Raw genomic sequence first — 132,436 nt, forward strand, 5'->3', positions numbered from 1 at the left:
CGCCCCAGACGTTTCGCCATAGACTTTCAAATTCCCGCCCCCGTTGACTTTCTCGATATCCGTTTTTTGTCCTTTCCGTTTTATAGTCACTCTCAGCCGTGCCGAGCGGTCTCCAACTGCTATCGGTTCCGTGACCTAGTATGGCGTTGGCACCCGGTTGTATCGCTATTTCCCAGTGTGACCCTCCATGTTTCAAGGTTTCCAGTGTTTTCTACCCACCGATCGACACTATCGTCCAGTGGACTGCTGTGCTCTCAACGCATACGCTTCTCGAGACACTAGCTGAACAAACGCGCGTCCTTCCGGGCTACTCGCAGCATACGCCGGAGTTCTCCAGTGCAGTTCTTGTAGGCGGGCAGCTAGTTCTAGACAACTTCCCTACCGAGCCCACGGATTCTTGTCGACGGACTCTATTTGTGCAACTCTGTCGGACACGCCAGATGGGAGCCAAGCTAAAATCGGGACAGAAGTTGTGACAAAGCGCCTGAATGCCATAAGGTCCTCAGCTACCTGTGTCTCAATTTGGAGACTTCAACTCCCGAACGTCTCGACCTAGCGACTCTGCTCCTTGATTCGATGTGTTGCTCACTCGTGTTAACTCGTATTAACTTTCACTGATGATAACTGCTCGATGATTGACTGATGACTGATCCCGCTTCTAGCGTCCGACCTGCTTATATAGGCCTCTGTTTACCGTTAATTCTCGGTGTCGCCTTGCCTCCTGGTCCAAGGTCACGGTTTTACCGTTCAACCTTTCGCCCTCTGCGCACGGCAGCAATATCATGGTCCGAAGTCCCATATATTGCCATCTCTCTCTGACTCTCCATTTCCTTGTCTGGTGCTCAGGGCACCACTCTCTCTTACCGCACTACCGTTACTAAGGGCGAATTCACCGCGTAACTGGTAACTAGTAGGCCACTGCTGGCATGCGTTTATGCTGCTCGCCTTTTAATTTGTGGGGAGTTCAAACCTCACATTTTCCCCTTACTACGGGAACGAAAAAGACACTCGTTCTTCTCTCTGCCTTGATATCCTCCATATCGTACTTGTCCTCGTTAACTTGTAGCCTTCAAGTCAACTCGTTCTTCCAAATGGTTCCCACGACGTTCACAACTCCTTGAATTTCCCGCCCCAGACGTTTCGCCATAGACTTTCAAATTCACGCCCCCGTTGACTTTCTCGATATCCCTTTTTTGTCCTTTCCGTTTTATGGTCACTCTACGCCGTGCCGAGCGGTCTCCAGCTGCTATCGGTTCCGTGACCTAGTGTGGCGTTGGCACCCGGTTGTATCGCTATTTCCCAGTGTGACCCTCCATGTTTCAAGGTTTCTAGTGTTTTCTACCCACCGATCGACACTATCGTCCAGTGCCAATCGGCCGCTATAAATCGAAGCGCCCCATCCCTTTGCTAATGGTGACTTTGCACAATGATATGGTAAGAGCAATTACCTATTGATGTGTTGTTTACATATTGTCTTCCTTCATAGCTTGGACCAGGATTGCAGGTTTCAACTTACCTGCCCTTGTGGCCGGGGTCAATGACCCTATTAGGTTTATCACTCTCTTGGCAAATGGTTTGTTTCCCTGCCATCCCGCTTTTCATTTATATCTCTCATTTCAGATTGCCGGCTGAGCTGTAGTGCATTTTATGTGTGTGTGTTTTTTTTTAAATTGTGGCCGTTTTTGTGTGTGTGTGTGCAGCATTTTCGTGTTTTTCCGACTTGGCATGCTACGGTAAAGCTCTAGAGCTGTACCGTCTCCCCTCTTTCCTCGTGAAAACAAAGATCTGGTTGTGGGCTTGCGCATTTCGTACAAAGTCCGCCGACGGAAGGGATTGCTGTTGGCCTAAGGTCTTTTTGATCCTTGTCCTGATCATCACCGTATTCTACGCGGCGTTTCAACGGATGACCCGACGAAGAATACGTTTGCCTCGTTGTCACTGTGCATCCTAGTGTCGTGCGTTCTATAAAGACTCTGGTATTTGCCCAACGACATGCTGGTGTTGTCCTTGCTTGTCTGTACCGTGTTGTTGTGTTTGTTGTTTTAGCTCGCAGACATGGACGTTTCGATCCTTATATGTTCTATCCTTCGATCCTTTTGTGTTCCCTTGTGGAGACTTTACAAATGACTGGTAAAACGACGTATATCACCGTATAATGTAGAGCTTGAAAACTATCGATGGCACTATCGAGGTATCGAATTTTTACTTTTCTGAGCCACCATCGATAGTTGTTTTGTCTCTATCAATGGTACTGGTTATTTTTTTCACATCACTTAGAAAAGAACACGAGGCTTGGTTTGGGTAAGAAAAATGCAAAAAAAGTATATATAAAACTTTCTAACAAAAACGCATTCAAGATTAATTTAAATTGGAGGTGGTGTTGGCTCTAAGCATGAATAAATATTTGGTGAATCTAAAAAGTAAAGGTGCTTATAATATTTTTATTTTATAAACAATGTATATTATTAAGTTTTTGTCTATAATGCGTAGAAAACAAAACAACGGAATTAAACAGCTCTGATGAAGAAAATGTCTGTAAAAAAGACCTAGGGTTGGAAAATCTAAATTGTGGAATTTTTTTTATGAAATAAAATGATAGAAAGACGGCGAAGTGTGTTTCTTGCGAAAAAGTATACAAAACGAATGGAAACACATCAAATTTCTTTCACCAATTCAATCGTGTCCATCCAACATTGAACGTTGGAGATTTGGTCGTGTCCTCATCAATGATGCTTTTGTAAACACATCCTATTAATCGAATTCTCGTCGAAAGGCTGAACTCGATAAGATTGTCACGCGATATAAAGCCACAGACATTATAAAGTGTGTTAATGGCAGAGCAATTCGAGGAGAGAATGATTAAATTGATGGCAATTTTACAAAAAATTGACTTTTGCGCTATTACTACTGATCTCTGGACATCGCAGGCCAATGAAGAGTTTATAACTGTGACAAGCACAATCGTCTCAAAAGATTTTATGCTGCGAACATCTGTTTTATCAACAAACAAATTATTTTGCGAATCAAACCACACAGCTCAAAATATTAAAGGACATATCTTCTAAAGTTGTTGTAATTGTAACTGTTAAAGCTTTCTCTATTATAAAAGCATGTGAGTTATTTCAAAAACGAAATATACCCTGCTTTGCTCAATCTATTAATTTAGTAGTAAAAGCACTGTAACGTATTTCAAAACCAGTTCTATTTAAAAAAAAACTAACAAGATGAAGAACCAAAATATAGTCTCAAATAGAAAGTTCCTACTCGATGGAATTTTGAAAACAAGTGAGGCTATCGGAAAAGTTTTTCTAAATACGTCAAAAGCACCACAAACATTCCATTAACTTGTGGTCTTTTGCACACTTTGGAGTCCATAGAGTGGAGCCTTAAGTCTGGTGAGGGTCCAGCAGCCGCCACGTAATTAATGAACAACATCATAACGAGGAAGTTAAAATATTAATATCGATCTTTGCCGCGAATTGCAACAATGCTGACATAGTGCTATTTTTGCAACGAAATGCATGGATAGAATAATAATTTTTTTTTGTTACTAAGTTTTAGACTTGAATTTTCTTCTTTTATTATTGAGTTCCTTATTTTTCTTATACCAAACTGAAATGGATTTTGATCTCAAAATTTAAAGTTGTAGTTTTACTAAACTATTACAAAAAATATGTATAATATGTGAAATATACATTCGAAATTGCCTATAATTTTAATTTGTTTAAAGAACCCTAGAAAAAAAATACCATCGATAGTATAGAATTCAACCCACTTGGAAAACCTGTCTATTAACACCAGCAGCATCTGATTTTCATGCTTAGATCTTGGTAACGGTTCGACGAAGTCTGCGCACACAATCACCCACGGTTCCTCAGGTACCTGGGCTTTGATATCCCAATGAACCTTTGGGGTTTTCGGGTAGTATCTCTGTTTGATTGGATTGTCGTCTTTCATGGTGATTCGATACTCGGCTATATTGGATGTTCGCATTTCTCAGAGGTGATTTGTACCACTGCCGCAAACAGTTTTACCTCGAGCCATCCGTTCTGTTTTCACCTTTCTGGGATCACCACCGTAGGTCCAGTTCACTTTATTTCGGCGCCAACTCCTTTGAGGAAATTCCATCCTAGCAACAGCGAGTCTACCCCTACTGGTAGGATCAGCAGGCTCATGGGCAATCTCTTGTTGCCGAATTCAATCTCTACCTCGAGCTAAGTGTTTATCCCATCCTAACTTTTCTTTTCGTCCTTGTAATCTATCCTTAAGCAGCCAGTCGATTATGGCTTTCTTTGTTCCGGTAATCGTTACCGCTGCGGATAACTGCTGCTATTCTTCGATTCCAGTCGATTGTGGCTTTGTTTGTTCCGCCAATCGTTACCGCTGCGGATAACTGCTGCTCTTCTTCGATTAATTGCCAGTTAGTTTGGACAAACCTCCCCTGCTCGCCTCTCTGCTTCTGGGATCGCCGGCCATTTCCCGATATCTGGCAGCACTCTATGTTTCTAACAAAGTAGCGCTGGTTTTGGCATCGTCCTGCCCAATGTCCGTGACCGCCACACCGTCTGCAAGCTTCGTGTGGGTTCATAACCTGTGGGCTCTCGGTGCTGCGTTGGGTGGTCTCTGATTGGTAGTAGGTGACCTTCATAACGTGTTTTGGTGATTATAGTTTTTCGGAGTTCATTGGCTTGGTCTGTCGATGGGCGCTTGGTCTTCTTTGCATCTTCTACACGTAACTTTTGTGGTGCTGTTGATTTGTTTCGCAAGAATTTGTTTTCTTGTAGAAAAGCTTCTCGCTTTTTCTCGAGTTCTCATACTCATCAGCCAGAACCATTAGAGATTCTAAATCGTCTACGTTATAAGATCAGATCAGGCGTGCAGTTCTGAAGGCGTGCTTGAATGACACTCTGAAACCCTGTTTCCTTTGCTTGGTTTTAGGAAACAAGTTCGGAAACTTTCGTGGCTCGGGGAATGAGGTCCAGGTTTGAACCGTATGTGTTTGCTGACCATTCTACTTGTTCCAGAAACTCCAGCGGTTTCTCCGTGCCGTCAAACTTGAAAGACCATTCCCTGACTTGCTTTGCGACTTTGGTATAGTCTGGTCTGATCTTCTATCTTGACTTGTGCATCTGGATCTTCCTGCTTTATCCCTCGCTTTCGGAATTCGGTAAGTTGCCGATCTGGGACTCTAACAGTGGACTGCTGTGCTCTCAACGCATACGCCTTTCGAGACACTAGCTGAACAAACGCGCGTCCTTCCGGGCTAGTCGCGGCAGGACCTGTACAATTCTTGCAGGATGATCAGGCATACGCCGGAGTTCGCCAGTGCAGTTCTTGTAGGCAGGCAGCTAGTTCTAGACAACTTCCCTTCCGAGCCCACGGTTTCTTGTCGACGGACTCTATTTGTTCAACTCTGTCGGACACGACGGATGGGATGCAAAGCAAAATCGCGACAGAAGTTGTGACAAAGCGCCTGGACTTAACCGTTTGATGCCGTAGGGACCTCAGCTACCTGTGTTTTAATTCGGGGACTTCAACTCCCGAACGTCTCGACGTAGCGATCTTGCTCTTTGTTGACACCGCACGGCTCTGATCCTTGATTCGATGTGTTGTTCACTCGTGTTGATACTCGTATTGACTTTCACTGATGATAACTGCTCGATGATTGACTGATGACTGATCCCGTTAATTCTCGGTGTCTATTTGCCTCCTGGCAGAAAGTCCACGGTTTTACCGCTCGACCTTTCGCCCTCTGCGCACGGCACCAATCATGGTCAGAAGTCCGGTGCTGTCCCGTTATTTGCTTTTGCTGACGGCCGTCTCTTTCTGAGACTGAATTCGAATATACTCTATATCTATATTTTTCAAGAATATATATCTTTAAATAACAAAATTTTAAGTTTTGATTTAAAATATAATATCTTCGAGAGTGTGTGCTACAATTCAAAGCTTAAATTTCATTTTTTATATTTGTATTGAATGCTCCATCCATTGAATAGGCGTTTAAAAATACAAAGAAAAATGGCTACAAGTTAATATTTTACATGCGTGTAGAATAAGCTGTTTTTATAGATTTTTTTTCTGAATATTCTAAAAGTAACGGTTCAAAGGCAAGGTACATTTTTCTCAAAAAGTGATCAATTTTATGGTCCCAGGAGCCAATGCTTTTGACGCTTCAACAAGGGCGGGCCGTTAAATATATAACATTTCAAATAATAGGTTTTTTAAAAAGAAAAGGGACGTAGATATTTCAAGTCAAATAAGGATCCAGTATCAGGAATTCAAATAAATATTCGTAACATCTTACAATAACATCAACGAACTTATTAAATATTACTGTAAATAAGACTATTTAATGGAGCCCTCTTAAATCTTAAATCACAGTATTATTGTTATATCAACATAAAGGTTATGGAATTGCGCCTTTCAGTTGAACATTTTTCTAACAAATTAAGCCAATATTTAATTAAAATGCGACTAATCGAGTTCGAGTAAAACAATAGCAAATGTAAACCAACATTTATTAAAAATTCCGATCAAAGTTGAAAAAGACTTATTTTTCTTGGAGCCCGACTATATGTTTGTGACGCTCAGGAGCGCACAGAGTAAATATAATATAATAAACATAAGCAGTAGTTATAGATAGTCGTTAAGTAGGCAAGAAGCCGAAATAAATGTAAGTTAAATACCTGTAAAATGCAAGAAGCAAGTCGTTAAGAAGGCAAGAAGCCGAAATAAATTTAAGTTAAAGGGAAATATTCAAATTTAAATATCCGGGCGGGCGCGCCAAACAAAGGAAACGGTCACACTGACCAATGGCCACCACAAGTCACACGCGTTATGGCCATGGCTATAGGATTATGAAACTACAGTCACACTAATTGTGACTAGCGAGAGCCGGGAGGGATATAAAAAGGGCGCCGGTGGCCCATACAGATCACTCTGCGGCCGACGGCGATCGGAGAAGGTAAGGCTTACACTTTGAAGTGAGCAAACTTCTCTGGGAGTTAACTGCGGAGTCTTTTTCGGGATAGGGTCTAGTACCCCGTCCACCCAATACATTGTAGTTAGTTTCCGGGCGGACGAGCTTGCAGCACGAACTCTATATATATCATATGTAACAGATAATTCTTAATAAACGCATACCGATTCGATTTCACTGAACCCGCTTACGTGTCATACTCTGGGAACCGGGTCGAACTCTTCCAGCAACCACTCCTGACATAAATAAATGTTGGAACGAACCCCTGGACACCGTTGAGCCACCTCAGCAAAGCAGGATCGTTACATGGCACCCGAACAGGTTATAGTGGTTGCAAAGAGAAAGACATCGGTACAGAGTTATGTCGACGTGGGTGTACCTAGCAACTAAGGCGGATCTGATCGAGTACGCAAGGGAGTTCGGATTAGACACAATAGGAAAAGTGGAGGTGCTAAGACAGATACTGTCAGCATTCGCAAAGAACCCAAACCACACGGAGACGATCAGGCAAAGACTGGGAGTACTAGCAGAGAAGCACAAGAAGGAAAAAGGAGCAACGGATCAGAGCAGCACACCAGCGGAGGAACTCAACACAATGGCGAACCAGATCGACCTACGGGTCAAACAAATCAACACCCCACCACGGCAGGAATCAGAAACTCCAGACATACCGGACAGAAAGAAACAAAAGGTAGAAGTGGAAATCCTAGACCGAGTAAGGAGTTGGGGGATCCGCTACCAAGGAACAACCAATCCCTTGGAATTCATCAGCAAGATGAAGAATGGGCCAAAGGCTACGGCATACACAAAGATGCCCTGATCCAGACGATGCCATTCATCCTAGAAGGAGTAGCAGTGGACTGGTGGAACACCACACCGAGCTAGATAAGGACATGGGAGGAACTGTTAGAATACTTTTTGCCACCAAGATATCAGGAACAGTTGGAAACAAAAATCACTCAACTACGGCAGCGAGAAACAGAGCTAACAAGGGAATACGCAATGAACCTGAGGAAACTAATGAGATTCACAGAGTATTCAGAAGAGACAAAGCTGGACCGGATATACAGAAACGGCAGAAGTAAAATAAAGCTCTACACGAGACGGTCGGGATTTAAAACATTAACAGAATTCCTGAGGTTGGCAGAAGAATTGGAAGAAATAGAAACTATGGAAGTAACCAACAGACCAATAACAACAGGAAACCAGAACGTTGACATCTACATAAGAAGTGGAGGAACAGGGCACGCCGCAAGAACCTGCACAAACCCCCCAAGACTGTTCTGCTGGGTATGCGGCAGAAATGGAACAAGAACAACGGAATGTTGCTGAGCTGGAGCGGGAAACGCCAGAGGCCTGAGCAGATAACACTGGCAGCTCAGGACCAAAAACAAAGACCAGCGACAGGTGAACAATTAAGTTGTGACGGATTCCAAATATTGGCCACGGTAAAAATCGGACCAGTAAAAGGAAAAGGAACAGTGGACACAAGAGCTTCACGGAGTGTGATCAGCAAGAGAAGATACAACGAATTGAGAAAATATGGAAAATGGAGGAAGGGAAGGACAGAACTAACATTAGCGAACGGATCAAAGCAAAGATCGGATGGAGATTTTACAACCAACATACAGTTCGCAGGAGAAGAATTCGAGTTGGACTTCCTCATCTAAAATCAGGTGACAGGAGGAATATTATTAGGAATAGACTTTCTGGCCAAAACGCGCACAAGACTCCAATGCGGCAACCTGGAATTAGATATCACCGAGGCAGAGACAACACAAGGAGAAATAGATCCCGGGCAGAGCACAGACGATACGGAGCCGACGGAGGAGGAAATCAGCAAATTTCTGGAACAACAAAGGCAAGTATTCGAGGGAATGAAGGGAACCAGTAATATCACGACACATAAAATTTACATGAAGGACGACAGACCGGTAAAACAACGATACTACCCACGGAACCCGAAACAACAGGCGATAATAAATGAGCAAGTGGATGAATTGCTGGCACTAGGGTTGATTGAACCATCACACAGTCCATACAGCGCGCCAGTAGTATTGGTAAAAAAGAAGAACAACGAGTGGAGAATGTGTGTGGACTATCGGCTGTTGAACGAAAGAACAGAAAAAGACGCCTACCCGGTACCGAGAATGGACTTTATATTAAACCAGCTAAGAGAAGCAAAGTTCATAAGCACGCTAGACCTGAAATCGGGGTGTTGGCAGATACCAATGGAAGGTCTCAGTCGGCAATACACAGCGTTCACAGTACTGGCACGAGGCTTGTTCCAGTGGAAGGTCATGCCGTTCGGACTCACAACCGCACCTGCCACATTCCAGAGAGCTTTAGATACGGTCATAGGCCCAGAGATGGAGCCATTCGCGTTCGCATACCTGGACGATATCGTGGTAATCGGAAGGAACAAAAAAGAACACTTGGAGAAATTAAGAGAGGTTTTCAGAAGGTTGCAAGCGGCAAACCTAAAAATAAATGCGGAAAAGTGTCATTTCTTCCAAACCGAGCTAAAATACTTGGGACACATTGTAACCGACAGAGGCATCAGGACGGACCCGGAGAAAGTGGCAGCCATTCGAGAATTACCAGCCCCAAAAGGCACTAAAGAAGTACACAGCTTTTTAGGGATGGCATCATGGTACACGAAATTCATCCCAGGGTTCACGGAGAAAGCAAGCGCCCTACAAGACCTGGTAAAGAAAGGGAAAAAATTCGAATGGCTGGCACAACATCAAGAGGCGTTCGAGAAGATTAAAGAAAGTTTAACAATGGCACCAGTACTAGCATGCCCAGACTTCACAAAACAAATCAAGCTACAGACAGACGCAAGCGAGCTGGGGATAGGAGCAGTATTAACCCAGGAAGACGCCGAGGGGGAACATGTCATCTCATACGCAAGCCGGAAGCTGAGCAAGGAAGAGCGAAACTATAGCGCCACAGAAAAAGAGTGCCTGGCAATCTACTGGAGCATCAACAAATACAAAATGTATCTGGAAGGATACCGATTTGTAGTGGTGACGGAACACCTAGCGTTGAAATGGCTAAACTCCATAGAAAGTCCTTCAGGGAGGGTAGTCAGATGGGCGCTCGGACTACAACCGTTCCAATTCGAGATTAGATACCGAAAAGGAAAATTGAACGCAGTAACAGACGCATTGTCCAGGGCCCCACCAGTAGAAATAAAGTCCGCGAACTGTCAGGGCGACTGGTTGAAGGAAGCATACGAGGAGGCGCGGAAAGACCCAAGCATCAAAGAATTCAGAGTAGAAGAAGAAAGACTCTACAAAAGATGCGGGAGAGAAAGGGATAGACAACCATGGAAGCTGTGCATTTCAGAAAGCGAGATTCAAACGGTGCTTAAAGAAAACCACTGCAACACAACAGCGGGGCACATGGGGATATTAAAAACGCAGAGGAAGATTATGCAACGATATTTTTGGCCCAGAATGCGGAAGGACATTGTCAAATTCGTAAAGGCTTGCGAGAGCTGCCAGCGATACAAATTGTCTCAACAAAAAACCGCTGGGAAAATGCTGACAAGGATAACCGAAGCACCGTGGGAAACCGTATGTGTCGACTTCGTCGAACCTCTACCACGCACGAAGCATGGAAACACCACACTAATAGTGATAGTGGATAGATTTTCAAAATGGACCGCACTCGCGGCAATAAGGAGCGCAACGGCAGAGGCGTTCCTGAAAATATTTCGTGAACGGATAATCGCCAGAGTGGGTGCGCCAAAAACACTGATATCAGACAATGGGGTCCAGTTTACGGGAGGAAAAACAAAGACCGCCATGGAACAGTGGGGCATACAGCAACAATTCACGGCACCATATACGCCGCAGCAGAACCCAACTGAAAGAACAAACCGAACCATAACAACCATGATATCACAAATGGCAGGGGAGGAACAAACTAGGTGGGACGAGAATCTGCCGGAGCTAATGCTAGCATATAACAGCAGCACATCCGAATCAACGGGATTCAGCCCAGCCCAAATACTGTACGGAAGAGAACTCCGACTGCCGGGAGCACTATTCGACAAGGTCACCAAAGGGTCAGGATTAGCGACAGAAACAGTGGCAGCAAGGTGGAAGAGACTACAAGGCATCAGAAGCGAAGCGATCGAGAACATGGAAGGAGCAGCAGAGATACAAAAATACTATTACGACCTACGTAAAAGAGAATGGAAGCCAAGTGTAGGACAGCTAATCTGGTGCAAAACACACTACCTATCCAACGCAGCGGAAAAATTCAACGCTAAATTAGCACCGAAATATGACGGGCCGTGGGTAGTAGACAAATTTTGTTCGCCGGTGATAGTTAGGTTAAAAAATTGTAAATCGAAGAAAGCAAAACGCGCATACATTTGAGATTTAAAAATATATATTGACACTAACCATGAACTAACCAACCTTGATAAGAAAGAAACAGAAGGTAACTCAAGCGATGTATTGTTAATTTCAGAAAACAACAACATGAACAAATTCGACATTACAAAGAAGAAGTTCCGGGAGAGCAGCACACGGCTGCAGCAAGAAAGACGAGCGTCAAGGTTAATACCGGCGAGACCAGCAGGGGCGGGCATACGGGTCAGGACAGTACCGACTCGTCTCAGACCACCCATGTGCAGGCTAGCTCTGTCACAAAGAGAAGAGCCGTGACAACCAGAGGGGCAACAGACAGCCCGACCGCCAGCAAGAACGGCCGTGGCGACCGCTACAGGCGAACGGATCCGGATCGCCCATGTTCCTCGCAGCCCCCTTGAGGCAGTGGCCGACAGGAGTGTTCAGGAGCAACAGGGAGAACGGGCAAGGACACCGTCGCCAGACCGGGACATCCTGGAGCTACACCCGAAGGACACTGAGGCGCAAGCGGCGGATGCACAGGCAGAGGAAGCGACATCAAGCCATGAGACGGAGGCACGCCCAGACGCACAAGCACCACAAGTGGAGTTGATCACGAACGAGATGGGGTGGATCGTACCCAGAGATGCAACGATGTCAGCCAGGGCGGTCAACGAAATTAAAGAGAGATGGAACAGAAAGAGAAAGGGAAAGCAACAGAGTATATTAGTGAAGGACGACCGGAAGACGTGGAAAGTTATCTTTGGCAGGGGAAGACGTATCGCTATAAGACACTTCGTGCCTTCTCAAGAGGGGGGGAGGTGTGACGCTCAGGAGCGCACAGAGTAAATAATATTATAAACATAAGCAGTAACATAACATAAGCACATAACATAAACATAAGGCAAGAAGCCGAAATAAATTTAAGTTAAACGGAAATATTCAAATTTAAATATCCGGGCGGGCGCGCCAAACAAAGAAAACGGTCACACTGACCAATGGCCACCACAAGCCACACGCGTTATGACCATGGCTATAGGATTATGAAACTACAGTCACACTAATTGTGACTAGCGAGGGCCGGGAGGGATATAAAAAGGGCGCCGGTGGTCCATACAGATCACTCTGCGGCCGACGGCGATCGGAAAAGGTAAGGCTTTGGAGTGAGCAAACTTCTCTGGGAGTTAACTGCGGAGTCTTTTTCGGGATAGGGTCTAGTACCCCGTCCACCCAATACATTGTAGTTAGTTTCCCCCCCCCTTCCCCTTCTCCCCACCCCCCCTAAAGACCGGCCGTCATCAGTGATATCTGACCTTTGGGATCCCACACCCCAAGACCGACCGTCATTAGTGACACCCGATCTTCGGGGGACTCCACCACTCGGTTCTCCGAGGCGAGAGCGACGTGGCTTTTTCTTTCTCATCCACAGGGCACCCGCCGCCACCGCCGCCACCACCGCGACGACGACGCCCAACGACGACGCCCAACGACGACGCCGAACGACGACGCAGAAGACCCCGGCAACCTACGGGCAGACGAGCTTGCAGCACGAACTCTATATATATCATATGTAACAGATAATTCTTAATAAACGCATACCGATTCGATTTCACTGAACCCGCTTACGTGTCATACTCTGGGAACCGGGTCGAACTCTTCCAGCAACCACTCCTGACATAAATAAATGTTGGAACGAACCCCTGGACACCGTTGAGCCACCTCAGCAAAGCAGGATCGTTACATGTTGTTTAGCGAACGTGTTATGCCCCAGCAGTAATCGACCATCATATTTTCGTTCCATCTTCGCTCGTACCTTTCTTCCATATTTCTAAAGTCCAATTTCACTATAATTTGGTGCTTTCTTATTTCAAATTAAATTTAAAATGATACTTAAATAAATCCGAAGATTAAAATTCTGTATCGTTATGGAGGTTTTGAAATCTTCGTCATTTATCAATATTTAATTTTTCTTTGCTTAGACCGGGATAATTGCTTGCGATATATTGAAAGCATGTTCCTTGTTTGCTCAATGATTTAATTAACTGTTTCATCAAGTTTTATATGCAGTGGTGGCAAAATAATTTTGTCTCTTGGAACCAAAGCTGTGTCTACAAGGAAAGCAGGGATACTTTGTGTAGCCGCGTTGTTGTCCTAAAAGTCCGAAAGCTTACCAATTTTAAGTCCAATCACATTACCCAATAATAATCATAGTGTTTAATTTTTTTCAAACCTAATGAAATAGTTTCATAAACTTCCTTTAGTTTGGTCGAATCCGCAAATGATACTGCTCCATATTTATTGCCGTTAAGTAATCTACGTTTACAGCTGTCAATCAAAAGTCGCCAGGTTTGTAATTTAATAACCCCATGCTTGATAAAAGGCCATTTACATTGTTGCAGAAGCTAGATTTTTTCGGTGGATAATAATAGAATCATTTTTGTTTACCTTTACTACTGGACATAGTAAAACCATTTCCTTTAAGCCGTGAAGCCACAACTCGAGCTCTTTCTTTTCACAGGTCAAGGTCTTATAAGAACATCTAGAGCATTTTGCGTAAACACACTGAGAATTTGGGATGTCGCATCGTAATGTGTGTTGTCAGTGGTGGTATGATTTTCAATCCGGGTTGCCACCTGGCTTTTAAGACAGAAAGTTCTTGGGATATGGGTTACCTGGCTGAATTCACATCTGGTTACCTCATTTTCTTGAGGTTAAATTTGGCCGGGCAAAAATACCAGTCATCGGTGTGATTGGTACCTCAAATGTGGTTGGTACCCAAATGATTGGTACCTTAAATCTCAGCTGCTTCCTTGATATTGTTTCCTATTGCTTTAAATGTTCTTAACATTTTTTGCATGTTAGGTATATGCTCCTTTATTATACCCTTGCAGAGGGTATTATAATTTCAGTCAGCAGTTTGCAAGGCAGTCAAGGAGACATTTCCGACCCTATAAAGTATATATATTCTTGATCAGCATCACTAGGAGAGTCAATCTAGCCATGTCCGTCTGTCCGTCCGTTTATTCGCAAACTAGACTCTCAGTTTTAAAGCTATCTGCATGAAACTTCCTCGCAAGTTGTCTTTCTATTGCAGGTAGTACATAAGTCGAAACGAGCCGGCTCGGAAGACTATAGCATATAGCTCTAATAGGAAAAATCGGAAAAATAAATGAAAAATAATTATAAGTCTGCAGTTTTTTATTGGTTTTTTTAGTTCTTCGACATATAGTAATGGTTAAATATTTTAGAATTACGGTTTAAATTTCATCAAAATCGGACGAAGCTCCGATAGGAATAAGAAATATTTTTTTAAATGTAACTTTTCTATTTTGTAATTTATTTTAAAATTTTTTTTTGCTTTATTAATAATTTGTCAGTTTAAAATTACGCTTTTAATTTTATTAATATCGGAAAACGATATCATATAGCTACCTTAGTTAACCATCGAAAAATGGAGCTGCAAATCATCATAGCGACAATGTTTTTTTACATATACGCAAGTAAATTATATTTTTATTATTATTTTATATCTGCAAGGGTTTATAAACTTCGTATTGCCAAAGTTTGCTTCCTTTCTTGTTTTTAGTTTAAATTAGGCGAAGTACTGCACTTTCACAATTTCGTTTATTGTGGCCCTTAAGCTTTTTGGAACGAATTCGCCACAAATATAGCAAAAGCTTTTTGGGTCTCATACAAAAACTACGTTCATAAAGTTTTATTTTACCAATAAATATTTAACAGCTACAACAGGAAAAGAAGCGAGTATTTTGAACTTTTTGATGTAAGAGCTAAAGCTCGCTTTGCGAAATCTGAAATTAAAACTCTAACTGGTCTTAATTTTTGTCAAAACGCAATATTACAAATACCACACGTTAGAAAACCTAAGTATACAGATATACGCAAATAAGTCTACACTTAAATTTGTTTGTACAAAGAAGCCCGCACCTTTTACACAGTCCCATTTTGTTGTCCTGTGCTATTAATTTATTGACCTATAAAAAGGTCTCTTGCAGAAGGAATTATAATTTTAGTCAGAAGTTTGCAACGCAGTAAAGGAGATATTTCAGACCCATAGGTATAAATATTTTTGATAAGCATCAGTGGGAGAGTCAATCTAGTCATGTCCGTCCGTCCGCTTCTAAGCAAAATAGTCTCGCAGTTTTAAACCTATCTGCATGAAACTTTCCCAAAAGTGGCCTTCCTGTTGCAGGTAGTATATAAATCAGAACGGATCTGACGTCTATAGTATATAGCTCCCATAGGAACAAAAGGCGAAAAAAAGGAAACAAATTTATAACTTTTCTGTTTTTTAGTTCTTCGAGAATTAGTAATTGTTTACTAATTTTGAATTACAGTTTAAATTTGGTTTAAACCAGACGTCGATGTTATATAACTCCAATAAGAACAATCGGAATATTGAAAAAAAACAATTTGCTTCTCTAATTTTTTTTTTTTTTTTACATAGTAAAATCGGAAATCAGTATTATAAAGCTGCCATAAGAATTATTGAAAAAATTAGCTCATAATCATTTTGGCTTTAATGTTTTTTACGATATACGCATATAAATCGAAATTTAGATGTTTTAAAAACTAATTAATTTTTGCAATAGCTGCAAGCGTATATAAACTTCGGTTTGATTAAGTTTGCTTCCTTTCTTTTTTATTGATTATTGTGGGCATAGTAATGGTTTATTAACTCTGAACTACGATTTTAATTTTATTCACTTGCGACCTAAATAACAAATCATATATGACAATAAAATTTGGTAAAAATTTACCAGTTATTTTGACCTCAGCCCAATATTCAGGAGATATATGCCCTAAAACTAAAATTTCATTTGATTTTTTTTAATTATTTTTGTTTTTATTGTTTTATTTGTTAAATAGTCTTATAACAATTAATTATTACTTATTACAGCAAATTCAAATTGCTTCGGTTTAACATAGCTTTTGTCCATTAGACTGTCCATGTGAACTGAATAGTTATGTTTTCTCTTAAGGTTAATTACTCTTAATGGCCCATATCCTTCCACTTCATAAAAATAAAAATTTGAGCAAAATGTTGTGACAAGCTTTTGATTTTATCAACAATAAAATCTTTGTTTATAGCATAATAATTTAATTTAAGTTTTCACAATACGTAAAATAATACGCGATTATTTATATATAATAATAAATATTTAAATATTTAACGCATCTGAAAATATAGACGTATTAATATGGTAAATGTATACGGATGTAAAAACTTTCCTTCGCTTATATCATCATCTTTTAATTTGTTTAAAATTTCCAGACTGTAATTCTTCGTTGCCCTTGTAATGTAATCCACTTATTTTCCAAACTGGGTTTTACGTCTGGATATTTCAACTCAAAATCTCGAGTTATCTAATAAGAAACATAAACATATTAAATAATAAATATGATATGAACGTTTCACCGAATACATACATACATAAGTAACCACTTGCGCATACTTTTGTAGGAATAATGCGCATCTTGTCAGCGATTTATTTTAAAGAAATAAATGAGATTAAAGGGATTTTGACCTAACTGCTCATTTGTATATATATGGCGACCAAGAAAATATCTTGTTTAACTCTATTTTCTTAAAGTTAAGAAACCTGTAGTGCGCGATTAAATGCGTATAAATAAAATTATTTCGCAATACATTTTAATTGCCTTCAAAACTTTTTACTTGCACTTGCACTTTCAAGAAACTTTACGAAATGCGCATTCTTTCTGTTAGTGATGACATGCCACCGATTTTAAGGCGATAACGATTGCTTTAAATTTTCCGTAAATCTATCTATCGAAATTTCGTACATCTTACAGTATAACATTTAAGCGAAATTAAACTTAAAATAATTCCTTAAATTATTAACTGTATAACAATAAGCAACTAATTCATACGTTGTATTGCTCACCAATATGTTTTAATGTTTTTTACGATATACGCATATAAATCGAAATTTAGATGTTTTAAAAACTAATTAATTTTTGCAATAGCTGCAAGCGTATATAAACTTCGGTTTGATTAAGTTTGCTTCCTTTCTTTTTTATTGATTATTGTGGGCATAGTAATGGTTTATTAACTCTGAACTACGATTTTAATTTTATTCATATCGGATAACGATATCATAGGAACAATCGAATAATTGAGCTGAAAATCATCATAGATTTAATGTTTTTAAACATATACGCATATAATTTTTGATGTTTTTAAGAATGTTTGATTTTTGCAATAGCTGCAAGACTATATAAACTTTAGCTTGCCGAAGTTTGCTTCCTTTCTTGATTGATGCATTTATTTTCAGTAGACCGTGAGAACTCACACTGATAAATTGATAGCCGTGCTTGCGGAGCTCGAATATCGAAACAAGTAGTTAATGGAATTGTAGGGACCCTGGTTTAAAAAAAACTTTTAAGATTCTAATTACATTTTAAACATGTGTTATGTGTGTAGTGTCTTAACAAAAAAATAATCTTTTATTTATTTAAATAGTATATAATTCGTCACGCTGCTTTGAAATTTTAAAAGTTAAAGTTAAAGCTAAAGTTACAAAAGTTGATCTTTTTCTTCATCTTGGTGCTCTTTACGAAACTAATTAATAAATTAAAATTAATTTTTTGTTAAAGCTAAAAATTATTAACACAAAATTTTACATTCAACAATTTTGGAGTTGAAGATGCGAAAATACACTCTTGTTACCGCAAAGCAACAAAACGTATTATAGTTACAATTTAAGAGTACCTCAGTACCACGAACATGAGTCACACCTGTACGGCTAGACTATTAAAAAACCAGAGCACACAGTTCTGACTCTTGATTTTAGTTGAATGCCACCTGGCATCGCATGGGCACCAAAGCGTCATTTCCAATCGGCACACTTGAGGAGGGTTCAGCTTGAGGATTTTTTCAAGACAAGTATTTTTCTCTTCCTTAAAGAACAATTTCTCAAACTTAATATTTTATAACTGTAAATGTACAATTTAAAACTTACTTCTCCTCATTCAAAAGTATATCCAGATATCAGCTGTTACGAGGGCAAAAAAATTTAGTTATTGTTCCATCATCGACTTTAAAAAACACTTTTTTTCTTCCGGAATAAAAAAATTGTCAATTATATTCGCTGTTGTCCGACTAGAGGTCTATGGTTACAGTTAGAGCGTTTCAAATTTACCATATGTTTTATACAAAAAACGGTCTTAATTCCAGTTAAATAAAGGAATTCCAATAGCTGTCGCAAAAAATACCCGCTGTCTTGCTGTTCCATGTTTTTAAAAATTATTTATCGTAAATCAGATATGTTAACATTTGACTTTAAAAATATTATTATTCTGATTATTCAGAACTGAGTATTTATATATATATATATGCGAAAAAACGCACATTTTTATGATTTTTTTGCGGCGACACCTAAATTATAATTTTTTTAATTTAATTACACATAATTATACGACATATAAAGAATGTTAGAAAACATTTTCAAAGTAAAAAAATGAAAAACAAGCCGGTGACCGTAAATCTTCTGAGTTACCTTGAAAAAAATGTTGGTTTCCGGTGACCATCATAACTCGTGACCGGATTATCAGAAAAAAACAATTTTAAAATTGATAAATTTTTCAAGGTGATAACGAAGAATTTTTTTTTTGAACAACCGATTTTAGCTGAAATTTTGATTCAATACACTCAATATCATATTTCTATTAAACAGACAATTTTGTTCGGCCGTTGCCGACATTTAGCTTTTCATGTTGTTTTTAACAATCCCTATTTACTAGACCTGATGCAACGTCTTAATTTCGAAGAATAATTATTGTTGCACCTCCTGCTAAATTAGCTGTTTCTGAGCACTTTCCATTTTTGTATAAGATATTCTAATTTTAATTTTGAATGGCGGCCTTAGCTTCGATTAAATCTTTAACTGTTAGAAATATTTTTCTGAAGAAATAAACACCAACATTCGGCCGTTTAACTTTTGAATGTATTTAATATAGTCCGTTAGACATATTTTAATTGTATTCCCATCTAATTTAATTTTCCTTTTCGATAATAGCTGATAATCTTTCCCATCTAAAATGTTGTATCTTGCGTGGGCTACTTTGTTAGAAAACTCTTGATCTGATTGTTGTCTGATATTTTGAAAGCAAGCTAGCTGTTTACAATTACAAATTTACGAAGCCCTCATTTTCGAGTAAGCAGAAACACTTAAAAAGTCCTAAGAGCTTAAAATAAATGTGATACATTAATAAAAAGAAAGAAAGCAAACTTCCACAAACCAAAATTTATATACCCTTGCAGCTGTTGCAAAAATAAAATATTCTTGAAAACATTTAAATTTTGATTTATTTGCGTATATGTTTAGAAAACATTGAAGCAATGATGATTTCAGATCAATAATTCGATCGATCCTATGACAGCTAAATGATATCGTTTACCGATTTGAATAAAATTAAAAGCATAATTGTATACTATCATTTTATAAATATGTCAAACATTATTTTTTATAAAAATTAAAAAATTTATAATGTTTTGATTGTTTCGTTTAGAACTATATAATAAAGTTGTCCGATTTTGATGATTTTTAATTTACCATTACTATATCTAGAAGAATAAAATTAAAAAAAAAGCAAAGTTATAATTAATTTATTTTTACGATTGTTCCTATTGCTGATGCAAAATATATATACTTTATAGGGTCGGAGATGTCTTCTTGACTGCGTTGCAAACTTCTGAGTGAAATTACAGTACACTCAGAGAAAAAAATTACCTAAAAAGTGAGAAAATGACCTAAAATTTGTGGAAACATGACCTAAAAAGTGCGCTAAGACCATTTATGGCTTAAAGTTAAGGAACCCATGACCTAAACACTTCAGGCCAAATATGACCTTAAGTAAAAGAAAAAAAAAATAAAATAAAATAAATTTAGGCTACTCAACCCTTATATTTTGGGTAAAAAACCTAAAGCTGCTGGCGACCTTAAAATTTGAGAAAATATTAAGGCTACTTAAGACCTTAAATTAAGGATAAAAGAATGGTCTAGTTCTTACTTTATTGGCGACCTATAAACTTGAGAAAACACCCGGCCCGAATTTAGGTCACTTGCGACCTAAATAACAAATCATATATGACAATAAAATTTGGTAAAAATTTACCAGTTATTTTGACCTCAGCCCAATATTCAGGAGATATATGCCCTAAAACTAAAATTTCATTTGATTTTTTTTAATTATTTTTGTTTTTATTGTTTTATTTGTTAAATAGTCTTATAACAATTAATTATTACTTATTACAGCAAATTCAAATTGCTTCGGTTTAACATAGCTTTTGTCCATTAGACTGTCCATGTGAACTGAATAGTTATGTTTTCTCTTAAGGTTAATTACTCTTAATGGCCCATATCCTTCCACTTCATAAAAATAAAAATTTGAGCAAAATGTTGTGACAAGCTTTTGATTTTATCAACAATAAAATCTTTGTTTATAGCATAATAATTTAATTTAAGTTTTCACAATACGTAAAATAATACGCGATTATTTATATATAATAATAAATATTTAAATATTTAACGCATCTGAAAATATAGACGTATTAATATGGTAAATGTATACGGATGTAAAAACTTTCCTTCGCTTATATCATCATCTTTTAATTTGTTTAAAATTTCCAGACTGTAATTCTTCGTTGCCCTTGTAATGCAATCCACTTATTTTCCAAACTGGGTTTTACGTCTGGATATTTCAACTCAAAATCTCGAGTTATCTAATAAGAAACATAAACATATTAAATAATAAATATGATATGAACGTTTCACCGAATACATACATACATAAGTAACCACTTGCGCATACTTTTGTAGGAATAATGCGCATCTTGTCAGCGATTTATTTTAAAGAAATAAATGAGATTAAAGGGATTTTGACCTAACTGCTCATTTGTATATATATGGCGACCAAGAAAATATCTTGTTTAACTCCATTTTCTTAAAGTTAAGAAACCTGTAGTGCGCGATTAAATGCGTATAAATAAAATTATTTCGCAATACATTTTAATTGCCTTCAAAACTTTTTACTTGCACTTGCACTTTCAAGAAACTTTACGAAATGCGCATTCTTTCTGTTAGTGATGACATGCCACCGATTTTAAGGCGATAACGATTGCTTTAAATTTTCCGTAAATCTATCTATCGAAATTTCGTACATCTTACAGTATAACATTTAAGCGAAATTAAACTTAAAATAATTCCTTAAATTATTAACTGTATAACAATAAGCAACTAATTCATACGTTGTATTGCTCACCAATATTATTTTATTAAAATGTTTCACTGAAATGGTTTGAAAGCTGCTAGAAATTTTTCGGTGAAATTGACTACTTTCAAAAAGGCTAATGACCTAAAAAAATAGTACACCCTTAACCTTAAATGTAGGCAAATTGTTCATATTTTGAGAGTTTTAAGTAATGCGATCCCTAGAACTGAAATCTTAGTCCATATTGAATTTTTTAGTTACGCATAGCCTAAAAACAAGTCTACTATTTGTCATGGTATACCCTCTGCAAGGGTAATATTAAAAGCCCCAAATAATATATTTTTGAGGATAAAGTACGTTTCCGTGCTTTAGTTGTTTTTAAAAAGCGGGTTTTCCAAAAAGTGGTCGAATAAACGGTGTTCAGCTCGAGCTGCTTAGTTGAGAAACTGTTGTTTCACAAATTCACATACAAACAAACCAACAGAAGCCAAAGTTTTAATTTAGAAAATGCTGTCAAACTCTTTTTTATTGAATATCGGATAGACATGATCGAGATGTCGTTGGACGCGTAATTAAAGCCAGAACACAACAATTCTACAATATTCAGACTTTTTGGGGTTGTAAAATATACTACACTGGCTTACAAATTTAAATTGATGAAAAACTCATTTTCAATTTGTCGATCTGTTCTACGGAAGTTATATGATATCCGAATTGAAATAAATTAAAATCGTAATTGTGGAAAGTAAGCCATCTCAAACATTTAAAAAAAAAAAACATTTTAAATCAAAAAACAGTAAAACTATAATTTTTTTAAATTCATTATTCCGATTTTTGCTTTCTTAAAATGTTTTAAAAAATACGGGTGAATATTTTTCAAATATTTTTTTTTTTAAATTGAATAGAACCCACATTTGTGAAATGGGTCGAGGATCGCTTGGAGGACGAGAGGCATTTTCATCGAAAATTGATCTGTTCAGATAAAGTTGAATCACACCTCATCGTAACCGTCAATAGTGATCGCCATCGCGGCATGTAGAAAAACTATTTTTTATGGGGTGCTATCAAGGATAAGTGCTATGCCAACCAAACTGAGACGATTGAGGACTTAAGGCACGATATTCAATTTACCATTGTGGCCATTGAAGACCATATCGAAAATGTACTGAAAATTTGCGATGATCGGACGACCTACTGCAAGGCTACCCGAGGCAGCCATAAGAACAAAAGTATTTTCCACAAATAAACCGCAAAGTTAGAGTTTCCAATAAAAAAAATATTTGAAAAATATCCATGATGTACAATATATGTATATGATAAAGTCGTCCGATCCGCCCCGTTTCGACTTATATACTAAAGAGAAGATTTTTGGTTTAATCCAAATAGCTTTAAACCTAGAAGAGACTAGTTAGTTTAAAAAGTCTTCAAAAATATAAAAAAGGCTGCATATTTTCATTGGTAGAACCTATTTTCATTGGTAAATTACGAAGTTTTATGCAATTGAAGCGGTGATTAACTTTAAGTCAGCTTGCAATGTACATTATTAACGATCAATTAACAAAACAGAAATAAAGACTAGGCGTTGCAAACGTGACTTTCCAAATTTAGTTTCTAACTTTATTCCTTTTCTAATTTTAAAATATGGATGCCTGTTTGGGGTCAAGCAGCACCAACAAATTTTTATTCGTCAAACTCTGAAACTGAAAAGGTAAATTTGTTTTGTATTTTTGTATAAGCACATTTTTTATACCCTTGCAGGGAGTATTATAATTTCAGTCAGAAGTTTGCAACGCAGTGAAGGAGACATTTCCGACCCTATAAAGTATATATTTTTGATCAGCATCACTAGCAGAGTCGATCTAGCCGTGTCCGTTTGTCCGTTTGTCCGTCCGTCTGTCCGTCCGTTTCTACGCAAACTAGTCTCTCAGTTTTAAAGCTATCTGCATGAAACTTTCCCAAAAGTTGTCTTTCTATTGCAGGTAGTATATAGTCGGAACGAGCCGGATCGAACGACTATAGCATATAGCTCCCATAGGAACAATCGGAAAAATAAATAAAAAAATAACTTTGCTGTTTTTCATTTTACTTTTTCGACATATAATAATGGTTAATTATTTTAGAATTACGGTTAAAATTTCATCAAAATCGGACGACTATATCATATAGCTCCCATAGGAACAATCGGAAAATAATGAACATAAATTATAACTAAGCTGTTTTTAAAATTTTTCTATACGCAATTAAATCAAAATGTTAATGTTTTCAAAAGTATTTAATTCTTGCAATAGCTGCAAGGGTATATTAACTTCGGCTTGCCGAAGTTTGCTTTCATTCTTGCTTTTAACTATTACATTGTATTATTTAATTTTTTTTACATATATTTTTTAAAATTGATTTATATTTTGTATAAGAGTGTTAAATATATATATATATATAAAAAATGTTAATAATATTAATGTTCAATATGTTACAAATAAAAAATAAACAAAACAAAATCGCAGAACCAATTTATTAAACTGTGTGGCATATCAAATTGATCAAAAAAGCCATATTACAGAAATGTAAATGGGTTATGAAAGACATAACACCCTAAAATGGAAACAATAACAAACTGGTATGACAAAAATATCAGATTGGTATGAAAAAATACCTTAATCTTACCACAATGCAAGGCAAATCTGATATGTGCAGCATGTCAATTTGATAAGAAAAAATCCCAAATTGATTTGTTTGAGAGTATCAGTTTGTTATGTATCATATTGATATGCCGCATGTGGCATCAATTTTGTTATGAACAAATACCCAAATTATGCCTAGTTCTGGTTTGACTTTTTCTCAATACCCAAAAATGACGATTTTAATGGTTAAAGAATGAATATAAATTATGAAACCAAGAAAAATTAAAATTGTTTCCAATCAAAAAAATATTATTTAGGGGCACTTAAACATCACTTAGAGCAAATGTGTTTGATCAGAAATTTTGACTTTGACGATAAATCCGTGACTTTTTGCTCTGGTTTATTAAAAGTGACTTTCAGCAAAAAAAATGATATAATAGTTATTAAAAATGTTGCCAAACTTAAAATTTTCGTATTTATTCTATTTCTAACTATATGTTAACGGAACACAATCATCTCGAGTTTACGTACAGAAGTGTGCGCAAGCCCTTTTGGTTGTTTTCAGTCTTAGAGTTCGGGTATGCTTTGTTATAGTGCGTGAAAATATAAGCTTAGCTAGTACTTTCCTTGTTTGCAGCGACAGTAAAATCAATTCAACAATTTCCGAAGAAGAAAATGTACTGCCTTCTTAAATTGTTTGCGCAAGACCGCATTGGGGGTTGGAAAAACAGCGTTATTGCTATTGGTTGCTTGTCGTTTCGGCATAAAATTTCAGTACGTACCTAATATTTAAACGACGAACGGAAGCAATTGCCATCTCTCTCTAGCTCATCTGTATTCCCATTATTCTGGGGTGCGAATGAAACGAAACCTACATCGTGAAACGAAGATAGAAGCTGAGTTTATAACAAGCTGCAATGACCATAGCGAGAGCTCGGTTTCGGGACAGCCTTCTTTATTTCTGAAGCTGGTATTGGTTGACTGAAGTAAAATGAATAAGCAATATTTCATGTTTGTTTTATTCAACTAAGTATGTAGCCAGTACCAAACACAGCACAAAGTCATCGTTAATAGGAAAAACTTATTCGAGGGCTATCCAGAAGCCATCTGAGGAGTACTCGTCAGTACTGTTCAGACCTCTTATTTCATTTGACGGAATCGTGTCGAGTGGATATTCATAATAAATTCACTGATGTGGGCTTATATGTGTTGAATTTACATACATACTTATATTGTGCTAAAGAAACAAGAATCAGTGTTAGGTATTCCAAGTGATTTGGAAATAAATATTTCGTCTTCAAATCAATCGATCTCAGATAATAAACTTCTCATTGTTATTTTTTAAATCTCTTAATGGTTTTTTATTGCGAAAATATAAACTTTAAGTGAGTGCAATTTAATCATATAGATTATATGTGGTGTTTTACCACTGTGCTACAAAATTGAGTTACTGAGGCCGTGTTTTTTCTGAACATGTGCTCATAACTGCTATCGGTTATTAAAAAAAAATAATTGACGTTAATAATCCAACTGCTGAAACTAAAAAAAGACTTTCCCATGTGTTCTTTCCTAAGGATTTAGAAAGACTTAAACGATATTAATTTCATTTACTACATAAATTCAAATACTACATTATTTACATGAGGTGCATTTGTATTTACACCAAATATCTTTTGATTTCGGAATTAAAGGCTTAAATTCTTTGAGGTAAGTTTATCATAGTATTGAGCATTTGGTAACAAAATTTTTAAATGCAACTTTTATATCCAGAATAAGCCGCGAAGTGCACTGCATCGCTGTTTAAAATAGTTTTATAAAACAACACGAAAGGTTGATCAACATACTATATTTAAAATGAAGGCACTGTCTAGAGAAAAAGGCGACTAGAGGACATACAGAAGGTATACAATTTTTATAACCTTTTCAGAGGGTATTATAAATTCAGTCAGAAGTTTGAAACGCAGTGAGGCAGGTATTTTCGACCCTATAAAGTAAATATATCAGCATCACTAGGAGAATCGATCTAGCCATGTCCGTCTGTTCGTCAGTCCGTCTGTCTTTCTGTCCGTCCATCCGTCCGTTTCTACGTAAACTAGTCTCTCAGTTTTAAAGCAATCTGCATGACGTTTTCCGAAAAGTCTTCTTGTTGCAGGTGGTATACAATAGGAGCAACCGGAAAAGCAGCAAGGCTAATTAATCCAGAATTACGTTTTAAATTTGGCTTACGACGACTTTTAATTAGCTACCACCGGAACGATCGAATAATTTAGCTGAAAACTATCAATGCTTGAATATTTTCAAAGAAATACGCATAAAAATATATATTTAAATGTTTTAAAGATATTTCATTTTTGCAAAAGCTGCAAGGTTATACAAACTTCGGATTCCCTGCACTAGGAAGACAACGTTTCTAAAAGTTTCATGCAGAGAGAGTCTAGTTTGCGTAGAAACGGACAAAAGGAACTGGCTAGATCGACTCTCCTAATGATGCTGATTAAGAATATATATACTTTATAGGGTCTGAAATGTCTCCATCACTGCGTCGCAAACTTCTAGGAAAAATTGTATTACTCTCTGCAATGGTACAAAAAGACCTTTTAGTCGAGGAAAAGCTAGTTAATTGTTACTTCGAAATACAAAAATATAGTTTAAAATTTAAATTCTGGAATGATTGCATTGCGTTCGGTTAGAAATGGGTACAGGATATGAATTCAAACTCAGATGCATATACAAACACAGATGAAGATTGAAATGTGCATACATATCCACATATATTTTGACATATAAAAATCTAAAAAACTTAAGAAACATTTTTGTATCTGGAATATTGATAATTTTATTAAAATCATTCACGCAATTTAACGGTAACATAAAAAAGTACTGTGTCCCCAATTTTCACCTAATTTACAAAAGTTTTTTTATTTTAAATATAAACAAAGCAAGAAAAGAAGCAAGTTTCGGCAAGCCGAAGTTATATACCCTTGCAGCTATTGCAAAAATTAAATATTCTTGAAAACATTAAAATTATGATTTACTTGCTTATATGTTTAAAAACATTGAATCTATGATAATTTGCAGCTCAGTTATACGATAGTTCCTATGGCTACTTTATGATATGGTTTTCCGATTTTAATAAAATTAAAAGCGTAATTCTGAACTGTCAAATTATTAATAAGAATTTTTAAAAAACATTACAAAATATAAAAGTATTTATTGTTTCCATGGGAGCTATTGATTCCATGGGAGCTATATGATATAGTCGTCCGATTTTGATGAAATTTAAAAGAACAGACGGACAAGGCTAGATCGACTATCCTAGTGATGCTGATCAAGAATATATATACTTTATTGTGTCGGGAATGTCTCCTTCACTGCGTTGCAAACTTCTGACTGAAATTATAATACCCTCTGCAAGGGTATAAAGAAGAAAAATTAAAAGTCACTGTGGACGGCGTCCACGTAGTGACGTTGAGCACCGGAAAGCGTGCGCAAAGAGGCTCCTACATATAGCCGTAATCCGATCTTAATAAATAATATACAAATCTAAAGGCATCGCTTTTATAATATGTAGTTTGAGCATACTAAGAGTTTTAGGATTAGTCATTTGGTTCCAGAGAAATTGTGTTTCATATATTGGATGTGTTGGGGCCGGTGGAGCAAAAAGTCATACTTTTATGGCATGGTTGTATTTTGGCTCCGATACTCCGTTAAAAAAAATGAATAAAATTCAGACAGCATTTTTGAATTGAGAACTTTTTTGTTTTTTTGTTTTTTTGTTCTGAAACCAATTTTACTGTGTTTAGCAGCTCGAGATGAATAACTTTTGTTCTACCTCTTCTTAGCAAACCCGCTAGTATTGCGGGAAAACGAGTACAGCTACAGATACGTTATATTTATCGTAAAAAAGGTTTTTTCTTTAAGTTAAATAATTACAGAATTAAAGCCAAAATTGGGTTTTAGTGATCAAATTATATCGTTTTTCTTGAAATCTCCAGTATAGATTTCTATTTATTTTTGAGTCCTTATAGCCTTTGAGACTACGCAACTTTTGCTTTATAACACATTTTTATAGCCTTGCAGAGAGTATTATAATTTCAGTCAGAAGTTTGCAACGCAGTGAAGGAGACATCTCCGACTCATGAAATATATATATTCTTGATCAGCATCACTAGGAGAGTCGATCTAGCCATGTCCGTCTGTCCGACTGTACGTCCGTCTGGCCGTCTGTCCGTCCGTTTCTACGCAATCTTGTCTCTCAGCTTAAAAGCTATCTCCATGAAACTCTCCCAAAAGTTGTCTTTCTATTGCAGGTAGTATATATGTAAGTGGGATCGAGGCGGATCGGACGACTACAATCGGAAAAATAAAATTAAAACAAGAAAGAAAGCAAACTTCGGCAAGCCGAAGTTCATATACCCTTGCAGCTATCGCAAGAATTAAATTTTTTTGAAAACATTAAAATTATGATTTACTTGCGTATTTAAACCATAATTCTGAAATATTTAACCATTGCTATATGTCGAAGAACTAAAAAAAAAATTAAAAAACAGCAAAGTTATAATTTTTTTTTCAATTATTTTTCCGATTGTTCCTATGGGAGCTATATGCTATAGTCTTCCGATTTTGATGAAATTTTAACCATAATTCTGAAATATTTAACCATTGCGACATAAAGCAATACTTGAGTATTTAAACCATAATTCTGAAATATTTAACCATTGCTATATGTCGAAGAACAAAACAAAAAATTAAAAAACAGCAAAGTTATAATTTTTTTTCAATTATTTTTCCGATTGTTCCTATGGGAGCTATATGCTATAGTCCTCCGATTTTGATGAAATTTAAACCATAATTCTGAATTATTTAACCATTGCTATATGTCGAAGAACTAAACAAAAAATTAAAAAACAGCAAAGTTATAATTTTTTTTCATTTATTTTTCCGATTGTTCCTATGGGAGCTATATGCTATAGTCGTCCGATCCGGCTCGTTCCGACTTATATACTACCTGCAATAGAAAGACAACTTTTGGGAAAGTTTCATGCAGATAGCTTTAAAACTGAGAGACGTGTTTGCATATAAACGGACGGACAGACGGACAGACGGACAGACGGACGGACAGACGGACGGACAGACGGACATGGCTAGATCGACTCTACTAGTGATGCTGATCAAGAATATATATACTTTATAGGGTCGGAAACGTCTCCTTCACTGCGTTGCAAACTTCTGACTGAAATTATAAATATAACTTTGCTGTTTTTTAATTTTTTTTAGTTCGGTTTAGTAACGGTTTACATACGACTATACGTATATAATTTTTTATGTGGAGTTCCTGAGCTTGGGCTCGTAAAATATTACAATTTTTAAACAAAGTAAAAATTTTATTTAAAATATGCCTCGAATGACACCAGAATGCTGGGATCCGATAGTAAACAATTTTTTATGTGGAGTTCCTGAGCTTGGGCTCGTAAAATATTACAATTTTTAAGCAAAGTAAAAATTTTATTTAAAATATGCCTCGAATGACACCAGAATGCTGGGATCCGATGCTCCGTTCAAGGTTGTTCAAAAAAATACTTTTAATTGGTATAGCTACAAAATAGAAAATATTTCTACATCGTTTCTCAATTACAACAAATTTAAAGGACTTGTTAAAGAATTCTAGAATAATTTTTTTTTGTGTTGGGTAGGTCATTACAAAAAATGTTTGTTCTACGACTTTTTGCTTACTTATTTAGCGGGAAATCGCTAATACAGCTAAACTTACACGGCTATTGTCAAATGCTAATCACGTTGTTCTAACATAACTGGTCTAAATAAAATAGTTTAAAAATTGTTTATTGTTTTTTTTTATTCATTTGAAGTTTTTTAAAAATTTTTAGAATCAAATTTTGTTTATTTTTTTACGTTTATAGCCCTTGGGACTTCTCAACTTTTGGTGTTTAACTAATCTTTCTGCATGGATTTTATTGAAAGCTACTTTTCTCAGTTAGTTAAAAGTTAACGCTGCAAGAATGTCATAAAAGTATCCACCACCTTATCCTTCAGTCAGAAGGAAACATTCCCGACCCTAACAGCATCATAAGGAGAGTCCATCTAGCCATGTCCGATTGTTTGTCCACTCGTTTCTACGCAAACTAGCCCATCAGTTTTAAAACTAATAGTAGAAGTTGAAACGAGCCGGATCAGACGACTATATCATACAGCTCCCATAGGAACAATCGGGAAAACATAGGAAAAAAATTATAATTTGGCTGTTTTTAAATTGACTGAATATACTTCGATAAAAAGTAATTGTAATGTTTCAGAATTACGGTTCTAATTTTATTAAAATCAGACAAATAGCTGATTGTAAAACATAATAAAAAATTTTAAGTTTTTGCATAAGCTTGGACTTGCCGAAGTTTTCTTCCTTTCTTGTTAAGTGATCTTTAAAGTATTGTCAAACGTAGTTTTTTAAACAAAATTAGTTTTTTTTTTTGTAAAACCATGGCCACAATATTGAGGTACTTTGACTATATTTCAAACCAAAACTTCTTTTTCAAACAAAAACACCGCTGAACGCGGTAAAAAAGTCGTGACGGTGCGATCGAATAAAATATATGATATCAAATTTTATATCATCATTATGATATCAAATTTTAGGACGAAAAATGAATAAGCATTCAACTTAATAATTACACTTTTTAAATGTACCCGTTCGTCGCTAACTTTTGTTTTGTCGAGTCGAGCTACACCCCGCATTTTCAAAGTTTTCAAAAAAGAGTTTCTTGTCGAGCAGCAAATTCGCCGTAATTACCACCAAATTACCATGAAATTTTGGAATAAAGATCATCATCGATGCAGAATCTACTCCACAAAGGTGAAAACCAATTGTTTTTTAAAATTTTTAATTTTGTGCAAGTGAACCAAACTTGTAAGAAACAAACTTCCTTTGCTTGTCTTATATAATCTACACAAAAACATAGTTGCCAATAGATTCTAAAACAATAGCTCGATTTCGATGTCTACCGATAGGCATGAACGAGACACACACACAGATAATAACTAAGGTCTAACATGTCACAGAGTGGGCGTGGCAACTTTTGAAATAAACTTACTGGATTACTGCATGTCGAATCCAAAATCTCTAGCTGTTTTTGTTTACGAGATATCGACGTTTACACGGACGGCAGACGGATATGTCTACACTCATAGAAATTTCTCCCTAAAATCCAATAAAACCGCTTTGAATTTTCGCCAAAGGCGAGTCACGTTCACTTGAAAATTTAATTCTTAAATTAATGGTGATTCCTTTCTTTAAACAAGAAATGCATCTCTTAAACCAAGAAATATTATTACTAAAATAAAGAACAGTATTTGTATAAAATCGCAGTCGGTGACATACACACATTGAGAAGTTTCGCCGTAAAAAACTACTCACACAAATGAAGCGCGCGACGAGAACGCACGGATAAAATCCATGTTCGTTGTGTGGTAGACACCCCCATCTCGCCATCTAGCAAACATACACATGCATTTAAATTCAAACTTTTACTAGGGTTAAGATGATAAAGATAAACATGATTTATAAAATTTATATTAGATCATTTAGATATACAAATAATACCAAAACTTGAAAATAACTGACATTTTTATTTGGTCGTTGGCGAGAACCAAACCCGGGCCTTCCGCGCGGGAGTTGGACATTGTAATACTAGGCTATATTCGCACCCAAAAAATGAAAGTCAAGAACAGAGACCGTTTCGTCAGCTTGGACAAGTAATGTTAAAAAAAAATCAAAATCTGATCTTCTATCCATTCGGAAATGGTCAGGCAACTTAGCCGCTAGGCTACCATAAGGCAGCTGAGTCAAAGGCTGCTTTTTTATTTTTGAGGAATACCGTCCGTCCGTGTGAACGTCGATATCTCGGAAACTACGAAAACTTGTCTCTCAGTTTGAAAGCAATGAGAATGAAACTTTCACAAAAGTTGTCTTTCTGTTGCAGGTAGAATATATGTAAGCCGGAATCGGCTCGCCGAAGGCTCTTCCTTTCTTGTTTCTAAATCACTACAAATATCTATTTTATATATAAAACATAATTCAATATATTTTATTTTATATTTTTTTAACTTAACTAATTTCAAAGCTAAAATAGGAACTATTATAACTTAAGCACTAAATTTGTTCATTTAAGAACCTTAAAAAAAGTATCGAAATATATAAGAAAATTTGTTGATTAATACATATATAATTCTTTTTTTATTTTAGCGCATATACCATTCTATGACCTGTACAAAAATATCTTCGTATGTCATCCAACGTTCTTGCAAGTACATCAATAATCGAACAAAAGACCTATAGACAAATTTATGATAATATAGATCAACTTTTAGCAACAGACTTAAATGAAGAAGAATTGGTAATGAGTTTATCTCCAAAGGACATATCGATACCTACCGCCATTTCTCAGCAACATCAAGTGGATACTTCTATCAAATCGAATACAAACGAAGCATCGACACACAATACCGTAACTGCAGCAACCGCGATAGCGGTTGCACATCATCAGCACAATCTTTCGAACATTCACCACCTGCAAAGTCTTCATAGTCAGCATCAGAGTACCTTATTTAATAGTAATCACTCAACACCTTTTAGCGTAACCGATATCTTAAGTCCAATTGAAGAATCGTATCGCAAACTGGAACTGAGCGGAAACCCGCCATCTCCATTTAGGTAAATATATAGCCACTCTTATATATACTTTTATTGGAACATTTTATTGTATTCAAATATAAATGTTATTCCCGTTACTCGTAAAGTAAAATGGTATATTGAATTTGTTGAAAGAAATGTAACAGGCAGGACTGTAGGTGTTGGACTCTGTGTGTGTGTTTCGATCATATCTATCGGTAGACACAATTTAAAATCGAGCTAACATTTAAGATGTTATAGGACTATAATGTCCTCTGCCGCCGCTTTGCCGCCGCTTTTCCGCGCCTCTGCCGCTGTTCAGCCGCTGCTCTGCCAGTAATCGCTGCAGTAGAGAGACAGAACGAGAGTAATGTTAGCGGGAGGTGGAAGTGCTAGCTCTTAGCCTCTCGTGTTGGCTTTGCAGTTCGACAGATGAAGCCACCTAAACTTAATTAAAAGCTTTGAACGGGTAGATGCATCAAATCATTATGAAATACCTTTTTTGGTGCAGGCATGTATTTTTAGGATACAGAATTCAGGGCCAGAAGAAAAGAGGAAGCGCGTTTGACAATATAAAGAGTTTTTTGAAGATCTCGGAAGGAATATGACCAACATAATACCCATCTCCGATATCTTGATGACTGTTTTCTGTCGGTATATGACTGTTTGTCAAGGTATAAAATAATTTTACAAATCGAACCAAAAGTCAAATCCAGATTTGAAAAACCCACCCCTTCAAGTTAATTTTGTTCTTTTGTGTTAGCATTAGATGGTGTTTTTCTATGAGAAAACCAATGCCTGTAACAGTAACATAAAAATTAAAATTTGTATTGTTATTCAGAGAAAAAGGATAATATAATCATGCCTTTTTCAATCGAATTTTGCGCTGTTATGTGCCAAGAGGGAGACCGAGAGAAAAAAATAGAGGTCCTATACCAAAAAAAAAAGAAAAAACCTGAGCTATTAACTTATTTCTAAGTCCAAAAGAATTAAAAAAAAGAAGAGGGAACGCTATAGTCGAGTTCCCCGACTATTAGATACCTGTACTCAGCTAAAAATTTCTTACTTTATATTTCCCCACAAAACAATCGAGGCCCAGGTGGCGTCTTTTGTCGGACTGCAACAGCCAACACTAAAAGCTAAGAGCGTGCAGTGTCCCCACCCCCATTTAACAGTAACATAGCTCAATTTTTAAAATTTTTTCTGTCTACTGATAGATATGACCGAAACCTACACACAGAATCCAATACAAAGGATCTAACATGTCTCAGAGTGCCGTGACAGAGGTGCTTAGTGTATTGCTATTCGAATAGGATGACAATTTTGGAGAATGTTTCATGCAAGTAGCTTAAAAACTGAGAGACTAGTTTGCGTAGAAACGGACGGACAGACGGAAGGACGGACGACAGAGGGACTGACAGCTGAGCAAGATTATATATACTTTATAGGGTCTGCGTTGCAAACTTCTGACTGAAATTATAATACTCTTGCAGCCTTGCCTTCAATTCTTTCGGGCGGCGGAATTGCTAAAATGCCGAAGTCTAGAATCGAATAGATTCTGAGACGCAATCACAAAAAAATTTGTAATAGGTCAAATATGATTTTATAAACCAAATTTTTAAAGAAATAATGTTCTTAAACCATCAAAGAACAAGGAAAAACCATCTGCATTTTAACTTATCGCAAAGTATTTTAAATTAAAAACGCGTTGTAATTTTGATACGCAGTTCAGTTCCAACCGATCTCGGAACCAGGACCAAAAAACGGGTCACTTATGTGGTTGAAGAATGGACAGCCGTCCGATGGTCAAGCTAGGTTTGCCCCAAGTGCATTTGTGTAGTAAAGAGGTAAAAGCTTTGAAGGACAACGATATTTGTAGCATTATTACTTTTATTTATTTATTTATTTTTTTCAATATCATTACTCAGTAATAAACTGCATTGTTATTTCGTAATTATTTTCTTTAACAAGAAAGGAAGCTAGCTTTGGCATGTCGAAGCTTATATATATATATATTTATGTCGCTATAGCAAACATAAAATACTTTTTAGAACAGCTTATTTCCGATGTTTATGCGTAAATGTTCAAAAACATTGATTTTCGCTGAATTATTCGATCGTTTCATAGAAGCTCTATGATATTGTTCTCCAATCAAATAAGTAAAACCCTAATTCTAAATTATTAAACCATTATATAGCTTTAAAAAAGCTTTTGTTTGCTCTTTATTTATTTTTTTAATTTTCCGATTGTTCTAATGGGCTTGATGACATTAGGCCTGTTCCGGTTTTCACTCGGAAGTGAATTTGATAACATTTTGGGATTTCCTTTTAACATGGGAAAATTTCCCTTCTTTTGGTCGCTTTTGCTGCCAATCAAAATTAGCTGACTGAAAGATGTCCCCTATTGACAAAGGCGTTTGATTTGTCAGAGTTTTGGTGCTTCAGGGCTGATTAAATATTTGCCGCTGGTGACCTCCAGCATTAATGGTATACTTGTTTAACGCATAAAATCGAAGGAACTGGCATTGGCGGCCACAAACACAAATTTTAAAATTTTTGTATGCCGATTTTTGGCTAGTGCTAGAAAGTGTTAAGAACCACAGTTGCCAAAGGCGATGAAAAAGGTCCCACAAGAGACGTTTTGCACAAACAGAACATTAAATTAAGCGGTTATAAGAACAAAAACACTTTAAAATTTTACCTTGATTAAATGCCTATATTACCATAATAAGACAAAACACAAAAAAGCGTGCTAAAATAAGTTCCAAGAAAATACTTGTTTTTTTCGTACCATGACAGCTCTTGCAGCCTTCCCTTCAATTCGTTCGGAAACTAGAACAAGGGGGGCGGAATTGCTTAAATGCCGAAGTCTAGAATAGATAATAATAATTAATTTTTAACAGGTTAAATATGTTTTTATAAACCAAATTTTTAAAGCAATAATGTTCTTAAGCTATCAAAGAATAAGGAAAAAACCATCTGCACTTTAACTTATCGAAAAGTATTTTAAATCAATTAATTTTTGTGCTTCCGGAATTGAATCTGCCAGCCAATTGCTTGGCGGAAAGTTTCCGTGAGATTTTTACGGAAGTTAACAGAGAATTATCAGAAGGAATGCGGCTGTTACAAAAATTAAATATTCTCGCAAAAATTAAGATTATTATTTACTTCCGTATATGTTTAAAAACATTGAAGCTATGATGATTTGCAGCTCAATTATTCGATAGTTCCTATGGCAGCTATACGATATCGTTTTCCGATTTTAATAAAATTAAAAGCTTAATTCTGAACTGACAATTATTAATAAGGCAAAAAGAATTTTTTAAAATAATTACAAAATAAACAAGAAATGAAGCAAACTTCGGCAAGCCGAAGTTTATATACCCTTGCAGCGATTGTAAAAATTAAATATTCTTGAAAACATTAAAATGATCATTTACTTGCGTTTACGTTTAAAAACTTTGAAGCTATGATGATTTGCAGCTTAATCATAATTTTAATGTTTTCAAAAATGTTAAATTCTTGCAATAGCTGCAAGGGTATATGAACTTCGGCTTGCCGAAGTTTGCTTTCTTTCTTGTTTTAATTTAATTTTTCCGATTGTTCCTATGGGAGCTATATGCTATGGTCGTCCGATCCGACTTGTTCTGACTTATATACTACCTGCAATAGAAAGACTACTGTTGGGAAAGTTTCATGCAGATAGCTTTAAAACTGAGAGACTAGTTTGCATATAAACGGACGGACAGACGGACAGACTGACAGACGGACAGACGGACGGACAGACGGACATGGCTAGATAGACTCTACTAGTGATGCTGGTCAAGAATATATATACGTTTTAGGGTCGGAAACGTCTTCTTCACTGCTTTGCAAACTTTTGACTGAAATTATAATACCCTCTGCAAGGGTATAAAAAGTTATGTTTAAAAAAAACAAATTTTTTCCTTATATATTTATTGTTCCAATGGGAGATTAATGTTATAGTCGTCCGATTATGATGAAAGTTAAACCGTAGTTCTAAAATATTAACCCATTACTATATGTCAAAGAACTAAAAAAAATTAATAACAGCAAACTTATAAATTTTTGTTTTATTTTTTTCGATTGTTCCTATGGGAGCTATATGCTAACGTCGTTCCATCCGGCCCGTCCCGAATTATATACTCCGTGCAATAGAAAGATAACTTTTGGGAAAGATTCATAGCTTTAAAACTGATTTTGCGTAGAAACTGACGGACAGACGGACATACGGACATGGCTAGATCGACTCTCTAAATGATGCTGATCAAGAATATAAATACTTTATAGGGTTGGAAAAGTCTCCTTCACTGCGTTGCAAACTTCTGACTCAAGTTATAATAAAGGTTCTTTCTCTGGTTTTGTTTTGCGTTGACCCAAATAGTAAATAAAATCTGTAAGTAGATTTAGTGACTAATTCATTGAAGAAAGTGATGAAAAATGCCGTATAACGAGCCCCTATGGCATTCAACTGTGACGGCGACCATTTGCCCATATCAATTTATCGACTAGACCAAAAAATTTCTAAAGGTTCAAAAAAAAAAAATAATTAAAAAAACAGAATCGAAGTTTTTCATTAAAAAAAAATGTGAGCTAAACCACTTCGGATGACTTATTTTGGCCCACCTTACATTACTTAACAAGAAAAGAAAGAAATTCGGCGAGCTGAAGTTTACATACCCCTGCGCTATTGCAATTAAATATTCTTTAAAGCATCTAAATTTTGATTTATATGCGTAGATGCTTAAAAATATTGTAGCTATGATTATTCGATGGTTCCTATGGCAGCAATATGATATTGTTTTTTGATTTTAATAAAATTAAAAGCGTACTCCTGAACTATCAAATTATTACTAGTCAAAAAGAATTAGTTACATTTTTTTTAATTTATATTTTTGGTTCTCATGAGAGCTTTATGATATAGTCCTCTGGAAATGAAATTTAAACCCTCTGTAATATTTAAGCATTACTATTTACCTCGAAGAACTAAAAAAAAATATATATTAACAGCTAAGTTTTCTCATTTATTTTTCCGATTGTTCCTATAGCTCCCATATGCTATAGTCGTCCGATCCGGATCGTCCCGAATTATTTACTACGTGCAATAGAAAGATAACTATTGGGAAAGTTTAACGCAAATAGAAACAGACAGACGGACAAGAGAGGAGAAACAACATTATAACTTTGCTCTTTACACGTATATATATATATTATATATTATATATATATTGTCCGAACCAGCACGCTCCGACTTACATATATACTATCTGCAACAGAAATACAGCTTTTGAGAATGTTTAATGCAGATATGTAGCTTTAAAACTGAGCGACTAGTTTTTGGACGGCCAGATGGACGGACATGGCTTTTTGCATTCTTCTAGTGATGCTGATTAAGAATATAAATATATGGAAATATTTCCTCCACTGTGTTGCGAACTCCTGGGTACTACAAAGTTTATAGGAATAACTGTGGAACGAACGTCGTTTCCGAACATTCTGAACATTTTTTTAAGTTTTCATCGTTTTCATGTATGTAGATTTACACTCATTTTTTGTAGTTGTCTTTTGTCCTTTTTGGTTTTGATCAAACTTGGTGTCGTCCGACGCAAGGCCAAGGAATGCTAATTTTTTTGTAAAGTTTTTGTCTTTGTTTTCCTTGTTCGTCATGTTTTTGGTATTCTTTTTTAAAAAGAATCTCCACTGTTTTTTTATACCCTTGCAGAAGATATTATAAATTCAGTCAGAAGTTTGCAACGCAGTGAAGGAGACATCTCCGACCCTATAAAGTATATATATTTTTGATCAGCATCACTAGTAGAGTCGATCTAGCCATATCCGTCTGTGCGTCCGTCTGTCCGTCTGTCAGTCTGTCCGTCTGTCCGTCTGTCCGTCCGTTTCTACGCAAACTAGTCTCTCAGTTTTAAAGCTATCTGCATGAAACTTTCCCAAAAGTTGTCTTTCTATTGCAGGTAGTATATAAGTCGGAACGAGCCGGATCGGACGACTATAGCATATAGCTCCCATAGGAACAATCGGAAAAATTAATAAAACAAAATTATAACTTTGGTGTTTTTTATATTTTTTTTTTAGTTTTTCGAGATATAGTAATGGTTAAATATTTCAGAATTACGGTTTAAATTTCATCAAAATCGGACGACTATAGCATATAGCTCCCATAGGAACAATCATAAAAATAAATTTAAAAAAATTATAACTTTGGTGTTTTTTAATTTTTTTGTTAGTTCTTTGAGATTTAGTAATGGTTAAATATTTTTTAGAATTACGATTTAAATTTCATCAGAATCGGACGACTATAGCATATAGCTCCCATAGGAACAATCATAAAAATAAATTTAAAAAATTAGAACTTTGGTGTTTTTTAATTTTTTTGTTAGTTCTTCGAGATATAGTAATGGTTAAATATTTCAGAATTACGGTTTAAATTTCATCAAAATCGGACGACTATAGCATATAGCTCCCATAGGAACAATCGTATAGCCGCCAAAGGAACTATCGAATGATTAAGCTGCAAATCATTATAGCTTCAATGTTTCTAAAAATACACGCAAGTAAATCATAATTTTAACGTTCTCAAGTTATTTAGTTTTTGAAATAGCTGCAAGGGTATATGAAGTTCGGCTTGCCGAAGTTTGCTTGCTTTCTTGTTATTATATGAAAGCATTTATTCGGTTACCTTTTACATTTTTTTGGTGATATTTAACCAAATTAATTGGATCTTAAATGCAATAATAGTCTCTTCAGCGTTAAACTACTATAAATTGTTACCTTTTTGTCATATTCTGACTCGTGTTTCTATGTGTTTACCACTTAATGTGAGCAGGGGCATAAGATGATATTCGACATTCTCTCAAAAAATAATAGTTCGTTACTAAAAAACAGCTCTAAATATATTTGTATTTTCAGGTCTAACTCCAGTGGCAGCAGTATTAATTCCCCTGGAACATTACCTTCTTCAACTATGGCCAATCCTTATGCTATGGGATCTTTATATCATAGCCCAGGAGTTCAAAGCTACTGCGGACCTACCGATAACTTATCTCTTGCTGGTCACTACACTGATATGAGAAGTTCTGCCTCATGGTACGGATCAACTGCAAACGATCCGAGATTTGCCAGTGAGTTAAAAACCATAATACATACTGTTATTCAAATTAGTATACTATCAATCATTTTCCCTGTTATTTACCGACTGAAGCAATTCTTTGATTCGTTACAACCGACCATTAAATATCTTTAACGTTTTATAATTGCACATGCGTAAATGTGGGGCTTGGTAATTCAATGAAAACTATACTAATCAAAACTGGATTGTAAGATGTGTAAAAAAAGTGTCATGATATGCCTTGGGCCGATTATTTGAGTAAGGTCTACCTTATTTTGTCATATTTAGGAGAAAACTTTCATGAGTGCATTATTCTGGAATTTTAGTACTCAAAAAAATGGTTACTGAGCAAAAAAATTGTTTTAATACTAGTTTAATAGTGTTTTTTTCTTTTGCACAATTTATTTAATTAATTTTTTCTTGTTTTATTATAATTCTTTATATGCTAGTTGTTTACAGAAAATTATGTGAATTTCATTATTTATTTAACTAATTATTACGTTTTTATGTGGGGGCTGTAATCATCGAAGACACGCAATCTAACCAACGAATTTTTTTAGAGGAAAATATGTAGGCTTAAAATCAAAATTTTATAAATGCTACAAAAAAATATCAGCTGCGAGAGCGGGATTTTACCTCACGCCCACAGATTACTATCCTGAGACTCTAAGCACGAAAAGATAAGAATTCGACGATTGAGTATTAAATTATTAAATAAAAATCAACAACAAAAATTCAAAAATAAGGTTTTTAACTATTATAATTGTTATAAATCAATTAAAAATCCCAAAATATAAGACTACAACGTTAATTTTGTGTTAAATAGAAAATTTACTATTTTTATTCCCGTTGCAGAGGGTATTAAAACTTCAATAAAAAGTTTGAAACGCAGGAGTGCTCAACAGGTTTTACACAACTTATAAGCATGTTTTCCTTTTGACCCCTCCAATTTTGATCTAGCGATCTCCGTCAGTTTCTACACAAACTAGTCTCTCAGTTGAAAAATTATCTGAATAAAAATTTCCAAAAAGTCTTATTTATATTATAATATATATTGTCGTTTTACTGATTTTTTTATGTTTATAATTTCTGCAAGAGTATATAAACTTCGACTTGCTGAAATTTGCTTCCTTTCGTGTTGACTATTTCCATATTTTTTTCTGTGCGCAGGATTTACGAAGAACTTTACGAAATCTTTCTTGTATTCATTAAAACTCCTTCCTTAAACTTTCTAGAAAAACATCATGAAAACAGAGCATTCGACTAGAGTATTCAGAAATTAATTGTCTTAAAACAATTTCAGTTATGTCACCAATCCGCCGGCAAACCGATTTTATAAGGATTTTACTGTCTGAAAAAAGGGTGTTTTTCGACTGTTGTCTCCGTTAACATCTGCAAATAGCACTTAACATATGATTTATAGAAGCTAAAAAAATACGTATACAGTTTACCGACGGTATTTTCGAAGTCAATAACTTGTTAGATTGGTGAACGTTCCATCTTCAATTTAAAGTGATAAAATTATTTTCGGCTTGTAGGGGTGTATTTTTATACTCTTTCAGGCGGTATTATAATTTCAGTTTGTAACACTGTGAAGGAGACATTTCCGACTCTATAAAGTATAATGATCAGCATCACCAGTCTAGTCAATCTAGCCTGTCCTTCGAACCTATGTCCGTTCGACCGTTTCTACGCAAAATAGTCCCTCGGTATTAAAGCTATTTGGATGAGACTTTGCAACGATGAGCACCGGAACGTGTTTTTGAGCACACTACTAAAATACTAGAGGGTGTTTTACAAAAGAGTTGACTATAGATAAAAACGAGTGGATATTCTTAAAATTATCGGTTTATTTGTGGAAGACTATTTCATTCATATGGCTGCTCTTGGAGGCCTTGCAAAAGGCCATCCGATCGGCCCCATTTTCCAGATAATTTTCGGCCTCAATGTCCTTAATGGCCTTAATGGCAACTTCAATTTCGTGGTTGGCATGACATTTTTCCTTGACGGCACCTTACAAACAATTGTCCAACGAATCAACGGGAGCTGCGACAACAAAAAAAACCCAAGAAAAAAGCTAGTGATTCTGACTCGAATTTATTTGTAGACTACTAATCCTGGTACTAAACCGAATATGAAAACTTTCCATCACGTACCAGTTTTCAAGAAGTTGTGGTCAGAGCCTCAAATATTTGATTTTTTAGGGCCTTTTTAAGGCTTAATAAATTGGTTTTCTTACGTGGCCCAAAGCTGTAGCTTACTTTAAACATTTAGAGCGCTGGAACTAAATGTTCTCCCCAAGTCAAGATTTGTAACTTAAAAATAAAAATTGTTTAATGTCTTTTCTTAAGTAAAGCCAATATCTAATTTTTTAAAGTTATAAGTGATTTTTTAAATTAGGAATACAATTTTATTTATTTATTTTTATTGCATTTATATAGTTGAATTTGCTAAAACCGTGAATTATTAAAAAAAGGGTCGAATAAATTTGTTGTAGCTAATTATCTGACGGTAAGGATTGGACAAATCCCTAGTCAAGCTGGGCTGCCTTAATGTTATATTAAGATCTTATAAATTATTGTGTTAAAAATTATACTGTTAACAAAAAGCATACAATGTCATTTTCAGGACTGTACCCTTTATTTTCAAGTTAAAAGGCATTTGAAAATATAATTGATTTTAAATTTATATGGTTGTCATTGTTTATTTTAGAAATGGAAAGATGATTGTTGATTTTTGCGTTTATGACCCTTCGGTTTTAAGATTCTGTTGGTGTCTGTTATATAAACACATATACCCACATGTATGTGTATGTATGTAGGTATTCATTATGTTTTGTACAGACGAAAAATTATATAGCAATAATAGAAATGTACCGTGTTTAACCATTTCCCAGGTAAAAAGAAATCCGAGGTAAAGATTTTTAATGACGAACGCCAGCGGTCGACTGATTTACTTTTGTATACGCTTATTTATTTTAAGCTAGAATCACCCACCATGCTTATAATGACTCTTAAATGAAAACCATTTTATTTTTTATGTTTTGTTATTATGTCGGGCTGTCTCTCAATGCGGTCATCTCGATCAGCATGCCGAAATTTGGCTCAATTCAACTAAACTAACTTTGCAGAAATGTGATTGTGAGCGAAGCATACCCGCAATAAGAAATCAAGGAAAAACAAGAAAGAAAGCAAACTTCGGCAAGCCGAAGTTCATATACCCTTGCAGCTATTGCAAGAATTTAACATTTTTGAAAACATTAAAATTATGATTAACTGCGTATATTTTTAGAAACATTGAAGATTTTGATAAAATCTAAACCATAATTCTAAAATTTTTAACCATTGCTATATGTCAAAGAACTGAACAAAAAATTAAAAAACAGAAAAGTTATAATTTTTTTCATTTATATTTCCGATTGTTCCTATGGGAGCTATATGCTATAGTCGTCCGATTTTGATATAATTTAAACCGTAAATCGGAAATATTTAACCATTACTAAACGTCGAAGGACTAAACAAAAAATTAAAAAACAGCAAAGTTATAATTATTTTCATTTATTTTTCCGATTGTTCCTATGGGAGCTATATGATATAGTCGTCCGATTTTTATAAAATTTAAACCGTAAATCGGGAATATTTAACCATTACTAAATGTCGAAGGACTAAACAAAAAATTAAAAAACAGCAAAGTTATAATTTTTTTCATTTATTTTTCCGATTGTTCCTATGGGAGCTATATGCTATAGTCGTCCGATCCGGCTCGTTCCGACTTAAATACTACCTGCAATAGAAAGACAACTTTTGGGAAAGTTTCATGCAGATAGCTTTAAAACTGAGAGACTAGTTTGCATATAAACGGACGGACAGACTGACAGACGGACGGACAGACGGACAACGGACATGGCTAGATCGACTCTACTAGTGATGCTGATCAAGAATATATATACTTTATAGGGTCGGAGATGTCTCCTTCACTGCGTTGCAAACATCTGACTGAAATTATAATACCCTCTGCAAGGGTATAAAAATTATGATCGGTGCGTCATTTTGCTTTGAGGTTCTTGCGGCTCAACATCTCGTTCGGTTCGATCAAAATGCTGTTTTTGACTTCGTGTTTGAGTGCACGAAATGATCTTTGCCCAACGGAATCATTTTGAACAGATCGTGATGGTTTTTATTTTGTATAAGACCAAAGTACTCAAATTGTTTGCGATCAACGAATAAAATTATAGGGATACCAATTTTTAGGCTTACGTTTTTTATTTATCCATATTAATACTAATTATAATAATTCAGAGATTGTTGGCGAAAAAAAAAATTCAAACAGCTCGCGCTGCGCCAAAGACGTATGCAATCGGCGCATACAAAAAGTACCGTACTAACCAACCATAGAAACCATTTGAACCCAACACAACCAAAATATTAAACGACAAAGTATGAAATTACTTTAGTTTTAATTAAGAGTTTGTGAAAAAGTGAAGAAGTTATAGCGTTTATAAGTCGAGCCGCCGTCTTTCTTATTTATCTCTCCGTTCTCTGTTCTGCTGATGTGTTCGCACGTTTCAATGCACTCAAAATCTTATTTTTAAAGTTTTCTAGCGATATATACAATATTAAAATATTTCCAATCAGTCCGCTTCAGCCAGGTTCTTAAACTTATGGCCTAGACAGTCATTTTTTATTGCAGCGTGCCTTATGGGCTCAGTCCAGTGCCTAATCATTATTCGTCACAAATGTTGATATAAGAATATTGTTAGTTAGGGTGCGATCGGAACAAGTCGTTAATAGGTGTTTTTGTTCGATATCAGAAGCTTTTGTTTAAAATATTGTAAAGGTTCGGCAACATTATTATCAGGACTTATTTTATTTCAACAAACTATCTTTAGAAAAACTTTAAGCTAAGCTAAAAATAAGAAAGGAAGCAAATTTCGGCAAGTTAAATTTTATATACCCTTGCATCTATTAGAAAAATAAATTTGTATTTAAAACATTTAAATTTCGATTTATATACGTATACGTTAACAAAATCGAAGCTATAATGATTTTCAGCTTAATTATTGAATAAAATTAAAAGCGTACAACTGAATTATTAAACCAGTACAATATCCAAAAGAATTATAAAAAAATAAGAGAAAATTATACTTATATATTACCTGCAAAGGAAGAGAACTCGGAAATGTCTCCTTCACTAAGTTGCAAACTCTTGACTAAAATTATAATAAAAAAAAACGAACACACCTCTTGACGAGGTAAAAATAAATATCAACTTTGTAAACAAGTACTGATACTGATACCCAAAAAACTATATTTATTTTTTTTAAATTTAGTTTTGTAATTGTAACAAGGCTGATTTTATTGTTCAGCTATGTGCCTTTTACGGAACTAATTAAATAAAAAACAATTTTCACTAAATTTTATATTAGAAATTTTTGGAGTTGAAGGTGTTTACATCATTTTATTCTTACCTTGTCAAGGAGTTTTTGTTTGACGTCAGAAATTTTTGTTTGAAACTACAGTCTTATTACTTCAAAACTCAAAAAACGAGTTCCAATAAAAAATAACTTCAAAACCTCAACCATGAGTCGATCGTCTGCCCGTCTGTTTGTCCGTCCTTCTGTCCGTCCGTCCGTTTCTACGCAAACTAGTCTCTCGGTTTTTAAGCTATCTGCATGAATCTTTCCCAAGGTTGTCTTTCTATTGCATGTAGTACATACACACATGTGGTGGAAAATAAGTCCGAGATTCGAATGGCTACTCGCGGTGTACCTCAGGAATATGTACTAGGTCCGTTACTGATCAGTTGTATGTCAGTCGTCCCTTAAGTCAAGTCAACTAACGTATAAATGTTTGTAATACTGAGTTTTTGAGAGCTAGCAAGAACAGTGGTCTGAGCTTAAACCCTTCAAAATCAAAATGCCTTGTCATATACAAGAAAAACATATAAACAATTTATTTACCGAACTTACGATTATTAGACCCAGATTTAGAATATGTTGCAAGGGCTAGCAAATTTATTTCAATAAGACACATTGGAATGACCATATTAATATAGTATCCGGACGAACATATGGATTGTTACGACAACTATACACAACGTAGTCTTTTCTTCCAACAAATATTAGACTTTTAATTTCTAAAACTATTCTGATACCTGTTTTACGGCCTCGAAATAATTGCAAGCTGTGAAAAAGAAAATCTTTAACCTAAATGTTTATACCTGAGTATTTGTTTAACCTTATTAAATTTTCTTCCTCACAAAGAACCAACAATATTGTTAGTATTCGTACGACTGGCAAGCTCTGGCAGACAATTCATCATTTATGCTGTTAAACTTTGAAATTAATTGTTTTCAGTTGGTTTGGTAGATGGTTCCAAAGCTTAACACATTAGGCACTTTACAATTCGAAAACAAACTGAAAATAGACACAAATTTCACACATGAGATCATACTTTCAAAATTAAAATACTTTTCAATTTTTAAAGAAATAAATATATAAATATATATAAATATATAAATATATAAATATATAAATATATAAATATATAAATATATAAATATATAAATATATAAATATATAAATATATAAATATATAAATATATAAATATATAAATATATAAATATATAAATATATAAATATATAAATATATAAATATATAAATATATAAATATATAAATATATAAATATATAAATATATAAATATATAAATATATAAATATATAAATATATAAATATATAAATATATAAATATATAAATATATAAATATATAAATATATAAATATATAAATATATAAATATATAAATATATAAATATATAAATATATAAATATATAAATATATAAATATATAAATATATAAATATATAAATATATAAATATATAAATATATAAATATATAAATATATAAATATATAAATATATAAATATATAAATATATAAATATATAAATATATAAATATATAAATATATAAATATATAAATATATAAATATATAAATATATAAATATATAAATATATAAATATATAAATATATAAATATATAAATATATAAATATATAAATATATAAATATATAAATATATAAATATATAAATATATAAATATATAAATATATAAATATATAAATATATAAATATATAAATATATAAATATATAAATATATAAATATATAAATATATAAATATATAAATATATAAATATATAAATATATAAATATATAAATATATAAATATATAAATATATAAATATATAAATATATAAATATATAAATATATAAATATATAAATATATAAATATATAAATATATAAATATATAAATATATAAATATATAAATATATAAATATATAAATATATAAATATATAAATATATAAATATATAAATATATAAATATATAAATATATAAATATATAAATATATAAATATATAAATATATAAATATATAAATATATAAATATATAAATATATAAATATATAAATATATAAATATATAAATATATAAATATATAAATATATAAATATATAAATATATAAATATATAAATATATAAATATATAAATATATAAATATATAAATATATAAATATATAAATATATAAATATATAAATATATAAATATATAAATATATAAATATATAAATATATAAATATATAAATATATAAATATATAAATATATAAATATATAAATATATAAATATATAAATATATAAATATATAAATATATAAATATATAAATATATAAATATATAAATATATAAATATATAAATATATAAATATATAAATATATAAATATATAAATATATAAATATATAAATATATAAATATATAAATATATAAATATATAAATATATAAATATATAAATATATAAATATATAAATATATAAATATATAAATATATAAATATATAAATATATAAATATATAAATATATAAATATATAAATATATAAATATATAAATATATAAATATATAAATATATAAATATATAAATATATAAATATATAAATATATAAATATATAAATATATAAATATATAAATATATAAATATATAAATATATAAATATATAAATATATAAATATATAAATATATAAATATATAAATATATAAATATATAAATATATAAATATATAAATATATAAATATATAAATATATAAATATATAAATATATAAATATATAAATATATAAATATATAAATATATAAATATATAAATATATAAATATATAAATATATAAATATATAAATATATAAATATATAAATATATAAATATATAAATATATAAATATATAAATATATAAATATATAAATATATAAATATATAAATATATAAATATATAAATATATAAATATATAAATATATAAATATATAAATATATAAATATATAAATATATAAATATATAAATATATAAATATATAAATATATAAATATATAAATATATAAATATATAAATATATAAATATATAAATATATAAATATATAAATATATAAATATATAAATATATAAATATATAAATATATAAATATATAAATATATAAATATATAAATATATAAATATATAAATATATAAATATATAAATATATAAATATATAAATATATAAATATATAAATATATAAATATATAAATATATAAATATATAAATATATAAATATATAAATATATAAATATATAAATATATAAATATATAAATATATAAATATATAAATATATAAATATATAAATATATAAATATATAAATATATAAATATATAAATATATAAATATATAAATATATAAATATATAAATATATAAATATATAAATATATAAATATATAAATATATAAATATATAAATATATAAATATATAAATATATAAATATATAAATATATAAATATATAAATATATAAATATATAAATATATAAATATATAAATATATAAATATATAAATATATAAATATATAAATATATAAATATATAAATATATAAATATATAAATATATAAATATATAATATATAAATATATAAATATATAAATATATAAATATATAAATATATAAATATATAAATATATAAATATATAAATATATAAATATATAAATATATAAATATATAAATATATAAATATATAAATATATAAATATATAAATATATAAATATATAAATATATAAATATATAAATATATAAATATATAAATATATAAATATATAAATATATAAATATATAAATATATAAATATATAAATATATAAATATATAAATATATAAATATATAAATATATAAATATATAAATATATAAATATATAAATATATAAATATATAAATATATAAATATATAAATATATAAATATATAAATATATAAATATATAAATATATAAATATATAAATATATAAATATATAAATATATAAATATATAAATATATAAATATATAAATATATAAATATATAAATATATAAATATATAAATATATAAATATATAAATATATAAATATATAAATATATAAATATATAAATATATAAATATATAAATATATAAATATATAAATATATAAATATATAAATATATAAATATATAAATATATAAATATATAAATATATAAATATATAAATATATAAATATATAAATATATAAATATATAAATATATAAATATATAAATATATAAATATATAAATATATAAATATATAAATATATAAATATATAAATATATAAATATATAAATATATAAATATATAAATATATAAATATATAAATATATAAATATATAAATATATAAATATATAAATATATAAATATATAAATATATAAATATATAAATATATAAATATATAAATATATAAATATATAAATATATAAATATATAAATATATAAATATATAAATATATAAATATATAAATATATAAATATATAAATATATAAATATATAAATATATAAATATATAAATATATAAATATATAAATATATAAATATATAAATATATAAATATATAAATATATAAATATATAAATATATAAATATATAAATATATAAATATATAAATATATAAATATATAAATATATAAATATATAAATATATAAATATATAAATATATAAATATATAAATATATAAATATATAAATATATAAATATATAAATATATAAATATATAAATATATAAATATATAAATATATAAATATATAAATATATAAATATATAAATATATAAATATATAAATATATAAATATATAAATATATAAATATATAAATATATAAATATATAAATATATAAATATATAAATATATAAATATATAAATATATAAATATATAAATATATAAATATATAAATATATAAATATATAAATATATAAATATATAAATATATAAATATATAAATATATAAATATATAAATATATAAATATATAAATATATAAATATATAAATATATAAATATATAAATATATAAATATATAAATATATAAATATATAAATATATAAATATATAAATATATAAATATATAAATATATAAATATATAAATATATAAATATATAAATATATAAATATATAAATATATAAATATATAAATATATAAATATATAAATATATAAATATATAAATATATAAATATATAAATATATAAATATATAAATATATAAATATATAAATATATAAATATATAAATATATAAATATATAAATATATAAATATATAAATATATAAATATATAAATATATAAATATATAAATATATAAATATATAAATATATAAATATATAAATATATAAATATATAAATATATAAATATATAAATATATAAATATATAAATATATAAATATATAAATATATAAATATATAAATATATAAATATATAAATATATAAATATATAAATATATAAATATATAAATATATAAATATATAAATATATAAATATATAAATATATAAATATATAAATATATAAATATATAAATATATAAATATATAAATATATAAATATATAAATATATAAATATATAAATATATAAATATATAAATATATAAATATATAAATATATAAATATATAAATATATAAATATATAAATATATAAATATATAAATATATAAATATATAAATATATAAATATATAAATATATAAATATATAAATATATAAATATATAAATATATAAATATATAAATATATAAATATATAAATATATAAATATATAAATATATAAATATATAAATATATAAATATATAAATATATAAATATATAAATATATAAATATATAAATATATAAATATATAAATATATAAATATATAAATATATAAATATATAAATATATAAATATATAAATATATAAATATATAAATATATAAATATATAAATATATAAATATATAAATATATAAATATATAAATATATAAATATATAAATATATAAATATATAAATATATAAATATATAAATATATAAATATATAAATATATAAATATATAAATATATAAATATATAAATATATAAATATATAAATATATAAATATATAAATATATAAATATATAAATATATAAATATATAAATATATAAATATATAAATATATAAATATATAAATATATAAATATATAAATATATAAATATATAAATATATAAATAAATAAATATATAAATATATAAATATATAAATATATAAATATATAAATATATAAATATATAAATATATAAATATATAAATATATAAATATATAAATATATAAATATATAAATATATAAATATATAAATATATAAATATATAAATATATAAATATATAAATATATAAATATATAAATATATAAATATATAAATATATGAATATCATCAATACATTATCGTTTATATATAAATATATAAATATATAAATATATGAATATCATCAATACATTATCGTTTAGCAAACATATAGCTAATGAAACTGGTCTTGTTACGTCAGCTTTCACCCTCAAAATTAATCGTACCTGAAGAAATAAGATTCTTAAATTGTAACTTGCCGGGAACCAACTTACCTTTTTCAAAAACCTATTTTTGCTACAACTCAAAAAAAAAGTAATTACTTATACCCTAGTACTCAAACCCTTTGTTCGAAGGGGCGGTTTTTATAAACATGCAACACCCTCTATAATTTCAGTCAGAAGTCGCATTTTTGACCCAATAAAGTAGCATCATTGCTGAGTCGATCTAGCCATGTCCGACCGTCTGTCCATTCGTCTGTTCGTTTCCCCAAATGGCGTCTTCTAATGCAGGTAGTACAGAAGTCGGAACAAGCCGGATCGGACGACTATAGCATATAGCTCCCTTCGGAAAAAAAATATCAAAAAATGATAACTTTGCTGTTTTTTAATTTTTTAAAATTGGAACACACGGGAAAAAAGAAAAACAACAAAGAAAGTATGTGCTTAAAAACATTGAAGCTATGATGATTTGTAGCTCAATTATTCGATAGTTCCTATGGCAGCTATACGATATCGTTTTCAGATTTTAATAACATTAAAAGCGAAATTCTGAACTGTCAACTTATTAATAAGTCAAAAAGAATTAAAACAAAAAATTACAAAACAGAAAAGTTAAATTTTTTAGAAAAAAATTTGTTTTTAATTTGTTTAAAATATTTTTTTTGTTGCAATGGGAGTTTTATGGGGAGTTTTATTTATATTTATATAAATCCGTTCCATTTTGGTGAAATTTAAACCTTAATTCTAAAATAATATACCATTTCTATTTGTCGAAGAACTAAAAAAAAATTTAAAAACAGCAAATTTATAATTTTTTTCATTTATTTTCCGGTTGTTCTTATGTACTACCTGTAATAGAAAGATAACTTTTCAAGCAGATAGCTTTAGAACTGAGAGACAAGTTTGCGTGGAAACGGACGGACAGACGGACGGACTGACGGACAGACGGACAGAAGGACAGACGGACATGGCTAGAACTCTCCTAGTGATGCTGATTTAAAAAAGGCGACTTACAATTGTACCATTTTTTTTAAGTGTTACGTTTTTTACCTATTTTCATTAAGTTCTGCTTAATCGACGGCTTATATTCCTAGAAATAGATCATAGCTTGTTAGATTCCTGAATGTTCTATTTTCAAGATTAAGTGATAAAATTATTTTCGGTTTTCAGGCGTGTATTTTTAAAGAATTAAATTATGTGGTCAGAACTTCAGTCTTAGCAATTGATTCAAACTGCGCCGAGCTCTGACATTAATACTACGAACCTATCCCTATAACATGTATGGGAAAGTTAAAGAATGGTCTATTTTCAGTGAATTAAGCTATCGATGACCGAAATCTGTCAGGAAGAACTGGAGATAAGAACTAAAATTGGGTGAAAAACGTTATGTACACTTAAAAAAAATGGAACCGTACAAAAAATTTTAAGTTCCCTTTTTTGAATCAGGGAGTTTATCTGAACCGGTAAATCAATGAATGATCTCTGGAGGATTTCATCAATTTAAATTTGTAAGCCACTGTAATCATATATGCTTACAGCGGCTCACAACTGAAACCTAAACAGCCTTTAAAAACTAAACAAAAAAAACTCTTTAAAATAATTTTAATGTAGGATAATTATTTAATGCTATAAATGGTTTTTAATTAATCCAAACACATTTTCAGAATTTGAGATATCATTTTTTTTTAGTTAAAAACTAAACAATCACAAAAAAAGGCCTCAGCTTATTTGAACCAAGTAACAATTCAATTCCCAGACCTGGACTCTAAACATCAGGACCTGTTCACAATCACAAATAAAGGCCTCAGCTTATTTGAACCAAGTAAGAATTCAATTCCCAGACCTGGACCTTAAACATAAGGACCTGTTCACGCCTTGACAGACAAGGAATTGACTCAGTCCTAGCGGCCAGCGGAAAAAGAGCCCAGGATAGAAGCTGCACCTGCTACCACAAGGACGGACTCAGACGACCATAAAACCATGTGACCGTTCATTTCTCAGGAATTTGGCCCTGAAGAATGCTTGTTTGCTTTCATGATCAAATGAGCATAACTTAAGAAAGTACGAGAAGATATTGCGAATCGCACACTCAGAGGGAAATGTCTTCGGCCTGTTTGTCAAAAACTGGTCCCGCCAACAAATTTGTTATCTTTTGTTGTCAAAATTTTGAGGATCTTGCAATAAATTTAATATTTCACGACGATTGAAATGCAAACTTGGATAATCTAGAGCCATCCCCATGTGGTGATTTCGTCAGAGCAATCACCAGAGATAACTTATATATTATATTTGAAGTCATAAACACGAAATAAAAATTTAAAATATTAAATATTCAGCAGTTCATCCAAAAAAAACTCTGATAAAAGTATGGAGCTGCCACCTGTAATATACTCAGAAACAAAAAAGTTTGTGGAACCAATTAAAAAATAATCAAAATTATTTTTAAATATAAGGGTGACAATGCGAGTTAATATGAGTTCAATTCTTATTTGGTTAAAATAATTTGAATCACTTTTATTGTAAGTTTTTTTAAATTAAAAGAAAAAACAATGAGAGCCAATTTTACAAGCCGAAGTTTATATGCTAAAAAACATTACAGCTATGATGAATTTCCGCTATATGCCCACGTTGTCCAATATTAATAAACTTAAAACCGTGTTTCTGAAATACTATGTATCGAAGTATATTCAAATCAATCGAAAAACAGCGAGGCAATAATTTTTTTTGATATTTTTTCCGATTGTTCCCATGGGAGCCATAACAAAACCAAACATGCATATTTTTTTTATTTTTTTTTTTATTGTTTTGCTATTTATTTGTCGGAGAACTAAATTCATCCCATTGTAAGTCGTCATTGCTGGTGAATTGATCGTTTGGTTCTTGATTTCCTGAACTTAATTCTGGCAAATGCAGCGAGTCTTCGATGCTTTTGTTGCTCATAATTCTCTCTTAAGGACCAAACACGTGTCTATCTCACGCCACGCTACAAACCAAAAGGATAAAAAGAGAGACCAGCCCTAGCAACGCATTCAAAGCCACACTCGGCCTCAGCTCGCAAACTGAGTCCCCATTCTACCAAAACTAGTATCTAGTATATCTAGTATACCAACACAATGCATGGTCATATCTGTCGAGAAGCTGCACTACATACTCTCCGACATATTTATTGTATCTTTTCCTTCCGGATACTAACATTACGTACATCAAATCTTATGGTAATAACCTAACTAACAGTGGTATGACTGAGTTATGGGGCCCTGAAATTGCTGGGTTGGGAGGCTTTTTGTTTGTCTATTTTATCTTTTAATGCAAGAATGCCGAGGCCCCTATGGATGTCTTGGTTTTCAAAATACCATGGTGCCCCAAAGTGTGATATCTACTTTTATATTGCTGCTACTCGCGTTCCGCCATAGCTGGGACCCATTTGTCCAATGGAAGCTGCTAAAATTTAGTTTTAAATGTAGTTTCTTACATTTGATATGTCTTTTCCACGTTAGTCGTCTGTCTAGGTGAATGCAGAGATACTTTACTTCGTTCACTTGGGGAATCTGCGTACTATTCAATAATAGTGGAGGGCATGTTTACCTGATGAAAGTAAACGTAATACATGCATTTACATTTTGGTTCAGTTATTTTAGTCCGCCTGTCAGATAGCCACCTTTATACTATGATGAGGTGATGGGCTAGTTGTGTTGTTGCTCGGTTTTGGCACCTAGAGCGACTTAGGATTGCAGTGTCGTCAGCGAACGGCGAAGTTGTTAGCTGCTCGTTCATAGGCATATCCGATGTGTATAAGGCGAACAGAGTAGGTCCAAGTGCGCTTCCTTGTGTGACTCCAGCTTTGATTATGTAGTCGTCAGATGTTGTCGTGTTGCACCTAACTGCGAAGACTCTGTTTTACACCTACGACTCAAGTAGCTTATGAGTGATTGTGGGTTTTGATTTTATACATGAGGCCATCGAGCCAGACTCGATCGAAGGCTTGGGATACATCGAAGAATATTGCATTGCAATATTCCCGATGCTCGAAGGCTGTGCGAATTTCTGATGTTATTCTGTTAAGTTATTCGAGTGTTCCATGGCTTTGACGAAAGCCAAATTGATGTGCCGTGATGATATTGTCAACAGTTTAGATAGTCACGATAATAAACTATTTGGTCTTTAGGACGACGGAATTGTGTGGTCTTTTCCGGGTTTCGGTATCATTATGCTAGTAGATTTTTTGCATTTTTTAGGACAGTAGCCGAGACGTATTATCCCATTAAAGAGTTTACAAATAACCTCGATAGCAGAGTTTGGAAGTTCAATTATCATTTTTGGGGTTATAAGGTCACCGGCCGGGGCCTTCACAGAGGATATGTTGTATTCGTCTTTCTTCAGGGCTCGGTATAGTGTGCGTTTGGCTTCTTTAAGACGATGTTTTGAGGATGACGATCTGTTGGTTTGCCAAGCACGTCCCAGTCGCCTCTTTTCCAGTACAAGCTGTTCAATTTGTAGATTTGTTTTGAAATGGTTGGTTTGCACGTCCTTTCCTTTGGTGTTGAAATAGTGGCTGCTGCCACGAGTATATCTTCAACAGCATCGGTAGAGCAGTCGATGTCTGCTTCGATGCTGAACTGAGGGGTTAGTTCAATGTGGAAACTTACATACTATTTATATTTTAACCTGTTGGTTATGTGCGATGTCAGCCTGTTCTGTTTTTCTGGGTTTTGAAGAAAAGTTATTAGCACTGGCGCATGGTCAGATGAAAGGTCCGAAAGCGCTTTAGTACTTATTATGTTGCGTGGAATGTTTTTTTTCACCGCAAAATCTATTAAGTCAGGGACTTTTCTGGGATCTGCTGGCCAGTATTTGGGGCTACCAGGGTAAACATAGTCCAATTTCTTGCTCAGTTTTATGATTGCATTATACAATTGCTTTCCCTAGCGTATTGTTTAGCATGTAATGTTTAGCATGGTGTATCTATACTCCTGACAGTTTGTGTATTGCACTGGGCCGTTCCTTTTATGTGGCTCTTCCACCGTAATTCTTCGGTGCAATAGGTATTGCAGGTTATAGATAGGATGCACGTCATTTTTCTTCAAGACTCTGCTGTCTGGCTCCAGCTCCACCTTAAAGAATGGTTGCGGCTTTTTGTTCTTGTTAATTATGTTACTTTCTTTGCAGAAAAGCCGTTTTCTTTGAAGGAATCGATAACTTCATTAGGGGTCACATCGGGCTGGAATCCTTGTAATATAACCTGCAAGCCCTTGCTGATTTTTAGTTGGTTCGTGTAGTAGTTTTTCTTAGCTTCCTCAAGGTATTTGGACACAACTCGGAAATGTTCTTCAGATTTGGTCTGAAGTTTGGTTTCGTGAATATTCCCTTTATTGAGCGGAATAACATGATAACTCCACGCCGTAGAAGAAGGCGTTAGAGTGCAAGACCGTGCTTTTTGGCTATCGACCGTCAGTAGTGCCGTTACCCTTAGTAGATGTTTTTGCACTTCGCTATCGCGAGTTGATCTATACGAGAAGTACCCGTCACTTCGGAACTCGTATCTTCGACGCTCTTTATTTGGTTCGTCGCTCATTAGACTTTTTTTCAGGGTGGCACTATTATAAAATAACTATGCACTTGTTATAATCATATCATTGATTTTTTGAGTTGAATTACTATTTTTTTCTGATTTAGTGTCTTTTCGCTTATTTTGTAACACACCATTTTTTTTTGTTTGTATATTTTTTCATTTGTCTTTAAAACATTCACTTTCTTCAACATTCACTTTAACTTTAAAAACAATGGAATGTCTACTTTTGTTTTAAGAATGATGTGAGGCATCATGTTGTTACAAGACTCTATCTCCCTGATCCTTATGTTGCCGTCATCACCAAATTGATCTTTAACATTAGAAGAGATTGCTCGTCCTTTTAAAAACTTGTTTCGGAGGTGCTGTTACCAAAATTATAAGTTCTAAAAACTATCTTTCTTGGTTTACTATCAAAATGTTAGAGGTCCGCTTAACAAACTCTCTAATCTATTTCAAGATAGTGATCATTTTGATGTTAATGTTATTGCGTCCTCTGAAACCTGGTTTAACTCAACAGTACATGATAGTAAAATTTTATCTAATAACTATGTTATTTACATAGTTGATCGTCCCTCACGTCGTGGTGGTGGTGTCTTACTTGCGGTTAAATCATATGTTACTTCTTAGCTTATTAATACTACTGACTCCCGGAATATTGAATTTATTTCTGTCAAACTTCTACTTCCCAAGTGCAACATACTTGTTATGTGCTCATATATACCTCCAGGAATTTAATATTTTTTAACTACAGCTGTATGCTTTACGTCATTTGTCATCACTGGCTAGTGAAAACGATCACATTATCGTCCTTGGTAACTTTATTCTTCCAAATGTATCGGTATCAATAACTCCAGGAACGCAAAATTTTTGAATGCCTTAGCGAGCTTTCCTTGCTTCTGAACCACTGGATTTACAGTCATAATGACCGACTTTTAGACTTAACTTTGTTTCTGACAACTGTGACGCAGCTTTTTCCATTCCGTAAGATCGCCAAAAAAGCCACAGCTAAGATTGTGTTTTAGGAGAACGAATTATTCGGAGCTACTACATTCTATATTTATTATAGACTGGTCTTGTTTAAATGATTTTTCTGTTGCTGAAGCTTTAGCATACATGTGGGATGCGGTAGTGGTGTAACAAGGACAACCAGAAGTGGTGTCACATTCTGATTCATTATCTATCCCTTTCTGTACTCGGTAGTATTAAGAAGTTATCGATACCCCGGTGCAAACTAAGAAACCCAAAAAACCGTCGAACGTTCAATCAAGGCAATTATTAAATATTGTATCAAAGTCAGCGTTCTTTATTAAAAGAGGACCCCGCAATTTTTGGGTGCTCATCCGAGATGTGTCTACCATTCAACAATGCCTAGACATCAATAAGCAAAATTACGTGAAGTGCGATAAATGCGGAACCTTGATTGAATTTCGCTATTTGGGCTGGAGAAGATCTGCAAATCGTCATAAGATTTTGGCTGGAAAGTGACTAAGAAGACAGGAGTGAAGAGCAAGACGGAAAAGAATTTCATCAGAGTGACGCGAATTGCAAGCTAGGGCAAGGTACAGCGCAAATAAACACACACATACATAAGCTGAGACATTTGGCGGCTTGGATGTGGAGAAGAAATCGAAGAGCAGCGGGTCGGGCTGGAAGCAGTTTCAAAAGCAGCGGCTGGTAAACTTGGAAGAGTAGCGGTACAAGACCTGGGAAAAATTTCAAGGAGCAGCGGATCGGGCTGGTTAACTTGGACGAGCAAGAGCTGGGAAAAATCAAGGAGAAGCGGATCGGTCTGGTAGCTGTATTACAAGCAATGGAACGTGGATACGGGCTGGGCAGCAGCTGAAAGTCAACAAGAGCTGGTGATATTGGAGGAGAAGCGAATCAGAGCTGGGAGTAGTTTCAAAAGCGGCAGGGTCTTGCCTGGTTGCGTCATCGTGCGAACGTGCAGGATCTTGAAAGCTGGGAGATGGTTGTATGTATGTGTGACGCCACAGCAAGCGGTGCACACATAGGAGCGAGAAAACGACGAACAAAGGTGACATCTTTGAACGAGAATCAGTTCTTTTGGTTAAGTTTTAATTTTTTTGCAAGCAGTTGGGGTAAAATCGCAAGTGTTGCAGTGTTGCAGACACAGGGTGGTTTCTCTATTTACATTTTGATTTGCGATTTAAATTTAAGAAAAGTTTTTATTAATCTTAATATTTAGCATGTTAACGTTGTAAAATGGAGAGAAACGAAATTTTGGCATTGTAAGTTTAATAGTTACGTCGAAAGTTGTCGGCTCCAATGAAAGCAGAATTGCCACCGAGATTATTGACCCACTTCGGAATAATTAACGAGGGTGAGTCAGATACGGATGATAACAATGTAGATGGTGAATCAATGGTGTCCGCAGAAACCACTTTAAATCCGCAAAATAGCGCAGGCTGGCATCAAGGCATGAGATTGGAAAGGCAGGGAAGATCGTGGTTTACTTTGAAAGATGTTGAAGATAGTGTTTCGCAGTTTTCAGGGTCGAACTCCCCAGATGTAAACAAATGGATGGGAGAGTTAGAAGATTGCGCAGCTATAGTTGAGTGGAACCAATTGCAGGTGTTTGTGTTTGAAAAACAATTGCTATGTGGAGCAGCGAAAATGTTTGTGCTTAAGCAGAGGAATGTTAAGGACTGGAAAAGTTTGAAGTTGGCCTTGCTGGAGGAGTTTGGGGGTAAAACTGTCTTTAGCAAAAGTCCATCGCAGGTTTGGAAAACGACGGCATCATAAGGATGAATCCTTGCACGAATTCTTGTATGCGCTGATGCTGATTGCAAATCCCATTCACTTAGAAGAAAAAAGCTTGATCGAGTATGTCGTAGAGGGTATCCTCGACGCTAGGTTCAATAGGGCAATGTTGGATCAGGCTAGGAACATAAAGGATTTAAAGATACAAATTGAAGCATTTCAAAAGTCTCGTGGTTCATCCAAGCCAGGACACAAGTGTGGTTCGCAGAGCGCAAAGTTGTGAGCGACATGAACAAAGAAGTGGTTGCTGGAATGGTTAGAAAGTGTTTCAGGTGTGGAGATTCGTCGCATATGAAAACAGACGTCCGGTAAATGAGAAATGTTTTCAGTGCGATCAACTAGGATACCGGGCAGCGCAGTGTAGAGCAAAAGAACCAGTTAAGACAGAAAGGGCAACAAATATCGCACAGGATGAAAAGTCGTTTCAAAGCCATCGCGTGCATCCTTTTTTTCGAGCCTGGAACTGAAATCTGTGATTTGCATAAATTCAGAATTCAAAGAATTGCGTTTGATACGTAGGCAGATGGCTCGGCAGAGAGCCCTAACAGAAATCGGTGATACTCAGGTGCTAACGTTAGGCAGTTTTATTACAAAGGTCAAGATTGACGGGATTGACATGTCGGTCGAGTTTTATGTTATTCCTGATGAGTACATACGCAATTTTGGGCACACCAATCTTAGACAACGTGGATATGATGGTAATCAAGTCCGGTACTATATTTTCGCAAAGTGTTCGTTGTGCTCAAAAGGATATTGAGAAAGCAGTGGTCGACAACCAGATTATTTAAAGTTCTTGTGTGCAGCTAATTACCGAGTTTAAGAGCTATTGCATGATTAGCTCGGAAGACTGTAAGGCAAATTCGGAAGTTGATTTGACACATTTAAATCGCAAAATAGCCTCAGAAGTTAATTGTATGATTGAGGACAACAAACCGAAAAGAAATCTCACTTTGCCAGTAGAGATGAAGATCTTGCTAACAGATGAGTTACCTGTTTTCCAACATCCGAGACGTCTGGCATATTGCGATCAGAAAATCGTCGATGATCAGGTTCAAGAATGGCTAGAGGTAGAGATAATAAGGCCTAGTGTATTCGAGTTTGCTTCGCCAGTAATTCTTGTTGATAAGAAGAATGGGAAAAAGCGCTTGTGTTGCGATTATGGCAAATTAAACGAAAAGATTGTCCGAGATAATTTCCCAACAGCTTACACGGATCGCGTGATCGGAAGTTGCAAGGATGAGAGGTTTTCATAACGTTAGATGTGACTAATGGTTTTATTCACGTACCTGTTTCGGCAGAATCCCCAAAGTATACATCGTTTGTCACTCAGAGTGGCCAGTAGGAGTTCTTATTTGTACCTTTCGGTATAACAAACTCTCCACAAGTGATTACCCGATTTATCATGGCAGTCATGCCTGATTTGATTAAGAACGAGGATACGGTCGTATACATGGATGACGTGATACTTGCAAGTAAATGTATTCCGAAACTGTATAGTGTTCTGGAAGTGGCGCAGAGAAATGGCTTGCGTATAAATTGGAGTAAATGTCAGGTTCTGAAGCGGAAGGTTAATTTTATGGACTTTGTAGTTGAGAATGAAAGCGTTAAGCCAGGTGAAGAAAGTACTCGAGCAGGACGCGACTTTCCAATTTCGCGTGATAAAAAGGAAGTCCAAACATTTTCAGGATTAGATATGCATATCTCAGATTAGATATCGGACAGGTTCAGCTCAAGGAATTGATCCTGAATTCCAAGGAAGCCAGGGAAAATATTCGAAGCACCCAAGCTGAGAAAAAGAAAGCATTTGACTCAAAGAGAAAGGTAGAAAAAAAAGTTTCAGATCAACGATTTAGTACCCATTAAACGCACACAGTAGGGTACTGGGTTAAAACTGAAGGGCAAGTACCTAGGGCCGTACAAAGTTGGTAACCATGGTAGATTTTAAGCAGAAAAAGTCGGAGAAGGTGAAGACCGTATAAAACTTAAGGGCAAGTACCTAGGGCCGTACAGAGTAGTCAAAGTTGGTAACCATGATAGATTTGAACTAGAAAAGTTCGGATAAGGTTAAGACCGTATAAAAAAGTACCGTTGCGGAGTTCATGAAGGCATTCGGGGCGAGTTCAGTGTCAGGAGGGCCGATTTTGGTGTAAGAAGGACACATTCTCATTCATTAACTATCCCTTTCTGTACTCGATAGTATTAAGAAGTTATCGATACCCAGGTGGAACCTAACAAATCCACAATCTCATAAAGAACAGTTGAAAAAAGCACACGACATTTTAAGCAAAACCGTCGAACGTTCAATCAAGGCAATTATTAAATATTATATATTATATTATTAAGAACTCAGTGCAAGCGCATGTATATTTTGTTAAGCTCAAGCAAAACCGTAAAATTTATTTTATATTAAAGTCAGCATTCTCTCGATAGTCAAGTCAGACTTCTTTCAACCTAAATCTGAATGTAACAATAACTACCTAGCACTCCGTAAAACTGACTCTAAAACTAATCCGAAGCTATTTTTTTATTCGAAACGTAAGTCACACTGCTCTCAACCCTCTCAATATCTTGATAATGTTAATGCCTCGGGCGAAATTGGTATTGGTTACTTATTATCATATTTTGTTCAATCTACTTATTCTATGCCCAATTCCAGTAGCGATCTAAACTGTCCATATGCGTTACCTTTTTAATATGTCCATAAATCAGTGTAGTTTTTCTTTTCTCTGGAAGAAATCCTTTATTGTTCTGTTTTTTAAAAAAGGAAAAAGGTCAGATATAGCAAACTACAGTGGGATTGATAAGCTCAGTGCTATTTCGAAATGTTTTTGAAAAATACATTATTAGTCAGTTGCAGCATTTATTTCACCTTGTCAGCTGGCTTCACCATGTGCCTATCTACTACTACACAGCTACTTGAGCTTACCTCGCAAGTCGCCAATTTGAGGAATTCCTGAAAAACGCCGTGGCCGGAAGGATCGTCGTTAGTTATTATACTTTTTTAAATTTGCTATATTTTTAATATTGAAATTGAATTACCTTATTGTATCGATATGCATGTATACATCGATAAACCAGAGCATGTTCACGATCACACCTCTAGAATGAGAAAATAATAGAATAAATACTGAAAGCACAGAGTATAGATCCAAAAACTATTATTAATGGTAATTCCTTCTAAGTTGTTAGTGTGGATGAATTCCAATCCCTCAAATATGTCTTAAAAGGTGAAATACAATGATATAACTTCAAAAACCATTCAAGTTTCTTCTCGAGTTCCTCAGGTAGCCACCTGGGACCTTTATTATTGGCTTTTTTATTATTGGCTTGCTAATAAGTCCACAGCTGATGTATGCAGATTATTTGATTCTAACTCTCAACATGATCTTGATCGCTTTCAGACTTAATGTAAGCTTAATTATTTAAGTCTTAGCTATACTAAATGCAACTTTATGAATTTTTATCGAAGTAATCCGTCGCTGCATTCGTGTTTTATTGACAGCAATGTTCTTCAACGTATTTCTACTGTTTAAATGATCTTATTTTGACAATTTCCAATAAAGTTAGAGGCCTGCTGGCTTTTATAATCGTTCGTCTAAGGAGTTTGATAACCCTTATACAGGGTTGCCCATATTCGACGGACCCATCTGACGACGCCATAACTTTTGAAAGAGATGCCAGATCGCTTAATGACATACCGCGTTTGAAGCGTCAGTCCAAGCAGATTTTTACCATGGAATTCGTCGAAAGCGTATGAGGCAGTTCTGGTTTCAACAAGACGGCGCTCCACCGCACACAAGTCGCATAACAATCGATTTTCTGAAGAAATTGTTTCCGTGCCGTTTGATGTCGAAAAGTGGTGATTTGGACTGGCCACCGCGTTCGCCCGATTTGACGCCGCCTGACTTCTTCTTGTGGGGATATTTGAAGTCAAAGGTTTACGTTAACAAGCCAAGGACCCTAGAAGAGCTCAAGGACAACACTCGTGAAGAAATAGCCGCTATTCCGGCCGAAATGTTGGCGAAAACGATGGAAAATGCTGCAAAAAGGGCACAATACGCCATCAACGCCAGAGGCGGCCATTTGAAAGATATCATATTCAAAAATTGATGTAAACAAATCTACTTGGAACAAATTAAATGATTAAGATTGCCAACCGCCAAATTTTTATTTTTTTCTTTGATTTTTTAAAAAAAAAACATGGGTCCGTCGAATATGGGCAACCCTGTACAACCAAGCTTTTATACGTTTCACTGGTTAGGCCATAGTTAAAGTATTGTTCGTGCACATGGTCTCCGCAAACTGTCACGTACCAAAATATGTTAGAGTCTGTTCAAAAGCAGTTTTTCTTATTTGTTTTTAACTGGGACACTGGCCGGCAGTTGCCGTCCTGTTAGATTATAGATTACGTTTACTTGACTTGCCCTACCTGATCAATTATAAAACCTATTATGGTGTAATGTTCTTGCCTAAACTAATAAATAGTAATCTGTCTCCGGCAAGTTAGTCTCCTGTGAAGGAAACAGTAGATTATTTAGGAGAAATGAGGGCACATTTGTCTGTTAAAAGTAAACTTTGTATGTTTACACTTCTGCTCGTTAATTTTTACACGCCAGTCTGGTAACCACATCTCCAGAACCACGAGCTGATTAGCTAGTAGTGCTGTTAGGCATCTTCGTCTGCGAATTAGATGTTATTAGCAGGTCATTCGTAATAATATCCGCTGCGTAAAGGAAAAAACCGTATTGGACCAAGGGCGCTCCCTTGAGGAACTCCAAATTATATACTACTACTACATTAGCCTGATGTTGTAGCGTTGCATCTCAAGGTAACTGTACGACTCAATAACTTGTGAGTGTATTCTGGCAAAATGGTTCTGATTTTATGCATTAATCCATCAAGCCAGTCTTGGTCGAAAGCCTGTGCGGCGTCATGGAATAACTTACTGTAGTATTTCAGATTTGAGTCCAGCCCATATTGACTACATGGTGCGCTATCAGATATGGGATAAAGCGCGCAGGAAGGCATTTTTTATTTATTTTTATTTATTTTTAGGCTGGCTTTGTAAACATCTTCTGCTGCGTCACATTTAAGATTTTTTAGTGTTAAGACTACGGAAAACATGCCGGACACGCGCTCCGCAAAATTTGGAAAATAAACTAAAAGAAATATAGTCCACCCAACAGACGGAATAAAACATTTTTATTCATTATCATATATTTGGTTCTTCTCGCCAAATATAGTTATTGATTTACATGGATCAATTTAAACTAATGAAGGTAGCAAGGAGCCGAGCGAAGGCAATCATCACGCGCTTGCTAACGGCGTCACTAGATCCACGTGCCGGATTAAACTGGGAACTAGACGAAATAACCGTGTTAGACTCAATTCATTTTGGAAGAAATTTTAGACAGTCAGCGACAAATTGGACCTTTACGACGAGGAGGAGGGGTATGTTGATCGAGCTATTGACAACGAGAGGTACGAGGACAAGTACTTGCAAGCAAACGCTAAATCGCGCTTGTGAACCATCAAGGAAGAGCGAAGGTGATATCAACAACGAAAGACAATCTGGCAACCCTGATGACGTCGCATCTATTGCATCAGGGCTGGGAAACGAAAATCTGGTTCGTTTTCTACAATAATAACAGGAACTCAACTCAACTCAACTCAGAACGAGCTGCGAAAAATACATACCAAGGCTTTTACTGGTGACTGCAAGGAGTGGCCATCTTTCAAGAACATATTCGATAGCACGATTCACAGCAAGCAGCATTTGACGGCGATACAAATGTTTCACTGTTTGAAAACATACATCACGGGCGAAGCAGTTAATTTGATACGTCATACGCCAATAACGGATGCAGCCTATGAGGCGTCCTGAACTTGCCTTAGCGAGCGCTAAAACAGACCTCATCTCATCGTCAACACTCTCAGAGCAGATGTTTCAATTCTGCGCAAGGTGACAGACGGAGGTACAGATATTGTACACGACTTGGATGCAGGAGGTCAAACCAACAGGGACTGCTGGATTATTCACTTCATTCCGGAAAAGATTGACGCCGAAGCTCGTCGCAAATGAATTGAAGGTAGTCGATGCTAAAGTTATTAGACCGACACTGGGGGAATTTGAGCTCAGCAAAAGTGAGTTTAAAAAAGTCTTTCACGTTGGCCCACAACAAAACAAAGTCAAGCGATCGTCACACGCTTTGGTGGAAACGGATGAAGTAAATTGTGTTAAATGTAAGTCCGAGAAACACAAGATCTACATCTGCCCGAAATTTATTTATTTAACGGGCGGGCAGAGACGCACATTTGTTAAAGCCAAGTCCTTGGGCTTCAACTGCTTGAAGTTTGGGTACATATAGAGGATTCTACAGCATGCTGCTGTGTCCAGGACACAGCCGAAGGATGATGAACAGCACAACCCTGGCGCTTTAGAGGATACAAGAATGACCCTCAGCAACATCGCGCGTGCGCAAGGTTCTCAAACCGTCGAACAACGAAGCAGCAACGAAAGCACAGCCACAAGGGCTTCGGAAAAGTGCATTTCCAACAGCTCTAGTACTCGTTCGCAACAGCAAAGGATCGCACACTTCCTGTCGTGATCTTTTGGACAGTGGATCGGAGCTGTCGTACATCTCCGAGTGGTGCATAAAGGCGCACGGCCTCGCATGCTTGCCATCACGAATTTTGGTGTCAGATATTTCTTCAATTAAGGCTGAGACTTCTGGAGGCTGAAGCACACTGGATATTCATTCAAGGATATTAGAACACACAACAAAGGTACGTGCCCACGTACTCAGCAAAATTACCTCCACGTTGGCAAGACACAAAATCAATGCCTCAGCACTTAAGGCGTTTGATGGCTTGGAACTTGCAGACACTGACTATCAATCGTTGGCGCCAGTCGTTATTCTCTTGGGCAGCGATTGCGTTTGGACCGTGTTTACTGGTCAAGAGATTTTAAACAATCAGGGACCATATTTGGATGGGTCATAACGTCAATTGTGACTATTGGCCTTTCATATACAAAAACAATGCTCACGGTATCGACATCCATGCATCGCTTCGACGCTTTTGGGAGCTGGACGATGACGATTAAGTTGAGCAACACTTTTTGAAGACACACACTCGGGACTCAAAGAGGCGTTACATCGTGAAACTTCCGTTCAAAGACCCCAATGTCAAGTTTTTGGATTCACTACAAGAAGCTCTTGCAAGATTTGGCGGTGTCGAACGCCGCCTAAAGCGAGACTATCACACTAAGTCGACTAGAAGTATCAATCAAGACTGATTTACAGCCCAAGAACATCGAAACACATGACATGGCTTTTGAAAACACCATCAATGTTCAAAACATTTGTTGCAAATTGAACGGCAGGAATACTCGATGCTTTACAGCGAAATGCATGGCATCATGTAAACACCAAGGAAAATTCTGCTGACTGCGAGGCAATGCGTCCTGTGGTTGATGGGACCTTCATGGCTGAAAGATCCAGTTGAGCTGCACAAAATTCTGTTCTTCTCTTTCTTTAACTACACAAGAGAACGCCTTATTGTCACCGATCGAAGCTCTTGCTTTGCGCGTCTCGTTCGCATTGTGACTTACGCTTTACGCTTCATTCAAAGGACCAAGGCCATTAAACCAGGCCCGCTGACAAATGGCAAAGGGCTCAACTTTGAAGAGATCCAGGCTGCTCGCCTTCTTTGCCCTCAAAAGGCTCAGAAATGTTTCAAAGGGGATCAAGATCTACTGACGGAGAACAAGCCACTTGGCAGCCGCTCCCAGCTCATCACTCTCACCGATTGTCTACATGCCTTCTGCGAGTCGGTGGTCGACTAAACAATTCACGATTACCAGCGGACGTTAAACACCCAATACTGCTTCTAAAATCGCACCGATTCACAAGAATAAATGAAATGAAAACTAGAGGATACATATGTCTGTTTGTCTGCCTTGTAACATAAGCAATACACTTCAAACTGGTAACCGACCTCAGCACAGACACGTTCCTACCATGTCTTCGTCGGTTCATGTCCCTACGAGGGATATGTTCGCAAATCTTCAGCAATAACAGGATTAATTTTCTTGGTGTCAAGCGGGCTCTAGATGAGGTGCAGCAACTTTTATCCTCGCAGATTCATCAAAACAAAGAAGCTCAAATTAGCGAGGTTGTTAACTCAAGACCGTTGTGCTATACACCTGACACTGACCTTGCCTACTTGTCTCCTACCCACTTTCTTATTGTAGGTCCCATCAAAAATGTTCCAGAGGGCGATCTAACTCATTTGCCAATCAATCGGTTGGACTATTGGCAGCGTTTAAAATCCATGTATCATGAATTTTAAAAAGCTGAAATCAGGAAAACTTAACATCCCTTCTGCAACGGCACAAGTGGAACAGCATGGAACGTCACATCTCAGTGGACAACGTCGTACGTGTCAAGGACTCAAATTCTGAATCCGTGTTTCAGGGCATATAAGCGATTTGAATATTTCTTATAAGCTTGTTCTTTACTTATATATTTTAGCTTTGGCCTCACTATTTGGTATTTTTAAGCTGGCTTTGTAAACATCTTGTACTGAGTCACATTCAAGATTTTTATAACCGTTACTCGTAAAAAGGTATATTGTATTTTTTCAAAAGTATGTAAAAGTTAGAAGAAGACGTTTCCGACCATATAAAGTATATATATTTTTGAACGGGATCAATAGCCGAGTCCATCTCGCCATGTCGGTCTGTATGTCCGTCTGTATGAACGTCGTCTCGGAATCTATAAAAGCTAGACTTTTGAGACTTGCAGATTCTTATAGTTCCTAAGCAATGCAAATTTATTTCAAAACGGAGCCACGACCACTCTCCTCTATTTATGGCAGAATTTACCTTCCCAACCAAATCTGTATCTAGCAATATGAAATTAAACTAATTTAAAATATGAGTTTAAGATAACCTACCTTATGTGCAAAATTGAGTTATATGTTTGAATGGCCATTTTATTTCTAAGTTTATGTGCTCTTGGTGCATATAGTCACTATATGTACGTCCATAGTGATAATTCGAAATTTAGACGTTTTAAAGAATTTTTAATTTTTGCCAAAGCTGCAATTTCGGCTAGCCGAATCTCGCTTCCTTTTCTCATTATAAATAACGTAGTGTTGCTTTTTGTACCCTTGGAGTCAGAAGATTGAAACGCAGTGAAGGAGACATTTCTGACCCTATAAAATATATATATGCTTGATTAGCCTCAATAGGAGAGTCTGCCTGTCCGTTTTTACGCAAACTAGTCGCTTACTTTTAAAGCTATCTGTGTGAAACTTTCACAAAAGTTGTCTTTCTATTGCAGGTAGTAAATAAGTCGGAACGAGCTGGATTGGAGGACTATATCATTTAGCTCCCATTGAATCAAAACATGAAAAAAAATTATTACTGTGCTGTTTTTTTTTAAATTTTTATGTTAATTCTTCGATATGTAGTAATATTTTTTATTTTAGAATCAGAATCGGACGACTATTTCATATAATTCCTACGGAAACAATCGATGTATAAAAAAAAATGAACAACATTTTAATAACTTATTGTTTAAATATATGAAAATAAGAACAAAAATATGCTAAAACTATTAATATTCTATAAATATTTCTTTCTCAATATTTTTGCTATTGATCCTAATCACGAATATATATTCTTGTGTTGCTGATTGCATAAAATCTAGACAAGACTTTCCACGACTAAAGTTCTTAAATTTTCGTACCAAAATGATAAACATCTTTTAAAACAATACAAATTTGACGAAGACTTTGTAGGAAGAAGTGGTACGCTCTTTTTATACGGAAATCATTTTCGACAGACAATTTGATTGAAAGATATTATTATTATTAATATTATCTGTCCGTCCGTCAGTCCGTCCGTTTCTACGCAAACTAGTCCCTCAGTTTAAAAGATATCTGAATGAAACTTTCCCAAAAGTTGTCTTTCTATTGCAGGTAGTATATAAGTCGGAACGAGCCGGAACGGGTCGGACGACTATAGCATATAGCTCCCATAGGAATAATCGGAAAACTAAATAAAAAAAATTATAACTTTGCTGATTTTAATTTTTTTTTAAGTTCTTCGACAAATAGTAATGGTTAATTATTTCAGAATTACGGTTTAAATATAATCAAAATCGGACGACTATTGCATATATCTCCCATAGGAACAATAGGAAAAATAAATGAAAAAAAATATAACTTTGCTGTTTTTAAATTTTTTTTAAGTTCTTCGAGATATAGCAATGGTTAAATATTTAGAATTTCGGTTTTAATTTCATTAAAAACGGATGACTATAACATAAAGCACCCATGGGAACAATAAAAATATTAAAAAAAATATAGTTTTAAAAATTTAACTTTTATGTTTTTTATATTTTTTAGCAGTTATTTTTGATTAATTAATTATTTGGCAGTTCACAATTACGCTTTTAATTTTATTAAAATCGAAAAACGGTATCATATAACTGCCATATCAATTAATTGAGCTGCAAATCATCATATGTAGCTTCAATGTTTTTAAACATATACGCAAGTAAATCAGAATTCTTCAAGAATATTTAATTTTTGCAATAGCTGCAAGGTTATATGAACTTCGGCTTGCCGAAGTTTGCTTCCATTCTTGCTAATCTTCCAAAAAGTGCACGCAAAAAAAATGTTGCTTAAAAAACTTAAAAATTGTCTGAAATTAAAAGCGTAATTCTGACCTATAAAATAATTACTGGGTTAAAAAGATTTTTTTTTTAATTGAAAAACAATTTATTTTTTTTATATATATTTTGATTGTAGCTTTATGCTGTAGTCGTCCGATCCGTCTCGTTCTGACTTATATATTTCCTGCAATTGAAAGACAGTTTTGCAGATTTGCAGATAGCTTCAAAACTGAGAGACTAGTGATCCAGAGCAATAATATACATATGCTTTATAATTAATTTTAAAACTATAATGTTAAAATTATAATACCCTCTGCAAGACTTCAAAAAAAGGAAACATGGGCGGTCTTTTTGTTTCCTAATATATACAAAATTTATGTACACCTTGTTATATCCGTTAATCGTAGGTAGAAGGAAGCGTTTCCGACCATACAAAATATATATATTCTTGATCAGTATCAAAAGCCAAGTTGATCTAGTCATGTCCGTCTGTTTGTTCGTCTGTGTGAACCCCGAGAACTCAAAAACTTTAAAATCTCTTTGTGTGTGTTTCGGTAACATCTATCGGTATAAACAGAAAAAATTCTGAATCCTGCTAATATTTTAGAAGTTATACCGCCAGTTATCTACCGCCACTCTGCCGCCGATCTGCCATCGCTAGTGGGAGGTGGGGGTGCTGCACGCACTAAGCTTCTAGTATTGGATATGCAGCTCGACAGTTGGCGCCACCTAAACTTGGATTGTTTTGTAAAGGGAATACTTATTTTGAAGTTTGTTGGCTGAGTAACGGGTATCTTATTGTCGGAAAACTCGACTATAGCGTTCACTCTTGGTCTTATTCATATATACAGTATACGCTGAAAACATTTATAAAAAAGAGTTTGCTTAAAACTGTGAGTGACTGTAAATAAAAAAAAACAAGAAAGGAAGCAAACTTCGGCAAGCCGAAGTTCATATACCCTTGCAGCTATTGCACAAATTAAATATTTTTTAAAACATTAAAATTATGATTTACTTGCGTATATGTCTAAAAAATTGAAGCTATGATGATTTGCAGCTCAATTATTAGATAGTTATTGTACATATTTTTATTATTTCTATGGGAGCTATATGATATAGTCGTCCGATTTTGATGAAATTTAAACCGTAATTCAGAAATATTTAACCAAAACTATATGTCGAAGAACTAAAAAAAAACTAAAAAAACAGCAAAGTTATAATTTTTTTTTATTTATTTTTCGATTGTTCCTATAAGAGCTATATGCTATAGTCGTCCGATCCGGCGCATTCCGACTTATATACTACTTGCAATAGAAAGACAACTTTTGGGAAAGTTTCATTTAGATAGCTTTAAAACTGAGGGACTAGGACTTTATAGGGTCGGAGATGGCTCCTTCACTGCGTTTCCAACTTCTAACTGAAATTAGAATACCCTCTGCAAGGGTATAAAAACAGAGGTCAATCGGAAGTACACTGTAAATAAATAGAGGTCTAATAACTTTTAAAACAATAGCTCGATTTTGAACATTTTTTTGATAGATATGGCGGATAGATAGGCGGAAACATACACATAACTTCTACAATAACAGCTCAATTTGGAAAATTGTTGTATCATCCGATAGATAAAATATTGTTGAAGCGACTTTTCGTTTCTTTTTTTTCCTAGCACACTTACCTCTTGTGGAAGAAAATGTCGCTGTTGCTGAATTTGGTCTCTAACGCAGAATGTGGTCGCTGTTGCACAAAAAACGTCTGTTTGAATATGGTCTTAGCCACAGTGCGAGCAGCACCCTCTAGCGATTTTTACGATTTTCCGTCTATTTAATATTTAGTTGCAGCTATTGTCTATGGCGCTGCAAACAAATGTTTTTTAGCCTACTTACACTAACTCACGTCTGCCATTGATATCGGAATAGTCGCAATGAATCAGAATAGCCTGTTACACTTGACACCTGTGCTTCATTGCGGTTGAATAGCCTGAACAAGAAAAATCCTCCTGCCTTTGTTTAAGGGCTATTTTTGTCGTTGTTTTCGATCGATAGCTAGTTTCCCACGATAGTATATCGATATGCCAAATGTGGAGTAAATATATAGTAAAAATCGGTAAAAATCAAAATTTTGTAGACTGATTCACCTTGACGCACTTTTCCCCCATCTCTATCTGCCTCTACAAAACTTTTGTAAATAAAACTGGGTCTAGCCACAGACGCAATGACGCGATGAAGCAACCCAAGTGTAACTATGCCCTAAATTGGTAAGATTAGGTTTGCATCCCAATTAAAACCCCGTAGTGCAACAAGTATAAAGTAATTTTGATCACCTTCTATCCGGTACTATGTATACTATAATGGGGTCTCCTACCTGGTGAGCAATACTCCAGAATTGGACGAACATGAACAAAGTCTTCGGGACACAGGGATCATCAAATTCCTTAGACCACCATTTTATAAATCCAAGCACTCCCCTGGCTTTAATTACCATGGAAGTAATATGTTCAGAAAAATTAAGTTTTGAGTCCAAAATTCTATTAAACTCACAACCACCTAACGTATACATGGCATATTGTGGGTTTACCTGATAAAATGTCATTACTTTGCATTTAGTGATATTTAAGTTTAATATACTTACAGAACACCGTGTTTGAGAAGCATTGAGGTCTTTTTGTAACTCTGAACGGAGGGAAGTATGGCTATTTAGCAGGCTTAACTTAACGTCCTTTGCGTACATGAGAAAACACAACTTTCTCAAGACTAAAATAAATAAATAATGTAAAAAGAAGTGGGCCACGGTGGCTCCCTTGTGGGACGCCTGAATAAACTGAAGAGGATGGGATGGGATGGGAGAAATAGAGAAAGCATACTATACATAAGCCAAATGTATTGTTGCTGCGGGCGAAAACGTCGCTGACACCTTATCCATCCTCAATTTGAAGTATGATCAAACATATTCTGTGTACGAAAAATTTGCCGCTCAGCTCAGAGAACAAACCGAACAGACTTATTCCAATCATGTCATGCAGTTCAGTTCCAAAATTCAATTTCGCCTGGCTGTCGTCTGCCTCCTTTCCCATGCGATTATCTTCGCTGGCAGACTTTCAAAATCAAACACCTACGGTCAAACATGTGTCAGAGCGACGTGTCAGAGTTCTTCAAGGTATAATAATATATATAAATATGTATTTCAGAACTACGTTTTAAATTTCATCAAAATTGTACGACTATATTATATAGCTCCCATAAAAACATAAAAAACATACTAAATTTTTTTTTTTTATTTTTTAATTTTTTTAACAAATTCTTTTTAAAATAGTAATAATTTGATGGTTCCCCACGATAGTATATCGATATGCCAAATGTCGAATTAATATCTTGTAAGCATTGAGCAAACATCGGTAAAAATTAAAATTGTATACTGATTCACTTTGACGCATATTTCCCCGCTATCTGTCTGTCTATACAAATTTCAAGTTTCCGAGATCTAGACGTTCATACAAGCGGACAGACGGACAGACAGACGGACATGGCTAAATCGACTAGGCTTTTGATCCTGATCAAGAATATATACAATTACGGGTTGGAAAAGCTTTCTTCTACCTGTCACATACTTTTCAACGATTAGAATATACTGTTTTACTCTACGAGTAACGGGTATAACAAACCCGATTTCTGTTACAACGAGATTTGCTTTAGGTCTGGAAATTGATTAGAAAAGGTTTCAGTCAAATCTCCGTTTGTATCCATTCTTGTAATGATTCAAAGACATGCCATTGTCAGTCATTGTTATCAATGCTTATTAGATTACAGATGTTGTCGGAACGCAATCTCTATTGCTCAGCAATAAAGAGTTCCTTGAAAATAGTTTACCTTTTTTTTTCGACTAAAAACTTATAGACATTTGTTTCTTAACCAATATTTCAGTTTCTCGCCTCATGAGTTCATCAGCCAGTGGGACAATGAGCCATATGGGAAATATGGGTGGACTAGCAGCATGCAGTGTAAGCGATACAAAACCGCTACAGTTTCCTTTGGCTCAAAGAAGAAAACGGAGAGTTTTGTTTACGCAAGCTCAGGTTAGTATAATACTTTTTTAATCTGTTGCTATTAACATAGAGAATACCATTTAGGAAATAATAAAATAAATTTAAAAAATTTTTAAACTGCAAAATTTTGCTCTAGAAGCCTAATACAAATACCCAAAGGCGTAATTTGCCATTACGAAATCGGTTACGAATGCATTATTTTTCTTTCAGTAATCAGGAGAAAATGGTTTACAGCCTGTATTACTTTGTCATAGGCAATGACGCCCTGCAATGTACGGCGTATACAATCTGCATTACGAGTAATTGGAAAAGTATGCGAGAACCGAATCACCTTCGGATCCAATTACAATTCAATATAGAATTCAAAGAACGTATACTGAGTTGTAATTCCGTAGGCTAGCATATTTTTTATAAAAACAGCAAATGTAATCCATCCCTTTTGCGCTTAAAGTAATGCATTTTTTCTCCAGACCTAATTCATCATTTCGCCACTGGGCCTAATCGAAATTTTGGACCCTGTAAACTCTATTACACTTACGCGAGTTTCCTTTTAATATCGGAGTTAATCACGCAGAATAACTGTTTGAGAAATTTCGTCAGAAGTTTGCAACGCAGTGAAGGAGACATTTCCGACCCTATGAAGTATATATTCTTGATCAGCGTCACTAGGCAAGTCGATCTAGCCATGTCCGTCTTTCCGCCCGTCCGTCTGTCTAGTTTCTACGCAAACTATTTTCTCAGTTTTAAAGCTATGTGTATAAAACTTTTCCAAAACCCGGATCGGACGACTATAGCATATAGCTCCCATAGGAACAATCGAAAAAATAAATGAAAAAAAATTATAACTTTGTTATTATACCCTTGCAGAGGGTATTATAATTTCAGTCAGAAGTTTGCAACGCAGTGAAGGAGACATCTCCGACTCTATAAAGTATATATATTCTTGATCAGCATCACTAGTAGAGTCGATCTAGTCATGTCCGTCTGTCCGTCCGTCTGTCCGTCTGTCAGTCTGTCCGTCTGTCCGTCCGTTTATATGCAAACTAGTCTCTCAGTTTTAAAGCTATCTGCATGAAACTTTCCCAAAAGTTGTCTTTCTATTGCAGGTAGTATATAAGTCGGAACGAGCCGGATCGGACGACTATAGCATATAGCTCCCATAGGAACAATCGGAAAAATAAATGAAAAAAAATTATAACTTTGCTGTTTTTTAATTTTTTGTTTAGTTCTTCGACGTTTAGTAATGGTTAAATATTTCCGATTTACGGTTTAAATTCCATCAAAATCGGAAGACTATAGCATATAGCTCCCATAGGAATAATCGGAAAAATAAATGAAAAAAATTATAACTTTTCTGTTTTTTAATTTTTTGTTTAGTCCTTCGACATTTAGTAATAGTTAAATATTTCCGATTTACGGTTTAAATTATATCAAAATCGGACGACTATAGCATATAGCTCCCATAGGAACAATCGGAAAAATAAATGAAAAAAATTATAACTTTGCTGTTTTTTAATTTTTTGTGTAGTCCTTCCTCACTTAGTAATGGTTAAATATTTTCGATTTACGGTTTAAATTATATCAAAATCGGACGACTATAGCATATAGCTCCCATAGGAACAATCGGAAAAATAAATGAAAAAAATTATAACTTTGCTGTTTTTTAATTTTTTGTTTAGTTCTTCGACGTTTAGTAATGGTTAAATATTTCCGATTTACGGTTTAAATTCCATCAAAATCGGAAGACTATAGCATATAGCTCCCATAGGAACAATCGGAAAAATAAATGAAAAAAATTATAACTTTTCTGTTTTTTAATTTTTTGTTTAGTCCTTCGACATTTAGTAATAGTTAAATATTTCCGATTTACGGTTTAAATTATATCAAAATCGGACGACTATAGCATATAGCTCCCATAGGAACAATCGGAAAAATAAATGAAAAAAATTATAACTTTGCTGTTTTTTAATTTTTTGTGTAGTCCTTCCTCACTTAGTAATGGTTAAATATTTTCGATTTACGGTTTAAATTATATCAAAATCGGACGACTATAGCATATAGCTCGATTGTTCCTATGGGAGCTATATGCTATAGTCGTCCGATCCGGCTCGTTCCGACTTATATACTACCTGCAATAGAAAGACAACTTTTGGGAAAGTTTCATGCAGATAGATTTAAAACTGAGAGACTAGTTTACATATAAACGGACGGACAGACGGCCATGATGCTGATGTGATGCCGTCAGTGATGCTGATCAAGAATATATATACTTTATAGGGTCGGAGATGTCTCCTTCACTGCGTTGCAAACTTCTGACTGAAATTATAATACCCTCTGCGAGGGTATAAAAACATACTCGTGAAAACCGAAAATAATGGTATTACTTTATCTTGAATCTTTAATTTTTCTATGGGTGTTAATTAATAAAGTCGGCTGGCTTTTAAATAATTTAAATCGTAATTCTGAAATGTTATATAATCAGAATTTGAGTCATAATTTTTTAAAATTATTAGCCGATTGTTTCTAAGGAAGCTAAAATAATATATGATATACATTTTGACGCAAATCTAGAAAATAAAGAAATAAAATAAAATGTATGTTATTTTGAATGAAATGTAGTACACACATTCAAAGATATCTTAAATTTTTCAAATTGCGGTTTCACTAATTTCATCGAGAATGCCACATTTGTACGTCATTAATCGAAAAAAAGTATTTTTATAAGCAATAAAATTTCTTTTGAGCTATTAATATTTAAATTCTTAAATGCTTATCCCATGTAACATTATGAATTTTTTTTTATCCTCGGAATATTTGGAGCACAGACGCCTTTTTTTAAGATTAATGAAAAAACTGTCTAGTTTCATTTAAAAACGCATCTTTTTCGTGTGTCACCCTATAGGTACTTTTGATGTGGTGGTATCTGTTTAAAATTTTTGTTTATATCGTTATTTGTTATTATACCCGTTACTCGTAGATTAAAAAGGTATATTGTAATCGTTGAAACGTATGTAAACAGTCCCTATAAAATATTTTATTCTTGATCAGGATCAATAGCCATGACGATCTAGCCATGTCAGTCGGTATGAATGTTGAGATCTCGGAAGCTTTATGGAGCTATACATGTGTAATTATACCCTTGCAGAGGGTATTATAATTTCAGTCAGAAGTTTGCAACGCAGTGAAGGAGACGTTTCCGACCCTATAAAGTATATATATTCTTGATCAGCATCACTAGTAGAGTTGATCTAGCCATGTCCGTCTGTCCGTCTGTCCGTCCGTCTGTCCGTCCGTCTGTCCGTCTGTCCGTCCGTTTATATGCAAACTAGTCTCTCAGTTTTAAAGCTATCTGCATGAAACTTTCCCAAAAGTTGTCTTTCTATTGCAGGTAGTATATAAGTCGGAACGAGCCGGATCGGACGACTATAGCATATAGCTCCCATAGGAACAATCGGAAAAATAAATGAAAAAAATTATAACTTTGCTGTTTTTTAATTTTTTGTTTAGTTCTTCGACATATAGTAATGGTTAAATATTTCCGATTTACGGTTTAAATTTCATCAAAATCGGTCGACTATAGCATATAGCTCCCATAGGAACAATCGGAAAAATAAATGAAAAAAAATTATAACTTTTCTGTTTTTTAATTTTTTGTTTCGTTCTTCGAGATATAGTAATGGTTAAATATTTCAGAATTATGTTTTAAATTTCATCAAAATCGGACGACTATAGCATATAGCTCCCATAGGAACAATCGGAAAAATAAATGAAAAAAAATTATAACTTTTCTGTTTTTTAATTTTTTGTTTAGTTCTTCGACATATAGCAATGTTTAATTATTTCAGAATTATGTTTTAAATTTTATCAAAATCGGACGTCTATAGCATATAGCTCCCATAGAAATAATAAAAATATATAAAATAACTATCTAATAATTGAGCTGCAAATCATCATAGTTTCAATGTTTTTCAGCATATACTCAAGTAAATCATAATTTAAATGTTTTCAAAAGTATTTAATTCATGCAATAGCTGCAAGGGTATATGAACTTCGGCTTGCCGAAGTTTGCTTTCTTTCTTGTTTTTTTTTAAAAATCCATTTATATTTTCCTTTTGGACTAATCGATAGTTTACAATTTTAAAAATATCCTGTGAAAGTGGCAAGGTCGTATCTGAAATAGTTTTAGATGGAAGCGTTCTAAAGAGCGACCGCTTCAACCGATTCAATCAGCTTGAATGAGTCCTAACTACAATGACCTGCTAACTTTTGGGTTGGTGGAATATGGTAATTTTATCAGAATTTAAAAGACCATTCCAGACCAAACCAAAATATATTTAGTTTTCATAATCTTTTTTAATTTTTCGATTTCAGCCACTCTTTTATCCGTTTTTTCTAAAGTTAAAAAATTAATTATTATTTGTTATTATTTCTTTAACAAATAATTATGGGCATTACCGTAAACTTGCCGACAGACGGCGCTACCTAGAACGCGACTATTTTCAGTAACAGGAATCTGATAGTCGGGGCACTCGACCACATCATTCCTTTTTCTTTTTGTGTTTTTTTTTTATTTAATTATAAATCACTGATTATTAAATTATCTTTTTATAGTATTTTAGCCTATCTCTTGAGTTTGAGTAAATTCTGTTGACTTTATCCATATATCTGTCATACTGACCATACGGTTCTAAGTCGAATATTCTTATAGAGTAAAAGCCAGAGTTTTGAATTTTTGTTTGTAAGTACACTGATCATTTTCAAAAATGTAGCCGATGGGACGATCATATCCCATAGCTGCCATGGGTACAGCTTGGAAAAAATGAATGGACTCCAAATTTGTTTTTTATTTCAGCTCTGCCTAACTGATTTCGGTCATCGATAGTTTATTTCACTAGAAACAGATTATTCTTCAACAAGGTTTTCAAGGTTTCATCTCTGGAGAATTTCGTCGGTTTTAAATTTGTAAGCCACAGAAAAAAACAACAGAGCAACAAACTTCAAATCAAGTATTTGGTATGTCAAAAATGCCAAGATTGTTAATTTATAATAATTGTTAATTTATAATAATAATAAAATTATTCTACTTGCTGCCGAACGAAAGTGAATTAGCTAAGATATCTTTTATTTCGTCTTTTACAAGTTGCCTAACTATATAATTTAATTCTATTAGGCTCCGCTACAGGGATAATACGGGGCGCCACAGTACTCCTCCTTAATTGCGGACGTCACGAGTGGATTCTTTTGTCTAGAATATGTGCGCATAGTTTTTGCTCGATTTGTTGAATCCATGTAATTATTATCCATAGTTAAATGGGCTGATTTAAGTCGATCCACGGATACTGCCGTCGCTTTGTTGTTGACTTTTATTATAAAAACATTGTCTGTGTGCCGTTTTATGGCTTCATAAGGACCAATGTAAGGCGGTTCCAAAGGTTGTTAAAGAGCATCTGTATGGATAAGCATAAAATTATGAGTGAAGGGAAGGCCTTAAGAGCCGCATGTGTTTTTTGAATGTTGGTATAAAGGTCGTGGGATCGGACTCCGTGTCAAAAGCATTCATTCATTTGGAAGACGTAGTGGAGTTCCATATAACATTTCTGCGGCTGATGACTTTAAATCATCCTTTAAACACATTTTACAGAGAAGTGCCGGCAGAAGTGGCGGCCAGGGAGTACCACTTTGACACATCAACGCTGACTTGAAAGATCGATGCCATCTTTCCACAAGACCATTAGATTGGGGATGATAGGCCGTGGTGTGAATATGCTGGCCAACGTGTAAAACGATCGATCATCGTTAAGCAAAAGCATGATTTCTATGTCTACACAGTTTCTGCTCCAAGTGGTCACATCCTTGTTCAAGTGCGGCCAGACAAACTTTTGACGAAAAGTGGCTCTGCCGCTTGGATGCGATAAATTATGGATGAATGCATATACTTGTTGGCGTAGAGGCTTATGAATATATGGTTGCAATTGACCTGTTGATACGTCACAGTACATTCCAATATTTTTGTGAACAATGGTTGTTAAGAATTGCGATATAAAATTGAGATGACGAACTTGACGAGGTGATGCCTTTTCTGGACGCAGTTGCATAAATAGGAGGTTTGTGGTCACTTTTGATGACAAAATTCCGGGCTTCGATCAAGTGCCTAAAGTGTTTAATTGCTTTGTAAATAGCCAGTAATTCTCTGTCATAAGTACTGTAGTTTTTTTCAGTAGAACTACAAGTTCTGGCGCCCATTCGATTCTTATCTGGTCATTTTTTTTTAAAACTTTTTAAGCAGAGCTGACAAAGGTGATTGAGTTTAAGATGAATGCAGAATACACCGACGATAATAATTAACAATGCTGGCTAATAGTGTCGGGGTGAGGGTGATTCTGAATGGCATCAATTCGATCGATTGGTGGTTTGATCCCATTACTGTTAATAACAAAATTGAGAAAACGTACTTCTGAGTTTATATAGAATCTGACATGATCAATATGTCATCGATATAACAATAAACCTAGTCAATTCCCCGGAAAATATTTTCCATAAGCCTCTGAAATGTTTGCGTAGAACGCCACGCCACGTTAAGCCACAAGACATGTAAAGAAATTCAATGAGACCAAATGGGGTATAAGTAGCAGTTTTCGGAATGTCCAGCTCGGACATAGGGTTCTGGTAATATGCTTTAACCAAATCCAAATATGAATATATTCTCCAACTATTAAGTTGCTCAGTAAAATTTTGCTAGTTAGCTATTGGGTAACGATCTGGTAAAGTAGCTGCGTTCAGTTTTTGGTAGTCACCACAAGCACGCCAACCGCCATTTATCTTGGTTACTGTATGGAGTTGAACGGGCGACATATTCCATATGAGGAAATTTACTTCTGCCTTGGCCTCGGCAAGTTGTTTACAAGCAAGGCGGCGAGATCAATACGAATTAGTGCTACCGTTGATTTCGATAAAAAGTCAACCTCATGGAGTGGAGATTCGTTGGTATTTGATTTTGTCGGGAAGACAAATTCTTGGATCATGTGCTGGAGACGAAGCGGTCCTTGCTAAAATAATAACAAAAATAAAGACCTACTTCCTAGCAAGTCTCAGAATTGGAAACTGCGTTTTTAAGAATCTTTCCAGTTAGTTGGAAACACTGATGTTGAGGTAGACTTAAGGTAGACTTAAGCACGCACCCAGGAAGCCAGTCCGGCCCTGGAGAGTATGTTGGTGTTGTGATCTCCATATCCTTTAGAAGAAAACTTTCTGTTAGAACCAGGGAGAAAATACAATTTGACCTGTACAAATTGTAATTAATTTAGACAAGAAAGAACTTGGCAAATAAATCAGCAATTTCAGAGTCAGAGTTTAATCGTACTAATGAACGCAAAGCGGAGTTTTTTCGCTTGACATTTACAAATTTTGCTTCGGATTATTAGAAATTTCGGTTTTACTCCGGTTCAAGTACATAGAATAGCATTGACTGTTAAGAACATTAAATCCGACCGAGCAACCACATATTTCGAAAAATCAGATGACTTGCTTGTCCTTTGGTACTTATTGTAAGTGTTTGTTTTTAGTTTTTAAGCTTTGAAAGTTCTCGCGTAAGCCACTTTCAAAGACAGACAGACCCTTATGTCCTCTAGCAAGACTGACGGGACGCATTTATTAAAAACCGTGTTTAAAATGCTATAGAATAATTCAGTGGTACTTTCCAGATCCATGCATTTGTATAAGATTATTTAGTTGCATTCGGAAATCTTGTAGCTTAGCCTATTAAAGACACATTTACGGAAGCATTTTGTTTTAGTTTGAGAAACTGAATGGGAATAGGTATCAGGGCAGGGCAGGGGAAATTGTCAATTCCATTGTGGGAAGGTATCGGTGCTCTGGTACTTGGAAAACTTCTCTGGTTTCAGCCAAGTTTCTGTGAAGACATGTTAATTAATGGCTAAGGAGTCAGCGTTCATCCTAGGAAACTTCACATGCTAGAAACGTAGAAGTGCACAGTTTTTTGGAACAGACTTTCAAATCGGAGGCCGATTATTATTTCTTTATCTGTTTGGAAGAAATTCTTTTATTATAAGTTAATTATCAGATCAAAAAATTGTATTTTACCCTTTCAGAAGTTTGCAACGCAGTGAAGGAGACCTTTCCGACCCCATAAAGTATATATATTCTTGATCAGCATGACTAGGAGAGTCGATCTAGCCATGAACGTCTTTCCGTCCGTCTGTTCGTCCGTCTGTCCGTCCGTCTGTCCGTCCGTCTGTTCGTCCGTCTGTCCGTCCATCTGTCCGTCCGACTGTCCGTCCGACTGTTCGTCCGACTGTCCGTCCGTCTGTCCGTCCGTCCATTTGTCCTTCCGTCCGTCCCTCTGTCTGTCCGTTTCTCTCAGTTTTAAAGCTATCTGCATGAAAAAATTGTTTTTCTATTGCAAGTAGTATATATGTCGGAACGAGTCGGATCGGACGACTATAACATATAGCTCCCATAGGAATATTAGGAAAAATACATGAAAAAAAACTTTAAGAAATTTACTTTTTTATTTTGTAATTTTTTTTTTAAATTCTTATCGACTAATTAATAATTTGACAGCTCAGATTTACGCTTTTAATTTTATTAAAATCGGATAACGATATCATATAGCTGCCATAGGAACTATCGAATAATTGAGCTGCAAATGGAGGAACAGATTTTTTAAAAGAGGATATCTTGCGAGCGTATGAAAATTTCAATTGTTGTAATGATGGATATGGGTAGTTTTCTTGAATAAATTCCATAACACCATCAGTTGTGGCTTCGGGGGTAAATCGAGTAACAAACAATTGTTTCCTATGAAGAACAACTGAAAGTTTATTTTTACCACCACCAACACCTTAAACACTTTGAATATTTTTACTCCGACTTTCTGATGAAGAGAGTACTCCAGAGCACGCAGTACCATTAGTAAGAGCTTGCTGTAAAGCTTTTGATCCAGCAGGCTGCTCTAAAATTTCTTCAGTTACAGGTGCTGATGAGCTAGGTGCCGGTAAAAACCTGTTACAAATATTTAAAATTTAAATTGGGGCAGATTCCTTTTTCTGCAACTGAAAGTGCCCGTTTTAATGGCCTCGGTTTTTTTTTACCGCATAGGTACTAACTTAGCAGCTATTTACACCTAAATTGTTCGATTACCGCGTTAAGCCCTTCAATCATTTGCTTAAGTACTCCAAAAAGATTCTTAAAACCGACACGAGTGTGATTCATAAAGCATCTCAAGTTCCATTTCCCTGCAGAACTTTGACAATAAATCCTGCACATTTAGCATGCATGTTTGTATCGCAGAGCCAGCAGAATATAAATACATCTTTTGATGTAGATAAACACAACCGATCACAAGCGACGCTTAATCGATTGTGATTGACTTTGAGCTTAGATTTGTTTTCTATTTTTAATTTCATTTTATAGGTTTAGTGTTTTTGGCCTTTTCATGGGGTTTAAAAGAGTTGGTGTTTTTTTTTCATAACTTTTTCGATGTTTTAGCCTAAAATAATTAATTAATTAATTAAAATAATTAGCCTCTGAATTAAAAAATAAATACAATTATCGTTAGAAAATATCCGGTAAGATTTCAGAAATCTGCAAAGCGTTTACTTATTTCAACAAATTTTGAATCAAATCAATTCTAACTTACCGGCGATCTGGAAAACTAAAAATGATAGCTTCTTAAGCTTCTACCATTGCGGCTCATCTCCCACAATGGATAGCTCCTTAAGTCGATATTTGCCAATCGTGCATAAGCAGTGTACACCAAATTTTTGAACTATGTCGGGCAACATAAGCGGATTTCTACAAGAGTTGCCTAACACTTTTGTTGGACAGATTCCATCACAGCCTTAAAAAAAATACCATTTGCTATTTTTGGCTACCACTTATTATACCCTTGCAGACGGTATTATAATTTCAGTCAGAAGTTTGCAACGCAGTGAAGGAGACATCTTCTACCCTTTAAAGTATATATATTCTTGATCAGCATCATCTGCATGAAACTTTCCCAAAAGTTGTCTTTCTATTGCAGGTAGTATATAAGTCGGAACGAGCCGAATCGGACAACTATAGCATATAGCTCCCATAGGAAAAATCTGAAAAATAAATGAAAAAAATGATAACTTTGCTGTTTTTCAATTTTTTAGTTTAGTTCTTCTTCGACATATAGCAATGGTTAAATCTTTCAGAATTACGTTTTAAATTTCATCAAAATCGGACAACTAAAGCATATACTAGCTCCCATAAAAATAAATAAAAAATTATTACTTTGGAGTTTTTAAAATTTTTTTTTAGTTCTTCGAGATATAGTATTGGTTAAATATTTCAGAATTACGGTTTAAATTTCATCAAAATCGGACTACTATATCATATAGCTCCCCATAGGAACAATTGTATCTGCCATAGGAACTATCGAATAATTAAGCTGCAAATCATCATAGCTTCAATGATTTTCAACATACACGCAAATAAATCATAAATTTAACGTTTTCAAGAGAATTTAGTTTTTGGAATAGCTGCAAGGGTATATGAACTTCGGTTTGCCGAAGTTTGCATCCTTTCTTGTTTTTATACCCTTGCAGAGGGTATTATAATTTCAGTCAGAAGTGTGCAACGTAGTGAAGGAGACATTTCCGACCCTATAAAGTATATATATTCTTGATCATCATCACTAGCAGAGTCGATCTAGCCATGTCCGTCTGTCCGTCCGTCTGTCCGTCCGTCTGTCCGTCCGTCTGTCCGTCCGTCTGTCCGTCCGTCTGTCCGTCCGTCTGTCCGTCCGTCTGTCCGTCCGTTTCTACGTAAACTAGTCTCTCAGTTTTAAAGCTATCTGCATGAAACTTGTCTTTCTATTGCTGGTAGTATATAAGTCGGAACGAGCTGGATCGGACGACTATAGCATATAGCTCCCATAGGAACAATCGCAAAAATAAATGAAAAAAATTATAACTTTGCTGTTTTTCATTTTTTTTTTAGTTCTTCGACATATAATAATGGTTTATTATTTCAGAATGACGGTTTCAATTTCATCAAAATCGGACGACTATATCATATAGCTCCCATTGGAACAATCGGAAAAAATGAACAAAAATTATGTTTGTAAATTTTTTTCTTAGTTCTTCGACATATAGTATTGGGTAATTGTTTCAGAATTACGGTTTAAATTTCATTAAAATCGGTCGACTATATCACATAGCTTCCATAGAAATAATAAAAATATATAAAATAACTATCTAATATTTGAGCTCCAAATCATCATAGCTTCAATGTTTTTCAACATATACGCAATTAAATCATAATTTTAATGTTTTCAAAAGTATTTAATTCTTGCAATAGCTGCAAGGGTATATGAACTTCGGCTTGCCGAAGTTTGCTTTCTTTCTTGTTGAATTAATTTTAAGCGTTAAATGTGTGTACCAATAATGCGTATAGTTTAGGCGCAGCAGCGGGCCAAATTTTGATTACCGCTTTGGGTAGAAAACTCATACAAAACATTGCCTTTTGCTAGGAGAAATAGCGGCAGAGAGCTGTTTTATTTAACTCCGAAAGGAAATTTTCCCTAGGAAAATGCAATGAAAATGTCCTTATGGTAAAAAAAATCCGAAAATGTTATGAAATTCACTTCAGAGTGAAAGCCGAAACAGGAATGATAGGCTACTAAAAGAAATAATGTACAAAATACAGTCAAATACACTAAACTATATTTTCGGTAATGCTATGGACGATTTGGCATACAGAATGCTCAAGAAAACCTATTTTTTAACTTATTTAAATGTCCATATGAACGTAACAAAAAAAATGGTTTAATAAAAGACCTATTACACATACTTTCCTAAAAAAGAAAGTAGAATTGGCGTTTTATTTATTTATAAAAAAAATATTTTTTGCATATATCAACAAACAGGTTCATAATCCGGAACCTTATCAATCGTTTAGGCGTTGTTAAAAATAATTTATAAGAACTTTATTTGCGGCGAGACTAATTTCCTAGTCCCTTACAAATTGTCTAAGTACTGGATGTCTGTGGTACACTGCTGACTATTTTATAAAACAAAAATTGGGTATACAATTTTGACATTTGAAAGTGGAAAGGTGTTCCTCAGCTAATGATTTATCCACCGATGATGGCCTAGATGGCCTATGGTGACCAACCAATCCATTAATTTCTGCTAGATTTCCCCATAAATATTAGTAGTTTTCCGCGCTTATTGAAGGTTATCCAGCTTTTTGCCCCGCAGGTCAAATGGAAGGCAATACCTTCCTATCTTAATCCGCATCCAAATCATTTCCGTTTCCGAGAAATCCCTAATTAGCCAATTAAAAATCATCTAAATACTAAAAAAAATACCTATTCACAACCGAATTTACAGCATACTAAACGCGAATAGCGGGGGCTCATATAATAGTAATTGATATTAATCCGTATTAAACTGATATGAAAAATTCCATTTTGTTAAGAAAAAATGATATGTGAAAACTGAGGAGGCAATATAAAAAGGGTATTGTTCCGTTTTTTTTTATTGTGTTATTAAGCTAAAATATCATTATTTTTTCTGTATATTGCATTATTAGTTTTATAAGCTAATGACCAAATGGCAGAACACAAACAAAAGGAGTCCCAACCTAGAGACCTCTCCTCTACGTATTGTTATGTGGGCTCATGGTTGGCAAACGGTAGTAAGAAACGTTCTGCTTAAGCAAACAAGCTTTGGCTCAAAGTAAATACAAAACTCATAATAATATTTGTATTTATTTAAGCCTTCAAGTCTTGAAGTGTATGGCAAATACAAAATACGTTTTTCATTATAACGTTCTAAATATTTGAAATGGATTTTACTTCGCAATTCTCTCAAGAAAAAATATATTAAACTTTATTTAATTTCTTGAGGGAACACAACTGTGAAGTGGGGTCTTGCTGGCCAAGTAGATACATAAAAAGAGCGATTAAAACATGCCTTTAGCATATGCACATTTCGGCACATACATACATACTTCAATATTGCAACACTAGACTACAACTTTTAGAAGGATATTTTGACGGAACTTATTTGCAAACATATAAGAAAAACTATAAGCAGTGGTTATATGCTATTAAACGTTTAAACTTTTAAAAATATTTACATTTTTTGTTTTCAAGTCGACTTCGTTTTGTTATTTTAAATTATTTTTTTTGAAAGTGGTCAACCCGATATCGGCATCTTTACTAATGATGAGTTTGTTTAGAATTTTTTCCGATCTCAACAAGGGCTGAAATTATGTCAACCAGTACGCAGCGATTTTTTCAATATCCCACTCCACAGGCCGGTATATCGGCGAGTATTGAGTTTTTTTATTTGTGTATTTTTTTTGTAGTTTTAAAATGTTATGAAAACCATACCATTACTTTAAAAAATGCCTAAAATTCACGCTTCTAAGCCAGAATACCCCCTTAAAAAAAAATGTATTTGCTAGTTTAGATGCCATCAGACCTAAACCAGACTTTGTGAATAGATCTTATAATTTCATCTGGGAATGAAGGTTTTCCATCCCAGTTGGACTCCATTATTCAGAAAATTATACTACTGTTTGTAATGCAACGAATGAGACATTTCCGACGCGGACGACTCGCGAGCCAGTCAGAAGTTTGCAACGCAGTGAAGGAGACATTTCCGACCCTATAAAGTATATATATTCTTGATCAGCATCACTAGCAGAGTGGATCTAGCCATGTCCGTCTGTCCGTCCGTCTGTCCGTCCGTTTCTACGCAAGCTAGTCTCTCAGTTTTAGAGCTATCTGCATGAAACTTTCCCAAAAGTTGTCTTTCTATTGCAGGTAGTATATAAGTGGGATCGAGCCGGATCGGACGTCTATGGCAATTAGCTCCCATAGGAACAATCGGAAAAAAAAAAAAAATTATAACTTTGCTGTTTTTCATTTTTTTTTTAGTTCTTCGAAATGTAGTAATAGTTAATTATTTCAGAATTACGGTTTAAATTTCATCAAAATCGGACGACTATATCATATATCTCCCATAGGAACAATCAGAAAAATAATTGAAAAAAATTGTAACTTAGCTTTTTTTTAATTATTTTCTTAGTTCTTCGACATATAGTATTGGGTAATTATTTCAGAATTACGGTTTAAATTTCATCAAAATCGGGCGACGATATCACATAGCTCCCATAGAAATAATAAAAAAATATAATATAACCATCTAATAATTGAGCTGCAAATCATCATAGCTTCAATGTTTTTTAACATATTCGCAAGTAAATCATAATTTTAATGTTTTCAAAAGTATTTAATTCATGCAATAGCTGCACGGGTATATGAACTTAGGCTTGCCGAAGTTAGCTTTCTTTCTTGTTTTTATTTTAGTTATATAGCTATTTTAAATTTAATAATTCTAACTTTTGCTTCCTATGTGTCAGATTGATTTTTTTAGCTGTTTATGAATATAATACGTTTTATTCTTTCAGCCAGCTGAAAACTTTGATTTATTTATTTTATATCCCAACTAAATTAAAGTTATAAATTGAGAGTTTCATTTAAAAAAACCGATGTCCGATGTCAAGGTTTTCAAAAGTACTATAACTGTTTCGGTATCAAACCAATTTGAATGATCTTTTTGGAATTCTTTGTAATTGCTCCATAATTGATGCAAATAGAACTTGACATATGGTTTACAGCCGCTGAGAGCCAAAAAATCACCGATTTTACCGGCGGAATGTTAAGGTTAACATCTTGTTAGAGTCGTAAATGTTCCATCTTCAAGATAGATTTATAAAATTATTTTCGGTTTTTATATATCAAACAAACACACCTCTTGACGAGGTAAAAAAAACCTTAACGATCGCACCTTCGACGCACAAAGTAACTGATATTAAATTTTGTGACAAAAAATTAAATTCCACTTAATAAGTACACATTTTAAAATTTTATAATTCGCCGCGCTCTAACAAAGCTTTTTATCTACACAGGCATATTTTTGTTGCAGCGCCCCGAATAAAAAAAAAACAGGATAAAAGCATTGGCTTTCAAATTTAAATTAATGAAATCCTCCAGAGATCACACCTTGATTTTCCCTGATTCAAAAAATGACACTCAAAATTTTTTGTATGGTACCATTTTTTTTAAATTACAGTATTAGTCGTAGTTATAGTTAGTTCAATAAAAGTGAGGGATGGTTTTTGATTTAACAAGTATTGCAAATTGGCTAAAATTACAATGTAATATACAAGCCTTTTTGTAAAACAGCAATAAGTAACGGGTACCTTATATACCTTTTGAATAGGCTTCCTCAAAAACTACTTTAAATAAAAGAATAAGCTTCAGAAAAGCCCCGACCTCAAATTGTTTTAACATTTTAAGAATCAATCTTACGGTAAAAATCGCTTTTAATTTGTTTATGTCATTAGCTCCTAAATAAAAATTTTATTAACAAGAAGCTGTTAATCTTGTTGAATTAGACATTTTATGTTTGGTGAAGACTTGTTTCGTAAAGTTCAAAGTTATCGAAAGAAATGCCGGAAACGGTTGTCTTGAATCAGTCATTTTAAAATGAGTTCTCAGATAACTCGGACGAGTCGGCATCACCAAAGTTTTATCAACATTTTACAGAACTTTCGCTTAATTGCTCATCTTTCTCTGAAAGCTCTTGTCGAGACCTGTAAAGCCTGGTACTCAGATCGACGAACAGTTTCGCGAAACAACTATATTCCTTCTAGAGTGACTGAAAATTTTTGAGTTCAGCGAATTGTGTGTGCTTCGGTCTTATTAACAAACAGACAACAATTCAAATGTTTTCCGCCCGCTTGCAACCATTATATAAACATAAATCATATCATATATATATATAATTTATTAACAACGTAAAACTAAGAATTACAATCTTTATCCTAGACTGATATTAAATATGTGGCAATAAATAGATCGGACAAATGTTGCCGTCAACAATTCAATATTGCAATCAAGAAGTATTCTGCTCTGCCAAACTCCAATCTCAAAAGATACAATTTTTTTTCTTTGCGCCAGGGTTTGACGAACGTTCACCCAGAGTTCATCTTAAGCGGCTGGCAAAGCTTCGCAATTTTCTGGTATTTTTTATCAATCAGAGTACTGGCAAAAGAAAAGACACGAAAAATGCCAAACGGATTTCGTTTCCCAGATTGTAAACTCGTGACAGTAGAACGCTTAATTATAATACTCGTAAATGTTTTGAATGTAAATGTTTTTATATGTATGATTGTATATGAAAAAAAAAATTAACTAAAAACAACACTAAACACAAGTTGTGTATTTCAACTTAACCTACAACTTTTGATTGACTTCTTTTTGGAAATGTCATATTTTGGAAAACTGGCAAAAAACAAAAACTTTTGCTTTATACCGTTATTTCTAAAAAAATCGGCCTTGTCTCCATCTTTGTCCTGTTTATTCGTAATTAGTACAGCCAATTAAAAAACAGTAGCACATAGTACGTGAAATGAAAACTCATAACTTTATTTATTTTAGGTTTATGAACTAGAAAGGAGATTTAAACAGCAGAGGTATCTCTCAGCACCGGAACGAGAACACTTGGCCAGTCTTATTCATTTAACACCAACACAGGTAAGTAAAAAATTATTTTTAGTTTACAACACAAATTTACATACAAAATTACATACTCTCTTTTGCCGGGTATATAGTTTTTTAGATCGTTACTCACTTGTTTGAATCGCCCAAAGAAACTAAATACAAAATACGCTTGCATCCCGTATAATGAGCCGAGAGCGTTAAAGCCGTCCGGATGGTTTTTTCATTTCTGATCAGATCGCTTAAATTAGGTGCTATAGAAATTTCTTTCAACCAATGGACTTTGTCTAAAGTTTGTTTTGAGAGATTTCTGTAGAACCCCAGTACTAACGTTTGCAGTAATATATTGAGATTCAAAATATCCCAAGTGGGCTTGCGATCTCAAAATCAACAGTAAAAAATTGCATTTACAAGTTCAAATTGCAATTATAAATTTTTTTTGTAATAATACAACAAAAGGCCAAAAAAAGTCGCGATTAGATAAGGAAGTGAAATCAAGTAAGTAGTTATTCCGATATATCCCGACTGTCCTGTTCTACGCAAAAAAATCCCCTCAGCTATAAAGCTATCTGCATGAAACTTTCCAAAAAGTTTGATGAATCGACCATATCATATAGTGATGCTGATTGCAAAAAATAAAAAACTATATTTTTACTTCAATTTTGGATCGTTGTTAAGGCAACAAAATTATATTGTATTCCGATTTAATAAAATAAAAAGTTATTTAACTATTCCTATGTCCAAAAAAATTAAAAAAATTTCTTACTTCAGAAATAACAAAATTCTATTTATATTTTTATACCCTTATAATGCCCTAATTTCAGTCAGAAGTTGGCAACGCAGTGAAGGAGACATTTGCGACCCTATAAAGTATATATATTCTTGATCACCATCACTAGGCGAGTCGATCTAGCCATGTCCGCCTGTCCGTCCGTTTCTACGCAAACTAGTCTCACAGTTTTGAAGCTATCTGCATGAAACTTTCCCAAAAGATATCTTTCTATTGCAGGTAGTATATAAGTCGGAACGAGCCGGATCGGACGACTATAGCATATAGCTCCCATTGGAACAATCGGAAAAATAAATTTAAAAAATTATAAGTCTGCTGGTTTTTAATTTTTTTTTAGTTCTTCGACATATAGTAATGGTTGAATATTTTAGAACTACGGTTTAAATTTTATCAAAATGGACGACTATAACATGAAGCTGCCATGGGAACAATAAAAATATTAAAATAGTTTTTTTTTTAATGTTACTTATCTATTTTTTAATTTTTTTTATTCATTTTTTTTAATTTATTAATAATTGAACAGTTCAGAATTACGGTTTTAATGGGAAAACGATATCAAATAGCTGCCATAGGAACTATCGAATAATTGAGCAGCAAATCATCACAGCTACAAAGTTTTTAAACATAAACGCAAGTAAATCAAAATTTTAATGTTTTCAAGAATATTTAATTTTTGAAATAGCGGCAAGGGTATATGAACTTCGGCTTGCCGAAGTTTGCTATCCTTCTTGTCTTGTTTTATGTTCAAAAGTGAAGAGTTTTAAGGGGTGACAGAAACGTAAAAATAAGTTTTAAAAAAACCTTAAGTTTTACTTTAGTAATTTTAGCCAATTATCTTTAAAAACCCGAAATACCTTCATTGAAAATTAACAAGTAGTCGTCTGGCATCACTAAAATTTTACAAGTAAGACGACTGGCTGGAAATTGTTCTTCTAGAATTTTCCAAACTTCCTTGTTTTTTGGATATTTGCTTATAACTTGCATACTTTTTGTAATGACCTGCCCAAAACAACAAATATTATTTAAAGATCCAAAAATAAGTTCTTGCTGTTCCCACATAATTTAAAAAACAAGAGAGATCGCTTTAGTCGAGTTTCCCAACTATAAGATACCCGTTACTCAGTCAACAAACTTCAAACTAAGTATTTGCCCCATACAACAATCGACGTTAAGGTGGCGCCATCTGTCGAACTGCGTAGCCAACTCTAGAAGCTATGAGCGTGCAGCACCCTCCATTCCGCTAACAGTTCTTTCGGTCTCTACTGCAGCGATTACCGGCAGAGCAGCGGCTGCACAGCGGCAGAGGGTCGGCAGAGGCGCGGCAACACCTTCGGTCTAACATGTCTCAGAGTGACAGCACATACATACATACTTTCACAATTTGTGGGCGATAGAGTGGGCGTGGCTCCGTCTTGAAATCAACTTGTGCCGCGTAGAAACTACTAGAATCTGCATGACAAGTCCCAAATTTCAAGCTAGCGAAATTCTGACTGAAATCATTATACCGTCTGAAATGGTATAAAAATAGGCATGAAATAAATTTGTAAACCAGTGTTGTTGGTTCTTCGCTTTACAAGGATCAAAAAAATGAGACCACTAAAAGCTTAGTAGAATGTTGTAATAAAATAATACGGGAAATATATTATAGTTAATAAGAATGAATAAACAAATTTTCAAGTAACTCTGGCTGTGAATGTTGTAGTAATAAGCGAAATCGGTTGATTTGGAGATACAAAATAAAATAAGCATGCATACAATTATGTTAATTTTTAAAATACCTTTCTAGCAACTTATAGCCCAGGTGCTTACTAATTTACTTAAAAACTGCTTAGTACTTTAAGTTAAGTTGTATGTTAAATACGCGTATTGCAGCATTTCGCTCCACCAGCCACCGCATTTTATCAACTTCAGTTTTTCTCAAGAGAGTTTTTTTTGCCAGTAATAACCTAAAAGTAGGTAGAAAGGTTTTTAACATATTTTTAAGTTCCACACATACACAAATATAGTTTTATATCTTAGGTGCCTACTACGTTTATGTTAACACAATGCTCATGCCCTTTAACAGTAAAGAGCATGATCAAACAATGACCACTTTTCAATAGAGTTTAGGGGTGTGTTCAAAATGTATTATACTCTTCTTTGTTCCTTAATGCACTTTTATCTTTCAAAAACAGAGACTGTTGTGAATACATATATTTTGTTTGCTTTATTCAGGGGTAATAAAGTTCTCTATTTATGGGGGTATTCATTGATAAAAATTTCCACCAAGTATCTCAGAGGGGTGACAACACAATTCAAATGTTTTTATTGTTATAGCACGTCGCATCTTGAACCTTTTGTGCAAACCGCAAAAGTAATTGCTTAACCTAATGACAATTATGTGTTAAGTGTTAGGCATTGTTAGCATCGCGCTCCTGCATTTATGGTTTATTTACGTCTATTATCCAACATACAATGTATAAAATGATACCCAAAAAAAATTGTTAATTAATAATACTTTTTTTCCGGTTTTTAGTTTTTTGAAGCTCGCAATTTGATTTCTTCTTTTAGGATACAATCTTACTCGTTTTTTTATTATAATTTCAGTCAGAAGTTTGCAAAGCAGTGAAGGAGACATTTCCGACTCTATACAGTATATATATCCTTGATCAGCATCACTAGGAGAGTCGATCTAGCCATGTCCGTCTGTCCTTCTGTCCGTCCGTTTGTTCGTCCGTCCGTTTCTACGCAAATTTGTTTCTCAATTTTAAAGCTATCTGCATGAAACGTTCCCAAAAGTTGTCTTTCTATTGCAGGTAGTACATAAGTCGGAACGAGCCGGATCGGACGACTATAGCATATAACTCCAATGGGAACAAACGGAAAAAAAAATTATAACGTTCATGTTTTAAAATTTTTTGGTTTGTTTTTCGACATACTGTATTGGTTTAATATTTCAGAGTTATGATTTAAATTTCATTACAATCGGACGAGTACAGCATAAAGTTCACATAGAAACAATTGAAGTAATAAATGTTATACATACAAGATATAGCGTTACAATTATTTTCGGTTTTTATGGCTTTGGCAATCCGAAGTTTATGTACCCTTGCAGCTATTGCCAAAATTAAATATTCTTTAAAGCATCTTAATTTGGAATTATATGCGTACATTTTCAAAATCACTGAAGCTATAATAATTTCCAGGTCAATTATTCCGATTTTAATAAAATGAAAAGCATAAATCTGAATTATTCATCTTTTACTATGTCCCAAAGAATGAAAAATCAGACAGACGTACGGTCGGACGTTCGGACAGACGGACGAACTTTCGGACGGACAGACGGACATGGTTAGGTTGACTCTCCAATGATGCTGATCAAGAATATATATACATATACATAGGGTCGGAAATGAAATAAAAAAATTAAAAAATAATTAATTATCAGAATTATGATTTAAATTTCATTTCCAATCGGCGGAGTATAGCATATAGTTCACAGAGGAACAGTCGGAGTACTAAAAAAAGAAGATAGTAAAGATTTAAGATTTCATAATTATTTATTATAATATTCTTAAAAACATTTAAATTTTGATTTATTTGCGTATATGTATATGAAACTTACCCAAAAGTTTTTTTTCTATTGCGGGTAGTACATAAGTCGGAACAAGCCGGATCGGACGACTTCAGCATATAGCTCCCATTGGAACAAAAGAAAAAAACGTATTATAACTTTGCTGTTTTCTTCGACACATAGTAATAACAAAAAATCGGACGACTTTATCATATAGCTCCAATAGAAAAAAATATTAAAATAAAAATTTTTTTAAATGTTATTTTTGTAATTTTTGTTAAAATTATTTTTGACTTATTAATAAGTTGACAGTTCAGAATTACGCTTTTAATTCTGCTAAAGTCGGAAAACGATAAAGAATAGCTGCAAATTATCATTGCTTTTAAACATATACGAAAGTAAATCATAATTTTAATGTTTTCAAGAATATTTAATTTTTGAAATAGCTGTAAGGGTATATGAAAATCTGAAAACAATATCGCATAGCTGTCATAGGAACTATTGAATAATGGAGCTGCAAATCATCATATCTTCATTGCTTTTAAACATATTCGCAAGAAAATCATAATTTTATGGTTCTCAAGAATATTTAATATTTGAAATAGCTGCAAGGGTATATGAACTTAGCTTCCTCTCTGGTTATTTTAATTCATTTAATTAAAAGAAAATATTTCTCTTATAAAAAAAGGGTTTTAAAGTAAAATTCAGAGAAATGATTGTTTATGTGGTTTGTTTGGATTTCCTTGCATGAAGAAATTTTGGGAAATTGGTAATTTCGAGAATTTATAGCGAGAAAATATCTTTTTGGGTATTCCCTAACCGACTGAATCTCTAAAATGCTGAATATTCAACAGAATTTTTCTGCAAGAGAGAGAACGACTCAAAATGATTCGTGCTAAAGTGGTCAATCACCTAATTCAACAAACAGCCGTTTGTCAATTGCACGCTTGGCCAAGGAGAGGTTAAAACACAAATTCGGTTTTTTTCTAATTTCCACGAACCAATATAATTTTTTCATAATACTTGGGTGCTGCTGAGTAAAAATGCCATACAAACCTATGTTCCATCAGCTAAGGTTTCCGGAGACAGCTAGAAATACGAAAATCCGATTTTTGAAGAAAATTTTGTAATTGTGTAGCCCATATAAATGAAGTTACTAAATTTTTTTGCTGAATCATCATTTTCAGCTTGAATCATTATCCATGTCTTTGGAATATGACGTCAAGGTTAAAATATTTGATATTACACAATTTCACCGATCTTAAAGTGCCGTTTCCGTTTAAGGGGTTATATCCACGAAAAAATGCAATTTTTTGAATTTTTTTCAAAGAAAAGTACCTAATAAAATGTTTTAAAATTTTTGGAACATAATATGGTAGATTTTTAAGTTTAATTTAAGGTTTTTGTTTTACAAATCTTTTGAGGAATAACGTGACTATGGGCTGTCTGCCGAGGCTCCAAACAAAAATTACTCAAACTGCTGACATAAATTCGGTATATTGAGTGGCTGAAATCGAAAAATTCAAAAAGGATATGAAAGCTTGATATATATACGATCTTCCAAAAGTATCAAATACTAACAATATGGCAGTGGCTTGGAAAAAATAGTTTTTTGGGTAGACAATTTTTAAAGTTCGTAGTCAATTGTAGTTAGAACCCATTTAAAATTTTTGATTGTTAATTTGAAACCGATATTTTTCAAATTTTTTTTTTGCACCTGCAGATGTGTATGTCTATAAACGGTCGCTCTTTACAACTCTGCCTTCAAAATTTATTTTAATTACGACCAAGGTCGTAATATTTAATAAGGGACAAGCCCTTTCACAGGATATTTTTAAACTTCTAAACTATCGATTAGGCCAAACGAAAATTTGATTTTAAAACAAGAAAGAAAGCAAACTTCGGCAAGCCGAAGTTCATATACCCGTGCAGCTATTGCAAGAATTAAACATTTTTGAAAACATTAAAATTATGATTCACTTGCGTACATGTATAAAAACATTGAAGCTATGATTATTTGTAGCTCTATTATTAGATATAGTTAGTTATTTTATTTATTTATATTATTTCTATGGGAGCTATATGATATAGACATCCGATTTTGACAAAATTTAAACCATAATTCTGAAATTTTTAACCATTGCTATATGTCGAAGAACTAAACAAAAAATTAAAAAAACAGAAAAGTTGTAGTTTTTTTTCATTTATTTTTCCGATTGTTCCTATGGGAGCTATATGCTATAGTCGTCCGATCCGGCTCGTTCCGACTTATATACTACCTGCAATAGAAAGACAACTTTTGGGAAAGTTTCATGCAGATGGCTTTAAAACTGAGAGACTAGTTTGCGTAGAAACGGACGGACAGTCGGACAGACTGACAGACAGACGGACAGACGGACGGACAGACGGACATGGCTAGATCGACTCTCCTAGTGATGCTGATCAAGAATATATATACTTTACAGGGTCGTAGATGTCTCCTTCACTGCGTTGCAAACTTCTGACTGAAATTATAATACCCTCTGCAAGGGTATAAAAAATTAACTGTACAGTGGGAACAATCTGGTAAAAAAATTAAACAAGAAAGGACGCAATCTTTTGCAAGTCGAAGTTTATATAAGCCTGCAGGTATTTCAAAAATTAAATATTCTTTAAAACATCTGAATTTCGATTTTTTTCCCATATGCTTAAAAACATTTAAGCTATGAAGATTTTTAGCTGAATTATTTGTTCGTTATTATGGCAGCTATATGATTTCATTTTTTGATTTTAATAAAAATTAAAGAAAACAAGAAAGGAAGCAAACTTCGGCAAGCCGAAGTTCATATACCCTTGAAGCTATTGCTAGAACTAAATTTTTGAAAACATTCAAATTATGATTTACTTGCGTATATGTTTAAAAACATTGAAGCTATGATGATTTTCAGCTCAGTTATTAGATAGTTATTTTATATATTTTTATTATTTCTATGGGTGCTATATGATATAGTCGTTTGATTTTGATGAAATTTAAAGCGTAATTCTGAAATATTTAACCATTACTATATGTCGAAGAACTAATAGAAAAATTTAATAACAGCAAAGTTAGAATTCTTTTTGTAAGTTTTTTTTGCAATTGTTCCTATGGGAGCTATATGATATAGACGTCCGATTTTGATGAAATTTAAAACGTAACTCTGAAATATTTAACCATTACTATATATCGAAGAACTAATAGAAAAATTAAAAAACAGCAAAGTTATAATTTTTTTTGTATTTTTTTCCGATTGTTCCCATGGGAGCTATATGATTTTGATGAAATTTAAAACGTAATTCTGAAATATTTAACCATTACTATATGTCCAAGAAATAATAGAAAATTAAAAACAAGAAAGAAAGCAAACTTCGGCAAGCCGCGGTTCATATACCCTTGCAGCTATTGCAAGAATTAAACATTTTTGAAAACATTAAAATTATGATTTACTTGCGTATATGTTTAAAAACATTGAAGCTATGATGATTTGCAGCTTAATTATTTGATAGTTATTTTATATATTTTTATTATTTCTATGGGAGCTATATGATATAGTCGTCCGATTTTGATGAAATTTAAACCGTAATTCTGAAATATTTAACCATTACTATATGTCGAAGAATTAAAAAAAAAATAAAAAACAGCAAAGTTATATTTTTTTTATTTATTTTTTCGATGGGAACTATATGCTATAGTCGTCCGATCCGGCTCGTTCCGACTTATATACTACCTGCAATAGAAAGACAACTTTTGGGAAAGTTTCATGTAGATAGCTTTAAAACTGAGAGACTAGTTTGCGTAGAAACGGACGGACAGACGGACGGACAGACGGACATGGCTAGATCGACTCGCCTAGTGATGCTGATCAAGAATATATATATACTTTATAGGGTCGGAGATGTCTCCTTCACTGCGTTGCAAACTTCTGACTGAAAGTATATTACCCTCTGCAAGGGTATAAAAAGAAAGAATTTTTAGAAAAAGAAAAAAAAAATAGTAAAGTCACATAAATTCAGTTATTCTTCCCATGGGAGCTATATGATAAAGTCTGCAGAATTAAATAAAATTAAACTTGTATTTCTGAAATATTAAAACAGTTATATATCTCGAAGAAATTAAAAAAATTCGGCAAGTCTTGTAGCTATTGCAAAAATTAAATATTCTTGAAATTGGTGAAGTGGTGAATGTACTTTAAAGGGTCGGAGATGTCTTTTTCACGGCATTGGAAACTTCTAAATGAAATTATAATATTTTCTGCAATGCGAAACAAAATTGTATCTTCGCTATTCTAATACCCTTGCAGATCTCATATAGCTCCAATAGGAAAAAAATGAAAAAAGTATAAAAGTATAAGCATATACGCATATTAATTTATTTTCAAGAATATTCAATTTTTGCAATAGTTGAAGGGGTTTACAAGCTTGCCGAAGTTTGCTTTATTTCTTGTTTTTAATATTTTTTAAGAAATAGTAATGTAATATTTTAAAATTACGGTTTAAATTTTGTTAATGTCGGCCGATATTATTACCATTAATGTCGGGCTATATGGCTTCCATTAGAAAAAAAAAACATATGAAAAAATAAGTAAATATTCAGGTTTTTTGTTATATATTTAGCAGCAGTGATGCTTTGATGGTTTTCCTCTAAATTGTCCGATCGTTGTCCGATGCTAACAAAATTACATCCGTAGTTTTACAAAATTAAATGTATTTGAAATCAAATCAGTTAAAATAAAGCGAGTTTTCATATATTTTTGCGATTCTTTTAATGGGAACTATATGATGTAGTTTTATCAAATTTGAAATAATAATAACAATATCTCGAAGATTTACAAAAAAATAAATACAAGAAAAGTTATAATTAGTTTTTTTTAATTTTTCCGATTGTTTCTAAGGAAGCTGTATAATATAGTCGTCCAATCCGGCTCGATCCGACTTATATATATAAAATAATAAAAAAATGTATATTATAAATTAACTTTAAGTAAAAGAAACTTAGTCCTATTCAAATTGCTTATGAACATATGTATAAGGTCAAATAAAAGTAATCAATTATTTGTACATTAAATTTAAAGCTCAATAAGGTAAGAATTAACCGATTTATTGCAAATAACAACCGATTGGCATTTTGATGGTAAAAAGAACCCCCCTTGGTGCACTTCGCGGCAATTGCTTACTTCAGACGGTCCAATTTTTGACAGTACAGAATTAAGTGTTTGGCCACCTCACGTTGTCGTATGTGACCCACTTTTCATCACCAGTCACCATCCGCTTCGCAGATCGAAGTTCGGTTCAAAAGGTTTTTTTATAGCTCATGTGGCACACATATGATACATCGAGCTTTTTTGTGTATCCAGCCTTTGTTAAATGGTTGAAAACTGTTTAGCTCCTGGGCAATTGATTTACTACTTGAATGCTCAACGATACCTATTATTTTGTCGGCATTTTTGACGATATACCTACCGCAGCGTGCCTCGTCTTTAACACCAAAATTCCCAGAACGAAACCTACGAAACCAGAATTGTGCATGGCTGTCAGTAACAGTATTAGCTTGCGTTTACCACTTGTCAATGAAAATTTTTTTTAAATATATCGAATTTTTCTTTGCGGGTTCCATATTCATCGAGCTCTTAAAGCGTTTGTGTTATCGATCACAAAACTGTTCTCAGAAGCTTTTTTAGTACGAAAGCTCAAAATTTCGAACGCCACCTACTTAAGTTAAATCGGACTTAAACAACGCGAGATACAGATCACTAAAGTCATCTATGCATCAAATAATGGATTACTTTTTACTTGACCTCATATATATATTTTTTTCATGTAACTGAATTTTTTTCATTGTGCGTCTTTTATTTGAGACTTTTTAATAGTAAGAATAAACACATCATATTGGTTTTAAACAATCTTTTCATTTGTTAGTTACCATTTCCATGCGCACTGGCTGTTAAGAAAAACACGTGTTTATCTAACTGCAAAATGATTTTCAAAGAATATAACATTGCCTTTTAGGCTTAGACATTGGTAAGGTAAAAGGTTTTTGCGAAAACAGACACCTAGGTAAGAAATTTTGTACTAAGGTAGGGATGGATTTGGAAACGAGTAAAATCGTAAAGTTAAATAAGTTTTTTTTTGTCAACCCCACAATATACAAATTATATATAAACTTATAATACGTGAAATATTTTTTAAAAAATATGTTTTTAAGGTTTTACTTAAAAAAATTTAGATACAACAAACATTTTTATTCCAATAAAATGTGCACATGAACGAAGATTTATCGTTATTTTCTTAGATTGTTAATTATCGTTTGCTGCGGTGTATTGAAAAAAGAATTTTGAAGAATTATTAACAGTTTTCAATTTCCTTAAAAAACTAGTAAAATATCAAAGTGTTATTAAGTCCAATTTTTTTATTGGTTAGCAAGCGTTCTGATAAATTAAAAGTAAAGTTGTTCTATAATTTAAAGGTATGTTTTTAAGCATTTTACATTTCACTTCTGTATTATTTGAGCGCAGCAGTTAAAGTAAAGTTAGCGGGTCTTCAAATTTCAGTAATACACTCTCTTACAAAATGAAATCGATAAAACCCTCCAGAGATCATACGTTGATTTTCCGGTGCAGATGGACTTCCTGATTTAAAAAATTACACTCAAAGTTTTATATCTGGTACCATTTTGTTTTAATATGTAAATAACTTTTAACGTTTTTAACATGCCAATTTTAATTTTATCTCCAATTCTGCTTAGCCGATTTCGGTCATCGATAGCTTATTTTACTATAAATAGATCATTCTTCGACTTTCCTATAATTGTTGTAAGGATAGGTTTCCAAACATAGCAGAGCTCAGCAAAGTTTTAAGAAATTGCTAAAACTGAAGTTCCGATGCAGGCACGCAGTTGCACAATAAGAAGAAGCTAGCGTTAGTAAGTTAGAAGCAAGTCTAGAGTGTGTAGCGGATACCGGAACGAGCAGCGGAAAGACAATGGAGTGGGAGTTTAACGAAGCTGTCAAAATCTGGAGGAGCAGATCTTGATATAAACGGACAAGCGGCGGCAAGAGGTTTGGTTCAGTGTCAGAAGAGTTCAAGACCAGAAAGAGTTCAAGAAGCAGTGCTTCTAAAGAGGTGCAAATCGAAAGGCAAAGTAAAAATTATGTGATCACGCTGGCAAGCAGTTAAAAGCATGTACTGTATGTAAACAACTGAAAACTTTCCTTGAATTTACTAACAATAATTCTAAAACACATATCGATATATGTAACGTTATTGAAGCATCCACATACCCATTTACATTTATTGTTAAGCCTAAGTCATTGAACCTATTGTACGAAATCCGAAATCAAAATGCAGCTAGAAGGGATAATGTTAGATTCCGATGGAGAAGAGTCTGTAGCCACCGCTCTCGATTGTCCCGTGCAGCCAATGCCTGTAAACCGTTCTTTGTATACAATTAAGGACGTAAACCGCAGTGTGTCGAGTTTTGTTGGAGCTAGCCCAGATATCGATCAGTGGGAACAGGAGTTGGAACAGTGGAGTCAGCTCCAACTAGTCATTTACTCCAAGCAGTTAATGAGTGGGGCTGCAAAATCGTTCACTCGCGATTAACATTCGCGAAGAATTTGCTGTCAAAATATCCTCTGAGGTGCATCGCAAGCTGGGTCAGCGTGTGCAGAGAAAAGGAGATAGCCAAGCCAATAACGTTAAACGCAGAAAGTTGGTAGAATATTTCGGGAGTTCCAGATGCACCAAGCCAAAACAGCAAAGGATCTCAATGAGCAGATCGAAGTTCATAAGAAGGTTCGCAGCATTTCAAGTAAAAGGAAACCAAGTGTTGACTTTTGGAAGCATCAAAATACAGGTGGCGATAGACAACATGCACGTGGTGGTAAAGTTCCACGTGGTTCCAGCTATGACGCTATTCTGGGTAGAATTATTCTTGAGATAGTGGACATGAAAGTTACCAAAGAAGGCACTGAGTTTTTAAGTGGGAGCAAATCAAAAAGTCAAGAAGAAAAGCAGACCAGTTACGGAAACGGTTTCTTTGATGAGTTTAAAGGCGTTTGTGCTGCACAGGTTAAAGCAACGGGTAAAGTAGCTTTATGTTTTTTTATGTATGTGACCAAAAATTAGTATGGAAAGAACGGAAGGAAGCGATTGTGCTTGACTATCGAAAACTCAATGAAAAGATAATTCGTGACAATTTCCCGATGGCTTATATAAAGACTGTGCTCGACAGAATCGGCTTACGCATCAATTGGAGTAAATGCCACATATTGCACAGTAAAGTACAGTTCTAAGGCTACATTATTAATAGTAGAACCATCACTTCAGGGCCTTAGATAATTCAAGCTGTAAAACAATTTCCCATATCACGTGACAAATAAGGTATTCAGCGTTTCCATTGTTAGGCCTTTGTCGGATCTATTGAGAGGAGTCTCAAAGTATGAATTTGGAGAGACACAAGATGCAGCGTTTGAAGTTGAAGTCGCTTTCACAAGAGAGCCTGCGCTAAAGTTGTACAATCACATCTTTCCAACTGAAATCTATACAGACACGTCCAATTGCAAAGGGATCCCAAGAACAGTGCGTTTCACCCAGTTCAATTTATGAGTCGGAAAACGTCACCACATGAAAAAATAACGATTCATACGAGCTAGAGGTATTTTCTATTATTCGAGCACTAGTCAAATGTTATGTCTATATATTAGGTATAAAGTTTACCATCGTATCTAACTGTAACGCGTTCCAAATGACAATCAACAAAAAAAAACCACTTCGAGTAGCTCGATGGGCTTTGTATTTTCAGGACTTCAACTTCAAAATCGAACATCGTTCAGTGTTTAAAATAAAACTCGCCGACTCAAAGAACCCAGGATCTCAGCGAGAAGTCATATTTCATACCCAAGCTTAAAGAGAAATCGCACCGAATTGTCGGAGGTTGCATCAGATGCATAATTGTAAATGCTAAACCAGGCAAGAAAGAGGGATTTCTTACTTCAATTGATAAGGAAAATTTTCTTCTTATAACCTAACACATCGATCATGTCGGGTCGTTGAAAATCTAAACCAAGCGCTACAATCACATTTTTGTCGTAGTGAAAGGACTTTTGAAGTAAATTTGGCTTTTTTTAATCCGTGGCACTGAAGACGACGAAGTTTTGAACCGCCTTAAAAAGCAAGCTTTATATTTTGGAAAAACTAACCTAATTCGCCTTCTGTTTATACCCTTGCAGTATTTTAATTTCAGTCAGAAGTTTGCAACGCAGTAAAGGAGACATTTCCGACCCTATAAAGTATATATATTCTTGATCAGCATCACTAGCAGAGTAGATCTAGCCATGTCCGTCTGTCCGTCCGTTTCTACGCAAACTAGTCTCTCTGTTTTAATACTATCTGCATGAAACTTTCCCAAAAGTTGTCTTTCTATTGCAGGTAGTATATAAGTCGGAACGAGCCGGATCGGACGACTATAGCATATAGCTCCCATAGGAACAATCGAAAAAAAAATATAAAAAAATTATAACTTTGCTGTTTTTTAATTTTTTTTTTTGTTCTTCGACATATATTTATTGTTAAATATTTCAGAATTACGGTTTAAATTTCATCGAAATCGGACGACTATATCATATAGCTCCCATAGAAACAATAAAAAAAATACATATTTTTTTTAAATGTAACTTTTCTATTTTGTGTTTTTTTTAATTCTTTTTGACATATTAATAATTTGACGATTCAGAATTACGCTTTTAATTTTATTAAAATCGGAAAACGATATCATATAGCTGCCATAGGAACTATCGAGTAATTAAGTTGCAAATCATCAAATCATTTTCAGAAATATTTTGCAATAGCTGCAAGGGTATATGAACTTCGGCGTGCCGAAGTTTGCTTCCTTTCTTGTTTTACTTTAATTTACGTAATAGTATTTTTAAGGTGTATGCATAAGTTAATCTTGAATTGCGTGGCACTGCCCATATTTTTATGATGGTAAGATTGATTGCTCTTCTAGAGGTTGTAAGATACGAAGGTTCTTTTTGCAAAACAATTGTTTGCAGTAAAATTAAGATTCGCATCTTTATCCATTCATTTAGTACTCACTAAATTGAATATTTTCTGTGCTAATTCGGAAACGTGTATGTAGATTTTGTAAGGATCTTCGGCAGCAGTATTTTTATAAATTTGGTGTTTATGTTGTCAGACCCAGTGGCGTCACTCTTAGTTCTTAGTATACTCTGAAGAACATTACACTGGTTAACATACCTAAACCTAAATCTAATATCACAGACAGTTTCAGGTACAAATCGTGGGTTCAGATGTTGTCAGTATGTTGGGTCATTTTTTGTCTCAATGACTTAAACACCGCGTAAGCTTGAGGTGTTCTGTAACTTCTCCACTTATCGTACTCCCCGTCACACTGTAATATTGCGTCTTTGATGTTTCTTTGAAACCATGGTTCTTCAGAAGAAGGAATAACTTTACTACGGACACGTACGAGACAATTATTTAAATAACAATCTTTATTCTGTAAAAGTTAAACTTGTTCCTCTACTTCGGAAAGGGAATATATGTTATTGCTCGAATTAGAAGTTGAGTTCAAAAGGTCAAAGTTGATATTTCTAAAGTCCCTAAAAACTATTAGTTGGTCAAGTTAATGTAGGTCAAGTGCACAAGTTAAGAATATGAGGTCATGTTTTGAAAAGGATGGGAAAATAAGTTGGTCATATGTATCTACTCTGTCTGTATCAGACACAAAATATAAATCTAAAAGCGAGTTGCGGGTTTTGGTAAAATGCGTAGGGGACACGGAGTTAACCTACTTCATCCTCAGCGATTTCATGTCCTCTGCAAGGTGGAACTCACTTAAAATATCGCTATTAAAATTGCCAGTTATAATGACGTCTGAATAATTTAATGACACTTCAGGGAGGATTTTTGAAAATTGATCATAGTCAATCCGAAAGTTAGGTCGGTATATACACTTAATTAGCAGTTTATCAGCGTTTCTTTGGCATCTGATTTCTATAAATAAGTATTATATTGCACTACTGATTGAATGTTTACATACAAACGTGGAACTCAACTTTTTTACTCACATATCTTGCAACCCTACCCCCATAACGATCAAAGCGATGCAAATTATAACCATTAAATTCAACTAAAACATCACATAAATTTGGAACAAACCAAGTCTTAGACACACATATGACATCGACGCTCGAATTGATAAAAAGGTATCTAAATTCTTCATTCGTGTGAGGCTTTGGGCATTAATATGACACACATTAAGACCAGCTCTCTTCTTTCCGAGAACCCTTAACGTCGCATGGCTATTTGATCGATTTGGATTTATATATCCGACTACAACATAATAATTTACTATGTCTACCTGCTGCATTAAGGCTTGCCTTTTAAATTGTAAAATCTCCTCTCGACATCCCACAATTGGTTGCTGGCTGTGTGACAACATTGCTCACCCTAAATTTGCCGATCTTGGGCACAGTGCTGGCCTTATTGCAGAATGGACTTAATCAAATTCTAAACTGGACCTCCCCAAGTTAATATTTGGCTTTCATAAGGCAAACCGATCTGTCCGGATTTAGGGACTTATTTACTCGGTTTGAAAAGGCTGAATCCAACTTTAAAAACCGTTTGGCTACCTTCACCTGCCGCTGCCTTTTCTGGACCGCCCGATCGAGTCGCATTTTCTGATCCGCAACTCGTCAACATTGAGCAGGAATCTACGTCGTGGACTGCTGCTTTTAATTCTGTCATAATTTTGACGCCTTCTAATACGAAAACGGGATCACCGCAGTAAACCTTATCTGGAGTCGCTCATCTGGAACCTAAGCCCTTATCGGGCGTTGCACTAAAAAAGCTTATTTTTTTCTCCCGCCTTAATCCTGGGGCTTCTGAAGATAACGTGCCGAACTAACCGTCTTGAAGTTCAAGTTTAAGCAGAGGCGTGAAATATCTTTTTTTTTAAATTGGACTTCCTGAGGAACATTTTAATAAGGCTCTCAATGTTTCTATATGGCCTGAACATGTTATTATTCACGAGTACCTAAACATGCGTAATACTCGGGTCCATGGACCTCAGATTCCTTAAACCATCGTTCCAAAAAACTTAATAATTCTTTTTCCCTACACTACCAAAATGTTTGAAGCTTATTGGGTAAACTTAGTAAACTGCACGTCAACAGTGCCTCTTTTGATGCCAATGTGATGGCTTTTACCGAAAATAGGTTTATTTCCTCTGTGTCTGACTGCGAAATATTTGCTGGAAATTTTGTTATGTGACCGCACAATGAGTCTTGTCGGTGGTGTTCTTATTGCCGTCAAGTCCGATCTTGTCTCTGAACGCATTCCGATAATTGGTACAGACAGCATATAAGAGTTTGTTGCAGTTCGGATTAAGCTTCATGATTATTTCGGTTTTATATCATGCTCGTATATTCTCTTAGCCTCTACCTTCAACATTTGGCCCAAATGCAAAGTATTCATTCAACCCTCGGCTATCTTATCTTATTGTTATGGGCGACGTTAACCTCCCTGCCATATCTTGGAAGCCATCAACTGATTTAATTGCTCTCGTTCCCACCACGGCCGATTAGTTTATTCACGATCTTATTGATCTTTCATTAGAACAACTGAACTCAGTTTTGAACTGCACCAGAAAAGTTTTATACCTTATTTTTGCCTGTTCGCCAATGCATACGTTACTCGAATTAGCCCTCTCTCCAATAATGAAAACGCCACCATCCTACTTTAGAAGCATCAGCTTCATTACTGTCGTGTACCGAAATCGAGCCAGCATCTTTTCGCCGTTTTCGAAGAGCTAAATTCGCAGAAACGAATAGGCATTTATCGGAACTAGATTTGTCTTTTATAGATTCAAACGATGATACCTTACACGTTGTAAAACAGTTTTATGGTATACTCTATTCAGCTTTAGAAACGTTCGCTCAATCATTTCATACTGCAAGCGCGTCTTATAAGCCCCCGTGGTTCTCTCGTAGACTCTCTTTCCTAAAAAACTTCATGTCCAGACTTTATAAAAATTTAAGGGAACCGGGCTGCAAGTTGACCATTCGAGGTATCTTATTGCTCGTTCATTTCTTAGTCCACAATTCCGAATGCTACAATAGTTACCTAAACCGTTGCAGAATAGAAGACAACCCCAAGCAGTTCTACGCATTTTTTAATTCGAAACGAATATTGCGACAATTTCCATCTTGCATTCACCTTGATACGACATCCGCCTCTAGTGACTTTTTTGCAAAATTTTTCCAGTCCACGTACTCGTTTTTTAGTTACGATAACACATAATCCTACCCGTACCCTCTTCCTCACTCCAACTTTATAATCTCGGCCCTAATTAGTGAGGATGATGTTTTACAAAATCTGCAAACAATCAAGACGTTTTTCTCTTCGGTCCTGATTTTGTACCGAGCTGTGTTATAAAAAAATTCCGTCACATATAAGCAAACCTTTTCTATTTATTTATTTTCTATTGTTCCTATGGGAGCTATATGCTATAGTCGTCCGATCCGCCTCGTTCTGCAGGTAGTATCTGCAATAGAAAGACAACTTTTGGGAAAGTTGTGCAAATCTCCATTTGAGTTAGTTCGCCCAAGCTTTGCAACTTTGCTGTTTTTCAATCGAAAAAATAAATACAAAAAATTATAACTTTGCTGTTTTTCAATTTTTTTTTTAGTTCTTCGACATACAGTAATGGTTAAATATTTCAGAGTTAAGGTTTAAATTTCATCAAAATCAGACGACTATATCATATATATACAAATACAAAAAAATTATAACTTTGCTGTTTTTCAATTTTTTTTCGACATGTAGTAATAATTAAATATTTCAGAGTTACGTACTAATTTTCATCAAAATCGGACGACTATATCATATAGCTCCTATAAAAATAATAAAAATATATAAAATAACTATCTAATAATTGACCTGCAAATCATCATAGCTTCAATGTTTTTAGACATATACGCAAGTAAATCATAATTTTAATGTTTTAAAAAATATTTTATTCTTGCAATAGCTGCAAGGGCATGTATATGAACTTCGGCTTGCCGAAGTTTGCTTCCTTTCTTGTTTTTGTTTTATTTTGTTTATAGCCCCAACATAAACAAAAACTAAAAGTTGTTGCTTAAATAATATTCTTGTTGGAAAACTACGCCTGGGAGGATATATAGAATAGAGTTATAACATCACCAAATCTGAGTGGTATGACCAATTGCTGAAAAGAGCGTCTATCGACAATCGATATTATTTTGAGTGCTTAGGCCAGCTCTAGGAAGAAGCTCCTCGTTTTTAAGTTTGAAGTTAAGTGTGAAAATGAGTGCGGAAGACAAAAAGCTGAAGGAATTTCTGAAGGAAAACGAATGTAAAGACATTTGTGAATACCTTAAAGGTAAGTAATACAAGCCGATCCTAATAAAAAGTTAATTTAATAAAAGTGCGCGTCGGAGTTTTGTCTTATGTACTATTTATTTATATACTTAAAAGAACGTGTTTGCGCGACCGGATTATGGAACCTAGCCTAATGCACCTGCAATCCTAAAAAAATAAATAATAAATAAAATAAAGACGCTTAGAGAATAGTAAGAAAACCAACTTAAAAGTGATCATACATACAAAACGTAAAAAAAAGAGCGGTACGTACGTACATAGCTTGTATAGAAAAGTTTCAACATATTTTTTTCCTGGAACAAGCTACGTACCGCTCTTTTATTTATGTACGTTTTATGGGTACAATCACTTTTAAGTTGGTTTTCTTACTATTTAAACATGCATTCCTACGTGTTCTGTACGTATTTATGTTCGTTTGTATATACACATTTTTTTAAAAGATCTGCAAATTATTCTTGGTTGCTCGAGCACGTGAACTAATTATGTGCACACATAGTATTTTACACATACATATACATGTATACATACGTATACGTATACATACGTATGATAAAAAAATGAAATGTTTTATTTTAATACGTTACTCAGATATTGGCAAACTTCATATTAAATCATAATATTAAATACAATACATATTAAATAGCATGACATAATATATTCATATTTAAACTAATCAGGTTTTAGTTATTTTAAATATGGAAATATTGATTTCAATATGTGAACATTTTATTTTAATATAAGCCATATTAAACTTAAATATCAACCCTTTTAAATCCACAATTTTTCACACTAACTTAATTATAAACATGTTAAGTCATGCAATTTAATATTCTTTGTATTTAATATTTAATTTAAATATTTTGATATTAAATGTGTCAATTTAATATTCACATATTTAGATTCAATATTTCGTTTTTTACCAGTGTACAATTTATGAGTAAGCAAATGCGTTTTTAATAAATAAAATTATTAAATTATAATTAAATTATATAATTATAAGCAATTTCAAAATTAATTTTAAATTTGTAGATGCTCAAATAAGATATAGTGATTTAAAATATATCATAACGGAAGAAAATTTAAGGGAAGCTGTGCCTCCGTTGGGACCCCGACTGAGGTTTCGGGAGAAGATGTTATCATGGATGAAGGCAGAGGTAAGTTATTTCTTCAGCTAAAACTTTAATAAAATAATTTCATTTCATTTCATGGTCCATTTGCCTCTGCAATTAAGAAGTGCGGTCCACTCAAGTATTTATGGAATATGCGTTTTGTATATTTATTCGTATATTTATTACCTTTCCAATACATGTATATACTGTTACCAATTCAAAGTCGTATATAAGGCTAAAATATGTTTAATATCTAAAACATATCAACAATACAATACAAATTGTAGTCCCTTTTTCCAGTTAGTTATAAGAAAACAATAAATTTAACAAATAAAACGTAAAGTTAATACAAAAATTTTAAATGCCAAAAAGCCAAAGTTTTTGCGAGTTTAATTTAATAAATAACGCACCATATATTTCCTTAATTCAAGGAATAGCAGTGCTTTTCTTAATAACTTTTTATGTTTAGAAATGGATTTTATGCTCTTAAATAAAGCAAAATTTTTTCTTATTATGAGAACCAATAGTGCTCATGCTAAGAGTTTTATTTATTTAAATTGGGATAGTATCTTTCTTGATTTGAGATTAAAATATTATTTTTTAAAGAGTTCGTAATGTTTAAAATATGAATTTATTGTTCTTTATTTAAGCCGCATGTATTCTTAACCCAAATAATGATCTTTCTTGATTAAAGAATTTTTAATTCTTGATGCGAGTATAATTCGTATTTCAATAAAGTGCACGTTATACTTGATTTAAAAAGAATTAAAACTTAATTTAAGCAGAAGTCAATATTAATTTAAGTACTATTTACTATTAATTATCGACCAAAAATTTCTTAAATAAAGAATTATAGTTTAAGAATGAAACGTTCTTAAAAACAGAATTTATGATAAAATTAAGAACTTTCCTAACTTAACTCACTTTCATGAGCGTTTATACTTAAAATAAGAACAAAACTCTTGTTTTTTTCTGAGTGTATATGAACTTCGTCTTACCGAAGTTTGCTTTTTCTTCATCTTTTAATAACCAAACGAAGTTTTATATAACAGGAAGCCATCTGGTGGCGAAACGGAGCTCGCCGGGTTTGCTAGTTTTTTCTATTTTTTTAAGCAATTTGAAGTAAAATAATTAAATTAATTAATTAATAATTTAAAAAAATCCTCGTGATAACCTGTTGACTTTCACATAAATCAGTTCAAGTTTTCAAAAGATTCGGTTCAGTAGATTTTGTGTTTTGTTGTTCACGAACTTCAAAGAAGACGTTTTCAAAAAAATCGATTTAAATACGTGAACAATCTAGTAGCACGGCCGGTCGTTTGAAACGCTGTAACAACGTTAGTTTTATTTGGATTGACTTGACTTTTTAAAGGATATTCTCAACATATTGATTCAGGAAAAAAAAAATTAAAAACCATACCACTTGTTAACGTGTGTATGTACATATATCTCATTTGTTTCGCCGCCTCTACTTTTCCGAATGGATGTTCCGAAATGGTTCTAGCCGCTTGAATGGATAGATATATTCATTTTTAGATTATTCCTCTAAAAATTAGGTTTTCTGTTTTACCTGCGCTTAGAGTTTTTGAATGATGCCTTGGTCCTTTAGTTGTTCATGTCAGACTTTCATGAGTTCTTCCTTCAGAATGATATTCTCGTTTTAACATAGTTTCAAAAGATTTTGGGGACCCAAGTTAATTACGAGATGTGTGATATGTTTTATTTGTTTGGTTTGCTTTTACTGTTATTTTATTAATGCTATCTAGCTGTTTGTCATTTCTAATAATTACCGCAAATATATTACTCAAAATTCAAATTCGCGAAAGTAGTTGGTCACAAACAGTTAGAAGACTCGTAGACAAGTTTATAAGGGTTCAATTCTCAGTCTACGCATGTGCTTTTTTATAAAAATATTTCGGAGGTAAGCTGCTTTCATTTTATATTAAATAATAATATTACAATTCATTGTTAACTGTGTTTATAAACAAACAATTATAGCACTACAAGTTAACTCAAAAGATCGAAGGGAAGGGCAACGGTCGTTTCCAAATAAATGTGCAAAATTCAAATAAGTTTGACAAGTGCATTAGCCTTACCGCCAATTGTTCTGCATATCATGAAAGCCTTTTTTTCACTGAAAAGTCTCCCATAAGTGTCTGATATATAGGGCCTATCACATTTTTGACGCTTTGTGTTTGTTAATGGTTTATTTCTATTGAGTTTTCTATTTATTTTTAGGTGAAGATTTGGTTCCAAAATCACAGATACAAATGTAAACGGCAAGCAAAAGAGAAGGCAATGGCTGAGCAAAATCAACATAATCAGGTAAAAAAAATGTTTTGTTTTGTTTTTATACCCTTGCAGAGGGTATATTAATTTAAGTCAGAAGTTTGCAACGCAGTAAAGGCGACATTTCCGACCCTATAAAGTATATAAATTCTTTATCAGCATCACTAGGAGCGTCGATCCAGCCATGTCCGTCTGTCCGCCCGTCTCTCCGCCCGTCTGTCCGTCCGTCCGTCTGTTCTACGCAAACTTGTCTCTCAGTCTTAAAGCTATCTGCATGAAACTCTTCCAAAAGATGTCTTTTTATTGCAGGTAGTATATGAGTCGGCACGAGCTGGATCGGGCGACTATACCATATAGCTCCCATAGGAACAATCGCAAATAAAAATGAAAAAAAAATCGCATTAGAACTATCAAAATACTAATAACAAATATTTAAAAACCGTTTAGACATAGTAATGGTTTAATAAATCAGAATTACGTTTTTAATTTTATTACCATCAGAAATCGATATTATATAACTACCATAGGAATAGTAATAATTTAAAAATATACGCTAATAAATCGATATTTAGATGCTGTAAAGAATATCTAATTTTTCTAATATCTGCTAAGATATATAAACTTCGGATTGCCGAAGCTTTCTTCTTGTCTTGTTTGAATTAAGATTCACTAAGCAGAGTTTTATGTGACATAAAAAGTATTGAAACAACATAAATGTTGAGTTTTGTATTCATAACTTTTTTTTGTTAGCTGTGACTAAATATTCCTACCTTAATCTTGAAAGAACATAGGGCTACCACTCTTGCAATTGAGTTCCTAAGTCTTAAAACTTTATACTTTGGCAATTAAAAAAAGAAATTGTATACCTGTTACTCGTAGATTAAAGAGTTTTGTGCATTCGTAGAAAAGTATGTAACAGGTAGAAGAAGGCGTTTTTGGACCAGGATCAATAGCCGAGTCTATCTAGCCATGTCCGTTTTTCTGTCCGTCTGTATGAACGTCGAGACCTCGGAAACTATAAAAGCTAATGATTTGGGGCTTGCAGATTCTAGTAGTTCATTTCAAAACTGCTCCACGCCCCCTCTAACACCCTCAAATCGTGAAAGTGTGTACTTTCACTCTGCCGCTGCTCAGCCACTGATCGGCCGCTGTTCTGCCGCTGCTAGCAGATGAGGGTGAGAGAGAGAGAGACAATTACAGAACTGTTAGCGGGGATTGGGGGTGCTGCCCGCTCTTAGCTTCTACTGTTGTGCATGCAATTAGACAGATGGCGCCACCTAAACATCGATTGTTTTGTAGGGAAAATACTTAGTTTGGAATATTTTTGACTGAGTCACGGGTATCTTCCCTAGTCGGCATATTTATTTTGACGAAACCTCTTTTTGACTATTAAACTTACCATTACTAGAAATCGTCAAATAACGTTGCGAAAATTAAGCGCAAAACAAAGAATATATTTTAAGCCATGTGCAAGCCAAATTTTATTTCCTTTACTTTTTGCATTCTCTTTGTGCTGATAAGAATGCATGCAGACGACAGCTTTTTGCGTGGCAGCATTTTTATGGAAATATTTTCACACTTTTAAGCACGCGAGAATCAAACAACTTCAGTGTTTAACTTTGATCAATATTAAACGTTGTTCTTAAAGTAGAAAGTTATTAAAAATTAGTAAATAACAATGGCTAAAATAGCTGAGCTAAATTTGCTCTTCAATGGTAGCAAAGTTTAACCCTGGAATGGCTGTCAAAGACATTGCCAATGAGTTAAATGTGTCACGTCAAGTTGTGCACTACCAAATTAAATAGTTTAAAAAGCATAATGACATCCGTAACCTAAAAAGATCCGGTGCCAAGCGCAATACAGTGAAGACCGAGTCCCAATATGCAGCAGATCATTTTACTTTGACAGCTAAGACCCCAAGTAGTAAGCGCACAGTACGTCGACGCTTAAAAGAATGTGATTTTTAGACTTATAAAGCCAAGGACGTTCCATATATAACAAAAGCAATCAAGCTAAAAGTCTTTTTTCGCATAAGCCAAAGGAGCTACGGAGAAGCGTTCTATGGGAAGATAAAAGCTCCTTTGAGTATAATTCATCAAAAAATACATTTTTGTACGATTGCCAATGGTACAAAGGCAAACAAGTAAAAGTAAAAATGTGTTCTGGGGACGTAAGGCGAATAATGGACTGGGTGGCTTCATTCCTGTCACTGTCACTGTCGATAAACCAACGACAATATTTGTCGGTTCTAATTGATAATGCCTTTACTTCTGGAGACAGACAACATTTTTGAAGGATGTTGTTACCACATTGGACTGGCCACCTCAAAGTCTAGATTAAAATATAATTGAAACGCCTGCAAAAATTTATTGAAACCAAAGAAAATTACATAATTTACTAAATTCTTTTTTTTTTTCTTTACTTTTCTTAAGTTTAAACTTCGTTACTTATATTAAAAGATATTTGTCAAAACATTTATGCCACCACATAGAAATAAAAAAAAATTAATTTAGCTTATATTTTTCAAGTTCTTATGACACAACATTTCGTCATTATTTTTATGTTTGTAAATGAAATTATTAAGTTATATTAAACCATTTAAAAGTTACATAACAACATGCACCATTTGTTTTTCGATAAAATAATTATGCCGACTAGTGTAATAGTCGGGAAACTCGACTATAGCAACCCCTCCAAGACAGCTAAGATCGGCAAAAAAAATTCGGAGCCCGAACAATCCGGAGCGGAGGGTGCGCAGCCAGGGGCTTACAAAAGTAATAATTTGTATGCTACAGGTGAACCAGTGGACCCACTTAACACTTGTACCTTTTACCACGACAAGGGAATACTTTGTCCGGAGTACCGGCCCAAGTTGGTTCTGCAGAAACTTAGCCTGCACCTCCAAAACACTTTCTGTGGTTCCACTGAAAAAAAATATTAGTTTCTCGACTTTCCCCTACTCAAACATCTTCTGATGTGCTGTTTTATATAAAAGTGAAGGTGGAACAACTCAACTTGTCTTACGGTAGGGACATTTAATCTTTCAGAACCCTTTTTCTTTCAAGATTACTCTTCGAAACGAAGTCTTTGAAGTCATATGCTCTGGCAACTGTTGACTGCAAAATATAACGGTAAAAGAGTTCAAGGCTAAGATAGAAGTGAAGCGGCCCTTGGGAGTTAGACTTCGCAGTCGAGGCCTGAGCAGTGTGTCATCTTCCTCTTCAGATCTCTCAAAAAACTAACTTTTATTCGCCAGGGCCAGGTGGAATTCCTGTCTGCGTGCTTAGCTATTGGGCGGAAGCTCTGTGCAAACCCCTTCTTACATGGTTACCCTTATCACTTGAAACCTTCCAATTTCCACATGTTTGAAAAGAGTCATTTGTATTTCCTCTTCACAAAAATTATAGTAAGCTGAATGTCAAGAATTATAGAGGTATATCTCAGTTGTCGGCTATTCCAAGGATTTATGAAAATATTATAGCTCCACTTTTGAAGTATCTTTGTAAATCAGTTATTTCTCAGTGTCAACACGGATTTATGAAACGGAGATTAACCACCACTAGCCTTTTGCAGTTCACTTCATTTGTGATAAGAACTTCAAAAGCAATCTTCAAAAATTTCATTCATACTGACTTTACAAAAGCATTTGACTTTCTAAATCTCCTACTTTTGGTTCGGAAACTCTAGGGTTTCCAGTCTATCAACTTAGATGGACCTAAAGTTATCTGAGTGACAGGACTCAAAGAATCGACTTTTTAAATTCAACTTCTAAGTTTCTCCGTGCTACCTTCGGCGTCCCACAAGGGAGCCTTCTCGGTCTGCTACCTTTTACTTTATTTATTAACGACCTCCCCTTGGTTAAAAATCATTTTCGCGTACTTATGTACGATGATGTTAAATTTTGCCTGCAGTATAACAAAGATTTACAATCCGATCTGAATCTCATTCAAAACTCGTGTCGGGATATCTTACTAAATTTGAACAGCTCAAAGTGTAGGTGATGAATTTTAAAAGTGTTTTTACGGCGCCTCAACTGAGATGCAAATCTTATATTTCCTTCTTAATTTATTTATTTATTGATTTATAGTTAACAATGAATTGCTAACTTACACATATATGCTAAAAATATATATAACTTAAAACTAACTAAATATTATATGATTCAAGAAAAGCATAAATGTTAGCTGATATCCGATCAATAGAATTTTCGAAAGATATTGCAGGGTATACTGCATTATAATTGGAACAAAGCACCCGAAAGGGCTCATGAAGGGCAAAGTTGGATCTACAAATTAGCAAGTGAATAAGTCGAAAAGTACGAGTAAATCTTGAGGGAACTGCGATGTTAATATAGCTTAAGAGGAGGCCAGAATTCACCTCACCTGTGAGAAGCTTATGCAAAAAAATTACTCCGCTGCACATTCTACGATGTTTTAAAGACTTTAGATCAATTAACATTAACCTTGAAGAGTAAGGTGGCAAACGCCTCACCGGGTCCCAATTCAGTTGTCGGAGAGCAAATAATAAAAATTGCTTTTGGACTGACTCGATTAATTTTTGTTGATCAATGTATTGAGGGCTCCAAACACATGAGCAGTATTCCAAAATGGGGCGAACCATGGAAATGTAAAGAGTCTTTGTTGTATACGGGTCGTCAAACTCCTTGGCCCAACGTTTTATGAAGGCTAAAACACCCTTAGCCTTGCCAATGATGACAGAAATATGGTTTTTGAAACATAACTTTCTATCAAATAGGACACCAAGATCAGTTACTTGCGCAATACGTTCTAAAGTAGAGTTTCCAAGATGGTAAGAGTGTATGTGGGCTGTAGTCCGGTAAAAGGTCATACATTTGCATTTAGTGTGATTAAGAAGCAACAAATTGTTGGAACACCATAATTGTAATTGATCAATGTCCGACTGTAGGCGAAGGTATGACATTTGGTCAGAGAATGATAGGCAAATTTTTACATCATCCGCATACATTAGAGTAGAGGCAAATGACACTACTTTTGGAAGATCATTAATAAAAAGAACGAAAAGTAGTGGCCCCAGATGACTTCCTTGGGGGACACCAGAAAAAGCATTTACGACGGAGGAAAGTTGATTATTGAAGAGAACGCGTTGAGTTCTGTTTGAAAGATAGGCAGAAATCCAGTTAAGTAAATTAGGTGGAAAACCAAGAAGAGATAGTTTATGAAGTAGAAGGCTATGACTTACTGAATCAAATGCCTTGCTGAAGTCAGTAAAAATAACGTCAGTTTGGCATTTATTTAGGAAACTACGGTGGATGAGAGTAGAAAATTCGAGAAGATTAGTAGTGGTCGACCGTTGTTTTACAAAGCCATGCTGTGCGGGAGAGATGATGGAGGCACACATATGTTGAAGTTGACAAGTGACCAGCTGTTCAAAAAGCTTAGGTATGGCAGAAAGTTTGGCTATACCACGATAATTTTCGACATCGGACCTTGAGCCTTTTTTATGAATTGGAATAATAAAAGATTCATTCCAAATTCTCGGGAACTCTGAAGATAATAAAGATAAGTTAAATAGAAAAGTGATTGGCCAAGACAGAGCTTCGGCACAGTTTCTTAGAACACAGCTAGGGATGTTATCAGGGCCCGCGGAATAGGACGTTTCCAGCGACAGAAGTGCTTTAAGAACATCGCTAACTTCAAATCGAGGAACAAAAATATTATTGATGCAGGGCAGATCATATGAGTAGGGAGTGGAAAATGCATAGGATTGAAGAGAGTAGGTTGACTGAAAAAAGTTTGCAAAAAGATTAGAAATGTCTAAAGATGATGATTCAGTTCGGTTGTGTAAATACATAGTTGAAGGATACGCATTTGAATTTCTTTTGGAGTTTACAAAGCAGTAAAAACTTTTCGGATCATTACGAATGTTATCTCTACATTGAGCGATGTAGCATTCATAACAAAGTTTAGAGGCATTAAAGAACAGCACGCGGCTCGTGACATAATTGGAAAAATCCACTGCAGAATTGGATTTTAAGTATTTTTTATACAACCTCGATTTTTTATTTTTGAACCATGGGGGCTTAGAAGAGTCACTTACCGATACCTCGGGAACGAAAAGATTTAATGAGGACTGCAATGTCAAATTAAAGGATGACACTGCAGTTTCTATGTCATTACATGATTTTAAGAAGGACCAATCGATAGCACTCAGATGCTGGTGTAAACCAACAAAATTGGCATTGCGGAAACATTTTACGCGTAAGGCCGCCTTAGTCTGAATTTCTGCAACGATCTCAACATTCAACAACAGGGTTGGATGATAGGGGTCTTCAGGCAGAGAAAAGGGAGGGCTTCTGAGGACATTAGCTAGAGTGTCGTTATTAACAAATATTAAGTCGAGAAGTATATCCAAATGGTTCTTTACAAAGTTTATCTGGCCCAGAGACAAGTCCGTCAGGCCGTCGATAAAGTCATGCTGGCTTTCGGCAAAAAGGAGATTGGAGTCCAGTGAAGAGATATGTTAAAATCTCCCATTATAATCAGGCGGTCCTCATTTATGTACAGAAATAGCGTTGTCCGGGGCCTGCAGTTTCTCACACAGGAAGATCTTAACATCCTCGGCAGTGGCTTCGGGATTAAGTCTCGTCACGAATATTGATTTTCGAATAACCCCTCTCAGAGGAATTCCAGAGACATCAGAAGTCGCCTCGCAATTCCTTGGACGGTTACTTCTCGGAACACCTCTTAAAGGGACATTAGTGCATCTAGGAGCCGCAAGGCTTGGGCCAGGCATATCGTTGGAGAAGAAAACAGCACCAGATGTAGAAGCGGATGCAGGAGCAGAGTTTGTAGCAACAGGAACCAGATGTAGTCCATGAGAGGCCATGTTTTCTTCCGGTAGAACATTACCAAGTGATTCCGTAGCCAATGAGGCACGCGAGGGAACAGAAGAAGGTCCACAAGGAGTAGTGTGAGCCAGTGGCAGAGATGGTGTTAAGTAGTTCGGCGAAAGGTCCATATTATTAGCATTAGTTGGCGTCGAGATGGATTGTTACGGGAGCGGGGTAAGAAATAAAACCAGAAAGAAATAGATACCGTAACCAGAGACGGAAGACACTGTGAACTGCAGGTGGCGAAACACCGAAGTTGGTCAATACAGTAACCAGCAACGAATTGGTCAGAGTAAGCAATTCATACGAAAATGCAACTGACAATAGGTGTATGCAGCAATTAATATGAAACCTAGCAGAACCCAGAAGTGGGACAGTAAGCCCGAAAAGGGGAAATTCTGTACCTAAGTGGGAACACTTAGATGACCCGGAAGCAAAACCACCGGTATAAAAGAGCCCCACCTCAGGTTCAAAGGAGGAGTAAAAAAGATCATTGCGAATCGAGCAGTCGGAGTCCAAGATAAGTGCGCGGAACCGCGTTAGATCCACTGCTGGCAAAAACAGTAATCGCGGAGGACCTATCCGAGTGATCGAATTTAGAACCCGATAGAAATATAACTTATATATCATGGGATCTACAACCTCGAAAGCATCCGACAACACGGCAAACGTGGTGAACAACGTTGAAATTGTAGACCACAAGGAGGACATAACCAAAGTCTACAATGTTTTGTGCCTCATTACTGGACTCTTGATCTTTATGTTGATTCTGAGCTTCCTCCGGATCTACAAGCGATCTGTACAGAGACGTCGGGACCACGGACACGAGCTGGAGAAAATCATGGCTGTCGCCGCCAATTGGCCAGAAAGGAGCCAGCACTAACATATCAGCCCGTGCAAAGATAAAAACCACATCATTGTTATGATTATTTCAAATTTCGACAAAACAATAAACAATACCCATTCATGATAAACCAGCAATTAAATACAAGCAAAAGACCAAAGTTTTGATTTGTAATTGGAACCACCAGAAGAAACCTCAGCTAGAAGTGCTACCGTCAACCGTCGCGAGTGCCGTTTTCACTCTTCTCTTACCCGCAATTCGTAGCGCCGTAAAGCGAATAACCTTTTTCTCTGTTTGTGAAATGAGACCAACATCGCGCAATTGCCCAAGAAATGACAATTAACATAATTTTTTTATATAAATTAATCCAACACCTTATTAATAATGCTAAGAGAATTGCACTAATATAAATATATTTATGCATATGTGTATAATTAATTTTCCAAACCCAGAATACCACAATGAGAGCTCTCGTCGATGGAAATAAAAAGGGGTAAGTGAGTTGTGTTTGACTTACTGTCAAGCAAACTTTTATATATATATATATTTACACATATGCGTATATACCTAGATCTTTGTGCAATTTAAACATTTAGATATACATATATATAGTCTTCATACATTAAACGTCCTGTAAGATTCATATTATCATTTTTATAAATTAGCCCAAAAATATTATTCTTAAATATATATATTCATTCTTAATGTTTCATTTTTATACGTTAATACAAATATTACATACACTATATACAGAATATTTCTCAATTTAATTAATTTGGCACCCCAATTTACTCTTATATTTGTCAATTAAATGTGCACCTTTTTAAATAAAAAACCTTTTTAATAAATTGTAATATGAAGCAGAACTCAATAATGTCTTGGTAAACGTTCAAAAAAAAAGGGGGAGCTGGCGCAAATGGAAAAACTCGGGTTAAGAACAATGACATAACTTTCGACTGACAACATTGACACTAGGGGATCGCATTGCAGTGGCCGGCGGCGATCCATCGGCATACGGGACGTATGAAGGGGCAGGGTAAAACAGCCACACGCTGCCGATCGAAATTCGGTCAAGCGCTCGAACTAGCTACTTGAGAAGCTTGTGGGCAGCGACGACAAATGACAAAACGAACTGAACGATCTCTATATTTTTCCTAAGGCACGATAAATTTATTCTCGTTATGTAGGGGAGGGAGTGGTTTCCAAAGAACCCACCCCATCTGGCGAGCTTAGCCGGCAACCAGCGTGCCTACTCAGGACGCAACTCCCTCGGCCCAAGTCCTGTGGACTGGGCACTAATACACCGACGTAACAGAATTGGCGCCCAACGGAGGATTCTTCGCATCCTTAGAACTAGGACTTTTAACATCTGAAGATTTTTTGTTTTACGTATTAAAAGGTTACGATTTCAAAAATCGGAATACCGGATGTAGGGCATATCTGAAAAATTACATGCTATACATAATTTTCAATTTTTCCGAACAAAGATCAAAAATAGTTTGTGTCGACACCTAAAATTCCTCTCCGCGGGTATAGTTAATTTAATTGTTTTTTTGTACATATAAAGTCCCCAACTTCAGCGACAGTCTGAATTGAGAAGGCCTCTCAATCGGAACTTTGTCTCAGAATAGCCGTGCGACTTTGTGACTCTTTTTAATATCCAGTAAAATCATTTATCTTTGTTTTATTAATAGAAAAATTTAATGCGTTGTAACTAAAAATTTTATAGTCCTTATATAATATTATCAAATCACGTGCAAGACCGACATAGCATTTTTAGAGAATAAACTTAAATTTTTTTGGGATTTCTCTGGCCGACGCTATCCGCTTGAATCAGGCAAGGACCCGGTCGCTCGAGAGGTTCGAGTCCAGAGGAAACCGATTGACCAAGAGGGGGGAGGGGGCGAACAGACCAAATCCGTACAAACCGACGCTATCCGTTTGAACCAGGCAAGAACCAGGTCGCTCGAGAGGTTCGAGTCTGTACGGATTCCAACAATACAAGGGCGGGAGGACGGAATCTATCTCTCTGGCCGACGCTATCCGCTTGTACTAGGCATGAACCAGGTCGCTCGAGAGGTTCGAGTCCAGAGAGAGAGGAAACAGGTAGGCAATTTCTTTCGTCTGTCTCAAATAAAGCTCTAGTCGTCTGTCTGTGAGCGAGTCTACCTGTTTCCGACGACTGGGAGGGAGGGGGTTTCGGACAGTTCCTTCTACGGGGAATCAGCACTCCGGTGGAGGCTGTAGTCCTGGGAAGAGGTCAGAAGGACATGAATGGAACTGGTGTCTCCGGTGGAGACCAGTTGAATCCTATCATAAAATTCACTTATTTAGGGACCTTTTAATAACTTCTTGGGGGCTTAATTTCGGACGGTTTCTTGACCCATAAACAACTTCCAATGCCAGCGAACCCGATTTAAAAATTTCTGTATTCTCTTCATAATACAATTGTCAAATAAAACTGCTGTTGTATGCAAAAACAATCAAGCAGCGTAAAAAAGTGAACGAAAACACATTTGTCCAGTTTTTTTGAGTCGCGTCTTGGCTCAAGTGTCTTTGTCGTCGTCATTCAAGTTGGTAATTTGAAGATTTACCTCAATTATTTTTAATTTTTATATTTTTCTGATTTAACAAAAAAAAGTGTGGCAGGCGTGTGCCACTGTCAAAGTTGGTTATTGTTTATTTATTATTTAATTACTTCGGCACGAGCCAAAACCTTGAAATAAGAAGATAGGTCAGTAAATGGCAGGGAAGAGGAAAAAGGTAACGTTGACAATACCGCCTACTAGGACTGCAAGGGCTTCAACCTTAGCCGCAAGACAGGCCTGGAGAGCCAGACAAACCGTGACAACTAGCGATCAACAGGCACAGGAACAGTCGGTCAGCTTTGGCAGCAAGCTAGATAATTTAGGAAGCCTGGCAGATTATCACAGTTCCACCATGGAGGAGTCGACAGGAGCTGTAGGGGGTGAAAACTACTACTTAGGACCACCACAAGGAAGGTCCAGCGTGCTACCCAATACAGGAGCACGGTCACGACAGTCGGAATCAGAAAGCAGGCTGGAGCGAATGATGTCTGCGTTGATCATGCAAGGCAACGAGTTGAGGGCTACAGTCGCAACCCAGATTACGGAATTAAACACCCAGATAATTAATCTGCAAACAAAAGTGGCAGAAATGAGTGAATCACAATCAGGTAATTCACAAACAACCGGAGACACGCCTGCACAAAGCAGCACTTCTCGGCCGGCACCGTCGAGCCGCGGTGAGCGTCAACTTAACACCGAAACAGGAGTTTCGGGGTCGGCACCGCCGCCAGAACTTAATTCCATGGACCAACATAATCAGAATGACTCTGGCAGACGAAACTGCAACAGTGCATGGGAGATATCGGGAGCTGAGCACCGACCAACAGAGAACCGGAACGTTAGATTGGACAAGTGGAATCTTAAATTTGATGGGACCAGCCGAGGGATGTCAATAGAAAGTTTCCTCTTCCGAGTAGATCGCATGAAAGCACTGTATGGGTATACAGATGAACAGGTATTCCGAGAATTTCACTGTTTACTCACTGGCTCCGCCAGCAAATGGTATTGGCAAATGCTTGAAGACAAAGCGGACGACCATTATTTTGGGTACCACTCGTTAACCCGAGCGATGACCAGAGCCTTTTCGACATCGGAGAACGACTATGTCACCATAAAAGAGTTGATGGAACGACGGCAGGGATATAACGAGAGTTTGGAGGATTATGTTTCTGCGATGCACAATCTGCAGTTTAAACTAAGAAATAAGATTCCAGAATCCAACCTGGTGGAGATATTGAAGGAGAACCTTAATTCGCAGATGGGAGCCTTTTTGTTGGCGTCAAGCATATCGACATTAGCCGAGTTTAAGAGGGAAGGAATACGGGTCGAAAAATGGTTGAAGGACAAGAGGTCGCGCCCGCGGCACGTTAACGAAATCATAAATGAATCGGAAGAAGGATATGAAGCCGATGACTACCAGGTGGAGGCTTTTCAGAGCAACCGACCACCGAAGGGAGCTGGAATGGTAAAGCCAGCAAGAGGAAATCCATTTCGTCAAAACTTGGACAAGAAAACCTTGGAGTCAATGGGAACGGAACCCGAGGGGAATGCACGTCCCCGTTTCATACATACCTTTGCTACACGTGCAATAAGCCGGCGGACTTTTATCGCCACCGTAAAAGTGTAGACGGAACAGGGTGCCAAGCCCGGTTCCATGCAACGCAGTGTCATTATTGTGGTAAAAACGACTCTTATCACTCTACTCACTCTTCTTTTTACGGAAAAGTCTGGTCGGAGAGCCGGGGAAGGCCGGTCAGAAAAACGACACCCCGAGACAATAAAAGAGGCGACCTCAAGCCCCGCACAGATATCGTCTCATAAGACATGGTATCAGCGTAAGGCAGAGTACGAGGAGGCTCGCGCCCGTATCTTTAATACGGCACAAGAGAAAGAAGACGAAAAGAGTAACCGGAACAATAAGAAACTTCGACACCTGCACCAGACCCTGGAGACTGCACGGGAACTTAAAAGAAAATTAGTTGCGTCTATCATCAGCCTGAAAAATGACAACCGTCTTTTTGCCAAGACAAAAGTAGACGGCGAAGAAATTGTAGCCTTATTGGATACAGGGGCAAGTGCCAACTGCATTGGCAAAGGAGCGGAGCTGTTTTTACAGCGGAGGCAGCATAAGATGCAAAGATTAACCAGACAAAACGTACAAACGGCCAGTGGGGGAAAAACTCAAGTTACAGGCATGATCACTCTGCCGGTAGAATGGGAAGGCGAAACAAAAGAATTGGAATTTTTAATAGTGCCCGCCCTACAACAACGCTTTTATTTCGGAATAGAATTTTGGGAGGAATTTAAGTTGCCTTTACCGGGGAAACGCCTATTAGAGGTTGCGGAGTTAGATACAGTAGCGCCCGAAGAAGAGAATCCCGAACGCCCCGAAACTGCATACACCCCACACAAACTTACCGAACAACAGGAAAGCACCCTTAAAAAAGGTAGTCAACACCTTCCCATCCTGTACGGATATGGGCTTAGGGAAAACCGAGTTAGAAGAACATGTCATAGAGGTTACCCAGGAGAATTTACCTATCAAGCAGAGGCATTATCCCATCTCTCCAGCAAAACAGAAACTGGTATTTGCCGAACTCGACCGAATGATAAAATTAGGGGTAATAGAGGAAAGTAACAGTAGTTGGAGTTCTCCTGTGACCCTAGTACAAAAGGGCCCCAAAAATCGCCTTTGCCTAGACGCCCGCAAAGTTAATGCCCGGATATCTCAGTCGGTAGAGCATGAAACTCCTAAATCCCAGGGTATGGGTCGAGGCCACACGTTAGGGCAATAACGGACTAATTACAATCGCTCCTCGTAGTTTTTTTTGCGAGTGCATTCCATGCTGAATCAGCATCGACGACCCTCGAGCGTGTTACGGGAGCGGGGTAAGAAATAAAACCAGAAAGAAATAGATACCGTAACCAGAGACGGAAGACACTGTGAACTGCAGGTGGCGAAACACCGAAGTTGGTCAATACAGTAACCAGCAACGAATTGGTCAGAGTAAGCAATTCATACGAAAATGCAACTGACAATAGGTGTATGCAGCAATTAATATGAAACCTAGCAGAACCCAGAAGTGGGACAGTAAGCCCGAAAAAGGGGAAATTCTGTACCTAAGTGGGAACACTTAGATGACCCGGAAGCAAAACCACCGGTATAAAAGAGCCCCACCTCAGGTTCAAAGGAGGAGTAAAAAAGATCATTGCGAATCGAGCAGTCGGAGTCCAAGATAAGTGCGCGGAACCGCGTTAGGTCCACTGCTGGCAAAAACAGTAATCGCGGAGGACCTATCCGAGTGATCGAATTTAGAACCCGATAGAAATATAACTTATATATCATGGGATCTACAACCTCGAAAGCATCCGACAACACGGCAAACGTGGTGAACAACGTTGAAATTGTAGACCACAAGGAGGACATAACCAAAGTCTACAATGTTTTGTGCCTCATTACTGGACTCTTGATCTTTATGTTGATTCTGAGCTTCCTCCGGATCTACAAGCGATCTGTACAGAGACGTCGGGACCACGGACACGAGCTGGAGAAAATCATGGCTGTCGCCGCCAATTGGCCAGAAAGGAGCCAGCACTAACATATCAGCCCGTGCAAAGATAAAAACCACATCATTGTTATGATTATTTCAAATTTCGACAAAACAATAAACAATACCCATTCATGATAAACCAGCAATTAAATACAAGCAAAAGACCAAAGTTTTGATTTGTAATTGGAACCACCAGAAGAAACCTCAGCTAGAAGTGCTACCGTCAACCGTCGCGAGTGCCGTTTTCACTCTTCTCTTACCCGCAATTCGTAGCGCCGTAAAGCGAATAACCTTTTTCTCTGTTTGTGAAATGAGACCAACATCGCGCAATTGCCCAAGAAATGACAATTAACATAATTTTTTTTATATAAATTAATCCAACACCTTATTAATAATGCTAAGAGAATTGCACTAATATAAATATATTTATGCATATGTGTATAATTAATTTTCCAAACCCAGAATACCACAATGAGAGCTCTCGTCGATGGAAATAAAAGGGGTAAGTGAGTTGTGTTTGACTTACTGTCAAGCAAACTTTTTATATATATATATATTTACACATATGCGTATATACCTAGATCTTTGTGCAATTTAAACATTTAGATATACATATATATAGTCTTCATACATTAAACGTCCTGTAAGATTCATATTATCATTTTTATAAATTAGCCCAAAAATATTATTCTTAAATATATATATTCATTCTTAATGTTTCATTTTTATACGTTAATACAAATATTACATACACTATATACAGAATATTTCTCAATTTAATTAATTTGGCACCCCAATTTACTCTTATATTTGTCAATTAAATGTGCACCTTTTTAAATAAAAAACCTTTTTAATAAATTGTAATATGAAGCAGAACTCAATAATGTCTTGGTAAACGTTCAAAAAAGGGGGGGAGCTGGCGCAAATGGAAAAACTCGGGTTAAGAACAATGACATAACTTTCGACTGACAACATTGACACTAGGGGATCGCATTGCAGTGGCCGGCGGCGATCCATCGGCATACGGGACGTATGAAGGGGCAGGGTAAAACAGCCACACGCTGCCGATCGAAATTCGGTCAAGCGCTCGAACTAGCTACTTGAGAAGCTTGTGGGCAGCGACGACAAATGACAAAACGAACTGAACGATCTCTATATTTTTCCTAAGGCACGATAAATTTATTCTCGTTATGTAGGGGAGGGAGTGGTTTCCAAAGAACCCACCCCATCTGGCGAGCTTAGCCGGCAACCAGCGTGCCTACTCAGGACGCAACTCCCTCGGCCCAAGTCCTGTGGACTGGGCACTAATACACCGACGTAACAGGATGGTAAAGAATGAACAGGAAGTTGAAGATTATTATTTGCGATTTTTCTATTCGGTGACTCGCTAAGAATCTTAAGTCCAAGAAACTGAGATTCCACTGCCAGGAATTTGTCATTCATAGCATTGAAGAGTTTACGAACTTCAGCAAATCCAGTCCTAGTTTGCCTCATGAACGTACGCATTTCATCCGTCATCTTGCGGCAAGACGTGCAGGACCAGGTAAAACCAAACTATTTATGTTTGTATGTACTTTTGTGGTATTATTTTGGTATATTTAAGTATTGATAATGAATTTTCTCGAATTGAAAAAATTTATTTTCATTAAAAATGTAACTCTTAACCTATAAATTCAACAGAATTTTCGAGGATTGAATAAAGTCAGTCAAATATGATTTTCAACTACGATTAATCGAGTTCTTTTCTGCCTTTCAAAAAAGTTGACTCATTAATCGAAATTCGAATTCTTATTTTCATTTCCAATCCCTCATAACCTACAAGGAGAACCAAGTAAAATCAACACCGATATGGTGGCCATTTTTCTCTACGTCTGGATGTCACGTGACTGGCTCTCGAGTAAGTCACGTGACTAGTATAGGTCATCATTTCCAACAAAGTTGGCAGTCTTATCCAATTCAAAGGATATAAAAACCAATCGGAGGTATCATTTTTAAATTGCTAAAAGAACCATCACCGTTATTTGATCTTTCATTTTAAATAGATATAACATCCAATTTTTTCTCACCCAATAAACCATTTTTCTGCGTGTATCTTTAGTGCTACTTGCAGATATTAACGAAGACAACAAGGGTCTAACAGTCAAAAAATACACTTTTTCGCATACAGTAAAATCCGTATAAAATCGGTATACCGACGGTTTGTTGATTTTAATAGCTTGTTAGACTCATAAACATTTTCCCACCTTCACCCTCACTCCTTCGGAACCAAATGACTTTCTTAAACTGTTTGTATGCACAAACTTTTATAAAAGCGACACCTTATGATTGCTATATCATTTAAAAATCCGGACTAGTCCTTACTGTTTCGAATACTGCGTCTATAAATAGTAGTTTCCTTGCGCACGCTTTCCGGTGTTCATTGTCAATACGTTGAAGGCCATCCACAGTGATATTATTTTATACATTTGGAAACTTCGGCAAGTCTTCTTATCGTAGCTGTATGATATCGTTATCCAAATTGCCAATCCTAAAAACGTTATTCTGGAGTTTTAACCCGTTACTTTATGTCGAAGTAACTACCCAATTTTTAAATGTTTGGAGAGGAAATTTTGGTTGCAGTCAATACTTTGCAACGCAGTGATGGGCTTTTTTTCGACTCCATAAGGTATATACATATGTATATATATAAATTATCATTAGACCTCTGATTAGGAAATTTGAACAATTTTTTTTTGTCTTTGGGTTGGTAGAATCTGCATCAAAAATAGAGTCAAGCACTTAATATGAAAAAATAATAAAATTCGCTGTATTTAAGAATTTGTTTACCTTGGATTATTCCCACCGAAAAAAATTATTCTTGAAACGACTCATATGTAATTTGATTGAAAAAGTTATAGTTTGGCTCGATCGTTCCTATGACAGCTACTGGATATAGCTGGCCGCTTCTAATAAAATTTTCCACAAATTTTAAAGGTGGTAAAAACGAATGTATATGTAAATATGTATGTGCAAAAATATGTAAAAATTATTTGACCTGATCGTTTATGCATGTTTTTGCTATTATTTACGTGGAACGCATCTATCCGCCGAAGAACGTGGGCGAATTCTAGATTAAACGAAGGTGGGGTTACCATAAGGCTTCCAAGGGGGAACCGGAAATAAGAGGAACCACGAAAGTGGATCACTAAAGGTTTGAATACTTTTGGATACTTAGGAAAGTCTCGCCAATGTTTTATTTCAAATCGCAAAAATCTATATTCAGTTGCTGGACAACAAATTTATCGATTTATCACGACCTTAACAAAGATAAATAGATTTTTCAACAGGACAACCCTCTAACCCATACAGAAAAATATCTGTACTGGATAGCCGGCGATAAGTTCAGACTTGAGTCCAATTGAGAACCTTTGAAGTATCCTTTCAGCCAGAAATACACTTGTAATAAATATTAAAATACAGTTAGGCAATTCTTTATTACTGACTCAAGAACTATAGTTAAAAAATTAACTTGACTTGAATTTGCACCTTCTGTATAGCAATATGCGGCTGTAAATAGAACATACTTATAATTAAACAATAAGGCTTTTAATTTGCAAGTACAAACACCATTAATTTGCTAATGGCTAAAAAATGAAACTTTACCTTTTGTCACAAGTGGTTCAATTTATTTGTCAATAAAATTAATTTGCATTTATTTTTCATAATATGCATGTTTGGCTTATATTCCGAGTATAGGTTTTATGTATATAAAAATCAATATAAAATATAAAAGAAGAATCTTAGTTTCATCACTCATAAACCGATTTGAGTTTTATGAAACCTCTTATAATTTATTTTTCTGAGTTCGAGGATGGTTAAAACCATAAATTTTCCTGTTTGCACTCCACCCACGCACACACCTACGCATTAACTCTAACTAGCGAACCAATCTTGACCAATCTTGACCAATCTTACCCAAATTTTTTTACATAAAACGCTTTTAAGGTCCGAAAATGTTCAGAACATGGTTCGTATTGCCTGTTGTCATAACCCCGCATCCACCCACGCATTAATCGTATTTTTCTGCTAAATGTGACTGATCGAAGAAGCAACAACTGTGAACAAAATTTTATTTCCTTCATAAAGAGAAAGTGCTTCTATAAATACATAGTTTATTTATTCATGCACCGTACGCCTTGTTAAACTGATCAATATATGCAAAAAAATACGATTTGGAAAGATTCACGTCAACAGCTTATATACTTCGCGAAATATGCTAAATACAAAAAATTTTAACCTATTTCACCCTATTGTTCCAATGGAAGCTATAGGATATAGACGTCCGATCGGAACGCGCTTTTACCCTGATCAAGGTATACATAAAAAAATACGATTTGGAAAGATGCATGTCAATAGCTTTTACACTGAGCGAAATATTATCAATTCATGCAAGTTATTTTTTTTTACGTCAAACGACAAGTGCTTTTACCCTGATCAAGGTATGCATAAAAATACGATTTGGAGAGATTCATGTCAATAGCTTAAAAACTGTGCGAAATGTGCTGAAAAACATAAAATTTTAACCGATTCCACCCCATTGTTCCTATGGGAGCTATAGGATATAGATGTCCGATCGGCAAAAAAATACGATTCGGAAAAATGTATGTCAATAGCTTTTACACTGAGCGAAATATTATCAATTCTTGCAAGTTATATCTGATTGTTTCTATGGGAGCTATAGGATATAGACATCCGATCGGCACGCGCTTTTATAGTGATCAAGGTATACATAAAAAAAATACGATTTGA

The 132,436-nt window shown here is 34.5% G+C and overlaps 1 protein-coding gene across 1 annotated transcript; it reads left to right on the top strand.

The window, feature by feature from the left end:
* Positions 1-25,327: 25,327 nt before the first annotated feature.
* Positions 25,328-114,151, top strand: LOC108134620 (thyroid transcription factor 1). The gene is made up of 8 exons (XM_041708540.1): positions 25,328-25,922; positions 32,470-32,531; positions 32,595-32,937; positions 39,840-40,051; positions 74,932-75,083; positions 91,558-91,653; positions 113,744-113,830; positions 114,104-114,151. Exons 2-8 carry the CDS (start codon positions 32,510-32,512, stop codon positions 114,149-114,151), a joined length of 960 nt encoding a protein of 319 aa, XP_041564474.1. The 5' UTR covers positions 25,328-25,922; positions 32,470-32,509.
* Positions 114,152-132,436: the final 18,285 nt, after the last annotated feature.

The sequence above is a fragment of the Drosophila elegans genome, unplaced genomic scaffold (assembly GCF_018152505.1).
Source record: "Drosophila elegans isolate 14027-0461.03 unplaced genomic scaffold, ASM1815250v1 contig_257, whole genome shotgun sequence".
In the NCBI taxonomy this organism is placed as follows: domain Eukaryota; kingdom Metazoa; phylum Arthropoda; class Insecta; order Diptera; family Drosophilidae; genus Drosophila; species Drosophila elegans.

Bases quoted from the DNA above. Each gene is read 5' to 3' on its own strand.
- LOC108134620 (XM_041708540.1), top strand. From the start codon at position 32,510: ATGTCATCCAACGTTCTTGCAA. The intron at 32,532-32,594 runs GTACATCAATAA...ATCAACTTTTAG, and splicing joins GTCATCCAACGTTCTTGCAA to CAACAGACTTAAATGAAGAA. The intron at 91,654-113,743 runs GTAAGTAAAAAA...ATTTATTTTTAG, and splicing joins TTCATTTAACACCAACACAG to GTGAAGATTTGGTTCCAAAA.